General features: G+C 46.4%; 9 protein-coding genes and 1 long non-coding RNA gene across 33 annotated transcripts; 5 read left to right on the forward strand and 5 right to left on the reverse strand.

Annotated features, from left to right (window-relative positions):
- Positions 1-20,562: 20,562 nt before the first annotated feature.
- dctn4 (dynactin 4) lies at positions 20,563-27,513 on the reverse strand. 2 transcript variants are annotated; one of them, XM_029165686.3, is made up of 14 exons: positions 27,319-27,513; positions 26,593-26,663; positions 26,309-26,487; positions 25,962-26,005; positions 25,627-25,734; positions 25,000-25,020; positions 24,409-24,482; positions 24,039-24,151; positions 23,841-23,950; positions 23,675-23,748; positions 23,330-23,384; positions 23,009-23,116; positions 21,890-21,987; positions 20,563-21,788 (listed from the first exon to the last, which is right to left on the reverse strand). In XM_029165686.3, the coding sequence occupies exons 1-14, from the start codon at positions 27,451-27,453 to the stop codon at positions 21,569-21,571; spliced, it is 1,410 nt and encodes a 469-aa protein (XP_029021519.1). In that variant the 5' UTR covers positions 27,454-27,513; the 3' UTR covers positions 20,563-21,568. The 2 variants fall into 2 exon arrangements, with proteins under 2 accessions (XP_029021519.1, XP_029021520.1); XM_029165687.3 differs by lacking the exon at positions 25,000-25,020.
- Positions 27,514-28,555: 1,042 nt separating this feature from the next.
- gpx3 (glutathione peroxidase 3) lies at positions 28,556-31,212 on the forward strand. Its single transcript, XM_029165727.3, has 5 exons — positions 28,556-28,803; positions 29,659-29,809; positions 29,893-30,010; positions 30,487-30,586; positions 30,697-31,212. The coding sequence occupies exons 1-5, from the start codon at positions 28,705-28,707 to the stop codon at positions 30,916-30,918; spliced, it is 690 nt and encodes a 229-aa protein (XP_029021560.1). The 5' UTR covers positions 28,556-28,704; the 3' UTR covers positions 30,919-31,212.
- A 162-nt stretch (positions 31,213-31,374) lies between these two features.
- On the reverse strand, positions 31,375-43,518 carry tnip1 (TNFAIP3 interacting protein 1). 8 transcript variants are annotated; one of them, XM_029165654.3, is made up of 18 exons: positions 43,386-43,518; positions 39,913-40,095; positions 39,293-39,436; positions 39,125-39,210; positions 38,892-38,951; positions 37,971-38,180; positions 37,384-37,478; positions 36,772-36,940; positions 36,468-36,560; positions 36,276-36,341; positions 35,157-35,288; positions 34,904-35,032; positions 34,688-34,822; positions 34,459-34,584; positions 34,260-34,343; positions 33,638-33,847; positions 33,312-33,399; positions 31,375-33,109 (listed from the first exon to the last, which is right to left on the reverse strand). In XM_029165654.3, exons 2-18 carry the CDS (start codon positions 40,058-40,060, stop codon positions 33,012-33,014), a joined length of 2,073 nt encoding a protein of 690 aa, XP_029021487.1. In that variant the 5' UTR covers positions 40,061-40,095; positions 43,386-43,518; the 3' UTR covers positions 31,375-33,011. The 8 variants fall into 8 exon arrangements, with proteins under 8 accessions (XP_029021487.1, XP_029021492.1, XP_029021491.1 ...); XM_029165659.3 differs by lacking the exon at positions 43,386-43,518 and adding an exon at positions 41,156-41,301 and having other exon boundaries at positions 38,916-38,951; positions 39,125-39,183; XM_029165658.3 differs by lacking the exon at positions 43,386-43,518 and adding an exon at positions 41,156-41,301 and having other exon boundaries at positions 39,125-39,183.
- Positions 43,519-44,749: 1,231 nt separating this feature from the next.
- On the reverse strand, positions 44,750-53,660 carry anxa6 (annexin A6). Of its 2 annotated transcripts, none has more exons than XM_029165661.3 (25): positions 53,287-53,660; positions 52,326-52,381; positions 51,214-51,298; positions 51,006-51,100; positions 50,810-50,923; positions 50,636-50,726; positions 50,474-50,553; positions 50,337-50,393; positions 50,174-50,267; positions 49,979-50,074; positions 49,835-49,893; positions 49,629-49,751; positions 49,479-49,537; positions 49,164-49,242; positions 48,553-48,634; positions 48,229-48,323; positions 47,968-48,081; positions 47,330-47,420; positions 47,177-47,256; positions 46,931-46,984; positions 46,723-46,816; positions 46,553-46,648; positions 46,414-46,472; positions 46,065-46,202; positions 44,750-45,100 (listed from the first exon to the last, which is right to left on the reverse strand). In XM_029165661.3, exons 2-25 carry the CDS (start codon positions 52,326-52,328, stop codon positions 45,041-45,043), a joined length of 1,998 nt encoding a protein of 665 aa, XP_029021494.1. In that variant the 5' UTR covers positions 52,329-52,381; positions 53,287-53,660; the 3' UTR covers positions 44,750-45,040. The 2 variants fall into 2 exon arrangements, with proteins under 2 accessions (XP_029021494.1, XP_029021495.1); XM_029165662.3 differs by having other exon boundaries at positions 46,080-46,202; positions 53,287-53,658.
- Positions 53,661-54,952: 1,292 nt separating this feature from the next.
- Positions 54,953-60,358, forward strand: LOC114864729 (cationic amino acid transporter 2-like). Of its 4 annotated transcripts, none has more exons than XM_029165671.3 (13): positions 54,953-55,075; positions 55,853-55,931; positions 56,407-56,809; positions 57,267-57,422; positions 57,512-57,677; positions 57,770-57,906; positions 57,986-58,208; positions 58,372-58,508; positions 58,605-58,707; positions 58,794-58,924; positions 59,022-59,188; positions 59,264-59,372; positions 59,465-60,358. In XM_029165671.3, the coding sequence occupies exons 1-13, from the start codon at positions 54,975-54,977 to the stop codon at positions 59,593-59,595; spliced, it is 2,043 nt and encodes a 680-aa protein (XP_029021504.2). In that variant the 5' UTR covers positions 54,953-54,974; the 3' UTR covers positions 59,596-60,358. The 4 variants fall into 4 exon arrangements, with proteins under 4 accessions (XP_029021504.2, XP_029021507.1, XP_055368490.1 ...); XM_029165674.3 differs by having other exon boundaries at positions 55,016-55,075; positions 56,311-56,809; XM_055512515.1 differs by lacking the exon at positions 54,953-55,075 and adding an exon at positions 55,084-55,772.
- Positions 60,359-60,782: 424 nt separating this feature from the next.
- On the forward strand, positions 60,783-65,384 carry LOC114864748 (platelet-derived growth factor receptor-like protein). Of its 2 annotated transcripts, none has more exons than XM_029165707.3 (7): positions 60,783-60,980; positions 61,171-61,307; positions 61,399-61,541; positions 61,908-62,059; positions 62,165-62,458; positions 62,539-62,678; positions 62,961-65,384. In XM_029165707.3, exons 1-7 carry the CDS (start codon positions 60,899-60,901, stop codon positions 63,165-63,167), a joined length of 1,155 nt encoding a protein of 384 aa, XP_029021540.1. In that variant the 5' UTR covers positions 60,783-60,898; the 3' UTR covers positions 63,168-65,384. The 2 variants fall into 2 exon arrangements, with proteins under 2 accessions (XP_029021540.1, XP_029021539.1); XM_029165706.3 differs by having other exon boundaries at positions 60,784-60,980; positions 61,171-61,328.
- Positions 65,385-65,442: 58 nt separating this feature from the next.
- Positions 65,443-76,074, reverse strand: LOC121202541 (uncharacterized). Its single transcript, XR_005898238.2, has 4 exons — positions 76,002-76,074; positions 74,025-74,168; positions 65,791-65,974; positions 65,443-65,670 (listed from the first exon to the last, which is right to left on the reverse strand). It is a non-coding gene; the product is annotated as an uncharacterized LOC121202541 (long non-coding RNA).
- Positions 75,688-95,584, forward strand: n4bp3 (NEDD4 binding protein 3). Of its 6 annotated transcripts, XM_029165666.3 has the most exons (15): positions 75,688-75,719; positions 76,188-76,256; positions 76,493-76,714; positions 76,793-76,892; positions 77,144-77,213; positions 90,936-91,216; positions 91,323-91,494; positions 91,652-91,864; positions 92,102-92,223; positions 92,318-92,504; positions 92,582-92,674; positions 92,764-93,015; positions 93,104-93,362; positions 93,682-93,999; positions 94,494-95,584. In XM_029165666.3, exons 6-15 carry the CDS (start codon positions 90,969-90,971, stop codon positions 94,511-94,513), a joined length of 1,884 nt encoding a protein of 627 aa, XP_029021499.1. In that variant the 5' UTR covers positions 75,688-75,719; positions 76,188-76,256; positions 76,493-76,714; positions 76,793-76,892; positions 77,144-77,213; positions 90,936-90,968; the 3' UTR covers positions 94,514-95,584. The 6 variants fall into 6 exon arrangements, with proteins under 6 accessions (XP_029021499.1, XP_029021501.1, XP_029021500.1 ...); XM_029165667.3 differs by lacking the exons at positions 75,688-75,719; positions 76,188-76,256; positions 76,493-76,714; positions 76,793-76,892; positions 77,144-77,213 and adding exons at positions 79,552-79,820; positions 80,134-80,222; XM_029165668.3 differs by lacking the exons at positions 75,688-75,719; positions 76,188-76,256; positions 76,493-76,714; positions 76,793-76,892 and having other exon boundaries at positions 77,081-77,213.
- An 840-nt stretch (positions 95,585-96,424) lies between these two features.
- On the reverse strand, positions 96,425-102,274 carry rmnd5b (required for meiotic nuclear division 5 homolog B). 6 transcript variants are annotated; one of them, XM_029165701.3, is made up of 11 exons: positions 102,111-102,155; positions 101,068-101,105; positions 100,813-100,959; positions 100,482-100,624; positions 100,267-100,404; positions 100,074-100,174; positions 99,691-99,857; positions 99,065-99,230; positions 98,754-98,856; positions 98,516-98,670; positions 96,425-98,363 (listed from the first exon to the last, which is right to left on the reverse strand). In XM_029165701.3, exons 2-11 carry the CDS (start codon positions 101,084-101,086, stop codon positions 98,300-98,302), a joined length of 1,203 nt encoding a protein of 400 aa, XP_029021534.1. In that variant the 5' UTR covers positions 101,087-101,105; positions 102,111-102,155; the 3' UTR covers positions 96,425-98,299. The 6 variants fall into 6 exon arrangements, with proteins under 6 accessions (XP_029021534.1, XP_055368496.1, XP_055368497.1 ...); XM_055512521.1 differs by having other exon boundaries at positions 101,068-101,209; positions 102,115-102,132; XM_055512522.1 differs by having other exon boundaries at positions 101,068-101,209; positions 102,111-102,125.
- Positions 102,275-103,127: 853 nt separating this feature from the next.
- Positions 103,128-113,142, forward strand: si:ch73-43g23.1 (uncharacterized). The gene is made up of 2 exons (XM_029165631.3): positions 103,128-104,205; positions 104,715-113,142. The coding sequence occupies exon 2, from the start codon at positions 104,794-104,796 to the stop codon at positions 112,672-112,674; it is 7,881 nt and encodes a 2,626-aa protein (XP_029021464.1). The 5' UTR covers positions 103,128-104,205; positions 104,715-104,793; the 3' UTR covers positions 112,675-113,142.
- The last annotated feature ends 286 nt before the right edge of the window (positions 113,143-113,428 follow it).

Raw genomic sequence — 113,428 nt, forward strand, 5'->3', positions numbered from 1 at the left:
TACGTCAGACCGACAGTCGGAGGTTCGAACATATACTTTTATTCCTCAAACTGGAGCCAAGGAAAGCAAGTTAAGTCTACTGCTCAGACAACACCCAGCTATATTATCTGTGAAATCAGACGGAACAAATCAATTATTCAAGCTTTCAAGCCTGTTTGAAAGACATAAACGCCTGGATGTCCTGTAATTTTTTACTTCTACATCCAACCGGGGCAGAACTCAGACACATCCCGTCTGCTCTGAGCTGTGCCAGGTCTCACGTCCTTGGGTACCGTGAAGAACCTTGGGGTTATTTACAACCAGGATCATTTTCTCTACCTCACAAGCAAAAGCAATGAGTACAAATGCCTTTATTAACCACATAAGCAGCTTCAATGTATTTTTACACGAAAAAACTACCGTCATCTACTGTGATTTCCTGCTAATAGTCATCATAATCATAACAAAGCCTCCAGTTAAGCCAAATGCTGCAGCCGCAGATCATGAATGGAAGCTTTGAGAGATCATTTTTCTTCTCTCTACGCTGGTTCCCTGAAAAATCCAGAATAAAATTAGAAATCATTCTCCTCTCGTACCAGGCACTTAATGATCAAGCGCCGCCAGACCTTGAAGACCTAATTTTACTATATTATCCCATCAGGACAAATTGTTCTCATAGCGCTGGTCGACGCGCGGTTCCTGGAGTTGACGAATGCCTCAATAAGAGGCAGAGCCTTCAGCCTCGGAGCCGCTCTCCTGTGGAACCAGCTCCCAGTCAGACTCACTGTGCAGGTGCTTTCCTTTTTGTTTTCTGCTGTCAGGGTTGGCTCAGGTGGATCCCCGTGTCTTCTCCATTTACCTCGACCATGCGATCGAGACGCATGCAGATCATCTGGAGCTTCCACGTTCATACAGCAACTCATTCCTTTGCATCAGTTAAGGTTCAGCCCAGACACAGAGATTTATTAGAATGCAAAGGTGCCTTTAGGTGGATTTGTACCCCCCCCTGTTGATGTCAGTCTGGAAACAATTAAATTTATACCTTCATGTGGCATTCTCATTCTTTAGCCTCTGAATTAAGAGACTGGGTTGAATCTGTGGGCTCATATTTAGTCTCAGCACAGTGGAAGCTTTGTATGTTTTTTTCCACCAGTTCTACATTTTTCACTCAAAATAAGTCACTGGAGAAGGTTTTAATCTTTCACCTGGGAGTAACGCGTCGTAGCAACGTTTCGCTGACTTAATGTACAAATAACGCAGCTGCAAAAACATTTGCGTTAAATAATGCTGTTAATGGTGAGCCATCGCGCAGAATGGTCTCATTCATGATGGGAAATCGGTTCACAAGGCTCATTCACAGACAAATGTGATCAAAGCACACAAAACTGCATCTCAGTGTCATTTCAGCTGCCAGGTGGTGCTTGAATGTTTTCCAAACCAGTGAGTCAGGCTGTAATAGGTGTTCCTGCTGTTCACATTCAAGGAGTCTCCGCAGCATGCTCTGCTCATCACTGTCACTCCATGGGTTTAATGGTCTTCCACTGGCCTGCAGTGGATCCCATTACTCTGACCGGAGTGAAGATAGTGGCAAGGACATGAGTTTTCCATTAGGGAGAAAGTGCTAAAAGAGTCCACAGAGGCCAATGGATGGGTCATGGTAAAGTGGCTTCAGCAGAGGTTAGAGATGGTTATTTATCCTCCTTGGCCGGCCTCGAGAAAACACAGCGCACGGGCGGTTCATGACGAGGCCTTTGAGCCGTCCACCAGGCAGACGCGCGGAGCCGACGGAAACAAAGACCGTTTCCACCGCATCCTGGAAGAGACACAACCAGGATGCGATAATGAGCGACTCACAGCAGCTTGTCGCTTCCTTTATCAACGGTGATAAAAGAACAACAACATTCGGGCAGCTGATTTTGTGACAGAGGGGGAAGAGTAATGACTTACTCCTGTGTTAAATGAAGATTCATATTCCTATTCATCATATTCATTTCGTATAAGTTAACGCGTACGTGTTTAGTTTGACAGTTCGTCCCTCCGACCTTCGGGGGCGCTGTTACCTTTATGTGGTAGTTAATGTTTGTGACGTCACTTCCTGTTCCTGTCATTCACCTGCTGCCAAATCCAGCATATAGTGACGCATTTCTCACATGCTGTTTATTTGTGTTCTGTCTCCTTCCAGTTCATGTCTGTCGGTTGGTTTTCTCTTCGTTTTTGCATTGTGCAAGTTGGTTAGTTTGGATGGTTGGTTCTGAGCTTTCCTTTCAGCCAAGCAGTGATTTTGTTCTGTGAGCTCCTTTCAGAGTCTTGGAAATGCCACGACTCCTGCCCACAAGCAGTGGGAACTCTCCAACTCCTTTCATGCGAGCGATCGGTTCATTTCACAGCAGCGGCAAAATGACTGGTGCCGTTATAACACTTTAAATGTTCCCCAGGTCAAAACCAAGAAAGTCTCGGGAAAGAATTTCCCCTGTAAAAGTCACAGGCTACTTGATCGCGCTTGTGTGTAAAGGGAAAGTCTGACACGTGTCGTGACAGAAGTGAATCTGCCAAAGAGTGTGCGATACGACACAAAGATTTAGGATCAGAGCAGCTTTGTGTGAATGCTGGTGTGAGCCACATTGTGGAGGCCCTGGCGGTGACCTCTGCCTGTGGAGCACATGTGTGATGGAGGGATGTGGTCCAGCCAATACTGGCCTGACTGGGCAGATCCTACACTGTCCTGTGCCCCGTCCACTAAAGCAGCCTGTTCCATCCTGGTCCGCAGCCAAAGGAGAGGGGGCGGGGGGTAAAACGAAATGACCGCGATGATCTCTGTTTGGAACCCTTGGCTCGCGCTCTATTATCCCACCGCGGACCCTCTATCTGCACGATGTGATTTATTAGGTGGTTAATCAGCTTTGTATGCCTTAGTGTTCTGGGAGGCGATATTACTGTCGACTCATGCTGGCAGGCATTAGCTTCCGTGGTTTACAGCGTCCTCTCTGAACTTCTATCAGTGCCAGTCGCAGCTCGGTGCTCGTGACAGCAGCGAGGGCATGTAGCGTAATTGTTTTTTAAAGATACAGTTCATCACTGCGGGTTTATGTTTACAGTGCAATCTCCTAAATAGATCTCATTTTTTAATAGCATTGTTATTGTCTGAAGCCAAAACGAGGCTAATGCTTATAGCCGTAGGTTTTAACCACTCAGGGACAGTGCAGCATGACTGAGCTGGACTAGAACGCAGTCAGTCACATGTAAACACACTGGCGCTGCTCAGATGAGCAATAAATGAAGAAATATATTAGAGTCTCCAGAGAATAAACTCGTTAAATGTTTGGTGCAAGCTGTATTTTATCTTGTGGGAGCTCATAAACATATAACATAAACCTTGAATTAGAAAACTGTGTTTTTTCTGGTCATTTATTCAAATAGCTGAGAGTTTTTACATTCTTGACTGATCAAGTCCAGTCTCCACATCTCTGCTGTGTTTTCTGCTGTGAAATGAGAAGTGCAGCCTCACAGGGCAGCTTGTGCAATGACAGATTTGCAGCCCTGGTTCTTTTCGCTGAGGAAGCCAGTCAAGCTTTTCCTCTGTTATTCGCCATCAGCTTTGACTATTAATGACACATAACTCTTCAAATAAATCACTTGGTGAAACTAAATACCACATGGAACTGAAAACATTCTCTAAGGCCACGGCTGGATGAGTGGGCCTGTGAAAACACAACACGGAGGATCATTAACTCACAGCGCTCTGACGCTGTGAGTGGTGCCTGGCTCCTCAGTGAGTGTTGTACTGTACGTGTCCGTGAGCGTGTACTTGCTTGTACACGCACACGTGCGCTCCCCTGAGCGATCGTTACGAGCCGACGACGACCGGCTCCAGTCGCACGTCTGGACCGGCGGCGGCGGCGCTGACGCCGTCGCTCACGCCCCCGAAACACCCGACCCCCCATCGCGCCCGCTCCAGCACCTGACCCCTGACAGGCACTTAGCAGGGCAGGACGCAGTGGAGTCAACAGGCAGCTTGCTCACACAGCGAGCGGAGGAAGCGTTCTTTCTTTCTCGCTTAAAGTGAACTCATTTGTTATTGTAAAGAGGAGGTTATGCCTGCGGCCATTAAGGCTGTTTATCTATTACTGCCCGTGAATGCAGCTTGGGTTTAATCCCATCTGCTGAACACATGAGTTTGAAGAAGAAACGCCTCTTCGCTCTTAACGACGTCCAATTAAGAAAACATGTTTTTTCACCTGACGCAGCTTGTGATGGAAAATATACTCCCTTCTCGCTACTATTACCTGCCACCCACTTTGATGACATGCTCGGCTGCTCCTCGCTTTGAAATATAGCATGCTAAGTACAACACCAGAGGATCCGACTTCAAACCAGCCCACACAAGCTTGTTTTTTAGGCTTTTGCCACACTGGCATGACTGAGAGAGAAATATAGTTCATGCAAACTGCTGAAAAACCCATGAGCTCTCGTGTGTAGATGCCACAGCCTGCAGCTGCCTTGATTAGTGCTCTTGCAGACAAACGTAGGCATTCCAGACAGCAGAGTGACTGAGTTGTAAATAGACAAAACATGCTTCAACAGGCTTCCTGCAATTTTTGTGACAGTTTCTTTCCTTTAATTTTTTTTTTGTTTTTCTCCCGATGTGAACCGAGCCAGGATAGTTCATAAAATGGAGAGCAATGAGAACAAGTCCTTTTACTGTATAAGACGAGGTCTGGGCAGTTCCAACTAAAGTCTCAGCTGGGTTCATTAGATTTTTTCTGCATTAAGTCAGAGTTAGTAATGGGAGTTAAAGTCAGAGGCGACGCAGCTTCAGCACGCGGTTTGTTTGTGAGCATCAGAGGAGGCAAACAACGCGGCCCGTCTGCTCTTATGTGTTGGTACATATAAGTGTGTCCCACGGTGTGTTTTGTGTGCCTCTGTGTGCGCTGGCGAGTGTGCCTGCAAACAATGCGTGCCTGTGAGTGTGTTTAGTCTAGAGGCAGAGGAAAGGAGCTCGGTGCTTTGACAAAGACAAATAGCCAAGTTTATTCTTCTTCTCTGAACACGTATCAGCACATGACATCATGGCTTCCGCCTCCGTGCCACGAGCCGGCTGCTGGTCAGTGGCCTGAGCACAGCATCTAATCCTAAGTAAGATGCACCGTCAGTGCAGTTAGTTGTGACTGAACTCAAAGCTCAAAAAAGTAACAATATATGTTATTTGCTTTGCACCAGGCACAAAGCACCTGCTCTGCTCCATGTAGCAGCGCGTTGGGCTCCTGACAGCCGGTCCGTGGACAGGTAGCACGCTGGGTGCTTTTAGAGGCGCGTTCACCGCTGCAGGATTAAACGGCGCCATAAAAGCGAACCACAAGCGCTGTAGCTGCGGGCTGGAAAAGCAAAACAATCGGCTAAGACCCCTAAAGCAATTAGTGACTGTAACCGCTTTTGAATGTGACGGGTTTGAATTTGCATCGCTGACGTGCACAAACACACTTGCTTGGATGGATGTTTTGTCTCCTTCCCATGATGCACTAGCTCATACCTGACATTTAACCCTGTCACACAATCATCCTCCCAGTGGAGGCAAAATGAACTCTAAGACTCAGTGAATTTGTCAGTCAAGAAGTCATTTGAGTCAAAGTTCCTGTAGTGGGCTTGCTAGCGTTTCCCGCCGTATTCCTTTGATTAGGAGCCCATCTGACTCCCATTAAAACTTCCACATGCTGATCCAGGGGCGGTTTTGGAGCTGGATGGAAAAAAGTTCTTTTTTCTTCTCTCCTGTCCTTTTTCCTTTCCAAACCAAGCCTTCAAGACAGAGAGCAGCATCCGCCTCGCAGTGAAGGTTTTGGGTGCTGGGATAAATTGTCACAGCAACTGTTTTCTCATTAACATCTTCCAATGCAGGCTTTTATCACTCAACGCGGGGCTCGCTATCGAATGAGAAATGTTTCTTTAATGGTTTAATCGACACCATACGAGGCTGCAGCTCTGACTGATCGCTGGATAACAACCATATGCTTTTGGTCACACAATAAAATCTGCTGCCAAATAAGCCGGGGAGTTATATAAAATGGATGACAGTTCCATTGCGCACAAATTTCACGATTTAACTTTCCAGCAGTTAAGTGGAAAAGGAAAAAGAAAATGGCAAAATAATATTTTTGACAGACGTGAACATGTGCTGACCGCGGCACAATCACAGGGTCATAAAGCTCCTACGGACAAAGACGAGCTGTGGCTGAGTGGGCCACTGCCTGGCAAGGACAATGGGAAGTGATATGACTAATCCACGGATTCCAGGGAGGAAATGACACACTGTGGAAAGCCTCAGAGGCCTTGAATCCCACAGAACACGGGGAGATGTGGAGCACACCCCTGAAAGGAAGTTATTTCACACGCCGGCCGCATACTCGGCTTCCTGTGAAACTGCTCCTTTGACCAGTTTGTCACTGTGGCAGCAGTTTGCTGTGACACACAGGAGAGATGAATTGTGATGCACCGGAAAAAGATGAAGATGACCCGACATGTCGACTCAGCACGGCTCTGTGTGGTAACGCTGGGATTCTATGGATGCTTTCACTTTGAGATAATCCACCACTTTGATCCAGTCTAAAACATCTCTGCAGCATTTAGACCCTCGCATAATTCTAATAGATGATTCTACTGACTTTAGAAAACTTCTGCAGCTCCATTTAGATATTTACTTTAAATTGACTGAATTCAAATCAAAGCACTGTCTTGGTCCATAAAGATGCTACTATTTTTGAAGAGGTTGTAAATAAAGTACATGAGGCTCTGTTTACTGTACCTGCTGTGAAGGTTGCCTGGGTTACCTGCATGCCCTTTGTTTTGTTTGGCGAAAAAGATGTTTAAATTTTTCAACTCTAGAGGAGAAAGGAATTGAAAATTATCCGGAAATGATCAACCAATACCAAGCATCAGTATTTGGATATAAGTGGCCTCTGACCCTGTCACTGCTTCATCCAGTCACACAGTTGTCTGCAGTTATTGTGTATCTGACAGGATGGTCCCAGTGCTGCTAAAATCAATGCTAATAAACTAGAGATATCTATCTATCTATCTATCTAACTTACCCCATGTAATTTATGTGGATGTGGGAATTCATGTGCGATCATTTATAGAAAGTGTGCTAAACGTGCACACGCTGCAGAAGCCTGAGTCTAATCCAGTGAAATAATTCTGAACAGAGACCCCGAACCGTTTCGACTTCTCTCCTCATTGATCAAAGCATGGAGACCATATGGGACGTGTTACCACTCATGCCCTGTTTCATATTGGCTCCCAGCTCCTCTGTATCACAGGAGACTCATGGCACTGATAGAGCAGCTATTTCAGGTCACGAACCCCTGCCACCGCTACCCAAGCCTGCTGTAATTTGAGACCGACCGAGGGATTAATTGTCTGCTTTTTTTGCCAGAAAGCATAAATCAGTTGTCTCCATCCTTTAAATATTATCCTCCTATTGCACAGCAAGTGGCAGCCCAGGCTGTGCTCCCCTCACGATGACTCCGCTGGGGGGGCCTGGAACCAGCCGTGGAGCTGACAGGTCTGGATGCTCAGACAGCAAATGCTCGAGGAGTGAGGGTGAAGTTCATGACCTTGACTCAGCCCAGAAAATGACTCAACACAAGTGGCAGTAAAAACACTCAAATTCGACAATGTGCTCCCTGATTGTCAGGTAAATCAAAACAACACTAATTACATATGTCACGGATCGGCAGGGAGAGGACTCAAATGCACAGCGCCAGGACACGACGTAGCCGGTGAAAAAATGAGGGTTTATTCCCAAAATCAAAGTCACAAAACAGGTAGTGGACAATAACAGAACGATGACTTACAGGGTCGGTAAGGTGCTGCAGGAACGTGAGAGTCGGAAATCAGAAAACAACGATCTGGCAGAGAACCAATGTGACAGGTGGTGGTTAAATACACGGAAAAGATCACTGATACAAAACAGGTGAGTGTAATGAGGACCGGGAGTGAAGCGGGAACGGCTGTGGTGTGATGGGAAACGGAAGTGTTTACAAAATAAAACCGGAAACTGGGATCAAAAACAGAAGAGTCCTTTCAAAATAAAACCAAGAACGAAAACCTGACAGTACCCTTCCCTCTAGGGCGTCTTCCACGGCGCCCACGGAAGCCCCCCCCCCGAACCAGGGCGGGCGGAGGGTGGACACAGGAGGAGGGACCGAATCCCTCCCCTTCCAGGCAGACAAGCAGGGTGGGTGGAGGGAGGACCGGAGGAGGGTCAAAACAAGAGTCCACAGAACCAAAACCGAAAGTCCATGACAGGGAGAACAGAGTCCAGGAGTTCCTCACGAGGGTGGTGGCAGGAGAGTCCACCACGACGGCTGGCGAGGTCCGGGAGAGCAGGGCTGAGCCCAGCCCCCTCCCCGACGGAGATGCTCCGGGGGTCCCAGGGTCGCGGCGGACGACGACGGCAGAGGCTTCGCCATCGTCGTGGCAGGCGGGGACTCACCCCAGGCGAACGGCCGTGGCGGTGGCGGAGTCGAGGCGGACGGCGCCGAAGGAGGCAGCGCCATCCAATCAGCAGGCGAAGCCGAGGGCGAGGCCACCAGTCCGGCAGCCGAGACCAGGACGAGGCAGGAACCGATGCAGGTGCGGCCGGAGCCGAGCCGCCAGGAACCGATGCCGGTGCGGCCGGAGCCGGGCTGCCAGGAACCGATGCAGGTGCGGCCGGAGCCGGGCCGCCAGGAACCGATGCCGGTGCAGCGGGAGCTGCGACGGGAACGACCCCCTCCTGGAGGTCCGCCGGGACTGCGACGGGCGCGACCCCCTCCTGGAGGTCCGCCGGGACTGCGACGGGCGCGACCCCCTCCTGGAGGTCCGCCGGGACTGCCGCTGGCGCGACCCCCTCCTGGAGGTCCGCCGGGACTGCCGCTGGCGCGACCCCCTCCTGGAGGTCCGCCGGGACTGCCGCTGGCGCGACCCCCTCCTGGAGGCCCGCCGGGACTGCCGCTGGCGCGACCCCCTCCTGGAGGCCCGCCGGGACTGCCGCTGGCGCGACCTCCTCCTGGAGGCCCGCCGGGACTGCCGCTGGCGCGACCTCCTCCTGGAGGTGCGCAGGGGCTGCAGCTGGCGCGACCTCCTCCTGGAGGTCCGCCGGGACTGCGACGGGCGCGACCTCCTCCTGGAGGTCCGCCGGGACTGCGACGGGCGCGACCCCCTCCTGGAGGTCCGCCGGGACTGCGACGGGCGCGACCCCCTCCTGGAGGTCCGCCGGGACTGCGACGGGCGCGACCCCCTCCTGGAGGTCCGCGGGACTGCGGCTGGCGCGACCCACCTCCTGGAGGTCCGCCGGGACTGCCGCTGGCGCGACCTCCTCCTGGAGGTGCGCCGGGAAATGCAGCTGGCGCGACCTCCTCCTGGAGCGTGCGCGGGAACTGCAGCTGGCTGGACGCGACCTCCTCCTGGAGGTGCGCGGGGGAACTGCAGCTGGCGCGACCTCCTCCTGGAGGTGCGCGGGGGGAACTGCAGCTGGCGCGACCTCCTCCTGGAGGTGCGCGGGAACTGCAGCTGGCGCGACCTCTTCCTGGAGGTGCGCAGGGGCTGCAGCTGGCGCGACCTCCTCCTGGAGGTGCGCAGGGGCTGCAGCTGGCGCGACCTCCTCCTGGAGGTGCGCAGGGGCTGCAGCTGGCGCGACCTCCTCCTGGAGGTGCGCAGGGGCTGCAGCTGGCGCAACCTCCTCCTGGGGGTGCGCAGGGGCTGCAGCTGGCGCAACCTCCTCCTGGGGGTGCGCAGGGGCTGCAGCTGGCGCAACCTCCTCCTGGGGGTGCGCAGGGGCTGCAGCTGGCGCAACCTCCTCCTGGGGGTGCGCAGGGGGCTGCAGCTGGCGCAACCTCCTCCTGGGGGTGCGCAGGGGCTGCAGCTGGCGCAACCTCCTCCTGGGGGTGCGCAGGGGCTGCGGCTCCGAGGGTGACAGGAGCTGGAACGGCCGCAACATGGCCGACAGGGACAGGGGCTGGAACGGCCGCCACATGGCCGACAGGAACGGCATCTACTTGGCCGACAGGGACAGGAACTAGAACGGCCGCAACATGGCCGACAGGAACGGCATCTACTTGGCCGACAGGGACAGGAACCGGGACTAGAACGGCCGCAACATGGCCGACAGGAACGGCCGCAACATGGCCGGCAGGGACAGGAACGGCGTCTACTTGGCCGACAGGGACAGGAACAGGAACTAGAACGGCCTCAACATGGCCGACAGGAACGGCCGCGACATGGCCGACAGGAACTGGAACGGCATCTACTCTGGAGCTGGCATGGCTACTTGCCGCTGCCAAGCTCGACGGAGCAGACGTCGGGCCTGATCGGGTGTGCATAGCACCTGTACGACAGGTGGTGCCCCTGGTTGGGACACGACCTGCGCGTGACTGAACTGAACTGGGGACAGGAACGTGACTGGACTGAACTGGAACCTGGACAGGAACGTGACTGGACTGTGCTGGAACCTGGACAGGAACGTGACTCGACTGTGCTGGAACCTGGACAGGAACGTGACTCGACTGTGCTGGAACCTGGACAGGAACGTGACTCGACTGTGCTGGAACCTGGACAGGAACGTGACTCGACTGTGCTGGAACCTGGACAGGAACGTGACTCGACTGTGCTGGAACCTGGACAGGAACGTGACTCGACTGTGCTGGAACCTGGACAGGAACGTGACTCGACTGTGCTGGAACCTGGACAGGAACGTGACTCGACTGTGCTGGAACCTGGACAGGAACGTGACTCGACTGTGCTGGGGCCGGGACAGGACTCGACTGTGCTGGGGCCGGGACAGGACTCGACTGTGCTGGGGCCGGGACAGGACTCGACTGTGCTGGGGCCGGGACAGGACTCGACTGTGCTGGGGCCGGGACAGGACTCGACTGTACTGGGGCCGGGACAGGACTCGACTGTACTGGGGCCGGGACAGGACTCGACTGTACTGGGGCCGGAACAGGACTCGACTGTACTGGGGCCGGAACAGGACTCGACTGAACTGGGGCCGGAACAGGACTCGACTGAACTGGGGCCGGAACAGGACTCGACTGAACTGGGGCCGGAACAGGACTCGACTGAACTGGGCTCGACTGAACTGGGCTCGACTGAACTGGGCTCGACTGAACTGGGCTCGACTGGACTGGAGACTGAACTGGGCTCGACTGGACTGGAGACTGAACTGGGCTCGACTGGACTGGAGACTGGACTGGGCTCGACTGGACTGGAGACTGGACTGGGCTCGACTGGACTGGAGACTGGACTGGGCTCGACTGGACTGGAGACTGGACTGGGCTCGACTGAACAGCGCGCGGCTGGCCTGGACTCGACTGAACAGCGCGCGGCTGGCCTGGAGACTGAACAGCGCGCGGCTGGCCTGGAGACTGAACAGCGCGCGGCTGGCCTGGAGACTGAACAGCGCGCGGCTGGCCTGGAGACTGAACAGCGCGCGGCTGGCCTGGAGACTGAACAGCGCGCGGCTGGACTGGAGACTGAACAGCGCGCGGCTGGACTGGAGACTGAACAGCGCGCGGCTGGACTGGAGACTGAACAGCGCGCGGCTGGACTGGAGACTGAACAGAACGTGACTGGGCGGAGACCTGAGCATGGCAAGGCTGAGCTGGAACCTGAACGAGGGGCGACTGAACTACGACTGGAGTCTGAACAGGACATGGCTGCACTAGGGCTGGAGACTGAGCGTGGCTTGACTGACCTGACTGAGAGGTGGGACATGAAGCGGCTGCTGGCTGCAGGCCCGGGAGTTGCAGGACCTCTCGCAGGACAGGTTCCCTCAGGACGAGAGCGGCTGCTTCCTCGAACAGTTGTTCTCTCGTGCCCTGGTCTGCTGCCGAATCGGCGGTGTTCATGAGGTGGGCGAAGAGAAACGCAACTGGAGGAGAGCAGAGGAGGTGGACCCGTCGGGCGACGCTGTCTGAGATGCCTGCTATCAGAGGGACACAGTCAGTCGGAGAATCGAGGGGATCCCCCGCGGGAGGGGAGAGCTGCTCGGGCACTGCGACCGAGGTCTCTGGGCCCTGAACCTCAGACCCGTGCCCTCGCCGACGTCGTCTGGGGCGCCTGCGGCTGACCGTCGCCTGAGGCGCTGGGAGCGGCAGGGGCTGGGTCTCTGTAGTGGGGTCCGTGTGGTGAACCAAACCGGCGGCGTCTGGAGCTTGGGTTGTAGCCGCCGGCGCGGCGACAGGAACGGGAACCGCCGGCGCGGCGACAGGAACGGGAACCGCCGGAGCGACGACAGAGGCGCGGCCAGGCGATACGCGCAGAGCGCGTGTCAAGTCCCTCCGCGTTAGTCGGAGCCCCTCGAAATACGCTTGCACCCCGGGGTACTCACGCCACCAGTATTCGTCCTCCAGTATCTCGATGGCTAGTTCTACCACGGAGAGCCGAACCTGGGGGCTGGGTGCTTCTGCATATTTCCTGGCTAAGCCCTGGAGATCGCCACGGATGTCCTCCGGTAGACTTAGGAAAACGAAATCCATTGCTCCGGTGAGCGACTTGTACACGGAGCCAAACAGAGAGGGGGAAAAAAAAGAAGAGACGGCGGCGGCTGACCGGGGTGAAGGCTGGGCGCTGGCTGGGTCCAAGTCTGGCCAGATCGTTCTGTCACGGATCGGCAGGGAGAGGACTCAAATGCACAGCGCCAGGACACGACGTAGCCGGTGAAAAAATGAGGGTTTATTCCCAAAATCAAAGTCACAAAACAGGTAGTGGACAATAACAGAACGATGACTTACAGGGTCGGTAAGGTGCTGCAGGAACGTGAGAGTCGGAAATCAGAAAACAACGATCTGGCAGAGAACCAATGTGACAGGTGGTGGTTAAATACACGGAAAAGATCACTGATACAAAACAGGTGAGTGTAATGAGGACCGGGAGTGAAGCGGGAACGGCTGTGGTGTGATGGGAAACGGAAGTGTTTACAAAATAAAACCGGAAACTGGGATCAAAAACAGAAGAGTCCTTTCAAAATAAAACCAAGAACGAAAACCTGACAACATAGACATAAAATCTATAGTAATATATTTCTAATGCATGACTTCAACAAAATAATAATTCCAAACGTCTCGCTTGTTTTCACAAGTCCCTATTTCCTGCACGTCTGGCTCTTTTCTAGCATTAGCTAAGTGTTCGCCGCGTCCAACTAAAACAAAGATGACGTTGGTGGCTTGAATACAACCCTAAACCACCATCCAATCTATCTGCTGATCTCAGCCCAGATCCTGTCCAGACAATGCTCCGCTTCCCTCTGTTGCACCAATCCAAACACATGCCATTATAAGGCGGCCGGGCGAGAGGCCTGGAAGCGAAAAGCAGGGAGGAAGACGAGGCATAAAGACAAAGAAAAGTCAGGCTCATCGTCTATTTCCACCACCTCCATTTTTCATTTTTCAGGCCTGTGACAGAGTCTGCACAGTCTCTACTCTCCACTGCTCTCAAAGAAACTCCCTTCATGGATAGAGAGCCGCGCCTAATTTCCAATACGGTGCCGAGCGGCGGCCTGATGAACTGCGAGGACTGGAGCTACTGGTCTGGGTCTGGGGGCCGTGAACTTGGTCAGAGTCAGAATCCATTTGGGTTTGAGGCCCTGACAACGCTCAGCTCAGCTCGGATCCAGCCCACTAGGCCTTAAGCTTTTACAGATGTGCAGAGAACGTAGGCACGGAGCAGGATGGCTGACTAACAGCACTCAGGGAGCTAAATCTGCCTTCCCACGAATGCCTGATGAGTCCTTCACAATAAAGGTATAATGAAGACAGCCAGCAGCTGGTAGGTCTTTGCAAAGCAGACATGGCAGTGCTGGGATGTGCGCGTACCAGAGCCTTATGCTTTCTGTTGCAGACGGGGCACGCAGCCAAGTGTCTTATCAGCCCTGATGTTGCTCTGGTTTCCATCCAGATGCTCTCTAGATGGAGGAGGGTCTGACGAGGAATGTAATTTCTTTTGTGTCAACTTTCCCCCAAAATCACTCATGAGCGATTGTCACACTTGATTTTCTTCAAGCGAACCACTAGAAAACCTGGCAGAACGCAGCAGGGGCCTGATGAGAGGAGTCGCTGGACCAGCGCTGATAGGCAGGGCATCAAAGCAGACAGGCACCGCGCCGCCGGCTTTGATGGCGGGCAGTACGTCCGGATTACAGCGCGGCAACCGAGCGCCAGCGCATTTATTCAGCATTATGCTGGAACAGATGTCAGAGGTGAGGTATGTGTTGCCTGCGAACGGCCCTGTGTTTCCTTTTGCAGTCAGGGAAATGAGTTAAGGCCTGTCATGGTGAAATCTACGTCTCCGCCTTCATTGCTCCAGTTAAGGCCACGTGAAAACAAACACAGACGTGCTGCATCGCGGACATATTAATAGGTGGAAGGCCGTTTCCTGGACACCTGTTTGCCAGCTCGTATGACTGGGAAGGCCCTGCGCCGCTCGCCGTTAGCATCCCCTTCGACGCCCTTTCCTCCCCGGCCTCCCTGGTGAGAGCAGTCTGGCTCAGCGAGGCTCAGGCTCTGTTTGCGAACAACAGTAACCCACACTGGTCACTCGGCCAAACACTTCCTGAGAAACGGAGCAAGCTTTGAATGATATGTGGGCTGTTCTTACTGGAGGGAGTCTAGCACGCCTCACAACCCTAATATTTCATGCTGGTCATAAATAGTTGGGAAGTGAATGTTGAGGAAGTCACGAAAAAAGGAGGAGGAGGAGTAAAAAACAACAAATGTTGAAGGAAAAACAGTCTGCTGTGTTTGCTGTTTTAAAGCAATAGATAGATTCAATAGTACGATTACAAAATAATCTGTTCATTCAGTTTAAAGCAACAGAAAGCAGCTGGGCACAAAAAGTAAATTCTAGAAAAAGAGTCTGGTTCTGGTCCCAAACACATGGGAGCAGTATTAAACACATTCCCCCAAAATCCTGAACCAAATTTTTTAAACTGAATCAAGGAAAGGGATCCAGAGCTTCAAATTACGCTAATCCTACTGTAACTAATGAGCAATCAAGAGAATACAACACTAAACCAAACACCAGTGCAATCCAGCCCAACTCTGTTATTATTGTCTGTTGAATCAAAAAAAGGATTGGATTGTTTTTTTTCCTGGGAATGGGTCCAAACCAGCATTTTGCCTCCTGAATCTGAGCCTGTAGCCGTCGCGCATGCTTTATTGGATGCAGACGGGGGAACTGACAGTGTGGCTTCCACTGCAGAGTTCCCCTCGTAAAACCTTCAGCAACGCGGGGCGACGCGTCACGATCAACAGGCACGAGGAGCAAAACATACAAATTTTTGCTCGTTTGGTAGAAAAGCCTGAGGGCCCATTATGTGAAGGAGTGGGTTTCACTGCGAAACTGCAAAACCCAAAACATGTCACAATCCGGGAAGCTGCAGCTGAACACTATTTACCTTTTCACCGAGTGGGACAGACGCCAGGATGCAAAGAGCAGGAATCAACCAGGACAGAAAGTATAAGAAGTATTAAGTGTGCGGATAAAAGTCAAGTCATTCCATAAATGAATAACAAAAATGTTCTTCAGCAACATATTTGGCAGCGTAGAGTGTTATTTGTATATTCATCAGATATCGAGCCATGTAAGTTATGAGAGGACCCCCTGGAGACACCCCCAAATATAAACAGCTTGAAATACCCACGCAGCGCGCGGCGCTCGTCCGGGCCGATCCGGTTACAGCGCTGAATAAGAAATGAGAAAATAAATAGCTGGCGGTCCTGTGCTGGGTGACCCGAGAGCACGGCGACCACCACCTCGTCCCGGCCCGGCCCGCCGCTGGTCAGAACCGCGTGCGAGGCCACACACGCTCCACCCTGTGCTGGGATGGATGGGGCCGGAGCTCTCTGCGTCCACAGAGGCCGTTTTAAACGCTCGGAGCGGAGCCTGGGCTTCAGCTGCGTGACCCACTTAAAGGCTGCGCTGGCAGAACCCGCCCCGGCGTCTTCTCGCCAGGCGGCAGACCCAGTTCGCCTGAGTTCCGCTCGAACCCCCCCAAGTTTAACGACGGCGCTCTCGTTTTGACCCGTCTGTAATTAGAGGCTGCGTGGACGAGGAGGAGAGAGAGGACGGACGGAGATGAGTTTGATTCTGTAAAGGAGATGGAATGCGTTTGTCTCCGCATAAGGTTGTGTTATGATGACCCGCAGCCTGAAAATATTTATCAGCTTAGTGAAATGAGGGGGGAAAAAGGCCTTTTAACGTCAGATCCTACACACGGAGTCACACGAAATCGCTGTTTTACTCACAGCCTCGACTTAAAGGGAGTGTCCGGTAAAGTAACAGTGACTCTGAACTGCATGAACCTGCTCCTCAGAGGTGGTCGCGCTCCGTCAGCGAGCGCAGCGTGATTTATCCAGCGGGCGACGCGTCGCTCGCGTTTCAGGGTCAACGAGGTCAAGCGCTCGGGGGGGTCGCGCTCATCCGTCCTCCGGCGAATGAACAGACGCCCCGCTGACGCGCTCGTAGATCAGACGCAACAACGCAAATGATGGTTTATTGCTGGAGGCACAAAGGCCACACAACGTGGGGCTGAACTCTGGGAAGAGAATGACGCGAGCTTCAGATTTGGTATTTGTATCCTTATAGACACCTCACTCACACATCTATTACTAGGCTGCATTATGTAATTATAAATAACACATGTAAAGGCCTGTGCGCTCCAAACAGGGAAGATGGCAGCAGGCGAGGTCAAAGGGGTCTCAGATAAAGTCATGCGACTCTCTCAAATCCTCCTCTCTTCCACATCGACAGGAAATCAAATCTGCGAGTCCCATCAGCAGGAAATTAAAGACAACAACAGGGTTTAGACTAAAGCCAGTCTACACGCCCTCCCAGCAGCAATAGCGCCCAGCGATACGACCTGGCAGTGCTTGAGGACATCCTGCAGCGAAACGCGGCTCAGACAAACAGCAGCCAGAGCGCACACATGCCCGTGTGAGGGGAAATATTGGCAGGTTTTAAACTGAAGTGAGTCAAGTTTCCATCGACTTGTCTTTTGGTAAATCTATGCTTTTATTTTGGAGAATGTTTGGGAACACAGTTGCTTATAGATTTTTTTAAAAGTCTTGCTTCACACACCTACAACCTGAGTTCACAAATAACAGTCCAAAGTGTTTCCTGTTTCAATGTAGTTCTGCAGGATGAAGTCAAATGACACTGCAGAGCTTTCAGACTCACTGTGATCTTGTTCTAGTGGCCGCGTCGGTGAAGTATAACATGTCTTAAGTCGCTTTCTTAGATTAATAACCATGTGTATCACAGCCACGTGTTGTGCAGACATTTCCTGAGAGACTTTAAATATGAATGTCTGAATCTGTTTCCACAGCTGCGCTTGAATATTTATACAGTAAGACTCCTTCACACGTGATGATGTCATCAACTCTAGTTCGTGGGAGTTGAAAGAATGCTAGAAATCAAGTGCACTTGGACTCAAACCTGAATGAAGAAGTACGTTACTTAGCTAAAATGTGAAATGTTGGCTTTCTATAAACACAGTAGCAGTTCTCAAATGGCTTTTCTTTGAACCTGATGTGTTGGTTTGAATGACTTTTACAGTAACAAGGAAGTAAAGTAGTACATTATCAGTCGTCAATTGACAAAAAGCTCATTGATTGAAGTGTGTGTGTGTGTGTGTGTGTGTGTGTGTGTGTGTGTGCGTGCGTGCGTGCGTGCGTGCGTGCGTGCGTGCGTGCGTGCGTGCGTGCATGTGTGTGCGTGCGTGCGTGCATGTGTGTGCATGCGTGCTTGCGTGCATGTGTGTCCGTGCGTGCGTGCGTGCGTGCATGTGTGTGCGCGTGTGTTGGACTGGGTTTCTGTGGGTTTGACTTCGTGCCACACGACGGCTGCACAGCGGAACCCGGCCTCGTCGGACTCTGTCTTCAGCTTCTAGCTACACGTTCACGGCTGCCTGCACACTTCCAGCAGCACCTCATGGAGCTCAGCTGCCCCACACGCATGTGGCTGGAGCATCAGTGACAAACAGCAGCCCGTCTACTGTAAGAGGAGCCCTCCCCTGAAGCTGCAATACTGCTGGCTGGAATCTCGAGCGTTTCCAGTAATGAGCCTTGTTGCGGTGGACAGTGCAGAGGATTATCATGTTGTGGCCATCACAGAATTAAAATCCTACTGTGGTGGGTCCAGGCCTGGATCACACCATTCTCACAACACCAGGGGAACTCAACTACAGACCTGTCTGCTGATAAACATATGACTGTTTCAAGGTGAAATGTGACTTGAATTATAAACCTTTCGCAAACATTCTGTAAGACAGGGCCTTCAGGCCTCTGGTGTCGCCTCTGAGGGCCCAGTGTGGCACCTTTACATGCGTCATGTACCCCATGAGCAAATGAGCAAAAAACAAATGACACCACAGACGTGTCTCTGTCAGTTAAAGCAGACGAGGCTGAGAAGGGGCGTCGAGGGTCGGACTCTTTCTCAAAGGGATCTTTTACAAGCAGGCATCCAAAGTCAACATTCCAGCCGACCTACAGCCGTCCCAACGCAGACGGAGAGCGAAAGTGAGAGGAGACAAAGGGCGGTGGAAAGAAAGCGACAGAATGAATTTGAGCGGAGGAGGAGCTAAGGTTTCACAGCTTTGGCCCTCTCCAGCGCAGGAACCTGCCATACGCAGAGTAGGACAGTCATCAATTACCCCTAATTAACCAGATGATGGTCCGGTGAGCAGAAAATAAAGGAGGCCATTAATCACTGCAGACCTACTGAAATGAAGGGGGTGTGAATGAAAAGAGTGAATAGTGGTTCACCAGCAGGAGAGGCCGAGTCTCTGCTGAGGATTGTGTTGGCAGCATCCGCTCACCTGACAGTTCCACCCGATGAAACAAACATCCATCTGTATGCATCCCCTGTCCCTGTCCAGCTGAGGAGACCTGCCCCCCCCCTCCCCCCGCGCGCCTGTGTCATGCATCCTTCGCGGGTGAGTTACTGGTGTTTTTCGGGCAATGACGCAGTTGTGGAAAGGTCCCGGGTGCAGTCAGACTTGTAATTCTAGCGAGGCATTTTTCATCTGGTCAAGGCCGGCTGGCTCCGTCTTTATAAATAAAGATGCGAGTCTTCAAATCAGGCAAACAGGGCGAGATGTAGGACGAGGGGGGGGGGTACATGAAAGCCAGACGCTCTTGAGTAAACCACTTCCTCACACAACACTGCTGGAAAACTCCGATATTAATTTCTAATCCTCAAGACATGGTCCCAAGTCAAATTTTCACACTGTTTACAGCTTCTACAAATAAGAACATGCTGATACTGAGCATGAAATAATTCTAGTCCGGATCCAGGAAAATATTATCCTGACCAAAGGAATCCGGAGTTTGTCTTCCAGCTGGTGTTTTGGGGGATTTTTCAAGGTCTGCTCATGAGTCAGTCAATATGCAAAATGCAATTCGCTCATTTTTAATCACCGCCTCGACTTTTTTATTTTAAGTGCAGGCATCACTGTGTTCACAGGTTAAGCATAGCTGTGTGTGTCCTTTCCAATTAAATGGGATATTTCTCCAGCTGCAGCTGCCGCCCCACAGCCAGTGCATTATACAATACGTCAGCTGCTGCTTTCATCAGCCGCGCTTAAAGTGGGACTCTGGGCTGTTTCCGCGGCGAGCGCCGACCCTGCGTGCGCTTTGTTACCTCATCTTCAGGGGTGATTTATGGCTCTCACACAGGGCAACTCTTGTGGGCTGTTTATATCTGGCGAAGATAAAAGAGGAATCACAGCTTTATTATCCAGACGGAGCGGGTGTGTTTACACGGCGGACAGGGCCCACATCACACATATCTGATGTGCCTTTTCAGACGCAATAAACCGCCCCCCGTCCCCCCATGTGTGCGAAGCCACACTGCACCAGAACTGATAGGCGTTACATACAAAGCTGGATCTATCTGTGCACACCCTGCTTTCATGTCTGCTCTAAATGTCGACGGGCAAACATGTTATCTTTGCAGCACGTCCTGAAAAAAAAGGAGAATCCCGCTTTAGATTTGTGCAGAAACGCTTCTGTCTGGATCAGAGCTGACACTTGACTGTCATCAGACGTGCTGTTTGAAACTGGGGAGTAATTCTAGAGTGAACTGAAGGATGCCTGTCCTTGTGTGCTCTTGTGTGTCTGCTCTGAGCTCCCTCCCATGCAACCAGTCTGGAAACTGTTTGCCTGCAGCGCCACCACCTGGTGAGAGGGAATACTGCACAAAGACACTGGTGGGGACTAAGTACGCTGCAGTAACGTGCATGTAATATTTGTTTGGGGTCTTTTATATAATAGCATTTATTTGCTATTATTGCGTAGTTCTATACAGAAACTACAAGCCGAGGTGGGACTGTTGTATTACAACAGTCATAGGTGTGTTGTGGTTGATATTTAGGCTATTGTTATTTAGTGTAAACTTTATCAGTCATTCCTTCAACAATGTATGTATGAGCTGAAAACAGGAAATATTCTTCCATTAGGTACATTAAGATCAGATTAGATATTACTAATACAAGTTCAACAACACAAAATGTAATTTAAATGAAATGTCATGTTTAGACAATAAAAAAACTCAAGATGCTTTTTATAGTAGGACATTATTTAATTACCCAGTAGTTTGTTGAAAGGCTGTTTATATTTTTACTAAGTTCACACACTGAAGACCAAATATGACAGCAGCTTACAACACACCGATGCGGAAGATGAGTGAAATCTAAAAACCAAGAAAGAAAAAATAAACATAACTAGTGGACCAACACATCAGCCAAACCTTTGCATACATCATCTCCATGGTGACTGGAACAGCTACTCTGTGACTTCAGACGATAGAATCATGTGCAGGTCTTGCTTTCAAAACCATGAACAATGTGTTTAGTGTTTACTATCCAGAACTAGTAACTTGTGAAGACGTTTTCCAGCATGTCCAAAATGTTTTCTAATTAAAGCATGCAATACCTATTGTGTGGAACAGGATGTTAATGGGACACATTGGCAAGAAGTGCAGAGGTGTGTGTGCGTTGGGAGTTGAATTGTTCTTCGATATGATTTCTGATTCTGCTCAAACATTTTCATCTCTATTCACCCTCATCTCTGAAACACAAATTTTCTGATCTGTGCCTCAGTCCCATTAGAGATAAAAAAAAAATCCACAGACATACATTTAAAGATATGAAATGTACTAAATGAAAGAAAACACACAAGCTTTTAAACCAAACAAGTCTTCAGATGTTCTCTATATATAAGGATCTGCTTCATTTAACCAACCGCGCACTCATTCTGCTTTAGACTGGTACAGTGTCTCAGCATAGAATGATGATGTAGTGAGATATAGAATATATTTTGAAGCAACATTAAAACTGTAACTGATGCAATTAACAGTTAGTTTGTCAGCCAAGGCTGAACATAATCTTAGCACAGGGAGTCCAGGCTGAAAAGGTTGTAAGTCAACTAGGTTTCTAATTGTTCATATAGCAATAAGCAGAATCAGAAATCATTTAAATTTAATTAATCCTATGGTTCAAAGAAATTAGTTCAAAGAGCCCAAAGTTCAGACTATGGTGCTGTGTTAAATAGAGTATTCATGTTCAGGGAGCCAGCGGTCCCAGCCTCAGCTCTACGTGGTGGTTGAGCCAAATGGCCTCAGCGGTGGTGTCAGCTCCCTCCTCGCTCGGCCTGACAGGAGCCACAAGGTTGCGGAAGTCATGTCGGATCTTGAGCGAAACAGTGACATCGGCATCGTCTTCTTTCTGAGGGATCACTTTGATGAAGAATCCAATCTTGTTGGACTTCCTAAAGGTAACAACGCTGCAGAGGGGACAGACATCAGGTCAAGAGTTCTCAAACTCTATTTTATTTTCAATAACGCTATTACTTCTGCGTGTAAGCCTGTGCGCTTAAACACTTACTCTGGATCATCCTGGAAGTCCTGCGGTTCTGCCAGCTCATCATACTCAGCAGCTGCATCCTTTCCTGCCAGGACCAGTTCTTTGCTAGGTACTATAACCTAAATACATACAAGCATTCAGTAAATTAAAAGGATTTGGGTCTACATACTTTGGTAAACTAAAGTATATAAGCACATAGTGAGAATAGCCATTGTAAGCAGGACAGTTAACTATCTACCTTAATGATACTTGTGTTAGTCCATCAGTCATTGCAATACCACTATTCTAGAGAATGATTATTTTAACTTGTTTATTATTGGTGGTTATAATACATCTCAATGATACCTTATTAGAAATGTCGATAATCTACAATCACCAACTTACAGAATGCATATCACACATAAAATAGATTAATTAGAGGAGTAAACAACAGTTTGACAAAACCAAGTGGGCGTGGCTCCATGTGATTCACACTGCCCTCCAGGTGTTTGAATATCAGATGAAGCAGAATGACAGAACTGAACACACTGTTTGGCCATAATGTCAATGGAAATGGGTCATGAAGATGCTCTGTTTTGGCCAGGAGCACTTTCCAGGCTTTACCCAGCCTGGCTTAAACTTCAGAGGGCAGGAGAAACAGCCCGTATTCACCTAAGACAACGACAGCGGCTGCTGGCAGCTCAGCAGACCACTGTCCCACAGGAACACAGAACTGTTAGCCGTGTGTGTGTGTGTGTGTGTGTGTGTGTGTGTGTGTGTGTGTGTGTGTGTGTGTGTGTGTGTGTGTGTGTGTGTGTGTGACAGCTGACAGATGGAGGTAAAATGGGACCCAACTGTTTTACATATGAGAAGATGTGAAGCCTTGCTGTTAAATATGGAACAGGCAGCATGAAGAGACGATTATGCTGCAGTTTGATGTCAGCCAGTAAGATTTAAGGAAAATGGTTTCAGTGATTGCTATTATGAAATTAGACAAAACAATCACACAACCAATCACATTGCTACTGCAAACACATAATTGTCTCCTGCCTACCTGTTAATAAATGTAGTAGCCATATTACCACCAGTTAAGGGCATGACCAGTACAGATCAACCAGTTTAAAATACAACCTTTTACCCCATCAATAAAAATGTCGCTACCTTGGCGGTGCTGTTGATGTCATCAGCATCTTCTTCCTCACAAGCAGCCAACGTGACGCGAGTGATGTTCTCTACAGGGTTGGTCAGAGTCAGCAGCACTTGGCTCTCCTAAACACACAAGGTGCAAAACAGCTGCTTAACTAAAATCATCAATCCAAGACAGGTGGCAAAACTGATGAGGCTATGAGAGTCTGAAGAGCCAGTATGGCTTCTCTAAATGTTCAAGACAGGCTACATTTATACCATACAAATATGTAATACCAACAGAATTTATAAAACCTAAAATGGAAATCCACAACCAGAACCAGAACAAACACTGACCTTCATGTATCGCAGATTTGGAATGGACATAATTCTCACTTCGGGGATGTAACTCCTGTGGGACGAACAGACAGATGTGTAGTGACGACTCATATTCACAAGAGGAAAAACACTGAGACGCTTTAAAATAGATGCAGTGCTTTTCATGATTTCTTGCTAAAGGTTAATTTGGAAAAAAAAAAACCACTTAATCCTCTTATGAACAAATGCTATTAATATACGGCCAAGATAGCATTTAATACCTTTAACTAATGTAAACAGGACTTGAGGCTGATTTTAAACTGAATAAAAAATAAAAGTTACGTTGTGGATGTACAGCAGTATGATACTGTAGCTAACACTTACACAGCCACCAGCTGAATCTTAAACTTGATTGAAGTAGGATTAAACTCTGGTTTGCTCAGGTTGTGTTCACATTTCTGGAGGAGAAAATGTTAAAATTATTATCTAAAATCTGATCTACACAAAAACAACAGCCTTAGTTGATGCAGCGCTCTGAAGTGATGCTCACCCTGCAGCGCAACGAGCGCTTCATAAGCAGGTGTTTGTGTCTGGGGTGGAGCTGAGATGCTCCCGCAGGCTGGAAGTCCGGCTGCAGGAGTCGCTGTCGCAGAGTCGTCACTGTGAGGACACAACAAATCTGATGTTGGACTAAGCCTTAGAGAGGGAGCCACATGTTCTCAGTAATTAATTTAGAACAAGCACGTACCTTCAGGTAAACTGATAGGCCTGGTATAACAATCTTCAGGCAGGGGCTCCACTTCATCCAGGGCCTGGGCAGGTTCAATGGTGATCTCCTTCTGGTCCTCCCCTTCTTTCAGGCTTGTGAAATTAAACATATATATGTTATAGCCTTCATAATGAACTATTCATTCAAAAAATGAAGCAAGTCTGACATCTCTTGGATCTGACACGACACAAGCTGACATGAGGCCAATACATGAATAGCTACAAGGTGATAATGTAACTGTGTCTGTACAAACGCTTCGATATTCTGTTAACTGATTTTTAACATCTTTCACACTGGACCTTGTTGTAATTAAATTAATTTGTAAAGTCAAGAACAAGAAACTACTCACGATAAGCCTGCCAGGCTCGAAATGGGAGCTCCAGACCGTTGCCGCTGCAGTCTGGTTCCAAGACCATATTTTTCCTGAGCAAATTTTGTGTAGAAGAAAACAAACCATATTAGGGACTTGGCATCTAGAAAATTAAGGCGCGCACCATGATTTACAACATCTTTAGCTATTTTCTACAAGGCTATTTTTACACAAGGTCTTTACTAAAAAGGGAAATAAAAAAAGAAGAAAAAAATATTATTTTACACAAAGAGAATAAATAAGCCCAAACTGTTATGGACTTAGTAGTAAGAGACAATAGCGGAAACCTTTTAGCCCAGAATAACAGGAGAAAATTAAGACTAAAGGTCTCTGCTCCACTTGGTGGGAGATAATTACATCATGCCTAAAGACTTTAAAGTCTTGCATTTCTTTTGTTCCTTTCTGAACATAAAGGCGCCCACTGTGTCGATATCAGCCTTCATTTACCCAAGGAGACATCCATGTGATCTGTGAGGTCACTGCAAAACCGATTAGACAGAAACAGCGCTAAAGAGAAGAAGGTGCTACTGTAAAGATAAGACTATTCAAGTTTTGAATAATAGAACTCACCACCACATGAATTGTGTGTTGCTGGGGGGCAAAAACCAAAATATCAGAGTGCATAAGCAAAGAAAAGGAGAGAATAAAGAACTGGGTGAAACCAAAGTGATTAGGCAAACATTAGTGGCATTTGGTGACATGCGACAGAAACAAAGAGTGATGGAAAACAGCAGCATTGGTGTTTAAGACGGCCCACAATAATAAGGACTTGCTTGACATTATTGATAATCAGTTAGCAGAACGCAGGAGGTGTAAGACGTGTGCTAACAAGCTCAACAGGTATAAAAGACCATGTCCATGCAGGGCTGGATCCTTTTATGATTTTCACATATCACCAGCATTTCTATTTGTATCCAGCCAAGTATGGACATGGTCACGGTACAGACAGGCTATAAACAAAAAAACAGCAGCCGATGCCTCCATTAAGTCTGATAAACATTACATATCCTCAACGCAACACACAGTATATAGTTCACTTAGTAGAAACAAGTAACATTAACAAGTAATCCTTTATCCAATAGCACCTACATTTCCTTTAACAAATAAGTGTGAGACAGCATCAGCATGACTATAAAATAAAATGTCAGAAAGACTATCTCCATGTGTGAACTGTTGGGCTCGGAGGGAGCAGATTACCGAAAATGCCAGAGGCATGCACTGTCGTCTCCTGGCCAGTTTCTTCCTGTCTCTCTCCTGCTTCTCTCGGTGGGCCAGCTGCTGGTAATACTCAATCAGCTTGTTGATCTGTAAGAAATACAAGGATGTGATGATTTCCTTGATTTCCATGACTCATTTTAATACTAGGGGTTCTAAATATGTTTTTTGTCCTTCTTAAAGCAGCCATGTCAGTGGATCTACAGTTTTTAACAAACTGGTGTCTGGGTGTCGCTTATTCAGAGAACAAACACTGCATGATCATGAAACATGTGAGCAACTCGAGAGAATTTAGATGTCCACAGGGGGAAACTTACCCGCTGCATATGAGGGTTCTCTGGTTCCTGCCATCCACCACTGGCTGCAGTGAACAAAATGCATGATTAGACATGAGGAACATAATACGACTCAAATGACTTTTCAAAGCTAAGCTAAAAAACAGACTAGTGTTAATAACTTTTTGCTGATTTCAGCTGCAGCCTGTGATTTAAAGCCAGCTTTTGAATGTGACACTTTTTTCACTTTGATAAAATGCCTATGAAATTTGCGGGTGGAATTTATATTTTGCATCATCATTCTGATTTCAATCATTGAACCATTATCTTTTATTCCACTCCCATACTGAAGTTCAAAGTTAAATACGAGCACATTCATCAGCACTGACCAACTGATTTGTCAGCCATTCCCACATCCCTGGAGGTCCAGCGGCAGAAACCACAAGCCAGATAATAAGCCTTTTTCATGGTCGTCTTGGTAGGATCATCAGGCAGTGGTGCTGGGATGTTGGTGGCCCGAGTGGACAGCGTGTGCATGCAGCACGGGCAGTCGAAACAATTTGCACATCTACAATGGAGAACACGCATTTTTAAAACAAAAGACGGGACACCAACTACACGTGGACCTCCAACTGAACTCTAAACAACTGATCTGCAGTTTTATCTGTGTCACCTGTTCTTTTTAAGCTTGGCTTCTGCAGATGGCATGTTCTCCAGACAGCTCGGGCAGTAGTGGGAGTCCACCTGATCACAAGAGGAGGAGAATAGGTAACGTTTACAGTAGCATCTTATTGTTAAATGTTTAGTGTTTAGATAACTGCAACACCAACACGCGTGACATTCGACACGAGATTTGGGCATTACGTACTGTGGTTTAAATGTGTACTGTGGCAGTGTTTTACAAATACAAAAATCTAAACATTAGCCCCAGATTGTTAAACTGTAAATATGATGTCGTCGTTGATAAAGTTGAATGTGGGTTATATGGGTCTGGGTGTGGTGTCCATCACCGTGAGCCACGTTAGCAAACTTCTTTTTGAGAAGAGAGACGATTGTTAGGATAGAATAACGTTTACTAAACCTTACGGACATGCTGCTTTTATTTGATTTATATGTTTCAACCAAAAAATTTGACATTGAATCAAGTTGCTAACGCTAACTAGCTTGTTTGTCCATTTATGTTCTTGGCTTTTACCAAGACCGGAAGTTGCGCCGACGCGTTCACCCAATAAGAAAACGAGACTTTGGGAAAACGTCTTCATTGACGTGCGTCTTAGCCATACAACGCTCGAACGACTGAACTAGTCCCGCCTACCTGTCAAGCCTACTAGCAAAGCGGCTAACAACAAAGTAGCCGCTGGCGGAACAAAGCGTTTAGCAAGAGAAATCTTTAACATACCTCGTGAGACACACATTCCAGCGACCGCAGCTCACTACAGTAACGACAGAAATAAAGCTGGGATAAAGGGGCTCGGATCCTTTTCTCTCCACGAACCAGATAGACAACTCTATCCGGCTGCAGAAGAGACGCCATCTCTGGCTAGCGGCGCCGAATCTGGGGACTCACTGCCTGCACTGCTAGCGCCAATGACGCCGCTAGTTCTTACACAGTGTGTTCAGTGTCGCCCTCGTGTGGCGACGAGTAAAAACAGCAGCTGATTAATGGAAGCGTTTGCACATCTGTCTGATAGTCTGATACTTACATGCTGTCTTTTATGCACCTCTGCCTCGGACCACGTTGTCTCTTTAGGCACTAGGTCATAACGTTCTGACTCATATTTCATTAAAAATCCTAATTACTGCCACAACAACAGTGACTTAATATTTTGTTTCAATATCCACTTCCTATGCAGCAGCTCCAGGGGCCTGTGACTCAACTTGAGGTCTTACTATTTGTGAGTTCAATTTCAGGGCATATTTTGTATTTATGAGATGAAACAGACTGAACATTACAGGAGGGCTTTTGCAGAAATAACAGGATTATTTAGTTGTTTTGTCTGGTGCAGTGATGCATGTTGTATGAACAGGCTCCCGCTGTCCAGAGGTTACTACCAGTCAAACCTCGGCAAAAGATAAAAAATGCATTCTTGTTATACATGATTACATATAGAGACAGTGTGAAGCTCAAACGTGGCTTTAAATGATGCAAAAGGTTTATTCGATATCAAAAAATCAACAAATTCTATGTCAACAGATTGTTTGTTTTATTCTAATGATTGATGTAATTGTATTGTTGTCTCCAAATAAAACTGGGGCTTAGTAAAAACATGGAAACAGTGTAAAATATAGAGAAAGAGGTGCTCTAACAAGCCTGTAAAGAGGCCTGCCAGCCACCCACGGGGCATATGGCCAAGAACCAGCTCACCATGGCAACAGCTGACTCCAGAGGGGTGAAATGATCCATGAATAAAAATTCAACCGACAGCATTTCGCCTCTTCTCAACAGGCACAAGTGACACGTGTTATGAAACAGCCTAAAAATGTAGCCCAGCCCTAACTGTCAAAACATCAGGCTGATGAATGTGGATGTTCACAGCAGGTGTGGAGAGCGAGTCACGCGGCAGAGGCAGCTGAGAGCACAAGTGACTGTTTATTTAAATGAATGAAAGTCTTATCTGACCCGCCGCGCTCGGCGCTCAGCCCGCTGCGCAGCTGATGTCGGCAGAGGGCGTCGCGTGCGGCGGCTGTGCTGTGCCTCCGCTCCACCCTCCGCCAGAGGAGCGGGTTTATCCCGAGGGAGCGGCGCGCACACGTCCAGAGCGAGCGGTCGCCGCGTCTGGAGAGGATGGACGGCGCGACGGGGCCCGGTGTTCCGCTGCTGCTGCTGCTGCTGCTGCTCCACGGGCCGCGACCCGCCGCCGCCGCCGCCGGCGCGTTCACGCAGGTAACCTGTTGCTGGGCTCGCATCCACGGGGCGGGATGGCCGCGTGCAGGTGGAACGGCCTGGCCGCGGATGACATCACTTAGCGAACGTGCGCTGCGATAATTCAACTCTAGCGGGGTGACGTCATGTTGTTTGTATCCTAAAACTACAGCTACTGCTGCCAGATGTTGTTCGTCCACGTCGTTTCCTTCCTGTCTCCTGTCCGATTTGTTATGCGCTTCTGCTGCCTTTTGTTGTTGATGCTTTAGGGTCATTTTGGTGGATAATTGTCTGACGTTTGCTCTGGAAACACGACAGTAGAGTAGAATAGAGGGTCAGTGACTATAAGGGTTTACCTGACCTGTAGGACAGTGCTTTCAGTGTGTTAAAAATATGTTTCGTTTCAGGAAAACAAAACAAAGAAGGATATTATCTTAATTTCCATATGGGCTCACGTGTGTGCTTCATAGATGCTGCAATTATTAATGATTTCAGAATTTTTAAATCTGTGCTTTATTTTGTCGGGCAGTCATGGAAAACCGTAAAAAACAAATACCACACTTTACACACTCAAGTTTTACAACACTTCTTTTTATCTGACTCAGTTACGATAACACGTAGGGGGTAAAATATTACAAAACACAAGACCCACAAACAAACACTTGTAGAAAGTTACGAGGTCAAATTCCTGCAGAGGTCTACAGTTTCCCAGCAAACGATGCAACATGTAACAGCAAACACAGATACAGACTCAGGTCCTGCAAGATAAGCCTGAATGGAACTTTCTGTGTGTACACGGTATCTGTATGTAGAGTATGAAGTATGTCTCCTAACACTTGTATGATAACCTGTGTTGATCTGTGTCTCCTCCCCCAGCGCTGTGACTCATCCACAGATGGCACCATGTACAAATATCAGGCCAAGACTCTGAATGGAAGTTCCACCGTGAACCTCAGCGATTATGCGGGCAAGAGCGTCCTCTTCGTCAACGTGGCCACATACTGAGGGTACACCTTCCAGTATGTGGGTAAGAAAGCACCGCAGCCGGCGTCACGCTATAAACCAGCGGCTGCACCGGGAGTCATTGTACTTTTCCTCTCGTATCATCAGAACTGAATGCACTACACGATGAGCTCAAACCACTCGGATTCACGATTCTTGGCTTCCCCTGCAACCAGTTCGGGAAACAGGAACCGGGACAAAAGCACGAAATCCTGCCGGGCCTGACGTAAGAAGTGTCTTATAAAAGACGACGTGAAAATTTTAGATTCCCCTAAATGTCATTAAGAAGCTCCACACAGGTTTCTCTATATATTCTAAGGTGCTGTAACATGAGAACTTCCAAAGCTGGAATTTGCAATTCTGTTAAATCCTCTGTCAATCAGCACAGCTTCATTTAATCTAGGGAAACATCCTGTGACAATAAGATCAGTTTCTCCTAGGGGCCCCTGTGTCTGTCACACACACACACACACACACACACACACACACACACACACACACACACACACACACACACACACACACACACACACACAGAATTTAAGTCTCAGGTTCCATCACTCATCCTACATCCATAGCAAAGCCTCTGTGATCATGCACTGTGTGCTTTTCCTCCGCTGGTTGTGAATGTAGGGCAGCTGCCAAGTCCCAAAATGCTCAGAGGCATGTCTACTGATAAGCTGCCCTCTCTCTGGATTCCAGACATGTCAGACCAGGCAACGGATTTGTTCCAAACTTCCTGCTGTTTGAGAAAGGTGATGTGAACGGAAACAATGAGCAGGAGGTTTTTACTTTCCTCAAGGTGAGTAATGTTCTGGTTGGGCAGCGCCTGTTTAACTCCCTCTCACCCTTATTTACCTAACTGTGCCCACTGCCTCGACCGTCGCTCTTGTGTGTGTCCGTCCCCTGCAGAAGTCGTGCCCCCCGGTAGGAGACAGCTTCGGCAGCTCCAGTGACAGGTTGTTCTGGGAGCCCATAAAGACCAGCGACATCAAGTGGAACTTCGAGAAGTTTCTGGTGAGCCCAGATGGAAAGCCGGTGATGAGGTGGCACCCGAGCGTCAACATTTCGCAGGTCCGGGCCGACATTCGCAAATACCTGCTGGAGCTGTACACGCAGGGTATTTTTAATTAGACGCCTAGGTCGCTGTACAAATGATCCATCTAGTGAAGTAACTGTAGAAATAGGTTAGAACATGTAATGAGTTAATTGGCAGTTTCTGATGCATGAAGGTGGCATCTTGAATGAAGAGGAGGCTAGAAAACAGGAATACTGTGGTGTCTCCTTTGAGTCTGGGGTTCAGGTCAGTCCTTCAGTGCATTCAGGCTGCCCTGCATTCCCACAGCACGATGCCATCTTCTCCTCCCAGGAACTGTTAGTCATCACAACCTAAATGTTAATTACCACCAATAAAGATTAAAAAAAACACCCTGATGCTGACCATTTTTTTATTACAAGACTCAACTACAGTATTGATATTGATCTGCACGTGTTTTATCCGCTGTGACGAATGATGAACTTTTGTGTTGCCAGCTTTTCTAACCTGCATAAAACACACCAAACGTGAGTGAGAAAGGTAAGGCAGCGGTGGACATTTAGAATAGATTTATTAAGCCAGTCAAATACAAAAAGTCATACATGTGCTTTTGCCTACAGCAAAAAAGGAAAACGGCTACAAACCAAGAAAATACAACTGCCAGTAATTACAGCATACCTTTCAAAGTGCAATTCTGCTAATGTCTAATTTCAGCTCTCGCCCATCAGGAGTTTGTTCCCTGGAAGTTTAAAAATTCGCCTCAAATCTATTTGCGCACATTTTGAAGCCCTTCGTCCGACTGTCCGCTATACACTGCTCTGAACGGGCTTTCAGTTTAAACAGTGGCTTGATTGGAGATTATTTCTGCCCATTTAAATGGTAAAGTAATATTCTGAGGAGTGGCTCCCGTTTGTGTGTGTGTGTGTGTGTGTGTGTGTGTGTGTGTGTGTGTGATCACGGCTCTTGGCTTTGCACTAAGGCAGTTCACAGGTCGGTCGGCAAAGGTGTGGATTGCTGGTTGTTAAAGTGGACAGAGCACAAAGCCAGACATCCCTGCAGATGGTGTTCCTGTGGAGTAGTAGCTGTACTGCTCTGACAATGAACCTAGTGCCTTCAAGAACAGACGGAAATCTGAAAATTCTTTTTGCTGCTTGTGCATAATTAGAATGTTTTAATTCTACAACTTAATCAACATAAAAAAGAAGATATTTCAGGATGAAGAGGAATATAGTCACCAATTTCAGCCAAAGGTTTTGGTGGCGTGGCGTCTCGTATAGTGTGTGTTGATGTACGTGGGCTTAACTGTGGCCAGTAGTACAGGATGCAACAACATGAGTTTGAACATCAGAACGAGTGATCAAATCCATTGTGGTCATGTGGAAGTGCTGTGGTTAATGAGATTAGGTCCATCGTCATGGGGAAAAGAAAAAGGTTGATGTGCTGTGCATCGTGTTCTGTGTCTGACACAAACATACAATGTCAATAGCTACAATATATTGGGATTACACTAACAACATAGAAAGAACAGCATTTCTAAAGACAATGATTTACACTGAGTCAATGCAACTATCAAAACAGCAGGTTATAAATAAATTATCAATAATCACAATCATGTTTTTGGTAAGTCACCATCAAAATTTGTTTCCCCAAATTTTTGTATTTCAACAACCACTTTTGAACAGTTACACATATGGGACGATTCTATAACATTAATGATACTGAAGAAATCTTCATAAATCAATCAACATTCACATTGTAAATTCTAAAATTCAATGTACCTATAATCATTCATTGTTGGAATGAGCATACGTAGCTGTAGTCGTAGTCTTGTTGGGGAATGGCTTCCTGTAACCCTACAAGTACAAACTGTCTAGTTGTTACATACTTGCAGAGACAATCATGTCTGTATACGTTTTTGAAAAAAAAACAAAAAAAAACAAAAGGGAATTATTCCAATGTCTAACAAATAACCTCAGTTCCTGATTTAAAAAAAATGAAATAATAGTTCTTGTATATATTCAGAATAGCGCGTTTCACAAATAGCCTTATAAAACGCAAGTATAAACAACATTACAATAGGATATCTACAGTTCAGTAGGAAAATTAAAGAATCAAATCACACCTTGTCAACTCAAAAACAAACTGATTTCATGCTACTACCCAGATTCCGTGAAGTGGGTACGGTGATGCTTTAGTGCTTTCCAGGGTCAATGTTCTGTCGCTCCCTTTTTCCAAATCCTGCTGTCGCTGTGGCTGCTGCCGCCGCCGCCGCTGCTGCTGCGTTCTGGTCTGCAGATACAACGATGCCATTCATTATAAAACACAGCATAGAACTACACATTGTGAGATAAAAAACAAAACACAACCAGTATCCGCATTTTATACATTTGTTCCAATCAAAAAAAAAAAAAATTGAAAAGACTTCAGAAAAAAGAAAATGTATCTTTGTTCCACATGAGTTATTGTTTGGAACTCTATGGCTTTAACATACCTGCATTTTCTGGTGGTGGTCTTGAACACTCTCCTACTGCTGCTCTGGCCCCTCTCTGCTGTGGAAAAGACGACTGCCAAGGAAAACCCTGAAAAAAGATAAAGAACCAACTTAGTTCAAACCACCGATAACCTTATCCATCAGAACCACTCCTTAATGGGGCCATAGAGTGAATGTAAGCGTGTCTTGGTTAAGCTGCAGTTAGACCTAGGAGCATCAGCGTGTTCGTCCCAACAGAAAAGCGGAGGAGAGGTAAGAAAAGAGCCGTGCTTCTTCAGTGAGCCACTCCAGAGACAGAGACAGAGGGGCCTTAGGAGGACCCTTACCGGGTTAACAGGTTGGAAGTCTCGTACAGGGGGTGGTGCTGCGGCGGCTGCGGCACCTGCTGCATTGGGCATCCGGGGAGGGAGGTGTATGGGCCAGCCCTCAAGGCCCTGCGGTCCCACCTGCACAAAGGGACCACAGTAGGGAGGGCTCAGCGGGCCGTTCACTGAGCCTGACGTGGGGTCTGAGGTACGTCTTTCCTGCTGCTGCCCCTACGATGGATCACAAGTACACACGTGATCCCCAATCAGTGCACGGCTGCTACTCTCAGCGAGCAGGGGCCCTGCCTTGGCATGGGCTACTGCTGACCTTCAACCCCGCTGCCGCTGCCTCCCAGGGAGGAGTGAAAGTGTTGGATCTGCTGATCCCGAATGCACTGACAAACAACCTACCTTGTCCTGTGGTATTGATTAGTTCAGTAAGTATGACTGTGCGCTGTCACAAGAGGGCGCTAGCTTGCAACGTTTAGCCCAACACACAGTTTACTGCAGGTGAGAGAGTGGGCCCTACATAAAAATACATTTTGAAATGGCCACACAAACATACAGTAACAGCTATTTCAGCTACGGGATATCGTCACTGTGTGCAGGACATCCAGCCTCGGACTTGAACTGCAGCCAGTACCTGTTTGTGATGTTGCATCTGCAGTCTCTCCAGCTTACATCTCTCTGTACGTTCCCTCTGGAACTCATTCTGTGCCTGATGAAGCTGAAAGACAAATACACAATTAAAAAAAAAAAACAAATACACAATGTCCTTGAAATCTGTTTCATTTCAGATCATGCTTAATGTACGAAAATATACATTATAGGCAGCCACTGACCTGATTGGTCAAATTCGTTATCTGACCCTGTAGTCTCTCAACTTGCCGTCTGAGGTCTTCTTTTTCTTCATTCATTCGCTCCCTGTCACTCCTCTCTTTTCTGAAATCTTCTTCAAAGATCTTAACCTAAATTATAAAAGAAAAGTAGGAAACATTTAGGTAAATGAAGATGTACTCTTAACAGTTGTTGTGTTTACTTGTTGCGCGTGTGTTTTGATGAACATCACACCTGTTCTTTTAGTACAGCAATCTGAGTGAGCAGCTCCTGCTTCTTCAGGTTATTGGCTGCATCTGCAAAATTACCCTGTCCAGGTGGTTGTTGGGAGGATGATGGGGAGTGCAGATTTAAGGCTTCCTCCAGAGCCTGAAGGAAGACAAAGGAGTGATACACAGAAAAGCACACTGCAACCTTCTTGGGCTCTTGTTAAAGCTCCTCCCTACTGACCCTGTTGAGGCGTTGGATCTCTTTCTCTTGGTATTCCCTCTGTTTGCTGAGGGGCAGCAGCTGATCCTGCAGGTAGCGAATCTTCTGTTTCAGCTCAGTTGTCTCAGAGTTGAGGCATTCCTTCTCCCCCTAAAACAAACACAGACAGAACTGTGACAACACATTTGCAAAGTATTGTAAAGTATCTAGGTCTCTCCTGGCCTGGAGATGTTTGCACCACCGCTGCCCGAGCTTTGTATCCTGATGTTCTCACCTGCACATTTTCGATCTTGGACTTGGCCAACAGCAGCTTCTTGTCATAGTCGCGCTGCCTTTGCTCTCGCTCGGCCTCCAACTCAAGCACAGTTTTCTGGGACTCAGCCAGTCGCTGTCTGAGGTCTGTAATCTGTGAAGACGAAGAAGTCCACATTCTTACGACTATAAAAAGAAAAGCAAGAATGGGTGCATGCGTCTAGATATGGTGCTATAAAGTGTTATCAAATTACAATCCAAGCTGCTGCAGGAAGAACACATTTGCAAACAGTCACTGCAGTTATTGTGTAAAATATAAACCTAGTGACGCAAATGGATATATCTAGGGTTCTGTGGTTTAAACCCAAAGTTACACGGTGTCCCCGTCTTAACAAGGTGTAAATGTAGGTTTGTTCATGGCTGTGGGTGTGCACAAGCGTAGGTGTGTGAGTATGAGCGTGCGTGTACATTTGTGTCTCTGCTGCCCTCTGACTGCACCACAGCAGGAAGTCAGCGGGTACCGGAGAGGTGAGGGGAATTCTTACTGAAGTGTGACAGGGCTTGTGGTAAGTATGTTCAGATAGCGAGCTGCAAGATTGCACCTTTTCCACTGGACAAGCACACAGAAAGAAAACAGCTACTTCACATCCAACTGATGCACAAATGTCAACGTCCCATTTCCCTCAACTTGCTGATTAGGCTTTCTTTGCCATTTTCTGGTGTGTGGCGGTTTCTGGTGTGGAAACTAAATCTGTTATCATCATTTAAATTTTGACATGTTTCTACTGATAAGAGTAGTAACAGCAGTGGTGCCAGTATTTAAGGCAACATGTGCTTCAAATACCAAATGCTTGGCGCTGCAGAGGCTGAAATTAGTAGAATGACAAACAATAAAACTTTCCATTTTAAACATAGCTCAAAGTAAGATTAGCACTACTCTATACTAAGAACATTAAAGGAAACGAGAGAATGTGAACTAGACGGATTTAATAAAAAAACATCAACTTTGAAGTGATGAATTGATACGTCGTTCAAAGGAACTTGGAGAGTATTATGCATCATTTGTCCTGTAAAAGGCCCTATATCATTCAAAGATGTCTTCCCACACCGCTCATAAAAAGCTGTAAAGTCATTACTGTACCTTTTGCTCGAACTGTGACTTCATGGAGTTCCACTGAATGTCCCACTGCTTGTTCACCTCCAGTACCTGTAAGCAGCATCAGAAAGCGAAACAAATGACAATGAACATATAGGAAACAAAGTACACAGAGACTTTCCCCTATGGCAAAAAGAGGATGAACACAAGAATAAAAAAAAAAAACACAAGACTCACATCCTTTCTCTGCTTCTCCAAAAGCTTGATCTTTTTTTCGTACACCTCAACATCACAAGGTTTAGTTGGGGTTTTCTCTGCAGCCTTTCCACTCTGTGGAAACAGAAAACATTCCCTAAATCCATAATAGTCCTCCATTACACCAGTCCCCCACACACTTTAAAAGTGGGCAATTTGATTAGTACTCTTATAAAAGTACAATTGTTTACAGTTTTAAATAAGCCAATCTAGTACATGGTACCTAAAAGAAGAATATTTAAAGTGTGTCAAAAAATAAAGTGCTGTGTGATTAAATTTAAACTACCCTCTGTGGAGTGGTTGCCTCCATCTTAGGTCGCACAGCAGCGGATTCCTCTTTCACTGGCTCTTCTTTGGCCTCTGGAGCGTCGGTGTCAGATGTTGCTGCAGATGATGCAGTTACTGCTGCTGGTGCTCCTCCGGTTACAAGCTCCTTAAGTTTTTGATTCTCCTGCCTGATTCATCAAAATGAAAATGAAGGTTTTAGTGAATGTGTCCCTTCCCAGAGTTTGGTGGCATTTTAGTGCAGCGTCAGGGTGTCCTTTGGGAAGACCCTACAAAACCCACTGTATGAGGGTATGAGTAGGCGATGCTGCCAGGAAGCACTGGAATACCCCCCATCAAAAGTGAAAGCATGGAGATAAGCATCCAAGACCAGGTGAAGATTTAGTAGGACTTTGTCACTGAATGACTCACTACAACACTACAGCCTACAGTAAGGTCATAAGCAACTAATTTATCAGACAGATTAAAAAAAATGTATGAATGTTTGCGTTTAGTTATTTAACTTATGACAGTTTATTTTTTTCCTGACCTTAACATTTATAAAGCTTCTCTTTTAGCTAGTGCAAACAGAAACCTGAGTCAAATTAAAAGTGAAGGACAAACTAAAAATTACCTCAACTGTTCCAGATCTCGATTTCTGATATGATGATCCTCTTCCATTTTCTTTCTGAGCTCATTGTTCTCCTGTCTAAGCTGCTCACAGAGAGTCTATGAGCAACAAAGTCACAGCATTTAAAAAAAGTCTTCATGATTTCATAACATTTCTCACACAACACAACTACATGGTTGAGAAAAAAATATATACAGTATATGCATGACTCAAGCATTGCAAATAGTGATTTATTTATGTGTAGTAAAAACTAAGGCTGTAATGTGCTGAGATGTATATGATGAGATATAACTAAGAATTCACAACCTACGGCATATATCTTGTTTGTTTTTCTGTGACGTCAGATCCCATGTAAGCACAATTTTAAACACATGAAACTGGACTTAACAGAATTTCTGCTAAACTATTAAAATTTAGTTTTAGTTTGCACAGGTCTGGTTAATGCATGTATAATATAAAACACCTATATATTTAAAATGAAAGGCAATAACTTCTTGTGATCTTGCTTGTAACGGTTATTGCTGCTGCAGTCATCGTTAAAATTGAAAAAGCCAGACGGCGGCATGGTTTAGTTTGTATAGTCCAAATACCTGTAGGAGAGATGTCCTCTGTTCATTCTTTTGGACCTTTGAGGAGAGATGGTGAAACTCGACAGCCATGCGACCGAGATGAGCCAACAGCTGGTTCGGGTTGGACTCCTCTGCGAATATGCTAAATGAGCTTTCTAGTCTCTTCAGCTGACTTGCTAGCTCGATGTTTTCTTGAGGCAGGAGGGGGACTACTCCTGCTGCTGATCCGGCCTGGGGATACCCAAACAGGTGAACAGTCAGTCCGTCCTCGCTGGCTGACTCACGAGGTTCAGTTTACAACTACAGATGCATTTCAAATAGCACACAACTGAAAGATCAACATACTCTAAGAGTCATCATGCTACTAGTTCTATGACGAGGATCATCGGATTTATCTGAAACGCCAAACCAGTTTGGCCTGCTGAATTTACATTAAGTCCTTAAGTCCACACCAGACAATAGTTACCAAAAACAAAAGCATTGTAGTATAAATTAAAACAGTATACAGAGACTATGTCAATTTAGGCACAAACAGCTGAGTAAATCAGTTTTGACAATATGTGCTCCTGAAATATTCTGGCATTATGTCCCACTGTAGCAACATGTCGTTTGGATGTGTGAATGAATCAGGGTGTAACTCTAGTCAGTGATAATCCTGGACTTTCCACTGGCTGACTCAGGCTGGAGATACCACTGTTGAGTTTGTTTGTGAGTCACCACACTAAGGACATGTTCCTAATATTGAGGAAATGTCTAGAGAATGACTGACGTTAGTCCAAATAAATTAAACTAATGACTGACTTATAGGAGTTAACACCCAGAGTGAGGCATACTACTGAGACTAAAAATCAAAGATTATTTGGAACAACATACACGTATGTTCCTGTTATAGGTGGAAAATTTTTCATAACATTGCATGTCACAACAATTTTTTTTACGTACAGTCAAGGCATCTGAAGTCTTTACCTCCATATTCACAACCTCATATTCTGAGAAGGCCTCCTGTAAAGACCAAAGGATAAATAGCCATGTAAAATATGTAGCTTCTAAACAGTGTATTTTCAACTGCCACATGGACACATACTAAATATGTCTGGTTATGACAATTATACAACATTCTGCAAATACTACATAAGCCTCAATACAAGCTTTTATACACAATACGAAATACTTACATTGGGCTTCTCGGGTTGTAGGGTCTTTCCTAGACAGCTTGTTTGCTCCTCCTTCTGTTCTGCAGTGTGATGTAAACAGGGTTTACCTGAAAAAGTGCCCACCAATACCAAGGTATATCCACTGCTGAGTGATCGACAAAGTTCAATTAATCAGCCTGAGAAACATACTTTGGGTCTCCGTCTGAACTGGGCCACCTGTACACAGACTGGCAGCAAAGCTGGAGGACTTCAGGGCCTCGTTGTCTCTCACAAGTTCCTCCACACGCTGTCGCAGTCTTGACGCCTCCGATTGAGACTCTTCCAACAAATCACCTGCAAGTTACAGAGAGATGTTGCCTATAATCAGTCGCTTTTTTACTAAGTTAAACCTAAATTATTTCAGTTTTCACTGCTAAAACTAGAGCTATCACAGAGCAGTTTTGAAATAGGATGTGACAAAAGTTCAGAGACAGTCTCTGCAAGCAGTACTCCTATGAGTCAAAAGAGGAGCACCCAAACCATTGACATGATTGGCATGCGAGCTTTGAAGATCAACACGTTTTACTGCATTCCACCGCATTTGGCTGGGTTAGGGCAGTAAATTTTTCCTCCCCTAAATATCTTCTGATAAAGTAGATTATCGCTTATAGATTTTACATGATAAAATAAAGTAATTATGGCCCTTAATAAATACATAAATTCAAATCAACATAAAAATGTTTGAGAACAGAACAAAAATATGTAATGTCAAAGAGCAGCTGGCACCAGTCTTTCACCTTGAAAAGATCATTCTGCTTTCAAGAACAAACCTAAGCTCTTAAGTCCCTTCATCCGCTCCCTCAGTATGCTGTTCTCCTCCAGGAGCTGCCGATAGCTGCTTCTACCTCCAGCCTCCTCCCGGGCCTTGACCTCACTCCCGCCTGGGTCATAGATGCGGTACGGGCTTTTCCCATCCATGGCTGTCGCTTACTTTTTAGACATGATTCTTGGAACTGCAAAAAGAAAATAGTAACTTATATCTACTCACTCACATACTTACTTTCTAATGCATTGTCCTTGTATGGGTTGCAGGTATGCTGGAGACTATCCCTGCTGTCATGGACAAGGTACACCATGGGCAGGACATTAGTGCAGGACAGGACTTTCATTTAAACATACGTAAGCGAAAAATTATACAGTATGAATGCCATAAAAGCATACACACTTAACCTTACAAAAAGGTGATATAAATAGTATTTTAAACACAAAGGAGTGAACATATTATGTAACAGAATGCAAAAATACTGCACATACTCAGTCCTTTTAGTGGAAGTTAAAGTAAGAAGTAAAGCGCTAACAAGACTAACAAACACACAATCAACCTCAATCAACACAGGAATTGTCTGTTAAATAAATATTACCCAACCATAATTTTAAACCTTTAATTAAATCTAACTATGTAAAAATATCAGATTCACGACAAACTACCTATGCTTCTCTTCTTGGGTTCGATTGAATAAAGACGATATATTCACACATCCTACTGCATCCTCTGTGACCCCTCGCTGAGAATCGGTGAAGATAATAAAGGACCATCTCGTAGCTTTGAAAGGACAAAAGAAGCAATAACGCCACCACTATGTCATCATTTCCCTCCCAGAGTGAACCATATGGTTGGAAGGTGCTAACGATTGTCAAAGCTAAATATGACAACTACAACGTTCACATCTGAAAGAAAAAGGGACAAAAGCTAAGAAAAGATACACAACGATACGTAAATGCTAACAACCATCTACCCAATAACCGTAAGTGAAAAATAGCACAATCTAGCTAATGATAGATACCTTGATTGGCTGAAGAAGGCTAATATTAGTTTTCGCTGTTGTCATGCAAATTGCTAGCAACATCCTCGTTAGCTTTCGGCTAGCTAACGCTAGATGACAGCGCGGAGCAGGAAGCCGCTAGCTCCTCTTATTTACTCACTAAAGATACTTTAACCAATACAGTAAGTTAGTCGGAAAGCGGGGTTAAACGACAACCCGAAGAACAAAGAGGTGTTTTCAGGCTGGGTACCTTTCAGCTGGCCCCTCGTCTCTCTGCCCAGACATCAATTGCGGAAGTGGTCTACTGGTCTATGCTGTAACCTGGGAAATTCCACCTCGCAACGTTTGATGTAAACAGGGATGATTGACAGCTCATCGGACCAATCGCTAGGCAGCGGGGCACCGACATCATCCACTGACCGTAATGTAAACACTGCAGCCGAATCGTGCACGTACTGGAAGACCATATTTTATAGTGACAGTAGCAGATCTATAAAAACCTGTTTAATTTATATCCGTTATTAGTAAAGATGCTCATACGAGACACACCGATAGTTTAAAAAGCGTCGTATAATCCCTATTATTTAAATGGAATTGCTTCTTATTGTTTTTGCTCATTGAAAGCTTCACCACATGAACTCGGTTCTCACCGACTCTATTTCTTCATTGATAAATTTAGGGGCTGTTGGGGGTTTCGGTGATTGCATCACAATTTTCCTCCGAAGGGACTTGTTCACTTAACTAACAAGAGCTTATCAGGAAATCCTTAGTAAGTTAACATTATGACAAATAAGAAGCGTGTTCTCATAACTGATGATTTTGACAAGCATTTCTTTGTAATTCAATTATGGTCGAGTCGTAAAAAAATAGGGGAGACTTTCATTAGCTCTGACGTACTGATTACTTTCAGTTTGATATCAACAAAGAAATACAGCCAATTAAATTTTAATACGCTTTTTACTTTTAACGTTTTTCCACATAAAAATCATTTCTTACTGTAAGTTAATTTGGATTTATTTTTCGAAGCTTAGTCAACTGATTACTGAACAAAATGTTGAAGCTCTGATGTTGACATGTTCATGTCTTTGGAAATCATTTTGAGCTATAGTGACATCTTGTGGGAATCACTAAACTGATCATTTACTGTCGCATTTCTTCCTCAGGGAGTTACGTTCTTCCAGTAATCCCAATGTAATTTAGCTTGTGAAAATGTTAGTTACAAAGTGTTAACATACATTTAATTTTAAATTATGATTTATGATTAACAAACTCACTTGAGTCACACTGTTTCCATACTGTAGTGTATGTACAGTATATATACAGACAAACACTCACAACACAAACAAATAATTTACAATCTCAACACAATTAAACTGCTGTAACTACATGTCTTTGAGCTGTGAGAGGAAACCGACGGACCTGGAGAAAACCCACACAGACACGGGAAGAACACACAAACTCCACGCAAAAAGGCACGTTACAGAAATAGGCTGCCTGTAATGTGTGTAGCGCAATGCCTTTATACCAATCAGCATCTTTTCAAATGATCAATTTTAGCTGAGCAATGTGCATCAAAGCAAAGCTCATACAACGGCAAAATTTAACATCTTATACTGTAGTGTGTAACCCAGCAGTGACCAGAAACCTGCCGTCCAGACTAATGCTTGCGGATGTGACACATGTCTCAGTCCAGCTGTGCAACTGTGCTCCTGGTGCTTTAACAAAAATAAAGGTATTCTCCTCAAAATCCCACAGGAATAAGCAGATGACATGTGGGCAGGATAATCACCAGACTGAAGCCCAATGCATCACAAGTACGGATTGTGCTCTGGGTGCCCATCTCCTAGCTGCAGAAATCAGCAGCTGACATTCATTAGCTCTGAGCTACTTAGTACAAAACAAGCTTTGTTTGCTGGCTACTGGCTGTCCTCTCCCTCTCCAGCCCAGGGACATCTTCACTACAGAGTCTTAGTCACTACGCAGAACATTTGGTTGAGCTATGTACTGGCACTAGATATAATTCAATTTCAACTTCTTTTTTAACAGGTTGTTCATAAATAAGCTTATTTAGAACAAGAATCTAGTGAGCCAGCATGTAAATTATGTCACTATCAGACTTAGAGTAAGTTATAATACTGACAAGTGTTATATTTATACACTATCTTCTTTAACTCCAGGTTTAACATAAAACAGAAGGGAATGAACAGCTATTTCCAATTTCAGAATATAGAATTAAATGTTACCTGCCAGTAAATATAACACAACACCAGAACTAGACATGTTTTCAACATATAGAGCAGAAATCAATGCTTCTAGTGTTACCTTTGTGCTATATAATGTAACATGTAAGCGTAAGAACTCTTTTCAGACACAGCAGAAAATTCTTATAACCGATTTCTAAAGACGAGACCACAAACAACGATAACAGACCTAAAATGTTACTACATTTGAAATGTTAAAACAAATAAACAACAACTCACCCACACATTCAGCGTCGGAGAGGCACTTTTTAACGCGTGAATGGGGGGAAGCAATTTCACTGTGCGACTTGGGGAATTCCCATAACCCAGTAAAATGGCCTGATACACAGCCTGAACAGAACCTGGTGTGTGTCCAACTGTGTGTTGCCTTTACTGAGAAACAAAACACATCACAGCAACGATTCAATCAAATGCGTTTGCGTGCAGATCCTTGCAGCACGTGGGTCAAATTGCAAGAGACATGGCAAAAGCAAACGAAGTAGAGGCCACGAAGGCTCAACATGCGGCACAAAGCAAACATCAGTCAAGAAAAATGTGCAAATGACCTCAAATACAGTACATACTTATTGCACGTACAATTACAGTGTAGCATGTAGGCTGCAGTGCATGACTTGTTTGCATGATTACATCATGGTGGCACATTAGTCATGGTGACTGTAGAGAAACAAGTCAAAACCTGAAGGGACGTTTGTAACCTAATCTAAGGACGTGACAGCTTTAACGTACGCTTTAGACACAATCTAATTCCAGTTCACTTTTGTGCCTTTTGTGAACAGCAGCACAGAGCAAAGTTCCCCCAACTATCAAAAGGGAAACTCGAGAACAGTGTATATTTTGACACCAGCTGCATATTAACAATGGTATATTAAAGTAATCTCTTGATCTTTTATAATTATCATCAAATGGAGCAATTTCAGCTCGGGTGTGCCATTCAGACCAGAGTGTGACTGACTGCTGCAGACTCAATTTCTTGGATTTTGGCGTACTGCAGGGGATTTCCTCACCACATACATCTTTTTTCTTCTTTCCTCTTTTAACTCAAAGATGGCCTGACAGCTGCGCTCGCACACAGGCAATGAGCTGAGACGCTTACGAGAACAAGGACAGCTGCCTTGCACTTTTTCGCCTGCGTTATAAAGCATACAGAACTAAGAGAGACGTTGGTGCAGTTCGTGCCTCTTTGAAATGTGTAGATGTACTGTACACGGTGGAGCGCGTTTAGGCCGTGATAGTCAGGAAGCTGAGGAAGGCGTGCTTTTTACTTACCGGAGGGAACAACAAGAACATAAGCTTCTGATATCCAACCATTAAAATATCATTTTTCATCAATATGAAATTCTTATCAGTATCAATATCCTATTTTTGGTGTATGAGAGAAATATGAGATGACTGAAAGATTGCTGAACTCAAGTGGGAGTTTCCTGATGCTAAATGTCCTGCTCTGTCCAGTTCTCCAGACAGTATGAACACAGGTAATCAGTGAACTGTCCCTCCCATTACACAAACTATCGATTACGATGTGCATTAAACATACATTGATTTATTATATTAGATCATTTGAAATTTAAAAAAAGACACAACAGCACTTTTTATGTTGTTTATTTCATTCAGGCTCTGTATGTATGATACAGTGTATATAATGATGTATGGTAATTATTAACTGGCCATCTGTCTGAAGGCACTGAGTACGTACTGATCAAACATCCTGCGTGTGTAAGGCCTCTTCCTACAAAGCTCTTCACGCAAAGCTTGACATTTAAAATTAAATAAATGCTAACCATCAGACATAAAGACAGAAAACTGCTTCGCAAGGCTTCGTTTGGCTGAAGAGTGGCAGCGGTGATCTCTCCTTGTCCTGCAGAGACGCCATGAGTTTAATCCTCCCCTCCACACAGCACCAGCAGAGTTTTTCGGTAGTCACCAGAAGTATCACTCTGCACAGTCATAGAAAACGCAGTTCATTTTTCATCATGCTTATGTCTCCTGATGATTCAAGAAAAGAAAAAATGAAATGAAGCATATTTCTCTCTTCTCAATCACACCGAAGGAAATCCTGTTTATCTTTTACTAATGCTGCATGATAAAAGTCACAAGGACGTCTAGAAACGTACTAATATTGATTAAATCAGACAGCTTTAGAAGTGGAATTACCCTTTATATGTGCTGACACGCTGATCTCTATCTGTAATCAACACGCTTATATACCACAGTATGTTTTTAGTGGAATAGTTCCTCATTTGGGGAATTAATCTTTGGAGGTTCGATGGGAGGAGTGATACTGTTCTTAGGTCAGCATAGTATTTATGAAACTACACACAGCAGTTAGCTGGATTATCTTAGCATAAATGCGAAACTATTTTTTTCCAAAGGCAAAAAAATACCCTTTTATTGAAAATACTTAAATAACACTGGCGATTTTAAACTACTTTTATGTATTGAATAGATATTTAATACACAATAGTAATTAGTCCTTGCTATTACATAATCTGATAATATTTAGGCAAAGCAGATTCATGGCAACCTACTTGCCTGTCTGCATTGGTGTCATGGTGATTTGATCTGTAAATTATTATAGAAGTGCTTTTTCGTTCTTCCTGTCTCTGCGGCCGTCAACCAATCACACAGCAGCTCTAGAGAGGAAGTTAAACATGCAAGGGAAATTCCTAAACAGCTGTGCAGTAGCCACAGACCCAGAGTCCACCACAGGAAGCTATAGATTACCGTACCCCACTACCCCGCCACCCCACCCCCGAGCAGCAGAGGAAGGATGTGCAACACACACTCACACACAGGCGCGAGCACACAATGGGACAAAGGCCTTGAGACACAAAAACGCGCCTGAGACGTGACAGAAAACGGAGCAGCCAGCAGCCCCAGTAGACGAAGACTCAGACTTACGATCATAGTTTCTACCTGGATGAATTCGTGGAGTGACACATCGTGCGTTTCCTTGAACTCTTTGCGCACGTTGAAAAGGTCGCGCTCGCTGCGGGAGACCATGATGCGGATCAGCGCTCTGTCATCTGTGCCAAGGCCCTGTAGGGAAGATCAATAGCTGCTGTGTTTATTCTGCTTTAGTTGCAGTAGCAGCTGCTGTATGAGGACACAAAACCGTAACATATTACATGAACCAAAAGAAATGACCTTATCCAACATCTAGTGCTGGGTATGTGTTCAAGGCCTGCAGCTGCAGTGGAGCCACCCAATAGCATGACCTTTCTATATTTAAAGCGCTTTGAATAAATACCTTCATGGCTTTGTACAAACGGTCTGCGAAGTACGAGGGCTGGTTCTTTACACTGCGGACTGCAAAGCAAAGACGGCGGGCCTGAGTCACACAGTGTATAGTGTAATCGTGACACAACAACGTCAGAGTTGGTTTTTACCAATGGCGTAAAATGCATTTTTCACATCTCCAGACATTTCCTTTTTGATAATCTGTTCGATGTCCTTGTTGGTGTATCTGACGAACTCCTGAAATACTAAACAGAGACGATCATGTTAGTCGCGATGTAACAGATCTATAACTAACCGCTCATGATCCTTCTGTTCTGACCTTTTCTGAGATGAGGGAAGCTTCTGGTGCAAAGAATGCTCATAAACTTCATTTCCATGTCATCAGAATCTGAGTTGCACGCGTTGGCAAGTTCCTAAAAAGTGCAAAAAGAAAAACTGAACCAAGATATGGCCTACTCTTTTATTTCACCTTTGTGACACAGTGAAACAGGGAAAAGAAACACGATCGGGCTTGTTCAGCAAATCACCTGAGCGTCGGCAGTTGCTCTTTCCAGATCTGCAGGGTCCTCCTCTCTTGCACCCTGGACAGAGTAGCGCACTATAAATCATTCACGGATCAGCAGCTCACCAACAACATTTCATAAATCAAATTGTGGAAGAAATCTATTGGGGTAAATAAAAGCAAACCTTTTTCAAGACTACAATCAGACTGTGACTAGTGAGTGGGTGTGGAAAATGAACACACTGTAGGCTCTCATGATGACAGGCCTCACCTGCACCAGAGAAACCAGAATGCGGCAGAAGTGACCCGATGTGTCCGACTGAATGGCTTCCTCCAGAGACTTCTTATAGGCTGAAAAGCAACACATTGCAAGTAGAACCTTTCTGAAGCAGGAAACTTCACGAACCGTCTGACTCAAACTCACTGCTCTTGTAGGAAGCATTCATGGCAAGTATTTCCTCGTTGCTTCTGGTGACTAGGATCTCGATCAGAGCGTGTTCATCTGTCCCAGCTCCCTGTGAAATTGAGTTTACAAAAAGACATTTGACAATATGAACTAATTTTTTATAAACTTGTTTATCTTTATTTACCTGTGCTTGTTAATAAACTTATTTTATACTGTAATATTCTTCTTGGGTCATTGGGCTTAATAGCACATTGAACACATATATATATATATAACACACACACACACACACACACACATATACATATATATATATATATATATATATATATATATCACTATCAGCATATATATATATTATTATATTATTATTATTATTATATTATATATTATTATTTTTATATCTTTTGCAATGAACAAATTATTAGCACATTTGTAATCACTGTTACATCTGAGCATATATACATTATAATATTTTGCTCTCTGTAGAAACATACAGTACAGTAAGTTACATTCACACGGAAATTCAGTCAAAGTTTGATAGACTGTAAACAACTAAAATGCAAAGTTATTTGACTTTCAAATTCTGCGTAATTTACATTTTCTCACAATTTTCTCACGGCCCCTATAATTTCAGCCTGTGGGATCGCCTGTACCTCTATCGCCTTCCTCATCATTTTGGCGTCGAACTCCGCCGGTGTCAACATGAGTCCAATGATGAGCCTCTCTAAGTTCTTTGACAGTTCAGACTTCAAGTCCTTCATCAGATCCTAAAGAGAGAACAGTTACACAAATATGTTACAATGTCACTAATAGCAGATTCTGCTGTTTCCACTGACGTTTACATATACATTAAAAATTGATAAGACACAAGTTACACCTGAAGCGTTCCTGCCTATATTTTTCATCTCTCTCACCCTTCCCAGTAGGGATTTGAACGTCTGTCTGATCTCCTGCCGCTGGGCATTGCTTCTCCTTGCAACAATTTCAATTATTGCATCCTCGTCTGTTCCTGTAGAGCAGAAAGATTCAATAATATATGTAAATAATGCATGAACATATGGAATGTGACACATTTCATTGCAGGCACCATTTGTATATTTAAAGGTTTAAAGCTTTTTATTAGATATGGCCTAACATATTCAAACAACACTGCCTCCATAGGACTTGGTCCTGTCCTGTTTCTTTCTGTAACATTGTAGCCGTAGTGGACGTGTGCTGTAATATTTGGTGTTTCATACCAAATCCCTTCATAGCTTTCCTCAGGGCTTGTGCGTCGGCAGCAGGATCAAAGTTAGGCGCCGGGCGAACTGTTGGCCTGAGCTGAGGTAGTGAAAACGAGAATGTTAGAAGAAAATACAGACTTCACATATACCACACCCACAAACATACAAAGCCCGTTGTGTTTTATTATTCTTTAAATAGAGCCGGTCTGGTAGTTTTAAGCAGTGAGCATGCAGAGGGGTGATAAGTAGGAATAAAACCTCTTATGCGAGTGAGAGCTAATGTGAAAAAGCCAAATATTTCACAATAACGGCTTCTTGACATGGGAGGAGGACTGTGGCCTCCGGAGGTCAGAGGTCGCGACGCCACCAACGCTGAGCAGGTGGGCGAGGAATGCTGAGACGCCTCTGACATTCACCGCCGGGCAAACAATGGCATTTTAATTCCTGCGAGCAGCGCTGATCGTTGAATCTGATCACACACAAAGCCTTCGCCGTGCGCACGCGGAAGCGTTATCAGCACGAGCTCACAGCGCCGCGAAGCAGGTGGCTGCAGAAGGCGAGGATGCGCGGCACATCTGAGCAAACATGCAAAGACACGTCTAAAGTGGGAGCGGATGACGCCAAACCTGCACTTTGGTCATGGCACTTAATTCCCACATCTTGTAGGCTATTTGAGCGGCTTCAGGGAAGAACTCTCCAGCTAGGCTGTAACAGTCAGGTTAACACAATACAGCTCACAAAAAAGCCACAACCTCATGTAGTTCAGTGTTAGAGAGTTTTAAAATGATTAGTGACCAGTTAAAAGAAATACTTTTTCCCTTATGGATAATAGTCAAAGGCCTGTGCCAGTTATTATATATGTGTCCATGCCAATGATTTTAAACTATTATCCTCCAAAACCGATGCTCTAGCGCCCTCCTGTGGTTTCTGATGTCACTTACTCGTCATCTCCTCCACACAAATTGAGCAGTGTCCTCTTGTAATCCCCCGATGTGTCGTCCTGGATTTGAACGCAGAACAAAAATCATTTTAGTGGTCTGCTCCTTCTAAAGTGTCCTGCCTATAAGTGCAAAGCCAGCTGATTTTCTAACCTTAATCATGTTGTACAGTGACTTCTCGTATGCGAGACGGAAACACTCTCGAATGTCCAACATGTCAATTTCAGAGCGAGAAATCATGATTCGAATCAGGGTGTTGTCAGCCGTACCGAGTCCCTGGACATCAGTGGAGGAGAAATATAATGTAGGTGATGCAGTCAACATAATCATTCAGAGAGACATCTGTAGTTAGACTTTACCTTCATTGACTTATAAAGACGCTTGGCAAAAAACATGGGCAGACTCCTTACGCACTGGACTGAGAAAGCGAGAGAAAGAGAGACCTGTGTTAATGACATCAAATCCCCAAAACAAATAAACAAAGAGAACCTGTGCCTTCTTACCAACTGCCAGCATTAGCCTCTCGAAGTCTCCAGACAGCTCATGTTTTATGCTGTCCTCAATGGACATCTCTGCAATAGCCTCGTACGCATCGAACACTAAACACCAAACACTGTATTATTGCCGTTTACTCGTGAGAGGATTATGGTCTGCAGGAAAATGCTCAGACTGCCTCATGGCCGTGTGAAGGCGCTCACCCATGTGCAGGTGGGTGACGCTGCGGTTTCCCAGGATCATAATGAATTTGGCCTCGTCTGTCCCCCACTGCTCCTCTCCGGCTGAATACAGGTCCTACGCACAGAAGGCACAGGATGACATGACAGACCCTAAAACCGTAGCGTACGCAGTATAGACTCCTACCTGTGCGTCCTGCTGCACCAGGTCTGCATCCACTACCCCCGACTCATCTCTGGTCCCCTGAAACAACCACAGGAGCACAGTCACAGGAAAACCGACACACTCTAAAAGGTAAAAGGCTCTTATTCTGGAAAACTGACCTGCAGTAAAACAACCAGCATCTTCTTAAAATGACCGGACGTGTCTGCAACTACATCCTCCTCTATGTCTCTGCCATAGGCTAACGACCAACATTGATGGAAAATGTTCATAGGCGCCAAACTAATAATATATTTATGAAACAGATGCTGGGCATGACTTACCATCCCTGTAGGCCTCAACCATATCATGTATCTGTTTGTTGTTCCTGGAAGCCAGAATTTCAATCAGGCACTTCTCGTTTGTCCCAACACCCTTAAAAGAGAGCGTGATCTTAATTAATGCTCAGCCCTTGATTTCCTGGATGTGACAGGGGTCTCTGAGGTCGGAATTCTTACTTTGACTGCATCATGGATTTCTTTGGCATCGTGGTATGCTGGCTTTCTCATCAGACTAACAATGAGACGCTCAAACTTGCCCGTCAGCTCATACTTCAGATCATCGATCAGGTCCTGATGAAGCATTTACAGACACATTGTGGAGTTGTAGCTGCTGCCCATGACTGTGCTGCTAGTGAAACAAACGTCCCTGCACCTTTCCAAAGCTAGACTTGTACGCTGCGATGACCTCCTGCCTCTGTGCATTGCTCCTTGACGTGATCAGGTCCAAGATGGCCTCTTTATCGCTACCTGAGGAACACAAAGCAACGGTTGGCGGCCGAGGGAAACTCTTAGTGTGCTCAAGATGAAAGGTGGCATTTTCGCCACCGCGTCCAAACGTCCCGGAGGAGCGGGGCACTCACCGATGCCCTTCATAGCATTGTAGAGGCTCTCGGCATCAGCGCTGGGATCGAAGTCGGGAGCGTCTGTGACTGTGCCTCTGAACGCCTGCAGGAAGAATCGAGAAGGGCATCGTATCTGAGTGTAAACCAGACACACTCGAACTGTGGGTGTCGACAACATGGGGGCAAAGCCGCACCCCCCAGTTAAAAGTCAGTAACAGAAATGAGGTAAAGCTACATGTGTTCACGCAGCAGCTGACTCCGTGCACCTGTCTCACCCCTGACACATCATACGAGACGCCAGCGTGCATTGTGCTGTGTCTTTGTGTGGTCACGCGTGCGGGGGGGCAGGGCAAGGGGTGTGTATGGGTCACAGGGAGTCAGGTTGCACACAAAAGCCGCTTTCTTAGCAGGGGTCTGACATGAAGCTAGGCCCCAGTGTGTAAACATGAAAAGCAGGGCCAAGCTCGGCGTAAACAACTTCCCGCCCAAATATCAAAATAACTATGAATATACAATTTGGGTCCTACTGTACGTACGGTAGCTGTGGTGTCAATGGGATGAGACAAAAAGTAACACAACAAGAGCTCATCCCACTGCTGCATTGAGGCAGTGAGCCAAAGCGTTCCCCACCCTGCTGAGGGGCCTCTGCTTCTGCTTCACTACAGCAATCATCATTCTTCAGGACAGCTGGACAGCAACAGGGCCACGGACGCGAGCCCCTGTAGCAACAGGCTGTTCACTAACTAACTGACTGTTCACTAGTGTGGATTTAACAGGAGTTACATTTGCTGCTCCAGTCGCCAGTCACCGTGTGATAACGCGCAGCGTGTGCGTTTTACTTCGGTTAAGAGCACAACGGCAGGACATTGTCTTTGTGGCACAGAAGCTTTAAATAATTATACAAAGCCACAGTTGATGATGTACTATCGGGTGTGTCCATCAGATGTGCAGGCGCCGTAGGTAGCACTGACACCTTATCTGCAGCAGAGGAATAACCTCACACTCACTGAACAAAATCATGCCTGTTCCATAGACAGATGTGGTGAGCTCCCCCTATAACTGCTGGGATTGGCTCCAGTGCCCTTAGACTAATGGTAAAGTCTCTTATGAGAGAGGCCTTGTCTACTTACCATGCCTGTATTTGGTCTTCTATGACACCGCTGGGCAGGAATCAATAGTTTGGGGCCTAGAGGAGGAAAGAATAATGCTGATGATGTAACAGCAATGCAAAGCTCTCCTGGCCTTATAAAGGTCACATCAGCAGACACAATGATGAGGAGCCTGCTTTTCACGGTTCCTTCTAATGAGGAGGTCTGTTCTCTGTCCCACATGGACCTGCTTAGAACTGGTCAGAACAAGAGCACGGCAGCAGAGAAGAGGACAGGGAGAACATTAACTACCAGATCCAACCTCACTTCCACGATTATTGGAACTCAAGTGGACTCGTTTGCATTAAATGAAAAGCAGTCCGGTCCTTTTTACATACTGCAGCCATGGAGAGGCCTGTGTATAAGGGCCCATAGCTTCATAGGAGAACTAGGAGTTTCTCCAATAACTATTTTTCTGAATTTGAAATGTTTGACAATGTTTTTATTCAACTTTTCAGCAGAGGAGAAATAACACCACCATTCACGTTGTAAATGTACTGTTTGTTTAAGGGAGGAGAGGCAGGAGTCGTCCCAAAATAGCTCGCAGAGTTTAGCTTAATGTCAGGATCAGGTCTGGGGGGATCTTGGCCTCTATATGAGCCACACCCTACGTCTGCACCCACACTGAGGAATAAACTCTATAGACTTTATATCAAACTATATATTATTATGATACTTCTCCCTGACGCAAAAACGAGCCAATAGTCGTTTTAGTTTCTATCAGTTTGTTGTGTCCACTTAATAAAACACTCCTGTAGACCAACCGTCCTCCTGCTTCAGTTCAGCTCGTGTTATAGTTCTGCCTGCTTCAGTTCATTGACCCATTCAATAGTGACGCATCAGCAAACCGCTCCACCGCATTCCCAGCGTAACGTCTGAGGCGTCGGGTTTTAATCGGCTGAGATCGGGCGGAAGAAGCCAGCGAGCATAAATAACCCCTTACCTTTGTCAGTGCGGGTGCTGATGTTGTGTGAAAGTTGTCCTGCCGCGTTCGTCCCCGCTCACCAGCTCTGGTCGTCTCCTCCGCCCGGACTCACGCCGTGCCGTTACGTGCGCGTGACGCAATGACTGCTGTGGTGCGCAGCGCCTCCAGACTGTGTGGGGAAATCTGATTGCAGCGGGGTAGTGTCGTATATTAAAAATGTTCGAAGCGCAAACGACGGAGTCAGCTTCATCAGCCAAAATGTTTGCGTTTGTAACGTCCAGCACGCGACGTCTGCGCGCTTCTTGCGTTACGCGCACTTTACGCACGCTGTTCTGCAAACGCTGCAGGACGGAAAACAGACCCAAGCCGCGTCCACGCCACCGGTTATTGTACTACAAAGGGCCCACAATCTTATGAAACACGCGTATGTCTTTAAACATTTGTTACAACTGCACATATAACGTAGTGTAACAGAAAATAGAGGGGTTCCTGGCACCTCCGTGAGAGCGTGTCTGCTCTATTTCTGACTTGTCAGGCGTCCTTTCCAGTAAGTGGGGACAGACACCAGCATAGCTGCTGAGGGAGGGGGCAGGGGAGAGAGGCAGGCCAGAGATCCACTACCCCACAGCAAACAGACAGCGCTTCGAACTTTGACTTAAACAGTTTAGGGTTAATATGAACCCATTCAGCGCCTGATCCAAACACAACGTGCTTTACAAAAGCCTCTGTTTATGTACTGGTCACCAGTTGGAGATATCAGACCCATAGCTGAGACTATTCACGTTATTTTCAATACATCAACAATCTTTCAAATGTTCGTACTTAAAGTGTGATACAATTACAAGTTGTGTCTTTATTTCTTGTACTGGACACAGAAGTGATACAAAAAAATGATTTGCAAGTTTATCATACCAGACTGATAAAGTGGTGCTGAGTATGAACATGATTGCAGAGACATGAGTCAGTACTGACACACTCACTGAAAGCAAGGGATTCTAGCAATGGCTCAAATTTCGCTTGATCAACATTCTCCTGACATTAACAGACCTCCTCTGTCCGTCTCAATTGATGAGCCAATGAATTATTGTAGTTTATCCCACGTTATTTATTGTAATCCTTTAAAAGCTGCGCCTTCGTTCCTTCCTTCACTTCCACCAGCAACCAGAGTGAACTAGGCCCATATGATGTAAAAGTAGACTGAGGCACCTTTTAACAGTCCTAGCTGTTATATACTGACCTCTTCTGCTTTAATAATGCACTGCACACTGATCACAAAGACTGAATGCGAACCCATAGTAACCTGCCACATCCAAAGCATGGTGGTTGAATCATTGGTGAAGTAAAAATCATTCTTATAATATGGCAAATACAGTAGATACAGTAGAACAAGTACTGTAGCTATCTCTTAGTAATCTGTGATATTCCTTTCCATTGTATCTAATACTTTTATTTTGAAAAACAACCTATTCACAAAAACCTTGTTTTCCATCCCACAAATGAACATTTCTCAACGTTTGGAATGAAAAGCACAAAAACAAATGGTGTACAAAAACATTTTTGAAATGTTGACTGGGTTCTCCTCGCTGCTTCACTGGAATAATGAGTGTATTATGGGCCAAACTGTTCGCTGTGAGAAAGGACACTTTGTGAGTAATTCCACTGAGTGGGAGGGTCACACGGGTCGGCCCTGCACAAATCACAGTTAAATGATGTTTCCTTTGGCCGAGCTCAGCCGGGGAGGTTTTTGGGTAGTGGCACTGTTTTCTCCACACAGTCACCTGTCGCTGCGCGCGGGACTGGAGACAAGGTAAAGACCCTGTCTGAGTGAAGGCAGTGCATGTGTTTTGTATGCATTTGCATCATTTAATTGTCAACTGTAGCTTCAATGTTTGACAGGCGTGCTTGGGTAACATGAGTTAGAGCTGTGTCCTTACATGCTCAGTGACAGCACACGTTAATGACCATTAACTGAGATTCGCTGTGATCGAGATAACGCTTCACCTAACGTGCACCGGCTGTTTCGCGGTTAAGCATTAACCCGTTTCCCCCAGTGTTTACGCCCAGTGAACTGCAGGTAAGGAGCGTGAGCCTCAGGTTCGGGCAAAGGCGCGCTGAGCGTCGACACAGTCGGCCTTTCTGCTCGACTCCCGCCTGCTGAAGCAGATGCCAGAAGGGATTAGTTGGGCTGAAATCCCCTGATGGGAGATGAGAAGGTGAAAGCTGCCTCTCAAGTAGTAGAGGAGCAGCCTGCTGCATGCAGAAGTCATGAAAGCTGCTTTGTCCTCCACTGCCTAATAAGTCACGGGGTCCTTGTTTTGGCAGCCTCACACCTTCAGGTAGAAATGGAGACGAGCAGGACCCCTACAAATTAGCTGAATTGTCAGGTTGTGCATCGCGAGGAAATCAAAGCACGAACAGGCAACGACAAGGGCTCGTCTTTATTAGATTTGATTTCAGATTCTAACTAGAATTTTTGCAGCGACGTGACACTCCTACTGTGCTCGGTGAGGTGATACGTCTATCTTTTAAAATTGCCAGGTAATATAAGTCATTAATCCATTAATTCATTATCCTTTACACGCAGAAAGCTTCACGGAAGTCGCTGTGGAGGTAAAGTGCAGACGCGCTGGGTGGCAATGAAAAGTCCAGGCATCAGCACGAAGGTATCAGGGCGGGCGATAAGGGAGCTTGATAACGAACACATGTATAAATGAATGATGGGATTTTGTGGAAGGGTTTTAACAAATTTCTCCTCTGAACATCTGTGACGCACAAAAGGTGAGTGAGGTTTCCGTTATATTTACTGGATTATCTGTAGAGCATGATGTTACATTAGATAATGTTTTATTTAAGTAAATTATTAATTCTAGTAGTTTTTAGGACATCTTGCTATTATGTCATATACTTAAATTAAATTGAACTCAAATAGATTTTGATAATGAAGCGTGTGTGTGTGTGTGTGGGGGGGGGGGGGGGGGGGTATCTGACAGCATCTGACAATAATTTACTTACACGCTCACTGATCCGCCCTTTCTCTCCCAGTCCTCTGCTCTTCTGTCAGACCTCCCTCCACTCCCTTCACTCTGTCTTCATCACACCACACCGGACCCGGCCTGTCTCTCGTTCTGTCATTTCTAGCCGCCCCACGTCCTGACCCAAGCGCCCAGCAGAATGCCGTGCGCTGCGCTGAAGTCCTTCCTGGTCAGCGTGTCCCGGAGGAAGCCCCTGGAGCCCGACGGGGAGCAGTCCACCTTCAACCGGTGCCTGACCACCCTGGACCTGGTGGCCCTCGGCGTGGGCAGCACCCTCGGGGCCGGGGTCTACGTGCTGTCCGGAGAGGTGGCCAGAGAGACCGCGGGCCCCAGCATCATCATCTCGTTCTTCATCGCCGCCTTGGCGTCCATATTCGCCGGGCTGTGCTACGCAGAGTTCGGGGCCCGGGTTCCTAAAACGGGCTCAGCGTACCTTTACAGTTACGTGACGGTTGGAGAGTTACTGGCGTTTGTCACTGGGTGGAATCTGTTACTTTCATATGTCATAGGTGAGTGTCTTAACCAGCATTTAATCTACTTTAATAAGTAATTGTCTTTTATTCTTTAAATGATTTTGTTTTATTGTGTTATATTTGTTAGCATTTTCAGCAGTCATTTCCTATTGATACATTGTTTTTCTGCTTACGGTGAACATTGCATTCCATAAATGATCAACCATCATTAGACTGTGACCTTCCTCTTGCTGTAGTAGCAAAATGTGAATTTTCTTTAAGGTAAGCGTTTACCTTCATAAACCTACTTCTATTTTCCCCTACTGCTTCTTTTTACATAGTTTGAGTTTTACATCAGTTCACGCCTGCGTGTTTATACCCCCATAAAGGAGTGGGATTTAAAGCAAATGAGCCATAAATAACTCCGGAAGTGGAATATCACCAACAGTGTTCCCTGTTTATGACAGTTGAATGGTTGTTTGGTTTATTGGACCTTTCTCGTATGTGTGTTCAGGGACATCAAGTGTTGCACTGGCGTGGAGCGGCACATTTGATGACCTCATCGGCGGCCACATCTCTACGTTCTTTAAGGAACACATGCCCATGGACCTCCCTGGTCTCGCGCCTTACCCAGACATCTTTGCTGCAGCACTCATCATACTACTCTCAGGTAAAATGAGCAAACCGGTGTTCATTTTTTTTATAGCAGTGACAGTAATGAATGCATTCAGATGTACATTCCCTGTGTGGTCCATGAAGGCCTGCTGGCGTTCGGAGTGAAGGAGTCGACGACGATCAACAAGATCTTCACAGCCATCAACATCCTGGTGCTGCTGTTTGTGATCATCTCTGGCTTCATCAAGGGCGACATCTCCAACTGGCAAATCAGCGAAGAGGTTCTGATAAACGCCACAGCAGAAGCCCAGTAAAGTCCGCATACAGCACCGTGTGCCACGTATCACGCTGTGGATGATGCTCAGGCGCCGCTCTCTCTCTCTCTCTCTCTCCTCTGTGCAGAAACCTCAGCTCCACCGTCAACGTGACCAGCGCGTACGGCGTGGGCGGCTTCCTTCCGTACGGCGTGGGCGGAATGATTGCCGGAGCCGCGACGTGCTTCTACGCCTTCGTCGGCTTCGACTGCATCGCTACGACAGGTACAGCGTCCAGTAGTCCTCGTCAGAGTTTAGAGCCGCGGGTCATGTACCGTGAGCATCGGCCTTTCTCCCACCGCAGGCGAGGAGGTCAAGAACCCCCAGAGGTCCCTCCCCTTCGGCATAGTGGCCTCACTGCTCATCTGCTTCCTGGCCTACTTCGCCGTGTCGGCTGCTCTCACCCTGATGATGCCCTACTACATGCTCAGCAAGACGAGCCCCCTGCCCGTGGCCTTCGACTACGTCGGCTGGGGTCCCGCCAAATACGCCGTGGCTGTGGGGTCACTGTGCGCCCTGTCGACAAGGTATGACTCAGAAAGAAATGTGTGGGTGTTCTAGAAATTGAACATTCATTTCCACGGGAATGAAGCTGAGATAAGGGAAGATTAGATTAGAAATGACCTCGTGTGCGGATGGTTCTTGGCTAATCAGTGTGTTTTCTGGGGGACTGATGACTCGCCTCCTCAGCCTGCTGGGCTCCATGTTCCCGATGCCCCGCGTGCTGTTCGCCATGGCACGAGACGGCCTGCTCTTCCGACCCCTGAGCAAAGTCACCTCCAAAGGCAGTCCCGCGATAGCTACCGTAGCCTCCGGCGTGGTTGCAGGTGCGGTACACTCCCACTAACCAGCAGGTTGGACGCCCTGTACGCATGCGGTCAGGTTAGGAGCCTCTGGAACACTGTGTTCTCTGTTGCCTGTAGCCATCATGGCTGTGCTGTTTGACCTGGAGGCCCTGGTGGAAATGATGTCCATCGGCACCTTGTTCGCGTACACGCTTGTAGCCATATGCATCCTCATACTGAGGTACGGCTGAACGTTTCGTGTCACATTCTCTTCTAAAGTGCACAAACAAAAAATATGTCGACTATTTCTTTTTTTTTCCATTCAAGGTATCAGGCAGGTTCATCTAGCGAAAAAGACCTGGAAATCATTAAAAACTCTAAATTTGGTTTCCTGAAGCCTCCTTCGTCTCCGAACTCGTTCACGTCAAGCACGGTCACCATCCTGACCATCAGCGCGGGTAAGTGAGGCAAACGTCCCTCGGCGCCCGACTCCAGTTAAAACCCAGGCGTCCTCAGGGCCACGAGCAGCTGTCGCCCGTGTGCTGATTTTTGCAGTGGCATGTGTGCTGGCGCTGTGCCTCGTGCTGAGCCAGGCCATCGACGCCGTGGCGCGAATGGAGGCGTGGAGCCTGGTGCTGGTCTGCGTCTTCGCCCTCACGCTGTTGGTCATCGGCGCCCTCATCTACAGGCACCCACAGAACCCCACCAAGGCCACCTTCATGGTGTGTGGAAATCTTATATATTATTGCTTATAAACATCAATGGGAGACTAATACATCTCTTAATAATTCTTCTAGGTGCCGTTGGTGCCTCTTCTACCTTTAGTGAGTACACTCATCAACGTCTATCTGATGGTGCAGCTAGGTGGAGACACGTGGGTACGATACGCTATCTGGATGCTAGTGGGTAAGGCCGTGTTCCCATTTAAAGGGAGATGCTCATCAGTTTAGTCGCTGACCGTTCCCAGCAATTGTTCCCACGTGACCTTCTTCCTGCAGGACTGCTCATCTACTTCCTTTACGGCATCCGGTTCAGTGTGCAGAGGAAGCGTGTCACAGGCGACCACGCCAAGGACGACACCATCAGCACCACAACAGAAATTGAGGTCATCAAGGAGCAAAGATTCTGAGTCGGCCGCAGGCGGGAGAAAAAGAGAGATTTTACAGTGTTTTGTAAACGCAGGCACGTATGGCTCAGGCTGCTAGCATTCATTACAAACTGACACTTAAGTCATATGTTGATGTTTATTAATTTATCTAAACACCATGAAATATCACCTTCCTTTGTTTTTTTAAATGTGAGTATTTATTTGAGTTCTGTGTTTTAATGATGAGTAACACATGTCGTGATGGTGTCAGGCAAAGATGTAAACAGAGCAACTGTTTGTACATGCTTTCTGATTTTATGCTTTATTGATTTCTTAAAATGCTTGTAGCAGGTGGCTCATCCACGCCTCAGGAGGCTGTGGAGGGTCTTCTAGTGCCAGGTCCCCCTGTATCTGACTTCCTGTGTTGTCTGTCAGATGTTTCTTATTCATTTGTTAGTCTGTGTGTAAATATATACTGTACCTACTGTACTTGTGTGTTTGCTAGTGCGTCATGGTGTCCACATTCCTGACCTCTGGCTTTTATAAGGGAAACCTAGTCAGTGAGTAACGGCGTCAGTGTAATCAGTTGTCAGATCTTGCCTTGCAGCGTGTTTTGTTCTGTTTTTAAATCGTTAACTGTGTTGTTTTTCCTGCTCAGAGCAGCGTCTTCAGTATGTTTTGGTGACGTCTCCGTTTGTTAGCTCCGGCCCTGTGCGGCCTAATTTTACTGGTTACGAGATTCACACAGTCTAAGACGTCTGTCAGTTTTGTCTGTGGTGTTAAAATAAAGAAAGATTAGTTTGAATTTCCTCAGTGTCTGGTGTTCACTGTGACTGGGTTAAAATAAAACAAGAAAATTCACTTCTTACTTAGAAGTATCTATAATACATTAGATGGATATTATGCTGAAGTTTGTTGGCCTCATAACAAAGTACAGTATTAGTTTGTTTATGCCTCCTTTACAGTATATTCATAGTAGTTAAGACATTTTATTTTATGAGTACACATAATTAGCACAGGTGACATAAGGTTTATTAGCCTCCAACTGTTTCAACAGCCTTCCTACAGCCGCCGTCTAGACCGGGTGGTGTGTTTTAGAAGCTGCTAGCGTGCGTCCAGGCCAGCAGCTAAGCAAACAGGCTTCAGCTCCACATGGAGGGGGGCCCCGTCTCTGGAGCCTCATTGGTCCAGACAGGCCTGAAAGGCTCCATTCAGCCAGTCAGGAGGAATTTGGGGCATTAATGCCACTCTCAGGAGGAGGACTTTGTATAATTCTGCTGAACAGCTGACCGCTAACTTGAAAAGTCTTCTTTATTATATCTCTCGTTTCTACACAGTCAAAATCATGCTGTTGCTGCATTTGTGCCGATGGAAGGGAAAGCTGGCGTTCAGCGTTCTACTCATTTGTGCAGTAATCTTCGAGTTGGGTAAGTTGTGGAAACCTGTGCCCTGAAGCAGGGAAGGAGGGAAATTTTTATCCCCTAAAGGCACAAGGTGAAGTTCTGTAAAAGTTAATACCATTGTCAGTAAATATGCCGCTTCCTTTTTTTTTAAATACTGCTCCAAAATCTGCACTTACAAATTTTTACCACATGAAATGCTTTGTGTGCTGTATAGCCTATTGTCAAGACGAACAGAGGAATACACCGAAGAAGAAGGTCACACTAAAAAACAACAAACCTGGCAAATCAGCAAATAAAGGGCCCAAGACTGTAACCGCCAAACCCAAGAAAAAAGCTACACCCCCTGCTCAGGTCCAGACCTTCATCACACAGGTACGCCATCCAGATACTGCATCACTGCCTGCAGCCTGTTGATCACTCTGTGTCTGTGTCACGTTTAAAGGTGCTGGACAGAGGGACCTTTAAAAAGGTGGGTGAAAGCATAAGTGTGCCGACAGGAGGAAGTCTGGAGCTGAGGTGCAGGGGCAAACCTGTGCAGTGGAGTGTGCCACCCTACCTGGAGGAGGACCACGAAGGGCGACTCAGGTAAGCTGCCTCCATGTGCTGCTGATCAGGGGTGAAGGGGGATTGTTGAACACGTCAATGGAGTATCAGTCATGTCTGGAGTGAGTCAGGGAAGAGTAAGAAAACTGTTTCATAGCAAGCTGGAGTTTCATTCTACAGTGGTTAGTCAGTTGTGGAGGGGTGATCCCTTGGTTATGCAGGACAGGGGCACCTTGTACTCATCTGCATCAGATCTAGACAGAAATGTGAGGCCGTATAAGGAGGCATGCACCAAACATCCTCCACAACAATTTCAAAGACTCACGACGTCATTCATTCATTTCAGTATTTAATGCTCATCTTTGTGAGAGGTGCCTCTGTTTAGTTTTTTGGCCCTCGGCTCTGCAGGACGGTCCAACATGAGCGATATGGCGTCCTGACCCTGGTCAACACCACCGGTGCAGACACAGGAGAGTACAGCTGCTATCCAATGTACTGTGAAGACACCGACTGCAGGAAGGAGTACGACAAAGCTGTCAAGGTCTTTGTCTTCTTTCCAGGTACGATGAATCAACTTACTTGGCACATCAGCTTGATAGGAATCCTGTTCACGGCTATGTATGGCATTATCTTCAATCTCCCGCATCTTCTCTCGGTACCAACAGACCCTCAGGAGCTATTCGTCCCTTCAGCTGACTATTATGAGGTAATCCAGCTGAGGACCAACTGGCCAACAGTCCTCCCCTGTCAGGTCACTACCCCCGAGGCCAAGGTAACTTTGCACCGCGAGTTCCCACCGGCGGAGGTGGCGGTGGACGGGACGGAGATCTCCTTCAGCGTCAAGAAGGGCTTCACCATCCATCGTCCCCGGCCGCATCACGCCGGAGCCTTGTTTTGTGTCGCCAGTCTGGGCAACCTGAGGCAGAGCTCCACTAAGTACATGCTGATTTATGTCAACTGTGAGTCACGCCGCTCTGTACTGTGATTGCATGTAATGTGTCACCTGCGTGCAGTAACTGAGCTCGTCATCTGCCGTTAGACCCCACGGCTCCACCCGCCCCAGTCATCCGGGCCTCATCAAGCCCAGTGGTCGTTGGGGAGAACCTCCGCGTCAGCTGCACTGTGGTGGCAGAGCAGGATGTAGACATCGGTTTCACATGGGACTACCCAGGACAGGAGGTCAGACACAGCGCTTAACCTCTGGCTCTAATAATGTTAATTAGTTATTTATAAATGCTCCAAGGCTATTTGATGCATGTAAACACATATGCTTTATGTTGATGGTCAGTTATATGCAGCCTGTCATTATAGCTTACTGTGCACTTTTAGCTAGTTTATTATTACTGTAGGTAAAAGACATCCACCATATGGACTGCAGCGCATCCAAGCCTTTAGATATTACAGATTAAAGACATGCTCATCATCGTTTATTTCTAAATGGAGCGTCTTCGCTGCCTGCAGATTGGACGGCCTCTGTACACCCAGGAGAGCATCAGTCTGGTCGGTGGTGGAACAGCCCGACAGCAGTCTCAGTCGGTCCTCCTGGTGGATGAAGTGAGAGACGTGGACAAGGGAACCTACACCTGCACCGCCCAGAACCTGCAAGGAGCCAAATCAGTGTCCACGACAGTCAGAGTGGTCCCCAAAGCGAAACCAACGAAACCATGACATGCGTGACTGCGTTGAGAGAGTGAACAGGAAGCTGCAGAAACCGGCTCCTTCGCAATATTAGACTCTCGTTTGTTTCATGTGGAACCACAATCACAGTAAATATCTAAAAATATAAACAAACTGCAACAGCTTGTAGATTAAACATTTTACAGTATGATTGTTGGATGATTTTCTATTTTATGAAGACTACAGCTGTTTATTTGGGGTTAAACTGCCATAACTTGTAAATACCATCCGCCACAAGTTTTCCAGTGTAGTAGTGATGCCACGTCATTTAGATTTTGCGTAAACAACCGTAATATTCACCGTAACTCACTTTACAGCAGTCATCCATCGTAACTGTTTAACTCTATGACATGAAGCAAGGAGTCAGCGGATCTACAACTCATTATTGGAGCAACATGTTTGTTCTACATATGTGTACTCCACATGCTTTATACTGTATAAGGTATCAAACAGGTTGGTGACGTGTCCTGCTACAGCAAAAAACAAGTTAATGCAACACTTCTAATATGTGTGTGAGACCAGTTAAGCCAGTAAGATATTTTCATGTTGCCAAAAAAGCGATTAAAGCCAATATCTTTGGATCAGAAGCTCATTTAATGCATATGCATGAACGTTTTTCTCATCTAGAGCACAAAGACAGAGGATTTAACGGTTGTGGGGAATGGTGGAAGCCTGGGGCAAAACTCTGCCTCACCTGTCATCTGTATGGCAGCCAGTTTGTGGAAATCTTTTATATGGAGAAGTGGCCAGTTTCTTGGGTGGTGAGGTTATTTCTAGGGTGACTCATTAACTGAATGATAATTTTGATTAGGTGTTTGTGTTAGAGAAATGGAGGAGGACTAATATTTAGGAAAAGCAGGATGCAGAGAGTGATGAAGGTAGTAAAGCAGGACACATTTCAGAGACAGGAGGTTTAGAGCAGAGTGAGGATGAGGTGGTCTTGATTGTGTTTGGTCACTAGATGAAGACGCCTCACTGGCAGAGATGACTTGGAAATCCTGGTGCAGACATTTCATGCATACAGTTTTTAAACCCTCAACGGTATCGTGTAATTGATCTCACATTTTTTCATCCATTTAATTTGAACCCACTGTTTATTGAGCTTACACAAACACTTGATTCCTGCAAAGAGTTTAAATAGTAACTTCAAGATAAGACATAGGCTCATTGCAGTTTCTATAATCCTTCACCAGATCAACACCTTTACTTATTACACACACAAGCATTGTGACTGTGAGAAGGTTTAAGAATAAGTGCTGAAGTGCTGGTTGTCTGTACACTCTCTGTACCCTCCTCTTTCCAGGTCTGTTTGTTCGTCCTGCGTGTCTCATATACGGTTGTTTGCATGTTTAGTGTTCGTATTAGGGGTGATTTATTTTTCTGCTCTGCAGTGATCTTTAGTTATGTAGTTATCTATGTGTGTTAGTTTGGTGTTCTTAGTTATTGGCAATCCTGCATGTGCAGCGTTGTTAGTTTGTACGTCCCTTTGTGTTCACCTGTTCATTTAACCGTTTTATGATTCAGTTCTGTCTGTGGGTCGTGCATTTGGGTCCTCCCTCTTGTCTTGTTTGTCCGCCGTAGCAGCCTGTGATTCCCCCTGCGCTTAGTGAGCGCCTGTAGTTCGAGTCTAGTTTGTCCCGTGTGCGTAACAGATTATTCCTGATTCTATTCTGTCTAACCAGACTGTTCAACTTGTCCTTGTAAAACTTTTCTGACTTGAAGTGGTTCCAAGATTTGTGACTCATGTTCACTTCTGGACATACTGTTGTTTTCTTGTCATGGCCTGGCAGATTCTGTGTTTCTCCCACTGGTCCCAGATCCCCGTGGAAATGAGAGAAATGAACCCAGGAGGTAAAGATAAATGTCATGACCCTGTGTGAGCTGACTACTGTACATGCATCCTAAATGCTGAAGTAGCGTTTATCAAGTTATGGTAATGATACTGTGCTATACTTGTGTACAGTATGTAAACATCAGACCTCATGTACACAAAAGTGTCTTACAAGGTCACACTCGGAGCCCTGGTTGTTTGAATCTGAAACCTTCTGCTTCCCAGGCCAATGCTGTACCTGCTGAGCCACCAGACCACCAAACAAACATCATGATTATTGTTACAACACTATGCTAATCTCAGCGTTATTGAGCAGGCCATACAGGTGTTAAATCCTAAATTGAAGCATTTTACCATTTTGCCATGATAGTCACAATCTCACAGTGGAAATTAAACATGAAGCAATACAAAGAAAAGTATATGTTTAACATGAAATTGATTTATTGAAGCTTATATCACATGTTTCTACATCATCTATGAAACTGATTGTTGATGTCTCGTCTTGACTGTCTTTTGCTCAGAGGGAGACCAACAGTGAGTTGAAGAGCTTCCAAACCCAGCAGCACAGAGGAAGCAATGATCCAGTCACTTCCTCTATGTGGTTGGGATCTGGAGGCTCCTCTGCGTCGGCACTGGAGGTTGGAGGGATGGGAGAGGTGCGTGCTGCAAGAAGAAGAATCATGAACAGATATATTGTTAACATACATCATTACATCTACATTGTCAGTTTAGACTTATCACTACTTTATGTCACTACGATTACTAAGGTAAATGATGACTTACTGTACTGAGCCTCCGGAAGCACAGGTGATGACATCTCTCTAGGTCCTATGGTCATCATTTGGTCTCTGTCATCAAGGAAACCCTGGGTGAAGTTCTCCAGCATCCACAGCTGCATCTGTCATCAGGGTTCTGACCTTACACTCCATCAGCTCTGGTATTGCTCGTCCAGTAACGCTGAATTTTCCTAAGGAAGGCAAAAACAGAGAGAGGGGGGGGGTGCTTGGGAAGAACAGTAGGAAGAGAGGGAGAGAGAGGGAAAGGAATGGAGCTTGGAGAGAGAGAGAGAAAGAGAGAGAGAGGGGGGGGTCTTGGATAGAGATGGAAAGGGATGAAGCTTGGAGAGAGAGAGAGAGAGAGAGAGAGAGAGAGAGAGAGAGAGAGAGAGAGAGAGAGAGAGAGAGAGAGAGAGAGAGAGAGAGAGAGAGAAGGAGGGAGAGAGAGGGATCTTGGATAGAGAGGAAAAGGGATGGAGCTTGGAGAGAGAGAGAAGGAGGGAGAGAGGGAGTGGGGAAAGACAAGGGAGGGAGCTTGGAGAGATATAAGGAGATAGAGATAGAGGGGCTAAGGGAGAGGGGGAAAGACTGGCTAAAGAAGTTGGAGATACAGTTTGGGGTGGGAGAAGGAGAGAAAAAAGCTTGACTAGAAAAAAAGAAGGTTTGGAGAGAGGAAGAGATGGAGGGAGGAAGGAAAAGAGCTTAACTAGAGGGAGGGAGGGACGAAGAGGGCTTGACTAGAGCGATGGAGGGAGGAAAAGTGCTTGACTAGAGCGATGGAGGGAGGAAAAGTGCTTGACTAGAAGAATGGAGCTTAGAGGTTGAGAGGGAGTGAGCTTGAACATCGACTAGAGGCAGGGAGGGAGTTTGGAAGGTAAAGGGGAGGGAGTAAGGGAGCTTGACTAGAGAGAGGGAGTGAGCTTGAACATCAGGAAGCTTGACTACAGGCAGGGAGGGAGGTTGGAAGATGAAAGGGAGAGAACTTGTCTAGAGGGAAGAAAAGAGATTGACTAGAGGGAGGGAGGGAGCTTGGAGCAAGAGAGGGACAGAATAAGAGTTGACTAGAGGGAGGGAGGAAGCAAGCTTGACTACAAGGAGGGAGGTTGGAGAGAATGTGAGGCAGTGAGCTTGACTAAAGGGAGGGAGAGAGGAAGGAAGCTTGAACATCAAGAAGCTTGACTAGAGGCAGGGAGGGAGCTCAGAGGGTGAGAGGGAGGGAGTAAGAGAGCTTCACTAGAGGGAGGGAGGGAGGGAAGGAGCTTGGAGGATTAGAGGCAGGAAGAGAGCTTGACCAGAAGAGGGAGGTTGGAGAAATGGAGGGATGGAAGGAGCATGGAGGGTGAGAGGGAGGGAGTAAAAGAGCTTCACAAGAGCAAGGGAGGGTGCTTGGATGGAGAAAGGGAGGGTGGAAAAGTGTTTGACTAGAGGCAGGGAACTTGAACATCAAGAAGCCTGACAAGAGGGAAAAGGGAACTTGGAGAGAGAGAGGGAGGGAGCTTTACTAGAGTGAGAAAGGGCGCTTGGAGGGTCAGAGGAAGGAAGTAAGCGAGCATGACTAGAGGGAGGGAGGAAGAGAGCTTGCCTACAAGGAGGGAGGTTGGAGAGAGAGCGACGCATGGAGCTTGACTAAAAGAAGGGAGGGAGCTTGATCATCATGGAGCTCAACTAGAGGGAGGGAGGGAGGGAGGGAGCTTCACTATCAGGGAGCTAGAGGGAAGGAGCTTGGCTATAAGGAGGGATTTTGACTAAAAGGAGGGAGGTTGACTATCCATCCATCCAGCCATCTTCTACTACTTAATCCCATGCGGGGTTGCATGGCGTGCTGGAGCCTATCCCAGCAGGCCGAGGGCTGCAGGCAGGGTAAACCCTGAACAGGTCGCCAGCCTGTTGTAAAGAGGTTGACTAGAAGGAGGGAGGTTGACTGGAATCAATCATCTTGAACGGCTTTGCCCGTGTGAGGGATGCAGCTATCTTATCATATTAGGAGAGATAGTTCTCAATTCAATTTTTTTTTAATTTCTAGTGAAGAAGAAGGAGGAGGAGGAGGAGGAGCACCAACAGCCCCCACCTCACCCCTACATTTAGCCTCTGTTGAGTCGTCGCTCAGCTGGCCGTCACTTGTGTTGTTCGAGTTTTCCAATTAGTCACCATGGCCCGAACCCCAGTCCCACTCGCTGGCCACCTCCAGCTCACCGGGGGGGATCCCAGGGCGTTCCCAGGAGCAGTCCAGACATAGTCTGTCCTGTCCTGGGTCTTCCCCGGGGCCTCTTCCCGCGGGTCTGGTCTGGATCACCTGACCTGGAAGGGATCCAGGAGGCATCGAAAAGTGATGCCAGGCTGTCAGAGAACCCTAACTCTAAGCCTAACGCTCCTCTCCATGTGGAGGAGTTGCGGCCCGTTCAACTGGTCATAAGTCAAAGGTCATGACCTTGGGTGAGAGAAGGAGCGTGGATCCACCGGTAAATCAAGAGCGTTAGCTCCTTCTCTACCACAACAGTCGGTGTTGCGCTCATTCTCTCACTCGTGAACAAGACCAAAAGATGCTTTACCCGTCCACATGAAGCAGGAGCGCTCCCCTAACAACAAACAGCCACTCTTTTCCTGTGGAGACGATGGCCTCCGTTTGGAAGACGCTCATTCTCACACTCACACCTCACTGCACACTGCAAAAGCAAACCAAATCGTTCCCCCTGAATCTAAGGTTCCACTATTGACCTCTTCTCAACCCCAACAAAACTTGGCACAGACACAGAAGAAAGGAGGACTCAGATGTGGACGCCATCACTGAACTGGAAGAAGTGGAACATTAATGCAAGCCTTTGCATTGGAAAGAGTAAAATGTTTACAGCGCTGGATGCAACGACACAAAGTAAATAAGTTGAGTCCAGCTGGACACAGGTTCACTAAGCACTGGGCTAAAAGACTGCAGAAAAACAATGCGTTCACCTCCAAATTATTTAATTACGGAGATGAACAAATGTCCAAAATTGCTCCAAAATCAACATTACACTTTGGAGCATTGGTAATTCCTGAAAAATGTATTGACTTGTCTGAATGAAGTAAACATATGAATCAGTACTTAATCAAAGCCAGAAATTTTAAATGACTTTATAAATCTGCCAGCGATTAGCTGTAACAAAGTGGAGTCATTTTATATAGCATGAACCAAAAGATCATTTTGTTCAGTGTAGTCCACCTGTGAGTCTCTGTCTCCTTCTGTCTGACCCACTGACCTATGACAGCTCAGACCCTCTTTTCACAGGAGTGTCCATACGAGTGTGGTTGTGCCCAGTGACACAACCCAAAGGTCGACTTTCGACCTCCGGCTGGAGTTTCCCGGTGCTTCATGGTGATATTTTTTTTATTTAATTTTGAGTCAGATGTGAACAGGTGTTCTGTTGCCCAGGCAGAATGTCAGAACTGTACTGTGGGTGGCAGGCAGACCGAAACAGTGAAGCTGATTCTTCCAATTCACTTAATTAATTAATTAAGCCCAATCACAATTACCAGGTCATGTCGTTTTGTCATATATCCAAATATTAACATCTGAATCTGATGCAGAACGTAGAAGATACCACGTGTCAGAAGTGGAGGTACTAAAGCCAAACAAACAAGTGCAATGTTTGTGGATAAGGTTTCCCCTTGGGGAAAAGTAAAGTAAAGATATAAGTAAAGTAAGATATGACTGATGTTGTTCTTAAGCCATAAAGGCTAAAAGGAGTAAAAGAAAGAAACTGCAAGAAGTTACGGTCAAAGCCTGGAAAAGCATCACAAGCAGATAAAGTTAAGTCTGGTGATGCCAGTGGGTCACAGGCTTAATGCAGTTATTACAAATACATATTTAAACTACATAGTGTATGTGTTAATGTGTTAATGACGTTAATCTTGCTAATGTATGGCAACTATAGTTGACACATGTGTGGGTCAAAACAAAGGTGCTATCTTCTAAGTTGTGCATCACAACAAGATGTAAGTGTTAATTTGGTAAATTGAAGGTGAATAAATAAATAAATACCTATGTCAGGTCAAATGGAGATATGAATTTAGAATTTAAAGTGTGTTTTTGGCCGCTCTGTTTGGTAACTCAACCTATAAACAACCTTGAATAAAACACAACTACTGATGTTAACACAACCTATTAATAAAACACAACTACTGATGTTAACACAACTTATTACTAGAACACAACTAATGATGTTAACACAACCTATTACTAGAACACAACTACTGATGTTAACACAACCCTTTTAATAAAACACAACCTACTGATGTTAACACAACCTATTGTTATGAACATAACACCTAATAATAAAACACAAACTGATCAGACCTAAATAATACAAACATGATGATTGACATTTGCCAAATCACCATTTTTAGTACGAACTTCGTACATGAGATCTTTTTACATGACATCCTAACGTTGCTTAATAAACTGCTGTAACTATTATTATTTATGCTGCCAACACACAATCCCAGCTCACCATCAACCTCTAACAACAACCTTCTAAACCAAACCACGCAGAGGTACCAAACAGAGAGGTCTACGACACACCTGGCCTCCACTCATGTACAGTCTGTACAACTCACCCCAGGAACCTTGACACCTTTATGTTCAGACCTTGACTCCCATGACTCGAACAACACAGGTGACGACCGGGTGAGCCGATGACTCAACGGAGGTAAATGTGGTGCTGAGGTGAGGGCTGTAAGTGAGGAGGGAGGAAGAGGAGTTAACATGGGGGGGGGGGGCGGTTTGGGGGCACACTCATCGTCAACTGCTTTCCCCTAGTAAGGGTCACGGCTGCTGGAGCCGATTGCAGCTGTCATTTGTCCTCAGACTGTGGTTCTGCTGGATTGTGAGTTAATCGTGTATCTTTCTATGTGTGTATCTGGGTGAGAGGCAGCATTTACGCTGGACACGTCTCCATCCATCACAGAACCACATACACAGAGAGGAACTAACTACACTAGAGTCTCCAGTGAACTAACTGCATGTTTTTGGACTGTGGGAGGAAACACAGTGATATGAGGAGAACATGCAAACTCCTCAGAAAAAAGCACCTGGGCCACGCGGGAATCGAACCCGCATCTTTGCTGTGAGGCAGCTGTGAAAAATGTTATTACTTCTGGCTCCAATTAAAAGCTTTATGTGGGATTTGTTTAGTTGTGTAATGTATGTGTCCTTGCTCAATATAAATAGCATTCATCAGTGAATATAGTTTGAATTCAGGAGCAGCCTTATTGGTTTCCAGTATAAATGCAGGTAGCAGACACATGACAGCACGTTGGCAACCACCTGATGACACCCAACACTACCACACACACACACACAAACACACACATCCACTCTAATGGGGGGACTGGGTGGGTGCAGGCTGGGGGGGGGGCATGTACCAGCCTCAGGTTATCGTGACTGTGCCTCTGGGTATTAGGTGGGATCTTACCCATCACAGGCGAACCAGCCTTCCAAACCAGTAGTGGTGGTCACTGAGTGGACTCATTGAGCTTTACACACATTCATACGCTGGGGACAACTTTAAGTCAAGCCGGGAATCGAACCAACGGCCGTAGTCCCAGCTTTTCTTTTTCAGTTCAGCTGCTCAGCAGCTCTGACCTCAAACAATCGTGACTGTGCCTGCCTTAGGTCGTCCCGGGTTTGTAGGTGGGATCTTACCCGTCATAGGCGAACCAGCCTTCCATGTTTGCACCACCAGCAGCTCAGAGGCTGTTGTTGGCTCCTCCTCCAACACAGACACCACTGACGTCACCTTGACATCACCACCCAGAGGTGGTGGTGCCGTGGTAACGTTTTTGGAGGTGTCTGGTGAGAGGGCCTCAGCTTGTGGTGACAGTGAGGTCAGTGTGGCTCATACAGAGCTTTGACAAACACACACATTCACACACTTTCAGTGTCTTTCCCAAGGACACGTCAGCTCGAGTCCAGAGGAGCTCGTTTCTGGCGTCAAACAGTCGTGACTGTGCCTCCGGGTCTGACCCGTCATCAGCGAACCAGCCTGCCGTGTTTACGCCTCACCACCAGCAGCAAGAGACTGGTTTTGGCTCCGCCCCCAACACAGACCCCTGTGCCCTGCTCCCCCTTCACCCACCTCTACCACGTGCTTGTAACGTGGTTGTCAAGCAGCTGCCACAAACATCTACAGTACATTGAGTGGCCCAGGCTGTCAGGCTGCTCCTCTTCTCCTCCATCTACCTTCAACCTCTCTTCTGGGACTTTCTACTTTTACTGTGCCGCCTCCTCCTCCTCCCCTTGTTCCCCCTCCTCCTCCTCCCTTTATTTCTCCTCCTCCTCCTCCTCCTCCTCCCTCTTTTCTTCATCTCTCATCCTCCTCTTTTTCGTATTTAATTCTCCACCTCCTTTTCTTTCTCATTGTCCTCCTCCTTTTATTTCGCCACTTTCTGTCTTTTTTTTGGTCTTTTCTATCTTTTCTTCTTGATTCAATTTTTCTTAACTTCAACCCCACTTCCTCCTTATCTCTTGTTTAAGTGCTTTCTCGTTTCTCTTCTTCTTCTTCAGTAGCTCTTCCAACTCCTTTATATCCTGCATGCTGAGTTTTCTTAGCTCTTTACATATCTTACTCAGCTCCTTCAATTGTTTCTCTCTCTCCTTCCATTTTTCTTTTTTCTTCTTATCCTCCCTCCATTCTTTTTCTCTTAACATCATTAACTTCAACTCCTCCTTTTTTTTTCTTCTTTTTTCTTTTTGATCTTTTTTTGTTCCTCCTCTCCCATCTGTATCCATTTTTTAGCTATTCTTTAACAAAAAAACTAACTTTTTGTTTATCTCCTTCATTTGCTTATCTTCCTCCCTCTATTGTTCTTATAGCTCCTTATATTTCATCCTTCATTCCTTTTCTCTCCACTTCCTTAACCTTACCTTGTCCTTCAGGCTATTTCTCATCCTCTCCTCCATCACCTCCTCCTCTGCCGCCTTCTCATTCGCCTCCTCCTCCGCTGCCACCTCCTCCACTGCCGCCTCCTCCACTGCTGCCTCCTCCACTGCTGCCTCCTCCACTGCTGCCTCCTCCGTCTCTGCTGCCTCCTATTCGTCCACCTCGTCCTCCTTTGCCTCCTCCTCCTTCAACTCCTCCTCCTCTGCCGCCCTCCTTCGCGGCCGCCTCCTCCTCCACCTTCGCCTTGTCCGGCTTCTCCTCCTCCTCCGCCACTGCCGCCGCCTCCTCCGCAGCCGCCTCCCCCACGGCCACCTCCCCCACGGCCGCCGCCTCCTCCACCTTCGCCTTGTCCGGCGCCTCCTCCTCTGCCGCCGTCGCCTCCTCCAGCTCCTCCACCTTTGCCTTGTCCGGCTCCTCCTTCTCCGCCGCTGCCTCCGCCTCTGCCTCCGCCTCTGCCTCCGCCTCTGCCGCCGCCTCCTCCTCCTCCAGCTCCTCCACCTTCGCCTTGTCCGGCTCCTCGTCCTCTTCCGCCACTGCCGCCGCCTCCTCCGCAGCCGCCTCTTTCGCGGCCACCTCCCCCATGGCCACCTCCCCCACGGCCGCCGCCTCCTCCACCTTTGCCTTGTCCGGCTCCTCCGCCGCCGCTGCCTCCTCCTCCGCTGCCACCTCCTTCAGCTCCTCCACTTTCGCCTTGTCCGGCTCCTCCTCCTCCTTCACCTCCTCCTTCTCCTCTGCCGCCTTGTTTGCCTCCTCCTCCTCCACCTTGTTTACTTCTTTTTCCTCCACTCCTGCTTCTCCTTTGTCCACTGCCTCCTACCCCTCCTCTGGCGAACAAGGCGACGAAGGAGAAGGAGGAGGCAGCTCCTCCTCCTCTGCCAGTGCCGGAAGAAGAGGGAAACAAGGCAGCGTAGGAAGAGGAGCCTCTGCAACTGCCTTGCTCCCTTGTCTTTGTCCAGCTTTTCTTCCGCCGCCTTGTCCGCCTCCTCCGTCGCCTTGTCTGCCGCCTCGTGTGCCGCCTCTTCCTCCTTCTCCTCCACCGCCTTGTACACCTCCTCCTCCGCCTTGTTCACCTCCTTCTCCTCCTCCGCTGCCTCCTCCTCTGCCGCCTCCTCCTCTGCCGCCTCCTCCTCGTCCGCCACCTCCTCCACCACCTCCTCCTTCGCCTTGTCCTCCTCTGCAACCTCCTCCTTTGTCACTGCCTTGTCCTCCTCCGCCTTCACGTCTTCCACCTTCACCTCAGCCTTCTTCATCGCCGTCTCCTTCTCAGCCTTCACCTTCTCCTCCACCTTCTGCTCAACCTTCACCTTCTCCTGCACTTCCTCCTTACCTTTCTCTTTAGCCTCCTCCTCAGCGTTTACCTTCTCTCTTTAGCCTTCTTCTCAGCCTTTACCTTCTCCTCAGCCTTCACCTTCTTCTCAGTCTTCAATATCCTTTTGTCAATCCGCTGTATATTCTCACTGTGGTTTGTAATCTGTAATGACACATAACAATAAAGGTTATTTTGAATAAAATGTCAGTTATAGGATGGAAACTATCAGAAATTCACATTTAATCTATGTTTGTTAACAGAAACATGTTGATGTCGTCTTTATACATGAATAAAGGCTGAACGCTGACTAATGCTTAGGAAGTTTTCCACCTGGTAGCTGCTTTAAAAACCTGGGTAAGTAAACTGCAGCTGGTGAAACAGCAGCTTTCTCACATCAAATCAGCAACAGCTGTTTTAAACGGCCTCAGTTTAAAAGGTCAGATTATTTCAATACATCCAGACTTTTAGAGTCAGGACTTAAGTTGGGACAAAGTCAGTAGTGACCCTTTTAATTCATAAAGTTAATCACACACCAGGCAATAAATGTTTCCTGCCGAAAATCCACAATTAACTAAATCGAATAGTAATAAACATAATAACCTATTTAAAATGACATAAATTACATTAAAAGTTGGTTTCAGTGAATTAGTATTTTAAATAACTTGCTGCTGAAACCTTACACTTTTCAGATTATGAAACCCTAGCTATTCATTCAGTGCAGTACCATCTCAGGCAGAAAAAGGCGTTGACTGAAGACAAACACATCAAACTTCACATAAAGCTGCACATCTCAATCTGATGCTGATTAGAGTAAAACTAATATAAAACATGACAGCAGTCCAGCCCATCGGCGCAGTTTGCTCCTTTCGACGGGACTGGAGCCTGACCACACGTTGCTCAGATTGGAATCAACCTGCTTCAGGTCGCTGGTATCCAGCAGCGCATGGAGGAAGGCGTGTCTATGACAGAGACTCAGCTGATCACCGGCCAGCGAGAGCAACAGCGTGAAACCCGGGCGCAAAGCGCTCGGTACCAACCTTCATCATTATCTCGTTAACAAGCAGTTGGAGCGGACAGCAGGCACGCTGATGATCGCGCCAGGACTGCAACACTAACAACTCAGTAAGACGAGAAGAATTTCCTTAAATATGAGCCCGGCGTTCAGGACTTTATAGGTGGTCAGTAAATGCAGTATTCGCCTTTTATTTCGCTGACTTTACGAGCCGCGTATGGTCTAATTAACCTGTTGCCTTGTTATTGTCACATGACTATGCCGCGCATCTTCTGGTTATCTGCTTTGTTGATGTGATCTTTCTTTCTTTCTTTCATTCCATCTTTCCCATTTTTAGTACTAAAACGCAAACTTTGTTTAAAGGTCAAAGATATACACGTATGTGCTAGGCTAAGCCGCCATCTAGTGGAAGTAAATCTGGCCGCCGCCATCTTGGTTTCCTCGCGCACAACTAGATGGCCTCGATCACTTACAGACGCTTTCTCTCTAAGACATCATGCACATTTTTAGGTAATTCACACAACCACCTAGTAGAATAGCGATTATACTGTTACTTTTGCTACTAAAACTGCTGCTGGCTAGTGTTTCCTGCATGTGGACTGTCTGACTTTGTTTGGACCTTTTAATTCTGCCGCTTACTTTAAACTGAGGTCGTTATCTGTTCCCCAGAGAATGTTCCCCTGACAAGGGAGATCTCAGAGGTGAGTGGGACAAGATAGATTGTGTTTTAGCATCTGATTAATGCTACCGACAGCTTCCAGCTGGCATGCTAATGCTACCGACAGCGTCCAGCTAACATGCTAACGCTAACGGGCATTTAGCAAAAGCAAAACAACTTGATAATAATTAGAAAATTTTAGAAAAAAACTTGACAGAAATATGCAGGTAAAGTAAGTAAACTTCTTTCTAAGCACAATTTAGTTGGACTGGTCAGAAAATACAAGTAAAATGCACAATTTTAGCTTAGCTGTAAAGTGACCAACCTCTCAGTCTGTTAGTTGGGTTGGAAAAAGAACTTTCTAGATCTTTGCCCTATTAGTAGCTAGGGGGAATTCCATGTCGCCATGGTTATAGCACCTGACCAATTACAGACTGTATCTGCCCATGTTGTTGTCCTCACATGCGCATCAGTAATTTTTAACTCACCAGAGCTTTTTGTTCTGCTGCAGCAAAGAAACTGGACCCACTTTAAACTGTTGCCTGAATCTTTACTCATGTTAAACGGGTTCAATAAACAGGTAAATAGCTTTTCTCCAAATGTTCATCTTACTTTTTAGAGAGAGCAAAATATTTACATCATTACCTCACTAATCATTCAAAACAGTGAGTGATGCTTTAACACATAAAACAACATTTATTTGTTTGTCACTGAAATCAGCTCTTTTTTTCTCTTTAGCCCCATCAGCCTCATGTTAATATCTGTGACTAACATGCAGATCAGCATGAGGAACACCCTGTTTTCGTCTCTTTCCAGGTTGTGTAGTGAAGTCGCCTCCAATGACATTGGAAATGTGTGCTGGCAGCCTTCAAGCCTACAAGCCTATCTTTGCACAATTTTCCCCGATTTTGACAACAATGCACAGTTCTGCACTTCATGTACAAAAATTCCACCATTTGAAACTCTGTTTCCGTGCATGACCCCAGCACGTTCCTCAGGTCCTCAGGACCTTTAGCATCAGAACCTACTGTACATGAGGTATGAACTCTTTCAGGAATTACCTCTTATATTGATACAGACATGTAATGTTTAAAGCTATGAATTGTTGTTGTGCAGATCTGGAAGGCAGTCCACCATTGAACATGACAGCTCCACTTTTTATCTTGGACTGTCCAATCAACATTCAGTGAAGACGTGTCTGAAGATAGACCTGAAGGTATTCAGCAAATTAAAAAAGCAAAGTGTGTGTGTGTGTGTGTGTGTGTGTGTGTGTGTGTGTGTGTGTGTGTGTGTGTGTGTGTGTGTGTGTGTGTGTGTGTGTGTGTGTGTGTGTGTGATCTATCCAAAAACGTCAGCTAAAACATGCTTTTTTCACTTCCATTAAATTGTAATCCGAGCATCTCTCCTTCTTCTCTTTTGGTTCTCGGTGTTTGATCCTTCAACTCATAAGATTTGTTCTCATCACAGGACAGAAAAAGTGAAGATTCCTGCCAATGGGCTGTCACAGGAACTGGAGATTACCAGCAGCCGTCAGAAGGTAAGGCAGAGAGTCCCCACACGTGGTCACGTTATCAGGCCACCAGGTCATTATTGGCCCTACACATTTCTCCTCCCACATCAACATCACAGCAGCTTCTCCCACTTCACGACCTGTTCTAATTAGTGATGTGACGACCTCTTCTTCGTCCCTTTTGGTTCTCAGCGTTTGATCTTCATGTCATGCTCCTGGGCTGGCTTCACCAGCCTTTCTGTTTCCCTCACCATGCCACGCCTCTGCTTTGGACCATGCCCACTCCCTCGCCTTCCCTCAGTGAACTCCTGGCGATCAGTCCAATTTACCACACCTGTGCCTACCTTCAAAGACTCCCGCAGCCCGTCACTCGGCGCAGGGTCATTGTCACTTCATCTCTCCATGCTGCTCATGTCATGTCAGCTGCTGCTTTTGAGTTTTTGTCTCCACTGCCTTCATTGCATCCACCATTTCTCGTGTCACTACAGACATGGACTATTGATGGAGACTGTTGCCGGTTAGTCACGCGTTGCTCGGAATATAAGACGTGTCTATGGTTTATGCTTTGGTTCTATCCACGTTGTCCATGTTAGCCACGTGTTGAGATGCATGTAAGTCGTGTAGTGGCACCACTGGCCTTCTGTTTGCGAAAGCCACGTTTGTAGCTTTACCTGAGCTCCATGTGTTAGCTATGTTTATGTTTACTAGTTGTTTTGTGCCTCTTGTTCACTCAGTTTACATGTTTTGTTAGGAGTATCTTTGGTTAATTAAAGTTCCTTGAATATTGTACCCCTGCTCTCCTGGCTCTGATTCGGTCCGAATGGACCCCCACAGCCTCGATCCACCATTGTGTGTGGCGGATCCTGACACGTCCACCTCGTAAGATTTATATTTATAAACATTAGGAGATATTTAAGATAAGCCTGATTCTCTAGGTTTTCTTGTGAAAAAAACAGTGAGAAATTATCATTTCTCTAGCACTAGTTGTAGTGTGAGCCCAAGGCAAAAAAGCCTCTGGCCTGTTTCAGAGGCTCTTTGCAGAAGAATAAATGACATTTTCTCTGCATAGAAAATATGAAATATTTATATTTTATATATCTAAATATGTAGGAATCTGAGTAGTTTTAATAGTTTAAAAATAGACCTGATGTACAGGTGAATATGGTAATAGAAAATCATCCAATGGTTACCGGTATTGAACAGTAAATACATGGCAGTTGATGTATTTTTAGGGAAGTATTATCATGACCTCAAAGTCATGTAAATGAGACTACAACATTTAGAAAACAATAATAAATACAAAGTACAATCTATCAATTTATTACAGAAATGCATGACTTTTAAACACAATACATATATTATTGTAGATTTCTTGGGCTAGGCTAGGCTAAATGTCAGGTCCTAACACCCAAGCACCAAACCTGCCTTGAAATGCAGTGATAAACCGGTTTTGCAAAATAAAAAAAATTAAAGTCTTTGCCTATTGCTTACACACGTTTTGCAAAATTTGGCCCGTTGTATCAAAACTCTACGTTGTGTAGATGTGCTCATGGGCATTGGAGAAAATAACGCCTTGAGTGTCGAGTCCACCTCAATGTCTCCGCATGCCTCTTCCACTGCTTGCAGGTGAGTCATGTGGGTGTGTGGTCGCTGATCATAGACTTTCCACCGCCTCAGTTGCATTTAGAAAGGGTCTGTAAGGGGTCAGGTATTAAACTGTGAACTGGTTCTGGTTGTTGAACCATTCCTGGACCAGAGCTGCACGCTGGAAACTGACACAAACCTGGGCTGCTCTGGTCTGTGCTGCACAACTGCATGTAGTGCATGGGACCTAGTGAGAGTGGCCCCGATTTCATCCGATACACGTCTCACACTGGTCCTCGTCCTCTTCCACGCTGACTCTCATTGCCTCCATGTTTGCATGGAGTCTGAGGCTCAGACTGTTTAGTGTTGTGTTTTTTGTGCAGGTGTTTTCAGGTGTGTGTGTGTGTGTGTGTGTGTGTGTGTGTGTGTGTGTGTGTGTGTGTGTGTGTGTGTGTGTGTGACTACAGTTGCCAGATGAGCACTGCTTTTTTAACAGTTTTCCCAATGATAACAGGGGATTTTGATTTTGAACAAAGTCAATGTCTAATGTAAGAAAACGTGTATTGCATTAAAAATGAAACCAAAGTGAAGTTGAAAATGTGTTTAAGCTATGGTTACACTGTGTTTAACCGTGTTCAAGCATTGAGGCTTTGGTCTAAGCATTCGCTTTTAGTGTGTAAGCAAAAGGCCAAAACTGTAATCAACTTTCACATTTAATTACGCGCACCTACGCCCCTGGCCGCTAGGTGACGCCACGCGCCCGCTCGGTTCAGGCCCGTCTCAGCGCATTGAATGGGGGGGGGGTAGGCACATGTTTGCCTGCTTCTCGGGTTTCCTCTCGCTCTCTTCTCTCCCCTATTCAAACCTCCGAGAGGGAAACGAGGCTGTCCCAGTCTGCGCTACGCTCGCCGTCCACGCTGCCAGCGGCTGCTGCTCCCGCACCAAGTCCAGGAAAATCAACGCCGCCCGATCCATTACATCACCAGCGAGAGAACAGAAGTGCGGCAGGGTCCCGGTGAAGCCCCAGAGATGTCCTGCATGAAGAACATGGTGAGCGTCTGCTTCTCTGATCCACTACTCGATCCCTGCTGCGTATGCGGCGCTGCGGGCGGAATGAGCGTTACGGGCGATGTTGTGATCCATGAAGATGACACGTTGAAAACTTTCTAGACTAGTAATAAACTTGAACAGACCAACCAGACCACTGGTTTGACCGCCGTGTGCTCAAATCGGGGCGAATTCTACATTGTTTCTCTGAGATTTGGAAGTTGTTTCATTGTGTGGGTGTGAGTGAGATAAGTAAAAGGACACTGATGGATAAACAGTCTGTTCTCCCTTTTTCCTTATCTGCTCCTCTGTGCAGCTGCGTCTGCTGCATTGCCCCGCACTCCACTGCAGTGTGGCTGAGGCTCACAAGTATCTCAGTGGTTTGGAGTGATCTCCTGTTTCTGAGTGAGTGGGCTTGAGTGGGTGGAGGGTCAGGGTCTTACGGGGAGTGCCATGGCCGTCGCCGTGGAGACCACAAGCCACAGGTGACCTCTGACCCGCGGAGTCGTGGAGCGCTGCAGAAAGGGTTCCTTTGAGTGCGGCGGCTGTGGCCGCGTGGTGACGTCGGCAAAGGAGCAGGTCTCACAATAGGGAGACAATGGATGGACAGGGTGAGCTGTTCCTGGAGACGGCCTGCCTGGCAACGGCGCCTGTAGGGACACGGGAACACACACGGCGACGTCTGCTGCTGCAGGACTGGAAGGAGTCAAATGTGGTCCTGCTCATAAAATAATAACACTTGAACATTATAAACTGCTTTCATAGCTAGATAATGTAACAAAATAGGACTGTGATGGGTGGAGTTGAAGTAAAACACCTGTAGCTTTTGTACAGTAGCTGAACAGAGATTTGTGTCTGTCTATCTATCTATCTCTATCTGACGTGTGTAAAAAAGAAGCAGCCTGTAGCATATTTACGTTTGTATTTTTAAATATTGCAAACCCCATCTGTGGAGACGTTTTTGACGGGAGCACATTAGCGCAGCGTGTCCGCCAGACAGCTGATGTGTGTGATGTCTTCATTCAGCTGTTAGAGCTCCCAGGGGTGGCGTGTGTGTGTTTGTGTGTGCGTGTGGTGTGTTTGCACGCACGCGTCTCCTTCGGGCATCGGCAGCTGATGAAACACTAATTCTGCTGACGCTCAGATGTCGGCTGACCATTTGCTTAGTGTTGCTTAAACTAAAGATCAGAGGATCCAAACTCGCTGTAAAACTCGCCGCTTCCAAAGTCTCCCTGTGTTTCAGATACTTGCTCTGACCTGCTTGGGCCAAGTAAAGCTGCACGTATGACTTTAAAGTGCTGGTTCCCCTGCTGTGCAGCGTGTACAGCCATGCGGGGCCTGCTTCAGTCTAGCAGATGGTCTAGCGGAGAGCACAGTCAGAGCACAGACTCCCTCAGGGCCAGCGGCTAATCAGACACTAATCAGCCTTTCTTCCACTCACTTGGTTTCGCTGGGACTCCGCTCCTTGACTCCGTTCACTCGTTTCCTTCTCGTTTTCTCACAGTTTGCGCCTAATCCTGCCTTTAGCTTATTATCCCATTTTCTCTTTCCTGTCTGCGCTCACGCCTCATTGCTCTAAGCAGGAGGCGTCGCGCTCCTCCACTCAGCCGGCCCTGTTGCCCGTGGCCCGGCCTGGCCCGATCCGAGCCCGGCCCGATCCGAGCCCGGCTGGGCCAGGAGGACGCCGTCCGGCTGCACGCTGCCGCGGCCGGATGTCGAGCAGGGCAGCTTAGTATGTACAGTCAGTGACATGAGCCCAACACAATATCCAGAAACAGCTAGAACAGTATAGAGACAGAGGACACGCCCAGGTTAATCATCATCCGCCAGTGGCAGGTGTTTACCTAAAGCTGAAGCTTGAGCGTTAAATACGCTGGCATTTCCTCCTGCTCTCCATAAAACTACAGTGCTGTAAAAGCGCGACTTAATTTATCGTCCATAAAACTTCAGTGGGATAAAAGAACACTCGCCTGAGCTAAAATGCAGCAGCTTGGAGACCTGGCAGGTGATGAAACCATGTGAGGCCTTTGTAGATTAAAACAGGAGAGTTGCCGTATAAGGATGTAAACCACAGGTTTGTGATATTTATGTTTTAGGGCGGTTAGTTGTTGACGGCTGCTGGTTCAACGGAGCTTTAACATTTAACGAGCACTGTGCCACACAATGGTTCCGTCCTAATGGGACCTAATGGGAGAGGTCTGAGGCCGAGCGGACCCCATAGCGTGGCCTTTGTCTGTAAATGTCAGCGGCTCAGAGGGCAGACGGAAGCAGGCGCTCTCCGCCACCGCCTCGGGCACAGTCGCATCCTGTCAACGAACGCGGCCTGTTCTTCCTGCGCCGCAGCTCTGGCGCTTTCACTTCAGCCGCGTCTTATCGTTTCCGAACCCGCGTTGGCCTGTCTGCGATAGATACCAGCGGCGGCTTCCCTGTGTATTTGTGCGCCGGGCTGATTTGTGGCTCCCGTCTGATGGGTTGAAGCGTTACCCAACAACAGAGCCTGCGTCAAAGCGATGAGTGGGCTCCGCTGTGTATTTCTGTCTGTGCAAGGGGCGGTTTTATTCACATTAAATCGATACAGGGGTTTTTAAAGGTTGCGTTCACTTACTGTGACCCGCTCGCGTTTCACTTTGGTCAAGTGAACAATGGTCAAGGCTGATTTGGTTTAGCACAAAGGCTGGGAAAGTCCCTGAAGGCGTTTAAACTAGCTTGATAACCGAGGGTTAAGTATACACTCTTAATCAAACCAGTTTTTCCATAGTTCCATGCTCTTTTATCAACAAACTCTATTAGATTAGTCGATATTAGATTAGTAGCTTTATTTTCACTCAACACTCTCAAACATTCAAAGCATCACAATTCCAAGCTGACAGACGGACCCAGCTCAGGTTTGACCCAAAAGGCTGCTATATCTCAGGAACCAGACAGCCTGCATGCCTCCCATAGCTGCTTCCTGTCACTTTATTGTCCAGGAGAGCTTAGGCAGAGGAAATGAGTCTAACCCAGGCTGCTGCCTCGTCTGGTCCACTGGTCAGACAGGTACGGCGTCTGTTCCTGCCTCATGTCTCCATATGTGGATCTTCAGCGTCATTTGTTGCTTTCACTGCTCTCGCCAGTTCCCAGAGCTTCGTCAGGGAGTTTCCAGGTGGGAAACAACAGAGAATGTGTGGGACCTGAGTCTGGCTATGTGTGTGGGGCCCAGTGGTATTGACACGGGTCCAGAGGCACCTGTGTAAGTATTAGACAGGGCTCATTAGCTTCTATGGAGTCATCGCCTCCTCACTTATAGCTGGGTTTCTCTAAATGCACCCAACAGTCCAAAAGGTCACCTTAAAACATTCCTGCTTTGGAATCCCTTTAAGAGCTCGCCAGCCTCTGGGCGCTGCATCTCCAGCTGGCAGGGTGCTTTATTAGCCGCGATGCTTCAAGACGTCCAGGAACCTCCTCCACTCCCCTCAGCGCTCCGGCCTCCATCTCGTGGCGAAGTCACAGGAAAGGAGCCGAGAACAATGTCCTCTCTTTGCTCCCTCGTCGGATGCAGGAGTCTCCAGTTTGGGTTATGTTAGCCGATACGGTGCAGAACCGGCCCCGTGGCCCAGTCTCAGGAAGGGGGACTCGCACGCCATGCTGCTCCCACAGTTCATCCATCCCGTGGCTTCTGCTCCATGCGACCGCTTCCGTCCCTCACTGGCGCGTTATTATCAGTGACAGAACGAGACACGTTATATTGTTGGTATTCATCTTGACCCGAGTTGGTCGACGCGCGGGGCTTTTGTCTGTGGAACCGGGAGGACAGGTCCAACCACACCAGCACCTAGGAGAGCTGAGTGCACAAAGAGAGGGAGCAAACAAGTGAATGGGGACGCAGCAGGCGCTCCCTGGGGAGGAAAACTGGGTGATGTCTCAGGGCTGGCCATTCAGTGGAATGGAGAAACAGGGCATCATGTGGTGTGATAGAAGGGAAGTTTCAGGTGGCTTTATTTGTTATATGTCGTTACATTTCTTCCAGGTCCTTGACGTCTGTGAGAAGCTATCTTTGCATCTCTGTTTGACCTCATGTCAATAAACGAATGGGATTTTATTTGCTTGTGAATTTAAGTGCTGCGATAGCGAATGTCCACAGTCCGGTGCGATACCAGGCCCCAGATCAAACAAGGAGTTTCTCTAACCTGCATGCGTGCAGTATATATTATACATTCTTGAGATTGTGCTTGGCGAAGCTTGACCCATTTACACGGCAGCGAGCTCAACGCGGTCCAACTCCTGCTGTGATTTAAGGCAGCGCCGCAGAAGCGGCGAGGAGCCCGGTGGTTAATTACTCAGCCCACGAGGCCGCTGGGCTCGGGATGGAATTGGCAACGTTTTTTAGTATCTTTCCTCCCGTGACGTCGCCTCCCCATCCACTTCCAGCAAACTCACTGTTATGTATTAACGTCCACTGGATTATCTGCTCCACTGGGTGGTTTGTTTAATGAACTCAGAAACAACCTTTTCTGTGCTTTTTCAAATGATTCCTGCTCTAATTATTTGTTTGCATCCTTGGAAATCCCCCTGAGGACTATTTATAGCTTTCTTTGTGCGATGGTTTCGCTGCAGCGACTGCTCTTCCAGTTCTACTGCCTACGTTTTACGTTTCTGCCGTCTCCAGTTTCTCGCGGCGACCTGTGACAAGAACTAGCGCTCGCCGCTGAGCTTCAAGGCGAAGGTCTCCTGATGTGGAGGCTTTGTTGTCACTGTAAACAGTGAGGTTGTGACCTGAGATGCTGTTCACTTGTTCACAAGCACTTTTTATGAGAAACAAGTGCCGATGACCTGCCGTCAGTGTTCACCACCTGCCGTCAAATAGTCTATCAGTGCTTTTGAGCCTGGCATCGGGAAGCATTAACATTGACAACAGTGGCTGCTCACGTCCGTTCTCAGCTGCGGTCCACGCGTTTCCCTGTTTGTGTTTGTGCGGCGTGTGTGGTCCGACGTGCACATTGGCTGCAGCTGTTGAGTGGAAGAGGTTCAGGTGTGGGCTGACGTGGGAACCACTCCATTTCTATCTCTGTAATCACAGAATGGCGACTCCTACGTGAACCTCTCCAGGAAACAAAGGAGCCACAGATAGAAACGAGAAAGAGAGTCTCTGATCCCCCCGCCCTCACTGGTGCTGTAATGAATTTAATAGGGAGCTAGATTCCTCGTGCTTCTGTATCTACCGAGTAAATTAAACTATATGCGGCTGCCCCGCCCTGATTACGCTGTAAAATATTCAGCCATGAAATATCCGATATCGCCAACAGAGCTCTCATGGGAACCGAGGTGCTGCAGACAATAGCGCCGTTGTTACTTTTAAAAGGTCCCGCCACATAAAAGCAGACGGGCCGTCCACCTGAGCCGTACCAGCCTTATCTGAAGGGTACGTGGAGGCACATTAATAAGCAGCCGCTGAGCAATGCAAGGAATGTGACTTTGTTTCCTAACAGCCCCGTCTCCCTTTACGCTCTTCGCTCTTGAACCCTGTTTGCTGATAGCGGCGGTTGGCAAACACTGCTCGGGCCTCGCTTCGCCGCCGAGGTGAACAGAAACCAAACAGAGACTCAGCCCGCACACACACACACACACACACACACACACACACACACACACACACACACACACACACACACACACACAAATACCACCAGCGATGCTGAGTAAATATTTCAGGGAGATACTGGATTTCCAGTTGCAAACTTCTTTATTCTGGTGTCGCGTGTCAGATGCTGCTGGAGGTGTAATCGTCTCATCGTTGGTACTGTACTGAACACCTTAACATTATCATCAGCTGTGATGCTTTTAACGCTGACTTTGTACGGATGAATGTGTTTTTTAGAGCTTCAAAGTGCTTCTCCTTAACGTGGGTGTCAACAGACCTTACCTGTAATTTACCTGTCGTATGAAACTGCACTTAAATTTAAGGTTGACGATACTTCACAGCCGCTCAATGTGATGTCTGCTCACAGGGTGGAAACGTGAAGGGTGTTTGCAGCGATCGTACTCACTAAGGGAACGAGGCTGAGACTTCCTCCTGTTCATGCTTCAGATTAGTCAGAGAGGACTCACTGTTCTGAGACAGAGATCTAGATCCTGTGACATGATTTTGTTCCAGGATGCATCTAAACTTAGGACATCTATTTTTATTCAAATCCTTTTCAGACCATTACTGTTAGAAGCATTGGGTTGGTTGTTTCTACCTATAACCGACACATAACAGCGCGTGTTCTCACCCATGTTAACCATATGGAAGAGAACCTGATCTCAATGCTGTTTTAATCATTGTATCCACTCGCCCTTCACTTAGTCAACACATACACAAACACAATCCCAGTTTGAACTTGTTACCTGATGCCCCGTGGGATCAGCATCATCTGAAGGGTCAGGGATTATGCGATCTGTCCTTCTTCACGCCACAAAATGAGGAATAGAGGGAGAGCAGGCATGCTGATGTTGAAAACTATCACTTATCTATATTTTAATTACTATTTCATCTTCTCTACATTAAAGTAGTCTTATGTAACATCAGTCACATGCAGATCAATAAGGTTCCATGAAACACCAGCGCAGCCGGTCACCCCAGATAACCCCCACATGGCTACTGTAGTCAGTCTGACTAATTGAATTCTGTGCAGAAATACAATACTGTAAAGTCAGCAGAGGCCGTAAAGGATCAAAACGCCATCCGTAGGCTAACAGATGCAAAGTGAAGAAGCTCACCTCAGCGGGTCCTGCTCCAGGAAGACTTGACAGCTGATTAAGAGAGAGAGAGAGAGAGCGGGGAAAATCCACCAAGTTGTGGTCAGGGCTAAAAGAGTTTTGAACACGCTAATAAAGGAATCGGTTATAATAAGTGCAGAACACAGCAGAAACAGAAAAAATCAAAGGTTTGTTTTCTGCTGAGTTTGTAATTATAGAGGCTGCTGCTCAAAAAGTTCAAGGAAGTATCTGCGTTGATCAGCATTGATAATGAGAAGACTTAAAGGTTTCTCAGTTTCAGTGTTGCTTCCATTATTGTAGGTGTCAAAGTCAAGTGCATAACTAACTAACAGATTAGCCAGCACAACTTGAAAACAACTTTATTTTCATTAGCGCATGAGATTAGAGCAGCTGCATCACAAAGAAGACAGAAAAATGTAGAAATGTTAATATAGAAACAGCCAATGCAACACAGATAAATTAAGGAGACTCAAATCTGTGTTGGTGTAGGACCTTAACAGTTACTATTAAGTAAACCCGATGAACGTATTAGGAAGTTTAGATCTTTTGTCAGATTAGTAATAAATAAAATGTCCACGCCGACTCTGGGCTGCCTGTTCAACAGTGCCCAGTATTTATAGCTAAGACTAAATATGACCTTTGACCTCTTTGAACGCTGGCGTGTTCATCATCAATGGAGACAGTGTGAGCCCGAACACTGGCCCTTCAGCTCTAGCGCCACCACATTTAACCACCGGTGAATTATGAGCCATGTTCCAGATAGAAAGCCTTTTGAGTGTCACAGAATGAACAACGTCTGCGTGCGCTCACAGTCAGAAAACAGAGAGACAGCGAGCACTTCAAGGAGGCGTCGCCTCGGGCGTCTCAATAAGTTTCCATCCGTCCGTGTGTCACATCTGTCAAAGGCGCGACGCCTGACACGAGAACCTCACATGCACAGGAGGAACATCACGATCAAGCCTTTTCCTTCTCCAGTGGCCTCCAGCCACGGACGAGAACTGTTTGCCTGATTGTCTCCATCCATAATAAATAACCTGCTGACAATTAGAGAGCGCTGCTCTGCCGCCGTGCCCCAGAGGCACAGATGCTCTCACCCTCGCTTCATTACATACAGGCACGTCCTGAGTGTAAAGCACTGCTCTTCCTGGTTTCTTCACCCCTGTGCTGCTGTCACGTCAGGACCGTAGACGTACAGGAGTGGGGATTTGTGCTCTCTGAAGTGATTACATGTGATCCTGGAGGCCATGGTACCTGTTGCTTCTCACTTCAAGGGTCAAAGGTCGGAGCAGTCAAACATCTGACACTGCAACAAACCACCACCATTCGCTGTCATGGCCTTGATTGCTGACACAAAGCGCCCAATGAGGAGGAGTTAAACGCACCACCGCAGGTCTCTGTGTTTTACCCAGCTAACAACTGTGGAGAATACAGGTTTGCTAGCGCTTATATAACACAGAGTGTGCGCTGTGTGGGAGGTGGAGATGTAACCTGCAAAGTTACCCCACAAACGTAAACAAACTTTGATTGCGAGCAGGGAGAGAGAGAGAGAGAGAGAGAGAGAGAGAGAGAGAGAGAGAGAGAGAAAGTGCCGAGGGAGGAGGGCGGAGGAGCCGGCGCTTGCGAGCTGTGTGCTTTTTTTTTTTTTTTTTCCGGGGCTTTTGTTGAGTGACCCCTCGCGCATTCGAGTGCGAGCGAGCGAGCGTTTCGTGGGAGGGAGCGTTTTGTGCATCAAACGCTGACAAGCCCGAGCCTGTGCTCCGCGAAGCATCTTTGGAATTCGGCTCCCCCGTCCTTTCGCTCCTCTGTCTCGGTCGCCGGTGGTGACCTCCGAGGGGTGGGCGCTTCATTGAAGGCTTTGTTTTTAACACAGGAGACCCGATTACAGTATTTTAGGAGAGGGCGTCCTTGAAACCCTCAATCCTCTTAAATGCTGCATGTTTTCCTTTCTTTGTGATTGTAGTCAAGTGTTGTTGTGTAGTTTTTGAGATGATAGGGACGAACTCCTGTGAAAACCCCAGCCAAAACCTTCCCTGGAAGCCTTTAGAGGAACATCACACCTCTCAGCAGCTGCTTTAGCTATAAAGGAGCTAAGGTTAATGAAATATGATAAATGTAGCATAAAAAGACAATTACCATTAAACATGTGATTATGTTCATTTGTTTGGCACTAAAGCTGTCAGAATCATAGCTACCCAGGTCTATTTATAGCCCTGATGATACATACTGGTGAACATAAACAACTATTGTACTATTTCACTATTTTATATACTGTACGTGCTTATGCCTGGTATAAGTCAGCAGCTCATCTCGGCTGTGAAAGAAGCATAAATCACGAACAGAGGACTTTAAGTGTTCAAAGCTGCCAGGAGTCCCCACTTTGATCCGTGTGTGTGTGTGTGTGTGTGTGTGTGTGTGTGTGTGTGTGTGTGTGTGTGTGTGTGTGTGTGTGTGTGTGTGTGTGTGTGTGTGTGTGTGTGTGTGTGTGTGTGTGTGTGTGTGTGTGTGTGTGATTTAATGAGGTGTGTTGTGTATCAGGGCCCCTTGGCTCGCTGGGCCCAGGCTGTAAATCTCTCCATGTCTCCTGGTTTACTCTGGCCTACAAACCAGGAGGCAATTATAGAAAACAACTGGATGCGAGATTTCTTCAGCCCTGCATGATTTGTGGCTGCAGCCTAAAAGGGTTTTTACCCTCTTATCTACCCAAAAGGAATAGCTCGGCCTCAGCTCGACCTCGACTGGTTTGTGTCTCTGGCAGAAACGACACGAACGGTTCCGAGACACTGGACCTAAAAATACCACGTCCATCAGGTTTAGCTCGCTCATGATTTATTCATACACGCCGTCATTGGGTATGTTCAGTATGACCAGCTTTGACTACATACCACGTCTGATCAGAGTCACACTAGGAGTGGTCCAACAGCAGAGCTGGGTTTTCCACCCAGAGTCTCGTCACATTACGTTATATTAATCAACAGTAATTACCAGGGTTCCTCCCTCAGTCTGAATTCAGCCTGGATTATATTGGCTTATTAGGAGCAGGATGCTTTAGTGGAAAGTTTTACATTAGGGGAAACAGAGCTCATGAATATAAACATGAGTAGCCTGGGCTGCTGAGAGCCCTGTGTGGAGTGGGCTGGAGCTGCCATTGCACAGCTCTTTGTGTCCATTTTATCCATTTGCATAATTGTTGTAACTGTGGAGGCCAGCAGTGTAAAACACTTGATAACTGCGGATTGTATTAGAAGCACGACGTCACTGCAGGTGCCTGTGCTCAAACAACATCGGATGTTTGGGCCTAACAATGGCAGAGTAAAATAGTGTAGAGGCAGTGTGTCATGAGCCGGTGCTGACGGAAAGGAGGACGCCCCTGTCGATAGTCAGGATGAGACAAGCGTGGTTGCTTGTCATGCTGCGTTTCAGGACTTGGCGATATTTCAAGTTGCATCTTGTTGCAACAATAAAGTGAAGTGGTTGAGTAAATAGCTAATATAGAATATCTGATGCCCTTGAATGCATCAGGAGGAAGGAAAACGAATTACCACACAATAGTGAAATAATTATAAACCAATATTTCAAATTGCTACTCAGTGAGCTTAAAAGTAAGGAAACATCCAGACGAGCCCTCCCTCATTCTACCTGTTCCACTGCTGAGGCCCAAAGGAGACTTTGCCTCCGTCTAGTCTTGTTTGCGGTCAGAAGGCCTGCAGCGAGTCCGCGTTTTACGCTGTGAAGAATGCTTTACGGCCGCTGAGCGTGTTTATGCATGAGCAGAGCGAGGGGTCAGGGAGGTGAAATCAATAGCGATCCTTAATGAGGTTGTCTGAAAAGGAGGAGTGGAGGGGAACGCGGAGATGTGCGGCGCAGCGGCCGAAGGGGCTCGAACCTGGCGACACGATGAGGAACGAGGCGCTGCAGGACTGTGATTGGAAAATGGGATGCGCATGATTTTCATAAGCAGGAAACTTGCAAACACAATAAACTACCGCAGCACACCGTCTATTAACGTCTGTTTACACAGGCTCTGTCTGACTTTTAGGCAAATGAGCGCGTCTGCACTAACGTAGCTGGAGTTACACGACACGCTGACCGGGCTCGCGTGCAGCACGATTGACTGCCTTAAGGGAGGGATAAGAGCCTCTGTAACAGCTCCATCATCAAACACATCTTTCCTTCCTCATCCTCATCTCGGCTGCATCATCACCGTTTGCTGTGTCAGTTGTGCTTCACAGGGTTACAGCATAGTGCATGTGTGATGTTCTGAGCTGAGCAGCACCAGCTGTCTGTGTGGTGAAATGCCACCGATGAAACATCGGTCCTCATTTTGCTTATTAGCGGGTCTAATGTCACCTTGACCTCATTGTCTACTTCTACTGCTTTTCACAGAGCGCCTTACCTGCCCACAGAGTCCAGTAACCAATGGCAGCCTCAGTCCAGACGCTTCCTCTGACCCGTGGCCCTAACAAAAACTTCCATAACCCTTTCCCAGCCACACCCCTCTCCTCCCGTTGCAGCATGGGAAGTGTAGGCAGTCTGGTGGAAAGGCCGGACGTGTCTCCAGCTAAAGGCAGCCGTGCCGTGCCCCAGGTGAGACCCAAACAGACTAATGGCCTCCTGAAGAAAGGCTTCACCCAGAGAGAGCTGCTCAACTACCTCAACATCACCAGGTGAGTGCCGCCATAGAGCCGGGCCGCTTTCATGGAAAATGCCACAGGGCGCACAATAAAACGTGACAGGACGTGGCCTCCGCTGACCTGCTGTGCTTCCACGCAGAAAAGAGCCCAAAGCAAACGCGGGCGGTGACGGCAAGAAAGACATTATCTCTGGTCTCAGCTCCACCGGCGGTCAAGAGGAGGACAATGTATATGCCAAGGTCTACAATAAAGACGGCACCGAAATAGACTTGACAAAGAACTCACTGCCAAGTGGGGGCAAGTATGAAAAGGTGATTATTGTTTAAAATGCTACATATTTTGCATTTATTAATTTGTAATATGCATCAAAGATACTGGGAAAATACATAGTTCTGCCTTCTTTTATTGTTATCTATTCCAGCCCTCTTTGTTGTGATTAAACTGCCCCCCCCCCCCCTTTTTTTCCAGGCTCATTTTAGATCCTCAGCTTTTAAGCCTGTCACCCCCAAAAACTTCAGCTCAATGCAAAACCTCTATCCATCCTCCAAGTCGGAGGATGTAGACCACGGCCTCTCCAATGGCCTGCACAGAGCCTACGCCCACATCCCCAAAGCCGTCTCCACCTCGTCCTCCTCGTCCTCCCCCTCTCGTCAGGGCGGGCCGACGCCCACTGGCAACAAGGTAGCCTGAACACACAGTGCTAACTTTAACCCTTAGGCCTCATTTTCTGGATCAAGTGCATTCATCTGATTGTTCACATGTTCCCTAACATGAGCCAAATGGCATATGAGACAAAATAACAGGATTCACTCCAACAGCAAAACAATTACCAGTATTTGACCAATATGTATGAGTAAAACAAATCTGTGTGTCACTCAACTGGCTGTGGTGACCTACTGTTTAATCCCCACTGTGCAGGCCCACTCCTCGCAGCGTGGAGCGAGTCAGGAGGACGATAACCTGTCAGATTCAGGGCATAACTCCATGAGCAGCCTGCCACCGTACCGGCCTCCCTTCCGCCCACACCTGGCTCACATTAGGTCAGCGCGATCCTCCCAGCTATGCTGTACTTCACATTCAAACAATGTGTTGCTGTAGGAGATGTTTCATGTGCGTATGTGTTTTATACCAAAGTGCATCAATGGGCCACATTAACGCCATCGGGTCATTGGACCGCACCTCCCTGGGCGCCAAGTCTGCAGGGTCGAGAGGTGGGGAGATAGCGTGTCGCAGCATGGCAACCCTGAGCCGCTTGACTCCATACGGAGGCGAAGCCCCCCCACCGTACGAATGGACCCTGTCTCTGTCTGTAGAGGAAGTGGTGAGTACTGGGATGGAAGAATGGATGGATGGATAGGTGTCATATTGCGAAACCATTAATCCCGTTGTTTTTTCCAGGTGCGGGACCTGGAGGAGCGCCTCGTGGAGAAAGAGCATGAGCTAAAGCAGATGAAAAGAAACCTCGATGAGAGCGAGGGCGCCATCGCTCAGGTGAGTCTCGTATTAAAGAGCGTGCCCACACCGCGTACTTTCCCGTCAGCCGTTTTGACGTTTGATCCCCATCTGCTCGCCACACGCAGGTGTTTGAGGGGAAGCAGCGTTTGTGGGAGAAGGAGGTGGAGGAGCTCAAGCGCCTCTACGCCGCCAAGCTGCGTCAGGTCTCCCAGCATGCCCAGCGCTCCCAGCGCAACCTGCAGCTACAGCTGTTCAAGGCCCAGCAGGAGAAGAACCGACTGCAGGAGGAGCTTGACAGCCTGAAGAGGGAACGGAGCCAGGAGGATGGGGCCATGGCCAAACGAAGCAGTCCGACCCTGGAGGAGACGCAGTGGGAGGTGGGAAACAGACAAAGCACCTCCACTGCTTTCTGTTCTTTCCTGTTTGAAGCCGTATTCTCTAGTTGCCCATTACTCTGTCTTGCAGGTTTGCCAGAAGTCAGGGGAGATCTCCTTGCTGAAGCAGCAGCTGAGGGATTCCCAGGCAGAGGTGACCCAGAAGCTGAGTGAGATTTTCCAGCTGAAGACGCAGCTCCGGGAGACTCGCACGCAGCTGCGCAACAGAGACGACCAAGTGGATGCGCTGAAGCTGGTGCTGCAGGAGACGCAGCGTTGCAGACGTTCCTCTCAGAACGCGCACGAAGACGACAAAGCCGATGAGGGGTGCGCTTCAGCGGGGGCAACAGGTAGTTTATCCATAGCAGTACTGTATTTCAAACCTTCTTGCCTGTTCAAGCCAAGTTTAAACCTTAAGAGAACATTTATATGGCCACATATTAACACGATGTGCCATCATAATATAATTTCTTATCAACAGAGCAGCAGCTTGTCTGGGTTATTCTGAGCAAAGATATTTATATGATTTGACCCAAAATCCAGTTATTTGAATATCCAGGGCAGGAGCAGAACTCTGTGCGCATGTAAAACAGATCCAAGCCTTTCATTCCATTCCCTCTTCCACTCTGCTGGACTGTAGCTGAGGCCATGCGAACCTCTTCATTGCAGGAGGCTGCGGGGGCCCCACGGAGGAGCGTCTGCGCGCCGAGCTCCTGCTGGAGCGCCGCCAGAGCGAGGCCCAGCTCATGGCTTTCGAGGAGGAGAGGCGCACGTGGCAGACGGAGAAGGACAAGGTCATCCGCTACCAGAAGGAGCTGCAGGCCAGCTACTTGGAGATGTACCACCGGAATGAGGCGCTGGAGAGGGAACTGCAGCAGCTGAGGGCTGGCAGAGAGCGGGGTGGGGGAGACGGGGGAGACGGAGGAGGGGGGAGCAGAAGTGGGACACTGGAGAGAGAAGTACCACAGCTGAGGAGTGAGAGAGCGGGTGAGAGACAAGAGGAAAGAGCTTGCTCTGGTTTACTGTGGATGCACAAGATTGATTTGATTTGATTAATTTGATTGTGACAGACTGTTTTTTCCCTGTATGACCTATGGAAGCTCATGTCCACTGGACTTCCATAAGGCACTGAGTGAAATGTGGTTAATTTAAGAATTACAATTTACAAGTGAATCAGTGAGTCAGAAAAAAATTGTGAATTATGAAAACAAAGATTTTATTTATGTCAATCAACCTGGGCAGCTTCTATTTCTCTGTATGTTCCATGGTCATTTTATTAACCCTGACAAGAGACATAATGTCCTATAGAATACGCCTAACCTGGCTCTAACTGTATATCCTTATTGGATGACATGTCAGTTCTGTATTAAAAATAGAGTCTGCCCAGGGTCCAAAGTTGAATCCAAAAGAAAAAAACAAGCTGAAACCTAATTTTATTGCATCATGTCAAAAGCCTAAACACTTGTAATTTTCCACTACAGGTTTGCATTCAGGGTTGTAGCTACCACGGATGAGAGGATACTCACGTTCAACAACATGAGGCAATGCTGTATAAACAGATGCACACCATGGAGTCTGCTGAGGTTGGAGGAACAATATACTGTACGGGGGCCCTGAAGACTGACACGCCCTAAAGCAAGAACCCGAGAGGTGCTGAGACCAGAACCAGTCATTTCATACAGCCTTGCCTGCAAACTGTCCTGCTTAAGCCTGTAAATGAAACCACGCTGCTTGTGACCACTCTCATCACATTTGGTAGTTCCGTTTTGTCTTGGGCTGCTGTACTAACTGGACCAGAACCAAGGGGTTCCACAGGATTCACGAATATCTCAGTAAAGTGTGTGCAGGTGGTTTGTGGACTCTGGGCTCACCTGCACCCCTGGTGGGGGAGGGAGGTGGAGGGCCACCCCACTGGGCTATGTACAGTAGAAGATGAAAGCTATCTGGTGCCAAGGTACCAGAGGAGCAGGAAACGTTCCACTGTCACTGGCTCATTAACCTTGTACATAATTGTAATTTCCCTTCGGCTGGCCAGGTGTCGTTTTGAACAGACGTACTTCAGTCTTTGATTGCAGTGAACATAATCAGTAGGTGCACATGATGAATGTGACTGCCTCGCTACTGGTGGAACCCATTTGTACATACTAAGCCAATTACACCAAATGCATGACATAGAAGTTGTTCTCTTGCTTGGCTTATTCTACACTCACTGTACACTTTATTAGGTACGCTTGTACAATTTAAATTAATCCAGCGCATCCGTGAATAGTACTGAACTTTTACAAGCTCATAATTATAGGTTTAAGTGAATTATTAAGAAAGGTGATAATTGTACTCTATGTTTGGTATTGAGGTCACAGTAGTTGCAATAGAGCCACCATTAGAACCATCTTTGTGGAGGTACTGTATTGAATTAGAATGTGCGGGTGTACCTAATAAAATGATTAGTGAGTAGATTTAGATATCATTGACCTTTCAACAAACTGTGACCTTATTATACTGTACAGTATAATTATATATATTTATATTTGTTTTGAAGCCCTAATAAACATTTCTGATGTGGTGTAATAGATTTTTTGTTTAAACTAACCCATTACTTTTCTCAAAGTTCTTCAGAGAAGTATTCTCTGTCTCCTGCCATTCCTCAGAAATCACGTTAGAATGTCATAGTGATAAAACAGAATTATTCGAGGGATCAGACGTCTGGCTGTCTGCTCTTAGGGGTTTGAAATCCCTGCAGAGCATGTCAATAAAACTCAAGGACAGGGTCTTTACAAGGGAGTCAACAACAGAGCAGCAAAGGCTGCTGGGACTAATGTGGCTTTTAGAGGTTTGGCCTTGGATTCTTATCTTAGTTTCTCCCTAAGGTCCTCCCTCCCCAGCCAGTGCTCACCTACTGGCTCCTGCTTTATGGACAGTTGAGAGGTGGAAGGTCAGTTGAGATGGACACATGCTATGGGAGGAACCTGTTTGCTTCAGAATATAAGCGGTTCTATAAAAACCAGAACAAAGAGCCAAAGATATCTTGGCAGGAATTGGAGGTTTAACAATACATTTTCTGAGAACATACGAATAGAAATAGTGTAAAAACTTAAAAATGCAGATCAGTTCTGAGCTGGGGATGACTCACTGGTTCTTACTTTGGCTTTTGAAATGTTATGTAAACTGGGGCTTAATATAACTTGTACAGATCAGGAGAGGTGGAGTGCTGAATGTCGTCAACATGAATAAAACTGATAAATTATCAATTTAAAGAGACAGTTCTTGCCTGCAAAATACATCCAACCAAAAAAACATTTACAACCCTAAGAGATGACGAAAAAAGCACTAGTGCCACCAAGTGGTGCTGAAAGGAGGTGAGTAGCTGTGGAAAGCTAACGAAGTAGTCTACCACATGCCTCCAACACTGACGTGGAGTATAAAGTTTTATTTTTTAATTTCAGATGCAAGTATATGAAACATGTTAGAGGATAAATATTTACAATAAAGGGTTGCATAACACACAAAAGCAGGAAATGCAAACATTCAAGAAAGTTAATAGGATAGAAGTACAGAGTGCTAGCAGGCTATCCGAAGGTACACTCAAAGAAGAAATGAATGATTGTCAACCAAGAAAAGAAAGGAAAGGAAATCCGGTGAAATTCCACACAGCACGTGCTTCAGACCATCCCAAAGTCAAACCAGGATAAATATCTACCTTTAACTAGCTGTAAAGTTGCTTTGTGTGTGTGTGTGAGATATGCTGGTGCAGTGCTTTCAGAACAAATGAGCCTCACCAGAGCGTGAGGTGACATCACCAGGAACAACCACTGTCAGTACTGATCAGCTAAACATACTGTAGTGCACGCCCACATCTCTCGGTTCGTGTTGCACACTTTCCCCAAGTGTATGCTAAAACATCACCAGTTGAATAATATATGTACAAAGTCAAGCCACACCGAACCCTGGGCCTGAATATTGAAATAGTTTATTTATGTCTTCAACACTCCCTATATAAATGTACAACTTTAATACTAACTTCCAGGTGTTGTATGAACTGTTACAATGAGCCCTGAGTGAATGTATGAATATTAATATTTATAATCTGACTCAAACCTCAAATAAAAGCCAAACCTGTGCAGCAGAGGCATTGTCTAAGTATAGTCAAACAACAGCTACAGCGATCAGAGGACTTCCCCACCTACGATGATTAAAAGCTGAATCACAAGCCTACAGTCACTGCAAGTCAGACCATACGGCTACCATCACGTCACTTGACATCTCCAAATCGCACGGTTTTGCAAGCCTAGGACACACAGCAGGGCGCAGAGTGAGGCAATGGCACAGCCGCGATGTGGACTGTCCAGTCGTTGCTTGGGAGGCTTATACAGTAGTGTTGATTATGCACGTTGCTGTTCAGTTTGAGTTGCTATTTTACATGAGCCGCCCTGGCTTTGCCAATGAAAAATAAAAACAAAGCACATTTCACAGTAGTATATATATGTATATATAGTTTTTGTTTTTTGTTGTTTGTTAAATACATACATAGATCAACACAAATGGCTTCTATATTGATGATAAACTTGCTGGTGCAGTCAGTCACAAAAAAGCTGTTCCACCATTGACGAGTTAATTGTTCCGCCGGTCAAAGAGAAGCCTCATCCCCAGCGACACTATGCGAGGCCTTTATCACAACCCTGGGAACTAAAGGGTCACGAACAACATAGACCTCCAGTTTTTTTTTTAACCAGCAAATAATAACCTTCACAAAACTCTGTTACTGTCTTTTTTCGTGTATTATAATAGAAGTTTATTCTGATCCTGATATTAGAAACAGCCTATCTATACCGCATATCCATACTCACCCATCCATAATCATTTTAAAAAAAAAAAAACAGTCATCCAACTCAAGACAGTGAAGAAAGCAAAGAAAAATAAACTATGAAGTATTACATAATTTAAAAGGATAAGTCTATAACTCTGTGGGCATCTTCAAATGAGTTTCAACGTGTGATCCTTTTTCAGAAGGTCTTCTTTATGAGGATGTTTTTAGTTATGACAAACTCCTCACTAAACTACAGGCTGTGGATGTACCATCCTTACTGAACTCTGTGTACTATAAATTCGGAGGCCCCCCAGGTGGGTTAAAGAATGGCCAAGACTGTCCAAAGGAGCACTGGGGTAAAACCTTATTGCTTACAATAAGGCCACGCGGCCAGGAACAGAGGAAAGGGCCAGAGCAAATGGTCCTAGAAACGCAAAGAGCTCCAGGGAACTTCATCCTTACTCACAGGGAGAGTATGTGGTATCAAAAGTATATCTGCTTGGCATGTGATGGATTCTGCTCCATGGGGCAGTAAGGGCATTTTAACCTAAAGAGGAGATGGGATATAGAGACAATAAAAGAATGTTATGCGTGTTTAATAGATTAATGAACATGGTGAAATCAACAGTGATTTCACATTTTTTAATAACATTAAACTTTGTCATTGGATTTTACATTTGGATTGTATTGTTGACTTACTTCCCAGCATTGGTCAGTTTATTGAGGGCATCTCTGGAGATGACATGGCCACAGATGAGCTTCATTGGGGGGTTGCTCTCTGAGGTTTGTTGCCGAAGAATAGGACAGGCGAACACAGAGTGGTACCAGCACTTCTTCCCAAGGTCAATTTCAATCTAAACAAACAGACATGTTTAATTAACCTAATGCTGAAAAAGGAATCCAAATGCGTATTTTTAGAAAGTCAATGGGGGCTTACGGGCAGTTCGTCCTTGTGTGTCCAGACCCCACTACACTGTCTTTGTTCTATCACCTGCTTTATGTTCATCAGCACGGGCAAAGCCATACAGCCTGATGCAAAACTGTGTAGAAAGGCATAGTAATACTCATACATTTTGAATGCAGTTACATCTTTAAAACACACTCCTCATGGTACAAAATTATCGTTATTTATTGGTACTGTTTCTAAAAATATATACTATGTTTTAGCTTCAGTGCCAACTATGGCATAAATGCAAAAATACTAAAGCAGTCATAGATGTATTGTGAGTATTGATTTCTGTTTCTGACCTAACACTAAGAGGAGACTCCACAGAGAGGCCCAGTAAAGCGCAGGCATCTCTGGTGAAGATGTTACAGATCTCAGCCCACTGATTTGTTTCAAGAAGACTTCGGTATGGAGAGTTCTCAATGCCATGTCTTAGGTACACCAGACTACCCATCAGGATTTGAATATCTGCATCAAGAGAAGAAAAAAATATTACAAGGAAAATATGAAACATAGTATAACTCTGTGTGTGTGTGTGTGTGTGTGTGTGTGTGTGTGTGTGTGTGTATATAACACTGTGCAATATTTATATTATATTTAAACAACATACACTAACCCTTTGTGTGACACCATACTCACTCTGCCCACCTGTATAGTTATTGTACTGTGCCAAGTTAATTTCATTCTATCGCTGTATATTTCATTTATTGTGCTGTTGCGAGCAAAATTTCCCCATTGTGAGACTATTAAAGGTTTTCTTATTCCTATTATTTTCATTCTTAATACATGTATTTGGTTTTCTTCCTTTTTATTGTTAAAATACTATTGGGTTGTAGGAAAGAAGAACTTTTTCTAAGTGGATATGTGCTGAATGTGTACTGGATGTGTACTGAATGTCATTTATATCAAGACACTGTGTGCTGCCTACCTCTCTGGTGCTGAGAGGCAAAAGGCTGGAAATGTCTGGCATACTGTAGAGCCTCCATTTGATTAGTGATGCCTCCGCTGAGCAGACTGATAAAGTACAAGCGGTGTAGCTTAAATTCCAAACTGCTGTTTAAGTCCAGAAGGCGCTGTCGATTTGTCACAGCCCACCTAAACAGACACAAGATCTTGATTATCCTGACAAAAGACTTAAAAGTAATAGTTAAGACAAGAGAATTTCTCAAAGGTATGGTATTAAAACTAACCTGTGTTTTAAGTAGCCAGACAGCTAATCATGCTGGTATGTAAAATAATAAACCCTTTCTATTGTATTATTATTAAAATGAACAGACACAGAAATAGTCATAAATAAACGAACAAACATACTCTAATGCTGGCCTGAGGTCCTGCATCCGCAATGCTTCAAGGATCCGGTTCAGCTCCAAAAAAGGCTGTTTCATACTCATGTCTATGACAACACCAGACTCCTGGAAAACATAAAGTCACTCACAGTAGATTAATTTGAAGCCACACAAGAATTACTTTAAGTTTTCAGAAATGAATGTTCTCAAGGTCTTACCTGGCAAAGATCCTCTGCTACACTTAGCATCCCTTGTCTATACAGATGCTCCACAATACTCTCACTCAGGTATTTCTGTCTTTCAGGTGTGTCCCACACAGTCTCTGCCACAACTGCACTGATCTCTGCATCAAAATTCTACAGACAGAGGTATCTGAGATTAAGAAAATGTATGGCATATATAAAAGCTAAGAAAAGCAACTGACTGTCCTTACTCTGTCAATTGCTTTGCCCACTTTTGACACACTGCCGTGGATGTCCTTATGTCGGGATGCTAGCATCTGCACTGTTTCTTTGATGTTTTTACAACACTGGGCCATTGTCTGAGATAAGACTGATATGTCTGCATCTTGTACTCCTGTAAGACAGAAAGATAACAATAAGACATTCATGTTGACTCATGGCACTCAACACTAATAAAAACAAACTAGTAATATATTTTCTGAAATGACAAAGCAATTTAAAGCACAGTAAAAAACATGTTTTATTTTGTTACAGTTGCAACTGAGAATATATATATATTTATATAGCTGAATATATTCTTACCAAAAGCAAGAAGCTGTCCTCGTATCTCACAAACACTGCGCAGCAGCTCATCTAACCGCTCCTCAGACTGGTGACCATACGTTACGAAGCGGTGGAGCACTTTCTCCAACTCCCGCTCCACACATGCACACTGCTCCATAGTTCCAACTGGGACATACACAAAGCACCACATCAGGGATTTTAAAGACAAATACAAAAAAAATACAGAAATAGCTAATGATATGTTGCCTCAATTTAAATATCTGAGACCAGTACCAAGTCTTTGCAGCTCCATTTATATGGCCAATGGTGAACTCCAAGTAAAACAGTTTAAGAAAGAAACTTCATGTTAAAATGGTGCAGGCGGTTTCCATGTTTCTTCTTTGCTATGGTCCACAGCCAATGTATTAGCAGTTATCTTAAGTTAAATAAAAACCATGAAAAATACAATGGAATCTAATAATAATTCTATTAATAGATTTTTAATATTGTAAAACTGCATATTTATACACAATCTGCTACAGTGAATTAAAAACTACAGATAATCCCACTCGCGTAGATTGTAATCATATTAAGACGTAACAAACTATGATTTTTATACAACTTTCCTGAATAAAAGTTGCCCTGTTGTGACAATGCTAACAACTAATAAGGCCTCAACATTTTTACCAAGAAGGCACACTGTAGTCTGCGGCCTGGTGTTTACAAACGATAGTCGCCGCTAGCGCTACGTCTGTAGCTATAGTTAGAAGTTTGATCATCGGATAATCTAAATTGATCAGTGATTTGGTTCGAGCAACTGATCTACATGCATCTATCATTTCCCTACGTATTAGAAAAAAACAACTCTAGTTGATTAAAAGGTATAGATTAGTTTTAACTTTGTGCTTGTAAGCTGAAAACAGAAAATGTCCACCAACCGTAACACAGCTAACGTTAACCAACATTAACACAAGCTATGATTTTACCGTAAAATTCGAGTTGCTTGTTTCACAATTTTATTACTCACGTGGTTTGATGTATGACAAGTGCTGTAAATTTGTAGACATTTATTACGATGTCAGAAAATAGATAATTATTAATGTTAGCAGAGCTAACGTAAACAAACGGTGTCACAGTCCAGCTAGCTACAAAAGCTCGTCAATGCTAGCAGCTAGCATAGCTAGCTGATTTAGCCAAATGCTGACTGAGAAGGCCTAAATAATTTAGGACAGAATGACAACCCGCATGTATTTATTGTTTTGTGTCGTTACAACACCCAAAACATCTATCGCCAATTAAATATATTCTACAAATACCTTTTATTAAAAATCACTCACCTACCCTGCTAATTAGTTAGCAAACATTAGCGTTAGCCACTCGCCTGTTATGACAACACTTCAGCAGTAATGCGGAACTTCCTGTGTCGCATTCTGCGTTGACAGTGGACATTTCAAAATAAAGTTCCTCCTCTGGTCACCTCTAAATACGACTCCAACTGAAAGAGCTGCGTTGTTCGACCTAAAGTTTCCACATAACAGAGATGCTTGTTTAGTTTTATTATTATTGTTGTTGCTACCAAAAACATTCAAATGAAGCTTGAATTAGAAATGTGCCCTAGAGACCTTTGTCTCTAGGGCAGAGTTCAAGCCCAAAAGCACAACTAGGTCAGTTAAAAAATAGATTAATTTGGAATGGGATCTATGTTTATAAAATTACTTTAGGAATTCTTGGCGTTATTTAACTCCAACTTAAATAACGTATCATAAGACTGCCAGGTCTTTAACACTATTTCCTCAGATAGAAATACTACAGAAAAATAAGTGACTCATTTAAAACAGCAAGTCAAGTATCTGCACAGATCAGGGGAGTGTTTGGCAAGAAGCAATCTGCATTTTGACACATCTGCATCAGGCTCCTTGATATAGAGGGTTAAACATTTGTCCACTCAGATGCCCACGCAGTGCTTTACTACAGCTTTAGTGTGTTGCATTTGGGTGAGGCTGGGTGAGGTCTTCGGGTGTGAGCAGGATGATGTGACTAATCTATTAGTGATGTGGACTAAAGCTCCTCATTGTTGAGGTGCTTGTCATTCTTTCCTTATGAGTCTTCATCAAGTCTAATGCCAGACCGCAGAGGTTCAAACATAGATATTATTAGGTAATATCTACGAAAGGTAGATATTACTAATAATTTTCCTTTACATACTTCAGTAAACATTTTCTATCAGAAGATATATACGATAATGTGTGTGTGTGTGTGTGTGTGTGTGTGTGTGTGTGTGTGTGTGTGTGTGTGTGTGTGTGTGTGTGTGTGTGTGTGTGTGTGTGTGTGTGTGTGTGTGTGTTGTTTTAATGTATGAGCCCTGCAGCATACCTACATTCATGCATGTACATGCATACTAAAGCTATGCTAAAGATATACTACTATGAGAAAACCCAGTAGTATATGGGATACTTTTTAACAGCTGCAATAATAATATATGCATTTATGGGACAATCATTCATCATCTTTATATTATAAATGTTGATACAGACATTGCCCAGACACTGCCTTATGCAACATTTACTCAGATAAATGCTAATCTCCTGAAGTATTATTATTGGGGACTAAGGGGTTATCCAAACTCACTACAATACAAACATGCCCAGACAATCTTGGTGTGACTCAGGTAATATGCTCAGAGCTGACATAAGCCCCTTTGTATGACAGTGTCCAATCACATGCTGTAAAATTACAAGCGCAAAAAAACGGTACCATATGCAGTGATCTTGGAGTGTATGATATAAGGTCTATGGTCTTTACACACAATACATGCACATCCATATTGATATCACATAACCACACTTCCAAGTCTGTATTTCCCTTTCATTTTCCTACCACTGTACTAGCTCAGAGTTATCTAGCCCTGATAATGTGGGTCTATAAATAAAGGGCCCTGTGACTGAGCTGCCTGTAAGTGTCAAATTCCAGGCCCACTCATCTGTCCTGACTGGATCAGCACCTGCTGCCAACTATAAACCCACCCACCCCCGGCTCTGCACTCAAGCCCACCCAGTGCCCAACCAAACTCCAGCCTATTGCAGAAAAAAGATCCAGGTCAGACTCAGTGCCTTCCAGATCAGAAGGGAGGGGCGGAACTAGAGATGGGAGTATGAGAGGATGTAATATGTCTGAAAGAGATGCCCACCTTTGCTTTTTCTATTCAAGTCTGATCCATGGCAGAGCCTTTGACATTCTGACGTTGTGTAGCCAGTGTAGCTCTTCTGTCCTGAGCTGTACGGAGCCGCTCGGTCCTGGATCCAGGACATACACAGAGGTTTTCAAAGTTTAAAGCGGGCTATGGATTTTGAGAGACTGTTTGCTGTATGAGGGGCAGCTATTGCAACAAAGAGGAACTCGATGCCCTTGGGAAAGCCCTGTCATTGGTCAAAGGTAGAGTACCAATCATTCTCCTTCTCTGTCTTCAGTTGGATCTTCTCTATTTCTATTATCAGTCTTAACAAGACAGATTAGATGAATCTATGTACTGGACAGAGCTAATGTGTATTTTTGCTGTTTTCCCTAAACATCCACTGAATGAATCAAACTTACTTTTGTCACATATAGTCTGTGACTGAAATTAAGTGTAAGTGGTTGAGCGCATGTAGAGACATACAGTACTTGATTTCTGCTGTGTGGCTACTGTACATTCTCTTTGACACAACTGAAGTCATCCATTAATGCCTTTTAAAGGACTGTTATATTTATGTTCTGTGCTCCTTACAGAGCTTTACATCTGAATGGATTCTCTTTAGACCCAGTAGGTTATTGTGGATAATCTGACACAACTTAATAATAATGTAATATAATACAATTTATACCTGTTGCCTTACCTCTCATGTGTATTACACTTTACGCGTACTGTAAATTAAACGTGTCACATGACCATGTCTATTTTCCAGTCCAGGAACAGAGCCCAGAACAGGCTAGAGGAGCCTACTGGACTGGCCGCTGTAGGATTCTGGAGTTTGTGGAGTAGAAATGGACAGCTGGACCCTCCAGGGGGACAGCTACTCCTTCCTACATAGTGCGCCCCGCACCTTTTCCCTGTGCCACCGCGAGGGCACGCCCAACCACGTTGAAATCTTTGACATCATCAACGTCCCCACGCAGCGCAGCGCCATCTCTGAGACCACTTGCCTGTGTGACATTTTCGGAGACGACTGCGAGTCACCCTCAGTCTCGAGCAGCCCTGCTGTTGGGGTCTTTGTTCCCACGCCGAGAGGGACGGATGGGTCACCTGCCGCATCGCCCCTGGTGGATGAGCTGAACGACTCCTCGGGTTCCTATCACACGGCGCCGGGCTCAAGTGAAGGAGAGGAGGGCTTCGAAGATTCGAGAGAAAGACTTTGCAGTCCCCTGCTTCAGAACGCGTCTTCAGAGAGGAAACCTTCAGAGGGCGCACGACTGCCCACAGGGCATGCAGACAGTTACGTTGACACAAGGATTGAGCCGAAAAGCAATTTAGCGCTACCAGAGCTTAATACAACAAATCCATCACCCGGAGGCCTTGACTCTGGTGAGAGGACCCTCTCTCCTGGATACAGCAGCCCCAACACTAGTTCAGAGGGAAGAGTGTCGTCCTTGTCTTCCTCGCTTGAAAAAAGACTTTCACCATCATCTCCCTGTCCTAGACAAGTTGATTCTGAAACTGAAAGGGAAAATACTCCTACCTTCAAGGAGAGAGATAACACCCCCATAGATCAATCTTTAACACCGAGTACATCCTCTGAATCTAGGAACTATGACCACCCTTCCTCCCCTCATTCAGTGAAATCTTCACCTGAGTTTGTGGTAGCACAAGTCTCCCCTGAGCTGAGCAATTACTTTTATCAACAGGACAGTCCTTTCTCTGAACCCACATTCAACAATTTCTCCACAGACTGCACAGATCCATCCTCAGAACCATCCCCTGAACCTTCGCCCACCTGTGAAGAGACATCATTACAGTCGAGAGAGAACTTTCCTGAACTGAGCGACAGGCCAGAGTCCGCCGACACACAACAATCGTCTCCTTTTCCCGAACAAAGAGGGAGGATCTCTCTGCCGGACCTTTTCAGCAGAGGCTCCTCACCTGATTTGGATGACATCTCCTGCTCAGCACCTTCCCCTGCAGGAGGAGACTGCTCAGCTACTCCTGAGAACGCACCACAGTCGCCTGAACTCGTGAGTGTCGTTTCTTCTCCTGGGCTACGATACACACCTTCACCTGCGGTTTCACTAGCAACATCTGCTGAACTTATGCAAACTAGTGTCTCACCTACATTAAGACACAAAACTCCTTCCCCTGGTTTGCTCAGTGCTGCTTCCTCATGCACAGCTGGGACAAGAACTCCGTCTCCTAAAATAACACACGTTTCAACATCTGGTGAAATCAGGACTCAGGGTCCTTCACCTGTGACAAGTTATAGTTTACCTCAGTCACCTGAGGTTAGGAGCAGTTGTTCTCCTAGATATCCTGCACCTTCACCGGAAATCAGGGTTACAGGATCCTCGCCAGAGGTTAGCAGGAGAGATCCAAATGAAGTGGTCACAATGTCAGCGTCACCTCTTCTAGAGACTCACTTGGATCTGTTCTCCTCCAGAAGCCCCACTTCGTCCCCTCATATCACTGGGATTTCCTACACCGTTGTTCAGCCTGAGGACAGAGACACTACCCCATTTCCTGAGCTTTCTCATCTCTCCTCCCCTGAGCTCGTAAGGACACCTAAAGGAAGGACCCCCACCCCAAACAGAGACATTATAGAATCAGATGGTGCATCACATAACTCTCCACATGCATCAGTGTCCTCTCAGTCAGAAATAAGTCTAATGCATCCCTCACCGTCACCACAAGCAAAGCCCCACACTCCTTCACCTGAGCCTACACATAAAAACCCTTTATCTAAAACTTATCAAAGTCCTGCACCTGAGCACCTGAGTGAAGATTCGTCAGCTACTGTGTCTTCTGAGCAGAGGTTTTATCAGCATTCACCAATGTCTCTCTCCACAGAGCACAACCTTCAGTATACGCAGCCTAATTTAAGAAATACACCTGAGAACCCCAGGGATGTGTTTGCAGATGATATAACAGATATACAGTACCCAGATCATTTGCCAAAGGACAATGCATCACCGTCTCTCAGTAAATCGGAAATCAAAATGAGTTCACCGGTGCAGGCAAATCCGTCACCTGCATCTACTTCACCTTTTACCTCTGAAGTGAAGGACGACAGCCAAGAAAGGGAAGCAACACTCAGAGAAGCTCAAAAAAAGACAAGTCTGCCTTTGTTTTCTGAGATAAAACAAGACACTGACCCTAACTTTGTTCAAAAAGACGTTTACAAAAAGTCCCCCTTTGACGTGAAGTCTACGTCCCCTGATCTTGCAGTCTTAAAAGATAAGAATACAAACACCTCACCTGTCAACAGGGCCAGTTCACCTGTACATAGACTGGAGAACATACAGCCTTATTCTGTAACCTCTGAAATGAACAGCTCGTCAAAAACAACTTATTCGTCCAAGCACCAGCGAAGACAGCTCTCAACTAATGCCAGACAGGAAAACATGGAGAGCTTTGCAGAGAACGTGGCCCACCATGTAAACAGAAGACGGACTCCCTCTCCACCACTCACTAGGTTTACACCTGTTCACATTATCGCCCCCGAGAAGCCATACAGGCAGTGGCAGAACAGAAGCCACGGCTCGTCTGAGGTTGTAGCATTCTCACCAAGTGGGAAGTTAAAGAAAGATGTGACAAATAGGGAAAGCCCCAGTGCTTCTGGTGACAGTTATAGCCATGACCACTGGGTCAGGCTAGAAAGGCAATCGGAGTTGGAGCAGGAAATGCAGCTGGAGGACGAGAGGGAGGTCCAAAGGGAGAGGCGATGGGATAGGGAGGCAGACAGACAGAGTAAGAGGGAGGAGCAGCTTCGTGAAAAAGGGGACGTGTGGCAGGGAGACACCAGTTACAGAGGGGAACAGGTTGAGCTGTCATTCAATGCCAGGAATAGAAAAGAGCCTGCCAGTCGCAACACAGCTCCCACAAGCAGAGAGACCCTTCAGGGACTGCCAGCAGTGCATTCCTATTCAGAGAGTTTGCCTGCCACCAGACAGCTACAGCAACAACAGAGGCTTCTGAGGCTTGCTTCCCAACAGGACACCAGAGTTGGTGGTCCTAGCAGGCGGCTCAAACCTTCTGCATCCCAGAACAAGAGCAGTTCTCCGAGAAACGTGGCTTCAAGCAGACCCTGCCGCAGTTCCAGCTCCAGCATGGGAAGCGAGCTTGATGAGGCAGACAATGAGGTAAAGTGGCTCACAGACGTGGCCTTCCGCAGCCTGTCAAGCCCTGAGGTAGATTACCTTGACATGTACAACTCCAGCCATCGTTCATCTACCAACATTTCTCAGCCATCTACTCAAGAGAGCCCAGCTGGGGTCAGTGCATCCCTGCTGGCCTATGCTGACTTCAGGGGGTCTGCTCCAAAGCTGGACAATGATGAGCTCTCTTTCCAGCCACCAACTACACACTACTCAGAGGGCCTATATCCATCGCGGCGCTATGAGATGGGAAGTTTTGAGTGCGTAGATGTGGCTGTTGAACGAGAGGACTTCAGAAAGGTGAGAAAGGGTGTACCGAAGAGGCAAATCCAGCTGAAGAGAAAAAACAACACGGAAGGGAGGCAAGATGGGAGCAGTGGAAACAGTAGTCCTGGGGTGCCATTGACCGTGGGAAGTCCTTCTCAGGGACGTCACTCCAGGGAGAAATTCACAAGACAACACAGTACACCAGCAGCAATGCAAGAATGCTACCCTTGTGTCGAAAACCCTGAACCCATTCAACAAAATGGACGAAATTCAAAACTTCAAAAGTCTCTTTCACTGGACGAAACTGGCTCTAAAACCAAGATGGCCACTTGCCTCATCAAGAGTGTGTTATCCAAGAAGATGCAGAGCACTGACAAACAGACAGATCAGCAGACAGCAGAAGAAGGAAGTCCAGATTTGGAACAAAGCAGCATCTCCGCAGAAAAAGACACCTCAAAACCTGACGTGTGTATTCTAAGTTCCGGTCGTCATTTGTCAGGAGAAGCCGGGACAATGGGTGGAACTAAACAAGGGAAAAGCTTGGGAGTAAGATCTAGTAGCAGGCCAAGCTCATCCAGCAGCAGCAAAAGTGTTAACTTTTCACACACCAGCAGTGAAGAGGCTGATTCACAGAAGACAAGCGCAAGCTCACTAAAATCTGAAGTAAGATCGGAATTGAAAGTGCAAAATCAAAAGTCCAGAGCTGAAGCGCAATGGGCTGATGACCGAAAACTATGGGACGAAAGGGAGGGAGGTGACTCAGCAAACGCCGCTCCTCGGAGCACAGGGGTTCCTTCTGGCACTGAAGCCCCGCAGCAGGTCACATACACCCGTCAGGAATGTGAAAACACTGAGGATCATAAACAACTGCAACCGGATGAATACACGTCAAAATCACAGGAGATCGCATCCAAAGCTGTGGAGAAAAAGAAAACCTCTTTCAATGTTTGTCTCACACCAGAGCTAGAAAACAAACCTGAAGCATCTTCATCCAATGTGCTCTTCACAGAAAAGGATGAAGCGACCGTTGATGATAAACCAGAGGAGGAAGAAGAAGAAAACGGGAACGTCAAAGCCAAGGTCCCCATTCACAAGGTGAGAGATGTGAGGCGGATCGTAAAGAATACATATAATTTGTCTTTTAAGGGAACTACTGCTGCATCGCAATCAGAGGTAAATGAAAAAAAGACAGAAAGCTTTAATGTGGAAGAAAATAAAGAACTTAAAAAAGAAAGACAGAAAGGGGAGAAGGAACTAAGCCAGGATATATGGCAGGCAGAGAGAGAGGAGAAAAAAGGAGAGGAGTTGAAAGTGGAGAAGAAGAAAGAACAAAAGGAGGTTGTAAAGCACACAACCCCACCTCCACCTGTTCATGGCAAAAGAACACCACTCTCTCACACCCAGCCAATACAAATTGAATACAAGGCTGTTTGCAAGAAAGAATCAGCATGTCGAAATGACAAAAGCCCGGCCTCCCCGGAGTCTGTCACTGAGTTTAGCAGAGAATCACAACAGCCCTCAAATGCAACCATTCAGAGTTACTCAACACAAGATGCAGGATTAGCCAAGTCATGTCAGCGTGATGTGAACACGGCAGGAGGAACACAAGAGTCAGTGACAGAAATGTGTAAAGACACCAAGGACAGGTCTGTTGTGGTTAGAACAGACAGGAAACCACCCATGCTTGGGAGCCTCCCCAGACTTCCCAGCAAGGAAAGAGAGGTGTCCACGGCAGTGGTGATTATAAGAGACGGATCCAGCAAGACCAAGACATCTTCATATCTCTCCCAGGAAGACATAGCGCCCCCGTTTCAAGCAGCAGCCGTGTCATCGTCCCCTAGACCCAGTTCTACTGGCAGTGCCCCTGGCAGCAGTGGCCACTCAGTCTCAATGTTATTGAAGGAGAAGGGCTACCAGGCTGATATTGGAGCAGTAATGGGTGACAGTCAACATGTTGCTGGAAGAAAAGGGGTTCTTACTAAGCATGTAAACTCCATGGAGATTCCCCTCCAGTTGGCTGGGCCTGCAGAGGGAGGTCAGATGGAGGCCCATAGACAGAGGACAATCTCCTCCTCATCCAACATGTCTGCCACCTCCGTGGTGTCTGACACAGATGCATTCTCAAAAAGCAGAGAAGATGAGGGCATTAAACCTGCAAGGAAAGAAACATTCAATCAGAAAGGAGCTTCCCCCCTGAGGAGTATACACGAGCAAACACCACCTATGGCCAAACAGAAGGAGCCTGGGGATTTTGAAGCAGTGAAACGACTGGATCCGACTTTTCCCCCGAGGTCCCCTGCGTTAAGAAGGTTCAGGCCACAACCAATTGAGGTTAAGTCACTGTCCAAAGAAGCACAGAAAGAAGAGACACCCTCTCTAGGAAACAGTAGACCTCAAACCATTGAAGTCAAATCTATAGCTAAGAACTCTCAAAAGCCCACTGTGCCTCCGAAACCAATCTGCAAATTCAAACCTTCCGAATTAGGAGTCACTTCCAATGAAGGCCAGAGACCATCGATGATTGCAAAAGCACAAGACGAAGAGAAGTCTCAAACGATAGTGGTGTCCTCGCCAACGATCTATAGGAAGATCTCCAACGAGTCCCTGTCAACATCAAACTACACAAGGAAACTAGCTGTGTCTACTGTTTCCAGCCTCAAACCTCCACCCAGCAAAACAACAGCAACCGCCGTCACCAGTCTCTCGAAACAGTCACCAGGACCATCTGATATGGAGGCATGCGTTGGCAGAGGGGAGCCTCAACAGGTGGCAGCCTCACCTCAAAGCTCTAGAAACGCACAAAGACCACCGCCAGCATCAGTCACTGACCCCGGAGCCAATATGGATTCAGGTCAAGCTACGGCTTCTGACGCAACAGCCAATCAAATCCCCCGACCTGCTGCAGCTGCAGCCAACCAGCCGAGCCAGGCAGCTGTTATGGAGGCAGACAGTCAGCAACAGTACACCAGGACAGCACCCCCCCAGGAACGAGCGCTGCCGGCGACTTCCAACAATACAGAACAGCCACAGGTTCCAGGATACACCCACCAGTCAGGCTGCGGATCTCTCTCCAGTGATCGGTCCCAAAGGACAGATGACCTGCATTTCTACACCTCGGACGATCCTCCGAGTTATGATGAAAGAGAAAGCTTCAGTCCCCTCATTCTTCCAGATCTGACGCCGCGGAGGTCAAATCGCTATCAGCCCTTTTCCCGGCCTCCCCCCTGCTCCTGTACGGCCTCCCGTCCCTCCCACCCTGGTGTGACACCTCCTCACCATCACCGCAGCCCCCATGACCCCACCCCACCGGCCCCTACGCACTCTCCAGGCCAGGCTCTACCTTACCCGGTGGCTCAGCCCCCCCTTCGTCCCCACCAGTGCAGACCTGACCACCATCCAAGTGGCTATCAGCGCAGCTCTCCCAAGTCAATTGCCCTCGGTCCAAATCATCCACCAAACCTTTACCTGCCTCTCCACCAGCCTCCTCCCTGCCCCCCCCATCCCTCGCTCTTGCAGACCTGCCCTGGTGATCGCCCTCTGCAGCCACCCCAGCATATTGACCCTCGACGACCTCCTGTCCACAGATCCCCCCAGCAGCAGCTACCAGTCATGGCTGGGACCCATTACAACGATCCTGGCCACAGTCACTCACCAGGCCTTCCTCCTATGGATCCTCAGTACCTGTGTGGACCTGCTAGTCTGGGACCTTCCTATGGTTCTGATTATGGAGGTGATAGCTCCAGCTTATACTCAGAGAGTAGTTATGGACAGACACCTCGCAGAGTTCTTATGGATCCTGAGACGGGGAAGTATTTTTATATTGAGATGCCTGTACAACCACTGAGAAAAATGTTATTTGACCCAGAGACTGGCCAATATGTGGAAGTACTCATTCCACAGCAAGCAATGTCACATTCAGGCCTGTATCCTCCAGCAGCAGCCCCCTATCCATCCCTTCACAACCCCAGTATGTACGCCTCTGCGCCGCAGTACATGCCCTACGCTGCTCCTCCGCCTCCCCCGGCCCACCCCCAGCCCCAGCCACAGCCACCTCGATACCCCGAGGCACCTGCCACTGCAACAATGCATGCAAGTGGAGCTGGGATTAGTTATAGGAATCCCCCTGGTCAGGGGTCCAAGCCAGAGCCTCAGAACCATCCACCACTGGACCAGAGCTACCTGGAGAGTATGTATTATGTCCCTACAGGGATGAATGCGAGCCCTAATCCCACCCCACCGGACTATTACCACAAGTGTCCCCCCAACTTGCCCCCAACAGGGGGGAAAAGGTCCTGAAATAGAGGATAGAGGCCGTCTTCCTGGAGCCTGTGGAGTTTTAAATACACTGTGTATAAATGGGATGTCTAGTGTTAGCCTGTCTTGTTATTTGAGTTTTCACATTGCAACCGAGGAGAGCTGAACTTTAGTTGTTGTTTATTTGCTTCTTCTTTTTCTGTGCGAGGTGACAGATAAATTGTTTAGTTTTAAAAACAGTCTTTTCCTTAATGTCTACTGAACACTTTAAATTATTAATGTCAATATGACTGAGGCAAAATTTGATTATTTTTTTGATATATCACACTGTAACTACAATAGAACAGCTTATACACTATGGAATGATGGTTATATATGTACTTTATTTGCATATATAACAAATTCTCTATCTTCAAAGAACTTGTTTTATTATTGTGTATCACTTGAATGAGTGGGTTTCTGCAAATGTCTGCAACAGCCATGCCAATAAAATGTGTCTTATGCACCGCTCCATCTTGTGTTTTTGTGAGTTATAACTTTTTTACTTTTCATTTGTTTACTGGTTACATGTAAATACAGTGGAAAATAATAGAACTTCGCAGCTATGAAAACTTTTGAGCTGATCAACCTCGGTTTAGTTTGATGTGCACACAATCAATAGAGATATTATACAGACCACCGTCCACATTATACAGTGTAAGCAATCATTTATTAGCAGGTGGCACAGCAGACATATTCACATCTGCAAGCAGACTGACATTTATGTTTTATTTAGTAACATTGGTTCATTATGTAC

This window comes from Betta splendens, chromosome 10 (genome assembly GCF_900634795.4).
Source record: "Betta splendens chromosome 10, fBetSpl5.4, whole genome shotgun sequence".
Classification (NCBI taxonomy): domain Eukaryota; kingdom Metazoa; phylum Chordata; class Actinopteri; order Anabantiformes; family Osphronemidae; genus Betta; species Betta splendens.

Excerpts from the sequence above, each read along its gene's own strand:
- tnip1 (XM_029165654.3), bottom strand. The coding sequence starts at position 40,060 with ATGGATGGGAAAAGCCCGTACCGCATCTATGACCCAGGCGGGAGTGAG. Across the intron at positions 36,561-36,771 it reads AGGCAACCACTCCACAGAGG|AGTGGAAAGGCTGCAGAGAA; the intron begins GTAGTTTAAATT and ends CTGTTTCCACAG. Across the intron at positions 34,344-34,458 it reads TAACGAATTTGACCAATCAG|CTTCATCAGGCACAGAATGA; the intron begins GTCAGTGGCTGC and ends TTTGTCTTTCAG.
- anxa6 (XM_029165661.3), bottom strand. Across the intron at positions 46,817-46,930 it reads GAGCAACTGCCGACGCTCAG|GAACTTGCCAACGCGTGCAA; the intron begins GTGATTTGCTGA and ends TGCACTTTTTAG. Across the intron at positions 45,101-46,064 it reads TCCAGGTAGAAACTATGATC|AGTGATACTTCTGGTGACTA; the intron begins GTAAGTCTGAGT and ends ATGACTGTGCAG.
- dctn4 (XM_029165686.3), bottom strand. The coding sequence starts at position 27,453 with ATGGCGTCTCTTCTGCAGCCGGATAGAGTTGTCTATCTGGTTCGTGGA. Across the intron at positions 25,021-25,626 it reads GCATGCCTCTGGCATTTTCG|CAACACACAATTCATGTGGT; the intron begins GTAATCTGCTCC and ends TTTGCCCCCCAG. Across the intron at positions 21,789-21,889 it reads GACTTCCAGGATGATCCAGA|CGTTGTTACCTTTAGGAAGT; the intron begins GTAAGTGTTTAA and ends TCCCCTCTGCAG.
- n4bp3 (XM_029165666.3), top strand. The coding sequence starts at position 90,969 with ATGGCAGCCTCAGTCCAGACGCTTCCTCTGACCCGTGGCCCTAACAAA. Across the intron at positions 91,865-92,101 it reads CGACGCCCACTGGCAACAAG|GCCCACTCCTCGCAGCGTGG; the intron begins GTAGCCTGAACA and ends CCCACTGTGCAG. Across the intron at positions 94,000-94,493 it reads GCTGAGGAGTGAGAGAGCGG|GTTTGCATTCAGGGTTGTAG; the intron begins GTGAGAGACAAG and ends TTTCCACTACAG.
- LOC114864748 (XM_029165706.3), top strand. The coding sequence starts at position 60,899 with ATGCTGTTGCTGCATTTGTGCCGATGGAAGGGAAAGCTGGCGTTCAGC. Across the intron at positions 61,542-61,907 it reads GACCACGAAGGGCGACTCAG|GACGGTCCAACATGAGCGAT; the intron begins GTAAGCTGCCTC and ends TCGGCTCTGCAG. Across the intron at positions 62,679-62,960 it reads GGGACTACCCAGGACAGGAG|ATTGGACGGCCTCTGTACAC; the intron begins GTCAGACACAGC and ends CGCTGCCTGCAG.
- si:ch73-43g23.1 (XM_029165631.3), top strand. The coding sequence starts at position 104,794 with ATGGACAGCTGGACCCTCCAGGGGGACAGCTACTCCTTCCTACATAGT.
- LOC114864729 (XM_029165671.3), top strand. The coding sequence starts at position 54,975 with ATGATGTTTCCTTTGGCCGAGCTCAGCCGGGGAGGTTTTTGGGTAGTG. Across the intron at positions 58,509-58,604 it reads AGCCTCCGGCGTGGTTGCAG|CCATCATGGCTGTGCTGTTT; the intron begins GTGCGGTACACT and ends TGTTGCCTGTAG. Across the intron at positions 58,925-59,021 it reads CATCCTGACCATCAGCGCGG|TGGCATGTGTGCTGGCGCTG; the intron begins GTAAGTGAGGCA and ends TGATTTTTGCAG.
- rmnd5b (XM_029165700.3), bottom strand. The coding sequence starts at position 101,840 with ATGTCTACAAATTTACAGCACTTGTCATACATCAAACCAC. Across the intron at positions 99,858-100,073 it reads GACCTCAGGCCAGCATTAGA|GTGGGCTGTGACAAATCGAC; the intron begins GTATGTTTGTTC and ends GTGTCTGTTTAG. Across the intron at positions 98,671-98,753 it reads CACACAAGGACGAACTGCCC|ATTGAAATTGACCTTGGGAA; the intron begins GTAAGCCCCCAT and ends CTGTTTGTTTAG.